This window comes from Python bivittatus, unplaced genomic scaffold, assembly GCF_059951505.1.
Source record: "Python bivittatus isolate LINGU-HERP-01145 unplaced genomic scaffold, Pbiv_v1 ctg000020_np1212, whole genome shotgun sequence".
Classification (NCBI taxonomy): Eukaryota; Metazoa; Chordata; class Lepidosauria; order Squamata; family Pythonidae; genus Python; species Python bivittatus.
Window position 1 is genome coordinate 108,056,632 of NW_028277030.1, and position 109,592 is coordinate 108,166,223.

At 39.6% G+C, this 109,592-nt stretch overlaps 1 protein-coding gene across 3 annotated transcripts; it reads left to right on the forward strand.

Annotated features, from left to right (window-relative positions):
• The first annotated feature begins 12,674 nt into the window (after positions 1–12,674).
• On the forward strand, positions 12,675–69,666 carry LOC103056703 (calpain-8). 3 transcript variants are annotated; one of them, XM_025165460.2, is made up of 23 exons: positions 12,680–13,020; positions 20,312–20,381; positions 22,678–22,796; positions 23,647–23,780; positions 26,548–26,716; positions 26,945–26,972; positions 28,954–29,009; positions 30,155–30,238; positions 33,989–34,074; positions 38,221–38,295; positions 39,568–39,728; positions 43,871–44,046; positions 46,416–46,427; positions 48,319–48,530; positions 51,118–51,154; positions 52,282–52,347; positions 54,169–54,226; positions 57,777–57,841; positions 60,630–60,698; positions 61,444–61,522; positions 65,897–66,013; positions 67,965–68,023; positions 69,444–69,666. In XM_025165460.2, exons 1-23 carry the CDS (start codon positions 12,784–12,786, stop codon positions 69,465–69,467), a joined length of 2,193 nt encoding a protein of 730 aa, XP_025021228.2. In that variant the 5' UTR covers positions 12,680–12,783; the 3' UTR covers positions 69,468–69,666. The 3 variants fall into 3 exon arrangements, with proteins under 3 accessions (XP_025021229.2, XP_025021228.2, XP_007426345.2); XM_007426283.3 differs by lacking the exons at positions 26,945–26,972; positions 28,954–29,009 and having other exon boundaries at positions 12,681–13,020; XM_025165461.2 differs by lacking the exons at positions 57,777–57,841; positions 60,630–60,698; positions 61,444–61,522; ... (1 more) ...; positions 67,965–68,023; positions 69,444–69,666 and adding an exon at positions 56,096–56,252 and having other exon boundaries at positions 12,675–13,020.
• Positions 69,667–109,592: the final 39,926 nt, after the last annotated feature.

The window sequence follows — 109,592 nt, forward strand, 5'->3', positions numbered from 1 at the left end:
TGGATATTGCTATTGAAAGCACATTTATTTGCCTGTTTTTTCCCTTATTTATATAGCATCCTCCCAAGAAAATTCTCACAGCAGTTAAAAAAGATAGAAACAGCTAAAACAGTCCCACCACAATTCTAAACTAAAACAGGAAAAAGCAAAGCAATTAAGAGATTTAAAAAAGAAAAACAAATCCCTCAAGCAACTGTTCAACCCTATCATTTTTTGTCCTTCACTAGCTTTAGAAACAGCCAAGGAGTATGCATATAAATTAATAGTTTTTAAAATAACCACTAAGCTTCAGTTCTATACATGCTAACTCACTAAATTCAGTAGGGCACAGTAGAGATGAAGAGAGATACACAGGGCTGTTCAGGACATGGACCCTGATTTTATAAATCTTTTTCAGAAGCAAATGTGCTGTGTCTTCTAATTTCTTGAAAGTTTTCTCTCCCATCCCAAAAGAGGCTTGTTTTTCAAAATATTTTGAGGGGATCTTTTGGGTTTCTTTTGGTAGTACTTATTTTTATTATTTTATTATTATTGTTTTTAATCAATTTATATGGCTGCCCATCTTGCAACCTTAGCTACTCTGGCTGGATAACAAAGTTGATTATTAGTTGATTGATTGTGGGATTTATTTGCAGTGTTGGAATCCAGAGAGACTTTAGACCTCAAGAGAAAGAGACCTGTACAGTCAACAACAACACATTCATACATACCATCTGGCACCTCAAAATTCACATCTTACCAAAATGCCACTGAAATTTTCACTGAGAGAGAAAAAAAACAGCATTATTTTCCCCATCAAAGAAAAGAGAATACTGTGTATAAAAAAATAAAAACACCAGAGGAAATGTGCGTATTAAATAAAATAAGAAATGTGTTGATGTTACCTTTTTTATTACAGAAAAAATAATCATGCCTTCGGATTATAGGCAAAAAAGTTTGGGGCAGATATGCCCTCACTTCCAGGGACTTGTTACAGGGTGGGCACAAGGTAGAGAGACAACTTTTTGAACTCACCATGTGATGAGCCTGCTCTATGTCCCAGGAAATAGCCAAACATAACAGTTTATACTCAGTTTGCTGATAAGGAGCTGAGAGTAGGATTTAGTTGGTTTAGATTCTTATAGGAAAAGAAGATGGGCTGGTATCAGCATCAAATCCATGCTGGCATTAGAGGTGGGGTTGTTTTAAATACCTTCAAAAAAGACTAGAAAGGAGGATCTTGGGGAGGATAAGCTTGGAAATGGAAGTGATGGCTGGCAGCATAAATAGTTGAAATGCATTTAGCATCTGATTGTTGGTTTTAGTAAAGCCCAGTATGGGTTCGTAAATCTGAACTAGATTAGTTCATGGACAAGTGGGAAGATTGCAAAAAAGAATTGTTTGGATGTTACCTGAAGAAGTATGATGAAGAGGAGGAGGCAGCACAGGACTTTTGACTCATGCAGAAAGCTTTCAGCAGAGCTAAAGAAGATAAGGGAAGATAAGAAATTCAAAAAAATTAACTGCCAGAGAAGAGCCGGTGAACAATGAGCTGCCAATCTGATTGATGGAGGGATGTTGGCCAGTGTAACTCTAAGCCCTTTCTTAGTGCTAGATGGCAATAGGTCTGGTATTTAGAAAAATGGATGGGTGAGTATGTGCTAGCTACACACATATTTTAAGTTTAGATCATAACTTGCTAAGAGATTCATGTTTAAAAAGGCTTTGAGCTAGAAGTTAGCTTTTAATAACATCAATGTCAGTTGTTTTTAATGTCATCAATCATGGTGTCTTATTAGACCCACTGCTGAGGGTTAGGAGTGGGAGGCACCATGTTTCAGTGGTTCTCCCCTTTCCTGAAGGGGAGGTTCCAGTCAGTACTGGGAGGGGAAAGTCATGTCCTAGGGCCCTCCACTGTGGGGTGCCCCATAGTTTCATACTGTCACCCCTCCTATGTAACATCTCTTTGAAGCTGCTGGGGTACTCACCATCAGGATGGGGTCTGGTCTTATCAAACTGAGGATTAGTTAGACCCCTACCCCCATCCTGGCCTATGGCTGGGCATTTGGTTCCTGGTAGCCTTAGCTTCTTCTCTAGTGATTTTTTGTTGACATAATTTTATATTAGTGTTTCATTTTATTATCTTGTTTTTATGTTTTAACCCTTTGACTGTAAAAGGGAATGTAAGCTGAATCCTGTTGGACTGGAGTGGTGTAGAAGTCCCAATAAATAAATAAATAAATAACTCAGAGTAAACAGACAAAAAGGTTCGTCTGGTATTTTGGCATCAGGCTGTGTCAGCCTATCAGCTGGAAGGGAGATCTGCTCACACAAGAATGCAAAGTCGTTAGGGAGTATCCCAAAGGCAGAAGCTCTGGATTCCATGTAAGAACATCTCATTGACTAGCTAGTGGTTCTGCTGCTCCCTTTCAAAACAGTTATTGGAAAATTTAGGGGAATTATGACAAAGTAAATGATCCTTCCCTTCTTACTATGGCTGGGAGCTCCCAGAGATGGCCAACGCTCTGGTAGCTGCTACCAAATGACACTGGAAGGTAGAAGAGGCTTGACAATCCTGGTTTCTCAGCAAAGCTAATGCTACAGTTTTGGATTGGAATAATTTGCGCATTTAATCCAGAGCCCTGCCAGTGGAGCGAATGGGGTTTTAATCTGATGGATTCAAGGGCATCTCAAATATGCCTCTGGGTTCTGTTTGAGATACAAATAATTACAAGGAATATAAACTCCTTCCTACTATATACACTTGGTTGACCATATCTAGGCTGCAAAACTGGGACAATCATTATTCACTTATTTATTACATTTATATCCTATGGCAATCAAAAAACTCTTGGCAGCACCAAGTTAGTTTTTTTCTAACTTTTTTGAAGCCCAGATAAGTTAGGCCAGATTCACTCACACTTTGGTAATCTTTGCACAACATAGTGACCCATGGATTGGTTGATGGTGGTTTAACTGAATTACCCTAGTTCATACAAAACACTGAACCATATATTAACCGTACTGGCCAGATTCACACAATGTATTAAGCCACAAACCAGCAAGCTACTCTACAGTAATTTTGTATCCAGTATACAGGCTGGGATTGCCAGTGCTTATGTAGCCAAAATGGCGGCACTCATGATTAATATTTCTGGGGAAATCTCAGGTTTACAGAAGTCTAATTTGGCCGGAAGAAAAAGAAAGTAGCCCAGTGCAAACTGAATATGCTCAATGGCCATGGAATGATGATTGATAGTTGGGAGGAAATATGGGCAGCTAGGTTAAAGGAGGAATTGAATGGAGTATCCTGGAGAAGGGGAAAAGCCAAACAATGTACAGTACGTCAGTGTTTCTCAACTTTGACAACTTTAAGATATGTGGACTTCAACTCCCAGAATTCCCCAACCAGCATGCTGACTGGGGAATTGTGGGAGTTGAAGTCCCCACATCTTAAAGTTGCCAAGGTTGAGAAACACTGATGTACAGTAAGGCTCAAGGGACATAGGATTGCAGAGCTTCATAGGCATGCTGCTTGGAAATTCAGAGAACTGTAATCACAGCACAATTGCAGAAACCAGACTGGAGAAGGCTGCTTTAAGCCTTCAAGAGCCTTAGGAGGCTCAAAAAATGGTTGGTCTCATTGCTGTATTTACCTTTTGTTAGGAGCTGCATGAATCCGCAAATATTTGTGCCCTTACAGGTAGACAAGGGTATAGTGCCATTAATACACATAATCCAACTATTGTACTTCTCTCTCTCCCTCCCTCAACATCTGTCTTCATAAAGCTAGGGTTATATTCCTGTTTGTTTTTTATGCACATGTGCCTTGGAGCTACTGAATCCAGGCTGCAACCTTCAGAGGACCACTAGATTGCAGAAAGAGATACTCTTAACTTTTGGGTGCCATCGAGAGGTCATCCAGATTTTTGCACCCCAGAGCTGGTATCCTTAACCATCCCACTTTGTGGGATAGCTTTTCTATGGGCACATTTTAACTATCATCAAACATCAGGCACATATGGTATATATGAAGGGAATCTAAACTCCTGCTCAGAGTCAATCCAATGGATATGTCATTACTAAATGGCTGGTAGAAATCTAGATTTCTTTTCTGAGTCACACTTTGTGAGAGGATCCCAACATTATTTGTTCTTCCTTCATCAGGAGTTTTGTTAGTGAAATATCAATAGTTAAAACTCACTCTGCTAAAAATAAGTGAAGCAGGGCTATTCTGTCTTCCAGGTTGAGAGCTTTAGTCCTATGGATGTCTGTTGGTGGCAGGGCTGAGGGGTGGGACAATGACATGACACAAGTCATACTGTTATCACGCAAATGACACATGTCATTTGTGTCATGGCTTTTACTGGGTGTCTGCGTTTGGCCTTGCCAATTGATACTACCTCAAAAGCCATTCCCTTAAGTTAGCTGAACTACTATTATATGCTAGCAATTAGAAAGTCAGATATGAACTTCCTTCCCATAATTTTTTCTTCTTTATATATTGAGACTTTTTAGATTGCAAGTAGGATGACACATCCTGCTGTGCCAAAATATGGATTGTTTGGCTTGTGCAAACCCAGCCGTTGTGGCTTTTAAACCGTCATTTATGCATTGGATGCATTGGGCCCACCCAGCCAGTGGTTTTATTCACTGAATTATATCTGACCTCAGCCATTCAGAATGTAAGCTAATCTGGAAGGGTTGTTGTTGTTGATAAAGAAGGCCATAATAAATGCTGTACACAGATAAATAGAATTGCCACAAAATGTCAAAAACAGTGAGAACCTGGGGGGTACCGCTGCAGATTTTGCTGGGGCAGGGAAGGGCTGGAGTGTTTTAAAAGCTGTGTTGTCAGGAATTCCTACTACGAGCACCTTGTTCACTGTGATTGTATAATTCACTTACAGACTTGTGCAACTGCCTAGCAGCATTACTAACATTAGACCCTGCGAACCTGCTACGGTGAAGGGACTGTACTAATAGCCACTGACAACCTGACGACTCAGGCAGTGGGAGGGAAGGGAAAGAAAGGGAAGGGAGAGGTCACCAAATTCCAAAGTCTTTTTTCTCTTTTTTTTTGTACATTTTTTCTATGGAATTGCAACATTCCTGGCACTTTGGGATGCCAGTTTTTTTTCCTAACGCAGGGAGCCTAGCTGTTCTGAGGCAGTTAAAAAAAATCACAGAATGCTGATGCAGGCAGATGAGAAGCAAGAGTTGTTTAATTTTTTAGGAAAAACGAAGTGGCCTTTTATTTCTGAAAAGAAAAAAAAAGAGCAAGTGGTAGTCTTTTCAGAAGGCCTCCATCTGGATAAAGATTTTCTCCCTGTTTTCCCTTGGGAACTAATGGTATGAAATTCCATTAATTGCACTGAAGTAGCCAAGTGGGCAAAGCCAGAGTGGTTTATTAATGTCTGAAAAGGCTCTACTATAAGCAAACTGCACAGGCTGTGGAATATCAAAACCACCAACTGTCTCTGTAAGGTTAGGCTTTTTCATGTGTGCTTGGGGAGAATTGCAGAAAAATTGCCAATCTAGGAGTTGCAGGCGGGACTGGAGGCAAGGTTTTGAGAGCAGACTAGATCACTGAGGAAGGGGCCTTACTTAGTAATAAAGCCAGTGGCCCTTGGTCACATGTTGTGTAAGACGAAGATCTGGAATCTCCAGAAATGCTGAGGAACCTTATCTGAAGGATAACAGAGTTGCTGCCAATGAATAGATCTAGATGGACCAACAGTCTGATTTTTTAGTGGGTAGCATAGCTGGGGCCCCATTACAGTCCCATCTCTGGATCTGGTACAGCGCTTACCAGCCAAAAGTGCCAGCCATATCATACTGTTGTAAAAATATAGTACATTTCCTTACTTAGAATGGAGCTGAACAAATTGTAGCAAAAAACCCACAGTATCTTTAAAATGGCTCCTGTGTACCTGCAGCTTCTGGCTGGCCAACATGGCTGTTTTGTTGCTAGCCAGCAAGCTGGGAGAAAATGGTGTGGGAGCAGGAGTAGCAGGAAGGAGGCAGTAGAGAGTACAAGAGGAGTCTTCATTGTGGTTGGAAGGGAGGAAGAGGAAGAAGAGTTGATGGGATAATAGAATTGAGATCCTTCAGGAGACCTTCTTTTGCTTTCAACAACCTTGGAAATAAGGCAGAGAACATCCTGAAGTGACCAACATCTAGATGCCTTAATTCTAGGGTAGGGTACCAGATGCTCTGGATGTCAACTTCCATCAACTCCAGCTAGCTTGGCTACGGGCAAGGGATGGGAGAAGAGGAGTTCTCCAGGAATTCCCAAAGGTCCTCAGTTATATTCTGAATCCCTCCATTACTGTTGGCTAAGGAACAGAGCTTGAGGCTTATCCTCTGCTGTGCTCTTGGGCAGCAGACTCAAACCAAAAATAAGCCTGTTCCAGGCGTGAATCTCACAATCTTCTTAACAAGATTTATTGAAGGGAAAGGCATAGGGTTACAACAATTCCAGCAGCTAAACTATTTCCCATTGGAACAGGTTTATCTGCTGGATATTTGGGCTCTCCCCAGAAACATCCAATGAGAGGGGCAAAAAGGTAAAAATGGCAGCCATGATCATGTGATTGAAGCCCTCCTTTTTACATGTGTCACTAGGCAACAGATATTAAAAGGGGCAGGACTTTGATCACATAGTCACGGCCACCAATTTTTACTTATATAGAAAGATGTTATCTTTTAATAATAGCATACATGTGATTATACAGATAATCCTTGCTTACCAACCACTCGTTCAGCGACCGTTTGAACTTACAATAGAGCTGAAAATAGAGACTTATGACCAGTCTTTGAAGTTGCAGCCATTGCAGCGCCCCTACAGTCATGTGATCACGATTCAGGTGCTTGGCAACTGGCATACAGTTACAATGGTTGCAGCGTCCTGCAGTGCCATTTCTGACCTTCACTTGTCAAGCTTCTGACAAGCAAAGTTAATGGGGAAGCCAGCAGAAAGTCGCAAGTTGCGATCACGTGATGTTGCACTTAATGACCCATGGTGATTCACTTAATGCCTGCAGCCAAAACTGACATTGTAAGTCAGCATGGTCATGTGACATTGCACTTAATGACTGTACTACTTAGTGATGGAGTTGCTGGTCCCAATTGTGGTTGGTAACTAAGGACTACCTATACTGCATTATCTTACAACCTCCGGGTTAGGTTATTAACCCAAATATCTTACCCCAAAATATGCCCCAAATTTTGGGGCCTTCTGGTACTAGCAGAGCATCACTGTGACGTGACCTGCATTCCTTGGAGGCTTCTGACTGCAAAAAGATTTTCTTCCATTTTGCTTTAAGTCTGAGAACAGAATGCATATTATGTGGCAAATATGAACGATATCATTCCACTTTGAAATTGCCTGCAGTTGAATGGCACACACAAACATACACATTGTATTTTTAACATTTGTGTAAGGATCCTGAAGCAACCAAGTCTTACAGAAGGCAGTACATTGATATTTAAATATGCAGGGACACATACATATATTACCTACACTATGTTATCTGTGCTGCTTCAGGATATGGATATAAAGCCAGTATTTACATTTGCAATGTAACACAGCTACTCTGAGAAGCTGTGTATCTGAATTTCCCTCAGCTTTTCACTCCTATGGCATTTGCCCTTCTCCCTGGCTATCCATTCAGACCAAAAGGGAACAGCCAGTAAGGAAACAAGTCCAATTTCAGTCAAGTTCACTTTCTCTTGTATTCTGGGTCTTGTTTCTTGCAAAAGGCTATCCTTATTTTGATCATTCCTGCAGCATCCTTTCTGTCTGTTCTTGACATGTCACATGGCCAGATTTTTGAGTGCTACGAGAGACGAGAGATGCTTTAAAGCTTGGACAAATCTGTTCAGTGCATTCCTCTTTGTTTGACATAAATGGCAAGTTGCTAATTTTCTGCCATCTTACTTTTCAGAGTCTGCCTTCCTGAAGAGGAGCCCCTTTAGTTCAGTGATGTTGTCCTGCCAGAAACTGCTGAAGCACAACTGCTGCCAATTTAATATTATTCTGTACCAATGGGAAATTTAAACCAATTGTTTTCATCGTTCATTGCTGAGTCAGGAAGTCCTTGGAGCTAACCTTGGTTTATTCTCCTGCAAAGAGTGGTTTTTAACATTCTGTACTGCATACATGAATAACATTTAAGCACTTTCTGTCTTTTATCTATTTGTGTGTATGTGTGGTTCACTCTAACAACAGCAGTGTGCAGGTGAATATCTGTCCAATGTGATTCATGCCATCTTCTGACTGATTATGCACTGGCCTTTCTTCTACAGTCTAGGGCAGTGTTTTTCAGCCTTGGCAACTTTAAGTTGTGTGGACTCCCAGCATGCTGGTTGGGGAATTCTGGGAGCTGAAGTCCTCACATCTTAAAATTGCCAAGGTTGAAAAACACTGATCTAGGGCATTGCAGTAAAAAAAAAAAAAATGCACGTTCATTCCCACCAATTTTTATTTTTATTGCACAAATGGATCTGGAAGTTAGTCCTATGGGGAAGGGTTGAAAGAACTGGGTATATCACCTTGGAGAAAATAAGATAATAAGAGGGTATGATATATATCTTTATTACAAGATTGAGATTGAATTAAGGCCCAAACTGGAGTTGAGACAGAGGATCACTTCAGTGTCTTATATGTTGACGGTCTTGCTACAGGAAGAGCTATAATTATTGATAGGTTAATAGGAAGCTAGTTTGAGTTGGTGTATGAGGAATTGACCAGGGACTCCTAAATAGCTGTTGGCAAAACCACTCCTTATATCTTCTGTACTGCTTGGTCTAGTTTGGTTCAGCCTTCCCTAATCTTGTGTCCTGTAAATATATTGATCCCCAACTAGATGTCTGCCATACTGGCTGGAGAATATATGAGAATATATGTATGTGCAGGACATCTGGTTGGGGAAAGCTGGTTTGGTGAGTGGGCACGATGAAGTGTATGAAAAACAAGAGACAGCAGCTGGAGCCTAAGCCATCTTGAAAATTATGACTCAAACGTTAAGCTTGAGAGTAATTAGTTACAGCTAATTCTCCTGACAACTCTTAATGGACACTGAAATGTCCATTCTTTGTCAGATATGACCCAGCAGAGCATCCATCCTTCCTTGGTAATTAATTATCCTCTCTTTCTAGCCTACCTTGTTGCCTCTAGGTGGAGCTTATGCTTCGATTTTTACTTTTAATTGTTACTACTAGCAACAGCTAGATGAGAGGAGCAGCAAAAGCTAAGGTCTTTGCACATGAAGATTTTGCTTGCACACAGAGAAATCTCCATGTAATGGAAAAACACAAACACCTCCACTTATGAAATGAACCCTGCAATGTTTAGTTTGCTGAGTACATGTTCTAGAAAGTCCCTGTATGCTTTGGGAAAGTGTCATGTGTGAAGAAGCCTTCTGAGAAATAAGACTATTTCACAATAAAACTTTGTAAGGATGGCATTTGATGAAAGCCTTTTTTCTGAATATCTAGATCTAGGCAAGGTGCTTAAAACAATTCGTTCAGAAAACTAGAAGGGATTTTCACCGGTAAACAAGAATCGTAAATGCTTAAGAGAATATTAATACTGTGGCAAGTGGAGAGCCAATATGGTGATTCAAGTATAGAGTTGGGATGGAGGAAAATTCAGTTCAAATTTTTACCTAGCTTAAAGCCATTAATTCTCTTTCAGGCTTTCAGCCTCCCAACAGTGTGAAAATATAAGTTTAAAATTATTGTATCTGGATGAATACAGTACATCTGAAAAAATCTGGATGACCTCTGGATGGCAATGAAGAGATACAGAAGAAAATGGCAGTTCAGATATTAGAAGGAGAGAGGAAGACTTATAGACACTGTTTTGAGCTCTTCAAGGAATATTCAGGAGCATCCCCAGTATTCAGGGAGAAGACTGATGATATCTTTACAATCCAATTGTAAAAGCTATCATTGTAGCTGGGATTAAAACTGTACCCTTTTCCCAGAGACCAAAATAATGGTGTAGTCTGAAGACTGAGAAATTATCTTGGAAGTCAGAGAAGCTAAGAGGCAGTAAACTTGCAGACGAGGAGGTAGAATACAGAGAAGGCAACAGATTGAAAAACAGAAACCTAAAGGAAAGGTAAATGAAAGAGGCACTATAATTGAATTTCAAATATTTAGTTTAACCAGCCAGCCGATTTTTACTACTACAGGTTTCTAGTATTTTTTTAAAAAGCCTTGTTAAATTCACAATAACTCAACTATTCTGACTTACATAGAGGTGAAAGGTGCACTATTTTTCTCTGCAACTTTTTTTATGGAAGCTGATTGTTGCTGGCACCATTTATCCTTAGTGATTCTGTATCCTGCCTAACTACATTTGAAATGGCAAGTTTTTCTGCTTTGGGCCAGAAACAGTTCTGTGATTTGCAGGGGATTTGGCAGGCTCAAGTGTTGAACCTATAGATGGGAGAAGAAAAATGGACTTTTGACCAGAAGAAACATCCCATGAGTTATTAAGACAATTAAACTGTACAAAGGATACAAATGGCAAAGAATGCACAAATGACTGTAGTCCACTTGGGCACTTTTTAGAATAATTATGATTCTGTATGCAGTGACAGAGACAAATTCCGATTGTAAAACCTAGTTCAGATGTTACCGGAAATAGGGGAAAATAGGGAAAATATAGGGGAAAAGCTGTTTATCCAGTATTCATAGCTGCTATTCAAGAAGGAGGAAGAGTAGCTGAGAGAACACCTTTAAGCAGCATTGGGATGGTATTCAGTAACAGGATGCGTTTTCCCTTCTTTTTTCCCACTGATCGCTCCACCCACAGCCCTGTGTCCTCCTTCTTTCGTATGCCCCAAAATTCTGCTCTGAGTCTACCATATTGTGGTGGCAGCAAACCTGTATTATATTTAGTCCTCTTTGCTTCATACTTGCAATCTCGTTCTTGCTGGATTATTTGTTCAGGCTGCTAGAAGATGTGCCTGTTCCAGATTGCTGTTCACTTCACCCCTGTTTCCACTTGTGTACATTTAAAGAACATGGAGCCATGTTTTAAAGACTTATTATGCATGTTTTTATCCTTCTTTCCACTTAACTGGTTAAGGTGATGTGCATGCTATTGAATACCACAACCTAGTCAACATTCAGGTTAAAGAGGGCTTGTTTGAATTCAAAACATCCTTAAGGGTTCTAAACTAATTTTCCCCATTTATCCATATTATGCAAAGACAGAGAAGAGGATTAATGGAAGGTTAATGCTCTTTCTGCACAGGGAATGAACTTAGAGCAGTCTGCCAGAACCAGGGCCATGCAGGGCACTCCATCTCCCTGATTATTTTACTTTCACACACACTCCTTGGTATATGTATAAAATATGGGAAGGAAGGAATCTTGATCTGGCCACACAAACTTTTTATTTACAGTATAAACACACACGGCAGACTGTGACAGCCTCTTAGCCAGGCTTCCTACCAAAATGGCTGCTCTCTTTTGAACAGAGTATTCCCCCTTTTTGCCAGTCAGCTGATGCTGGTTCACTGCTACCCCAGGGTATGAACAGACTGGCCAAACTGAATCTAGCCAATAAACCATTCAGTAGAAGCTGGATCGAATATCCAGACAAAGGATATACGAACATTTCATTCAAAGACTAAGCTGCAGCTGTGGTGCTGGAGTTAAGTATTTCATGTCTTTATGGCTGCATGTCCATAAAATGTGTCTTTCCATAGTGACTGAATGAAAAACCAGATGTTCCCTTTTAGAAACTGACACAGCTAAGATTGGACCTCAGGTCCATGTTCTAGGGCCCACTACCTTGTCCGTCCAGAAATTAGACACTAAAGGGGAAAGACAAATATATCTAACAGGACATCACAGGACTGATCAAGACTGAGACACTCCCACAAAGTCCTTTTTTCTTATTAAAAAAAAAAAGAAGCATTTTACAATCAGTAAGTGGCCACCAGCTGCTAGCAAAGTTGAGTACAATTACAAGTTGGATGTTTGCAATCAGAAGCATTAGCCCCTAAAAATAACAGTGGGTTTTAAGCTTTGTTGCTTATTTGGATGTCTGTGTTTTATGGGGCACATGGCTAGGAGCGCTGTCAGCATCAGCACCTCCTGCCAAAGGTCAGCTTTATGGAGCACATTGCCCCGCAGGCCCTATTTCTCTTTCTAGTTTAGGTCCTGTTTCAAGTGCCTCATATATGCGTATTTGTCTATTCTAATTTGGACACACAACTTTTTAAAGTTAGGAGCCACAGTTTGCCTTTGGCCTTTTGTTATAGTACTGAGGGCTGCCCTTCAAAACAGTAAGTGAGCCTGGGACAAAAATTAAATTTCATTTGCATTTGACATACAATTCATATGATTACTTATATGAATTGTATGTCAGTTCATACTTACATATACTCATAAATCCTATACTAGATATTTTTGTCCATCACATTAAAAATAAACATTTGGTAACAACTTTTGGAGGACTCTGGAGCCTGAATCTAAGGCTTGGGTGGGGACTATTGAGAGAGAGAGAGAGAGAGAAGGAGGAATAGAAAGGCAATATTTACTTCTCAGAGGCATAATGCAGAGTGGAACGAATATTACATCCCTTTCATTGCCTGATCTGTTCCATTTGCATTATGTACATATTTACCTTAGCTTGTTCCTTTCTTCTTTATAGGTATTGGACCGTGTAAAATATTTGTTCGCTCCACCTCTCCATGGCCACTCACTCGCACACTTTCCTTCTTGCTGTTAACCTTTTAGACGTCTTGTGCCCTAGCGTTTCACTAGGAACCTGGTGCTATGACAGGTGTAGCCCTCAAACTGGCCAGGGAAAAGGCCATCCTAGATGGCTTAGGATCCAATGGAAATGCCGTGAAATACTTAAAGCAGGATTTTGAAGCTCTGAGAAGCCAGTGTTTGCACTCTGGGACCCTCTTCAAAGATGAAGAATTTCCTGCTTGCCCCTCCGCTCTTGGCTATAAAGATTTGGGACCGTATTCTCCCAAAACTCAAGGGATTATTTGGAAACGACCCCCGGTAAGAATATAGTTTCTGTTGATAATATGCTGGTTTGAGATGATATTCTATTTGCTGAAGGGGTCACCTTCAAACTCAAAACAGCTGTATTGTTTAGCAAATCTCTGATTCTTGGAAAAGGCTTGTTTTAATAGTTTTGCGATGACCTTTGCCTTGATCGAACAGGTTTAATTTGGATTGAAAATGCCAAAGCTCCTTTCTTGGAAAATTGCTTAAGTTGTCAATCAAAACATCTGAAAATCTTTGGAAAGGTAGTATATCTGAATTAAGTGATAATCATTGTATTGGGTGGAATTATGAACTGTAAAAATAAAAAAAAGTATTTATTAGGTTCCATGGACTGTGACTGTCTGGGATAAGGGACATCTGACAACATTCACCACTGAAAATGGCTGGAAATATATTCTTTTAGGATTTCTTTCTGTGCTCTGAGTGTTTCTGAGGCAATTCTGGTCAAATAGAGTTGAACTATTTTAGAGGTAATAATGGTTTCAGTGTGTCTTCACAATAGAGAATGGGTTAAACTGTTTATTTTGGTTCCATGTCATTTTTATATTGTCATATAATCCCATTGTGGCTTTCTGCATTAATCCCAGATTTAAAATTATCTCCCTTCTTTTAAGTAATTGTTATTGTAAAGTTTCTCTTAAACAAATATTTTCCATGCAATAAATATTAAATGAATACGTTCCATCAAACCATGAGTTCAAATGCAAACTTCTCTCTAGAGAATTGCTGAGATCTTCGTCATTAATAGTATTTAGAAAGCTATTTGGGAATTGCATTCAGATTGTCCTAGATTAGTCCCAGAGTTGCAGAGCAGTTCATCTATATAGTTGTAAAAACTTCTCACCTGTCCCATTTTCAAAGCCACAAGATATAGAAATAGCTTTTAAAAACTTGTTTATTAATAAGAATGATGAATAGCATACAAATGCTATTTTTTTAAAAATAACATTTTCTTCTTTTTAATCCACAGCTACTCTATTCAAAGTTTGATTTCATTTTCTTTCCTTTTTACGGACCACACAAATAATTTTGCAGGTATCCATAGAGCATGTAACAATTCAGTACAGAAGCCTTAATGCCTGCATTATGTTGGATGTTATATATTTTATTTTTCTTGTGCTATTTATTAGTACATAAGGTCAGTAGCTGCTTTCAAACTTGTGCACAGTTGTGTGCTTTTTTACTTTTAGCTTCAGTGTTTTGAACTGTATAACTGATGTTTCTTAAACCTCTGTACAGTTTTGAATACATTTTCAGATATACAGAGGGCATTGCCAAAAGCAGAATGAAAAGGAAATGTTTCAAAGCCTTACTCATGCATAAGCAGTGAACTTCTATAAACAATAATACGTATTTGATTTATTATTAAACAATCATTTGAAAGTCACATACTCTCCATTCACTTGGTAAAAGTTCAAAAACAGTGATAATGAAAATATGGAGTCCTGGGTGCTCCACATTTTTCTGATGTTTCTTAAACCTCTGTATAGTTTTGAATACATTTTCAGATATACAGAGGGCATTGCCAAAAGCAAAAGGAAAAGGAAATGTTTCAAAGCCTTACTCATGCATAAGCAGTGAACTTCTATAAACAATAATACATGTTTTATTTATTATTAATCATTTGAAAGTCACATATTCTCCATTCACTTGGTAATCATTCAAAAACAGTGATAATGGAACTGTGGAGTCTGTTGGTTTCTAGCCTGGTGCCTTAACCACTAGAACAAACTAATTGAAAGCCAGTTTGGTATAGTGGTTAAGGTGTTGGCCTAGAAAGCAGGAGACTCTGAGTTCTAGTCCTGCCTTAGGCATGAAAAACTGGCTGGGTGATTTTGGGCCAGTCACTCTCTTTCAACCCAACTCACCTCACAGGGTTGTTGTTGTGGGGAAAATAGGAGGAGGAAGGCGCATTGATAGGTTCACTGCCTTGAGTTGTATATGAAAAAAAAGGTGGGATAAAAATCTAAAAAAACAAATGCTCCTTGTTTTGAACAAGTCTGAGGGAAGATAAAACTTGGCCTGTCAAAGAGGCACTGAATCTGTCATCATCCTTGAATTTGGGTCCACAGTGCAAGATTTAGAGGTAAGACAGGGATCCTGTGAGGCACTGGGAGAGTATTGGGAAACATCAGGTAGAACTTAGAAATGATTAGACCTCAAGTATGCTACCATTGCCAAGCCCCTCATATCCTTCTTTAGATCCTTTATCAGTGAATACATTTTCAACATTTCCAAACTTCAGATTTCAAGACCTCCTGCTGTTTTAGGATAAGCTATTTTAAGTCCAAGTGAATCATACATAATTACAGGTAGTCCTTGACTAATGACCATTTGTTTAATTACCACTCAAGCTTATGACAGCACTGAAAAAGTGACTTATGGCTGGTCCTCACACTTACGACTATTGCAGCGTCCCTGCAGTCACGTGATCAAAATTCGGACACGTGGCAACCAGAATGTTTATGAAGATTCTCAGTCAGAATGTATTTATGATGGTTACAGTGTCCTGGGGTCATGTGATTGCCATTTGCGACTTCCCAGAGGGCTTTTGACAAGCAAATCAATGGGGGAAGCTGGATTCACTTCATGACCACAGCAAAAAGGTCATAAAATTGGGTGCGACTCACTTAACGACTGCATTGCTTAGCGACTGAAGTTCTGCTCCCAATTGTGGTCGTAAGTCGAGGACTACCTGTACTGTATGCTGATATTTTGACTGTTCTGCATGATATAGTGGAGTTGGCCTATCCTTCAGTGTAAAACTCATTTTCCCAAACTCTGGACTTTTGGTTGTAAGCCAGTTGATTATTTATTCCATCTCACCTGTAGCTAGCGATAGATACACAACTAGTTGCTAGCCAGATATGCTGCCTCTACTCAAGATATGACAGCCTGGCTTTGTACAATATCTTAGACAAGATTCAAATAGGGTTGGGTGGTATATTGATTCAGGGTATTGCTAAAATCCAACCATTCACTTAGCATATTATATAAACCTAGCAATATGAACTGAAACTAATGAGGTAGGAACCAATGTTTTGTAGGCTAGACAAAACCAGCAAATAACCAATCAGTGCAATTTTCAGTAATTTGAGAAGATGAGAGGAAAAGACTTAGAATTCAAAACCTGAGAGGGAGAGGGGTATTTGAGAGAGAGAGCATGTTTTTGACTTCTGTGTCAGGAAATAAGTGGTTTTTTTAATACATATATGCAGTGGTGTGCTGTTTAGCTCTGCCAGCTACATTGTCACTGATGCACCACACCACTAGTAACGAAAGAGCTGATTGGCTCACTAGGTGCTGTGGCTCAGCTCTGCTTTCAGCCAGCTCACAAAATTCCAGAAAATATAGCAATAGGCCCTCATGAACCAGGACAAGACATCTCCAGCATGCCACGGCATATATGGCTTCTGTCTTGTCTGCAATAAAACAACATCTAGCCATGTCATGTCTATATAGTTCTGCCTAAACAAGTTCCTGAATTTTATTTTATTTAGAGGATTTATAGGGCCACCCATCTCACATATATGACTCTGGGTAGTTAAAAATGTTACAAATGATAAAAACTTTATGAAACCCATAGCAGCCAGAGGAAAAGAAATTATAAAGCCTCAACCAAATAGTTGAGCATAACCAAAAAACAGGCCCCATTCCACACCTAGGGGCCCAGAGCCACATGATATACAGCATGATGCATTTAGAAAATCAAGATTTATTGTCAAGCCTGACATGAAGTCTGACATTAGCAATGTGAAGCTTTTATAGCCTTGGGCAAGTATTAATTATCTGAAATGCTCAACATGAAAACTCTCCAAATAAGCCCTCCTCACTCCACCAAAATCACCTGCTAAAGGCAGTTGTCCATTCAGTGCCAACGTCTGCAGCTAGGAAGCTGGGTTGACTTCTGCCTGAGCTTCATCCCTGCTGCTTCGCACCCATCTGGAAGCCAACGCACATATAACTGCCTAGGTAAAGGCTTCCTGCTGCAGACAAGAACACTAAACTGTGAGTGCCTATACTGTAGCAGCTGAGACGGTTAAAGTAACATTGGTGGGTGGGGGAGGATTATCTGGAGCATTTGCGAGTGTAGCACTCTGGATAATGAATGCCTGACTGGGCTTAGGCCTGTCTTGAAAGTACGCTGACTCCCTTCAAGATTTCATAACGTGACTCAGTGTGGATCTAATCTTTCTATTCTCTACAGTTGCGGATTTCAGTCTTTCTCTTGAAAGTATTCCATCCTGGCTTCCTTTTGTCCCCAACAGTTTAGGTACTACAGAGAAAGACACTCTTTTCCATTCAAATGGTAGACAATAGGCTCAAAGAAAGAGCTATTTTTTTCCTGGTTTTCTGTCTGGTCCCTGGCGGAGAATCTGTATGGGTATGATTAAAAATTTAGCAGACTTTTTGTATGTGATTTTAAACCTTAAAATTAGAAATCTTGAACATGTATATTGTTAAATCAATGCTTGTTGCATTAGTAGAAGATTCAACTGAATGGTAACTCAATTTCAATTATGTTGATTGTCTTATGTGTTTAATTTTGGATATTCCTTTCAATTATTTCTTACAAAAGAAAGAATAATAGTACTAACAGCACTATTAACTGTAGCAAGAACTGGATTGCTCTTCAAATATGAAGTAAAGAGGAATAAATATTATGCAGTTTTATTGCCACATACTGTGGTGGACTCATAGCAGAATTTTGGGGCATATCAAAGGAGGAGAAGACAAGGCTGTGAGTGGGAACATCAGAATGGTCACTCTACTTAGTAAGCATAATATTATTTTACAAAAGCTGCTCATGCCACAAGCAATAAGATATACAGTACTTTTGTATTCTTACATTTTTAATATTAATGTATTTATTTTTAATTTTCTTGCCAATTATATGAGCTGTTATGGAGATAAATCATGAATATTGGAGTATACAGCATCTTACAGAACTGTGCTGTACTTTGAGCAGTCTTTGATATCAAACAGTATCAATATCAGCCAATGGACTGCTACAATGTAGTCCTAATGGGGCTACCTATGAAGACTACCCAGAAACTGAGTCACTTTGTGTGAGATGGGTGGCCATATAAATTTGATAGATAGATAGATAGATAGATAGATAGATAGATAGATAGATAGATAGATAGATAGATAAATATAAATAAATAAATAAATAAATAAATAAAATTGTACAAAAGCAGCAATGTAAGATCATACAATACCAATGTTGCAGGTGCTGCATTGGTTAGAAGCAGGTTTACAAGTACAATGCAAGGTGTTGTTATTTATTGATTTACAAACCACCGTTCATTGCGATTTATATGCCACCTTATATTCAGGAGCTGAAGGTGGTATATATAACACTCCCTCCTCCTATTTTTCCTACAATAACAATCCTGTGAGATAAGTTGGGCTGAAAGAGAATGACTGGCCCAGGCATCCAGTGAGCTTCTGTGGTTCAGGATGGACTAAACGTGGGTCTCTCTGCTCCTGGTCTATCCCCTTAACAGCTATACGATAAAACTCTATGTGACTTGGCTCCTCAGAATCTTTAGGACCATTTCTCCCTAGGTGAATCTGCTTGTTCTGTTCATTCAACCTGAGGCAATATTTGGAGTTTGTATCCTTTTAGTTGAACCCAGGATGGGGGAGGACAGATGGCTGTGGCCCCTTCCCTTTGGAATAATGTCCCCTGGAGGTTCCAACTACTCCTACATGGCTGTTATTTAGTAAGAAGGTGAAAGCTATACTTTTTCAGCGGGAGTTCAGATGGGTTTGACTATCCCTGTGCCTTTAGATTGAATTGTTACTTAATTTGTTTTACAGTACAGTGGAACCTCAGTTCACGAACTTAATTCGTTCCACGACTCTGGTCGCAACCCGAATTGGTCGCGACCCGAAGCAAATTTTCCCATAAGATTCAATGTAATTACCGTTAATCCGTTCTGGCGTGGAGGACAGGGAGGCGGCTATTGCTTGGAGGGAGAGTCCCCCTCCCTACGACCACCTGTCGGGCAGAAAATGGCCGCAGACCACGTGTCAAGGGCGGAAAAATGGCCACAGACCACGTGTCAGGGGCGGAAAAATGGCCGCGGACCACATGTCAGGGGCGGAAAATGGCCGTGGACCACGTGTCAGGGGCAGAAAAATGGCTACGGACCACATGTCAGGGGCGGAAAATGGCCGCGGACCACGTGTCAGGGGCGGAAAAATGGCCGCGGACCACGTGTCGGGTGGAAAATGGCCGCGGACCACGTGTCAGGGGCAGGAAAATGGCCGCGGACCACGTGTCACGGGCGGGAAAATGGCCACGGACCATGTGTCATGGGCGGGAAAATGGCCGCGGATCCTGTTCGTGACCCGAGGCGGAGTTCGCGAACCGAAACAAAATTTTGTTTCGTCACCCGAAAAGTTCGTGAACAGAAGTGTTTGTAACCCGAGGTTCCACTGTATTTTGTTCTAATAGTACATGCATTACTGTGAACCACCTAAAGTAGTTTTTGAAGTCGGTAGATATATAACTGATGTAGAAAATAAGCCTCCCAAGTAAGACAGTGAACTAAGCTGAGACTTACTGTCTATACTTCCGTTCACTCTTCTCATGAACACATCCTGTAGTAGTTATATATTAAACATTTTTCAGAGAGATTAGAGATAGCACCTGGCATACCCTGGCTTGGCTGGGCTCAGAAGCTAAGCAGTGTTGGCTTGGTTAGGGCTTGGATGGGGTAGGCTAGACTAGGAAGGAAAAAAAAAATCTCAGAAGAAGACAGTGGTCTACCGCATGATATTGCTGTCATGGAGACTACATGGAAGGGGACTTCAAACTTGGCAACTTTAAGATGTGTGGATTTCAACTCCCAGAATTTCCCAGCCAGCAGTTGTCAAGTTTGAAAAACACAGGCTTATATGTTTCTGTGCTGAGTGAGCTTTCTATACTGAACTTACAAAGTAGTTGTATATGGTGTAACTGGCCCTCAGATTCTGATGTATTTTGAACTCAACATTTTCTTTGTCCAACAGCTTGCACTCTTGGTAAGGTCCACAGTTTTCCGAAATAATTCTATCGTTCTGTCTCATTTTACAGTAGGTAAGAACCAGGAGTCCCCCTTTCCAGGTTGAAATAAATGTTTACTACAGGATTTGCAGGAAGAGCTCAGATTTGCGGAACAACCATAAGTGAGGAAGGCTACAACGTTTTAACTGAGAGTTTTTCTTCGGTGAAAGTGTAAAAAAATGTGAGAGGCAAAATCCAATTATAATATTCAATCGTTATTTTCAGGAGCTGGTCCCAAACCCCCAGTTCATTGAGGGAGGAGCCACTCGTACAGATATTCGTCAGGGGGCTTTGGGTGAGTAGGGAAATGCCACTTTTTCTCTCTCTCTCAGGGGAGGGGGAACCGCAACACACTCTGAACCGCTGTGTGCTATAATCAGAGAACAAACATGCAAATTGTATTATTTTGTTTGATGATTCAAATACTGTAAATATAAAATAACAGTGTGAAATATGTTCTTTGAACACTGACTTTATCGCTCGTTTTGCAAGTGTCCCACTAACTAGCCACTGAAACAAAAGGAAATCCTTTCTCATCCTTACATTTCTGTAAAATATTCTTTCAAATTTAAGATACAGTATTTGATGTAGAGGAATACAGTCAGACTATCTCCAAGGCCTTCATTCATTAAACTTTATTTCTTCATCAGTAGGAAAAATTCGATTGAACTTAGCTTGGCAGGGTTTCAAGGGAGTTTGAGAAATGTAGAACATTTATACTTTTGTAAAGAGCACACATACAATAGATTATGACTGGCTGACATATACAGTGGTACCTCTAGTTACGAACTTAATCCGTTCCGTGACTCTGGTTGCAACTCGAGTTGCTCGCAACTCGAGGTAAATTTTCCCATAAGGTTCAATGTAAATACGGTTAAACCGTTCCGCCCTCCGAATTTGGTCGCACCACGAGGCAAATTTCCCCATAAGGTTCAATGTAAATACGGCTAATCCACCCTCTGAATTTGGTCACACCACGAGGCAAATTTCCCCCATAAGGTTCAATGTAAATACATACGGTTAAACAGTTCTGAAACATATGCATTTTATTTTTAAACCACAAAAACATGAAAATAGTCGAGATGGTCGACTTCGCCATCTTGTACTCCAAGGCCAGATCAGTCACACGAATACCACGATCGTGCTTTTCTATAATGTCCTTCTTAAGTTCGATCGTCACTTTTTTCTTCAAAGCCTTATTCTTGCCAAGCCTGCTCTGCATTTTCTTTGGAGCCATGCTGACAAGCACACCAAACACCTTCCAAATGCCACAAAACACACCACAAGCCTCACCGAACGTCTCCTTGCTACCGCGATCTCGCCCACAGGAAGCTGCGACCGCGTGGCAGCAGGGAAAATGGCCGCGGATCCGGTTCGTAACTCAAGGCGGAGTTCGCAAGTCGAGGTAAATTTTTGGGCCCGGAGCTGGTTGTATCTCGAAAAATTCGCAAGGAGGGGCGTTCGTAACTCGAGGTACCACTGTATATGCTTATATGCATAGCATGCAAAATAATACAATTTATTTAAATGTGCATTTAAACACATATGTTAGCCTGCAATCTTTTTCTCTGCATTAAAGCCTTCAAATGGCAGATGATGGGCTTACTTGTTTTAACTCTTATTTTATCACTCTTACGGCGTCTAACAAAAACATATTTCCACATTGCCATTTTCATGATGCATTCAAAAGCAACAAAGCAAAAAACAATCTGTAATGGAGACCAAATTTCTAGGTAATATAAGCTAGACATTTATTTCCTTTTCATGATATACACCATTGGTCTCTTGCTCTGGGCATGGAAAAGCCAAACTAGATGTGATATAGGAGTGTCTCCCACTTCAGTAATATTTAAAAGCAACCACAGCAATCTTCACTTCAAGTCAGGTCTATATGTGAACTGGGTTTAAGTCTTCTACATGCTGTTTTCTTCACTGAAGTGATCCCACTCCTTTCCAAATTGCTATTTATTTTGCCCAGTTTTTAGCGTTGGGGGGCGGGGTGGGACTCATTGAGAAAATGCCATGTGGGGAAAGTTAGTCCCTTCTCCAGCCCTAAAACTCTGATCTGAGTAAGGATCTTCAAAGTTGATTTTTAAGTGAAAAAATAATAGCAAAAGTTCTATTCAGGGATCGAGCACATCAAATTTAACATAATGCTAGAACAGTGTTTCTCAACCTCAGAAACTTTCAGATATGTGAAATTCAGCTCCCAGAATTCCCCAGCCGACGTGTGGACAGTTGAAGTCCACACATCTTAAAGTTTTTGAGGATAAACACTGCTCTAGAATATAGACAGAACAAAACAACTTTTATATGGTCATTAGACATGTATACTTGCCAGATATAACCTGTGATCTTTATTACCCCTGGAAAATTGCAAAGCAGCAGGAAAAGTAGTAACTTGGGGATCCTCTCATCTACCTTTCAGTATATTTTTATTTCCATGGACGAGGTATTAAGGTGCTTATGGGGTTGGGCCTCAGATGTCAAAATAACTTAGCTTGGCCCTGGTTATTAGATTACTTGACTTTGAGGGAGGAATTGTTTTATTAATATACATTTATCTCTTTCATAAACATTGATGTTTCCAGGGGACTGTTGGCTTTTGGCAGCTATTGCGTGTCTCACATTAGATCAAGAAATTTTAGACCGTGTTGTTCCCAAAGATCAGAGTTTCCAGAAGGACTATGCTGGGATCTTTCATTTCCAGGTATCGCTTCTGTTCTAAGCTATATACATCTAGTGATAACACTAAGTTTAAAAAGGGGGAAATAGAAAATAGGAGAAAGTCTAGATAAATAAATCCAATAGCATGTCATAGAAAATGCAGAATGCTGCCCATCGGGTAGCGATTATCTTTGTGCTGGTATAGTTTATACTTCATCTCATTGAGAACAGTTTCTTTTTCTGTGGCAAGATTATTGTATGCAAAAAGATGGAAACATAATGAAATACCTACAGTGGAAGATTGGATTATAAAATTAACTGAACTTGCAGAAATGATGAAGCCGACCAGTCTGGTCAGGGAAAAAACGACACAGACTTTTTTGAAAGACTGGAAAACCTATATGGACTTTTTGTTGAAAGAAAAAAAAAAGACTGAAATGATGATTTCTGGATTTGGGGATTAAAAAGGGCCAAAGAAGATGGGGAAAAGAATATAATGATAATTACTTGATAGAAAGAAGGGCAGAAGATATAACTATGTGTTTTCTTCTCTTTTCATTCCTTCCCCCCCTTTTTCTTACTTTCTATCTTTTTGTTTTGTATAATCTATCTATCTATCTATCTATCTATCTATCTATCTATCTATCTATCTATCTATCTATCTATCTATCTTTCTTCTATTAAACAGTTTCCTTTTCTTTCCTCTGTTAATCAGATGTTCCAGCTCCTTATATGACCTCCCATTGCAAACCTAGCAGATAGCTGCACGGAAAGATAAAGCTCTGTCTTAGAAAGGTGGCTCATTAATTCCAGAAATTTTATCAAATGAACTTATCTTGAAATGTTTTCCTTTGGTCTTTTCACTGTATGGGTCTTTTTCTCTTTGTGGCCAGTTCTGGCAGTATGGAGAATGGGTGGATGTCGTCGTTGATGACCGGCTCCCCACAAAAAACGGACAGCTGCTCTTTTTGCACTCAGAAGAACGCAATGAGTTCTGGAGTGCCTTACTGGAGAAGGCCTATGCCAAGTAAGTCACAGCTAATTCTGAGACAGTTCCCATTAATAGCTCTCAGGATTAGACTATTAATTATAGTTTGCCTTGTGAATTGTGTCTAATGCTACCAATGAATCCATGCTAAGTATAATTCAATGATTTCTGAGCAATGAACAGTCTTGAGTGGCATTTTGAAGAATAATACATTTATTATGGCATATATTTTCAGGGAGTAGAATCTAGGATGAGGAGAAATTAATTCAGTTCTGGTTAAGAATTACCAAATTAATATGCAAAAGGGTATTCCACCTTCTCAGAAATTTGTGATGCAGCTCTCTGTGTACAGACATGCATGTGTTAGGGGAAATACACATAAAGTGCATGTCATAGTGGGAGGAATATAAAATAGCAGTATATTAAGGACTTCCATGCTACTTTGGCATCCACTGAAAAAAGAGAGAGGGCTAGTGTCAGAATATTAATGTATTCAGCCCTTAAATCATCTCCCCTAGTAGTCTCATAGATGTGAATGCATATGCTGTTTCTTTCTCCAAACTGGATTGGATAGTTTGAAATGGATTAGACTAGTCTGAAATGAATGCAGAAGATTAAGTCCATCCAAAAATACCTGGAATTGTGTTGTAGTATAGGACTCATGCTTTCTACTCTAGAGCCATTCTCAAAAACGCAAATTTGAGACTGGCTGGCAATTATTTAGAATCGCAGAAACCAAAGAAGACTTTCTAAATTAAAAACATGTCCATGCCTATTTCTTTCTCTCTCTCTCTCTCTTTCAATTTACAGTTAACCCATCATTCAGCCTGCCCTCCTTTAACTAATATGGGTAAGGGCCCATAGAGTATGTCCTTCTTACCAATTTTTTCACATCCTCAAGTAATACGTATTGAAAATATCCAAAATGGGAATAATTATTTGCCAGTATTATCTTTCTTTACTGTCTTTCCAAAGCTTCTTCTTACTACACCTTGGAGACCAGATGTAATCAGCAATTCAACTAGTCAACAGTGTTGATGCAATGATGGCAGAGAAGAAAGATTTGTTTGCTCTGTTTGCTGTCACAGAGTAAGCTCTAAAATGGGAGTTGATATGTGCTTGGCCAGGTCAGCCCAATTTTTTTCCACCATCACTCTAATTATCAACTAAAGCACTTCATTGTCCTTAGCTCCTCAGAAATCAAAAGGACCTCAAGTGCACGTTCCTGTAGAACATGTTTAAGGCAATCACATCAGCTAACTGGGTTATCTCTCCATTTTGTAGGTGCTTTCATAAGATTACCAGCTCTAATCTTCACTATATTCAGGATTCCTTTAGACTCAATCTGTGTTCAGGGACAGATTGGTTCTTTTACCACTGTAGGGAGATATGTGTTCCAGAAAAGCTACTTCCTAATGATCTCATTTCTTTTGGATTCCAGTAGATTCATATAATCATAGAGCCATAGTTGAAAGCAGCCATTTAGGCCACTGACTCCAACTCCTTGCAGTGCAGGATTCCAGATTAAAGCATTCTGTCTAGCCCCTACCAGAACACATCCAGTGAATGGCAACCTGTCATCTCACTGGGTGATTGATTTCACAGCTGAATTGCTCTTACTGTTAGGTTTGTTAGGAACATTCATACTCACAGATAACCTCCATCCTGACTGACTGATTTGTAGTCATATGAGGTGAGATAAGAATTTATGTAGGCCTGTTATTGCCATGAAAACCATGAAATCCTGAGCTGCACCAGATGAAGACATGTTGCTGTAAATGTTAGCATCCTCCCAGAGAGCAAATCAACTAGCTCTGAGAAAATCTCTAGTAGCGTAAATAAGAGAACAATTACATCGTAAATATTTATTTATTTATTTATTTATTTATTTATTTACATATCACATTTATATAGCCACCCATCTCACACAAAGTGACTCTGGGTGGTGTACAACAAATAACAAACAGGTAAAAACAATCATTATAAAAGATTAAAAAGTGATTATTAAAATACAACATCATCAAAAAGTTTAAAAATTTTAAAATATACAAACCCCACAGAGAGAGAGAATATTAATCATAGTGGAGTCATCTAAGAAAGTCTCCGGTTCCCAAAGATCCCCAGGCCTGATGACATAACCATGTCTTAAGGGACTTCCTAAATCACAGCAGGGAAGGGGCAAGCCTCACTTCAGTGGGGAGAATGTTCCACAGGGTGGGTGCCATGGCAGAAAAGGCCCGTCTCCTGGGTCCCACCAGAGGTAACTCCTTAGCAGATGGGAGCAGTATACCTTTTCTGCCGGACCTGATGGGATGGGCAGAGATAATCAGGAAGAGGTGGTCCCTCAGATAACCTGGCCTCATGCCATGAAGGGCTTTAAAGGTCAAAACTGGCATCTTGAACTGGACCCAGAAGCAAACTGGCAGCCAATGCAGCTCGTGAAACAGAGGTGTAATATGTGGTCTTCTAGGAGTACGCATAACTAGATATGCTAGAAATGTCTATCCTGTTCACTACTCTATCATCTGACACCCTCACTTGAATCTTGGGGATTGTTGGACAGGTGTCCTCAATAAGGGGTAGATTCATAATTGACAATGTAATTCTACTTCTCAGCCATTCATCCTAGTTTACTACTGAGTTGGGAAACAGCTAATTATTTGGAAAAATATTAAATCAATGGTTTTGCTAAATAGACTTAATTGTTCATGCAGTTGTTCAATCTATATTATTGCTGGTTGTGGAAAGTAACTGTTTTTTAAATCACTGTTTTGTTTTTTGTTTTTTTCTTATTTCTCCAATGTAGACTGAATGGTTCTTATGAGGCTTTGACTGGTGGATCTACTATGGAAGGTTTTGAAGACTTTACTGGTGGTATCTGTGAATCTTATGACCTGAGGAAAGCTCCCCCTAAACTGTATCAAATAATGCAAAAAGCCCTGCAAACTGGTTCATTGTTGGGCTGCTCCATTGATGTAAGATGGCCTCCCTCTCCCCCTCTCCCTCTCCCCCCCCCCCGCTTTATCCAGTCCTTTACAATTTGATCTTGAGAGTGTAATGAAGGAATTGATGTGATGCCCAGCACCCTACCTGGTGTCACAGCAGTGCAGAAAACATGACTTATGTGTCGGGTCACCAATTTCACCATTGTGGTGGGTGAGGTCATTGGCAGAGTGTCATGTGTAATCCTGCTTTCTCCACAGTGCTGCAGCTCCTCCAGTGAGGATGCTGGTAGGTACAATTACATGAAACATTCTTTCAAAAAGTATTTATGTCAGATAAATAAGACAGTTTGCATGGACTTGAGTGAACTTTGGATCAGATGCATAGGAATGCAACTATACTCCCTAGAGAAAGCAGCATGTACTTCCACAGATGAAGAAATTTGCTATTTCGATAAAGGTTGATTCCACAGTAGCTATTTAGTCTGGCACTCCTGTCCTTTGTTTACTCACTATTTGTAGACAATTCAGAAGATGTTGTTGTCAGCCTGTAGCAGTCATTTATGAAGTGTGCGACTTAATGCAGATATTTTAAATCTGACAAGTTTATTTTCACAAGCATACCTCAAAAACCTGGGAAAATTGATACATGTGTAGGAGTTTCAGTACAAAAACAGTGCATTTCCCCTGATGTTTTCTGATATAAATTGCTACTTTCCTTTGTAAGAAATTTCTAGCTATGTTTAACTGTGTATGTACCTGTACAAAAAAAATGGGACAATGTTATCTTTGTTACTATGTACTTTAGTCCTGCCCTGAACAATCACTAAATGGTGGAATCCAGTGCTTCAGTCCTATGGAGCAGAGTTTGAATGATATAGGACCATGGAAAATAGGGAATAATCCCCCCTTTCAAACAGAAAAGGGAACAGTTCCATCAGTACAGGAGAGTTCAGCTCCTTGCTGTGATGTTAGAGTTTTGAGCATTTCTTAGCCAAAGACTCTGGTTGACCCAGTTAATTGATTGCTTGGATCAACATATTCTATTAATTTTATGAAACTGTTTAGAATAACAAAAACTTAGTACAACCATCAGCAAAATTACAGTAAAACAGCAAATCCACTTTTTAAAAACATCTGGGGAACTCGTCCATTTTTATCCTTGTAAAACTGAACATTCTCCAGCTCCTAATGTTTTTCCTCTTTGATCAGTATAAAAGTTGTGCTACCTTTTAGATGTGCCCTGTTGACCAGCAGTTTAATTTAAAGAAATATACCCGTTACAGGTAGTCCTCAGATTACATCCATTCACTCAGCAACCTGCAAAGTTATGACAGCTGAATAAATGGTTATACAACAGGTCCTCAAGTTGTGGTTGTTGCAGCATCCCTGTGGTCATGTGATCAAAATTTGGGTACTGGCAACCAGCCTGCATTTATGACCGTCGCGGTGTTCTGCATTCATGTTCTCCTGCCCTGCATGAACTGCCTCCATTTCAACTCCCCCCACCCGCCTATCTCCCCTCCGTCTCTGCCCTTTTGATTGCCCCTGCACAGCATGGCCAAGATGAAGAGGCTGCTGTATTCCACCACTGCTGCCCCCCCCTTGTCGCTGCCCCCAGCTGACCGTTGTTGTCTTTGGCTTGCTTCCCCTCCACTGGGCTTGCCTCCGGTGCTGCTTCCCCGACCACCAGGCTTCTGGTAACCTACCTCGCTTCAGCAGTCTCAACCCACTGCTGGCTGGGAGATCCTGCTGACGCACTTGCCCTGCAGAGAGGGTTTGCACTGACCCACCCTGGACCTGCCTGGTACACGGGTGCAAAAGTCCTGGCACGATCTGCTGCCCACATCAGCTTCTTCTTCTTCTGGTTCTGATTCTGATTCTCTCTGTGAAGAACTGCCACCAACGTGTGAGTCCCTCTGCTGGAGCTTGCTGCTACTTTTGGGGTGGCTCTGTGGCCTTTGCGCTGGGACAGTGAGTTGAAGCAGAGGCAGTTTGCACAAGGCAAGAGAAGTGTGAGGTTCTGTCAGGTTCAGCCCAAAGAACTCCACAAGACAGTACAAGTCTAGTTCAATAGCTTTTTTTTAGCTTCCAACCACAGACAGAATCCTGCCAGACTGAATCCAAACTCCTCAAGCCAGCAAACAAAACCCCACGAATTCCTTAGGGTGGTGCCAGTCTCATCTTCTTAACCTTCCCACGCTCATGCTGGGAGCTAAGGCAATGCTTATCTCCCCGAGCGCGGCCTTCATCGAAACATTCCATCACAGGTTCTCACCTAACGACTGTGTGGTCCTGGCCTAACAATCACAATCTGGACTGCCAGGTAAGTGGCAATCACGTGATGTTTCACTTAACGACCGCTTCGCTTTGCTTAGCAATGGAAATTCCAGTCCCAATTAGGGTCGTAACCTAAGGACTACCTGTATTTAGCTTATCCTCAAATATTCTCTAACAAATCAAAATCTGCCCTCCCCACACCAAAATTGACCTCTCGGTGTTGCCTGCCAAACTGATCCTGCTTGAAGAACAGATAGTAATTTGAGAAACTTTTCTTGAAAGTCCTGGCTTTTAGCTTTTACCTAGCTTGGGCTTCTAGGTCTGTTATCCTCCCAGATCCTCACCATGACCACTATCTATCAGGTTACACAGACAATGTAAGAGATCTGCAACCTTCATAAAAGGCAAGCAATTCATACAGATTGTGCTGTCTCTGCCTGTGTTGACAAAACTGTGAGTATCAGGTCCTCCTCCTGCCCACTGGAGATGTATTTTCTGCAGAAGATATCTGTCCTACAAGAAATAAGTCTCTTTTGAGGAATCATCTCCTTCCTCACAGTTCCATTCAGACTTCATCTGTGCCCAGTTTTGGTTGCCTTATTTCAAGGGAATTAGACTGGGTTCAGAGAATGAAGCAAAAATGGCTAGAGATATGGAAAATAAGATATAACGTAATGAGACTTCTCAAATAACTAAGGACCTATTATATAAAAGGTGACAAACTCTTGCTTTTAGTTGTCTGTCAAACTTCACACAAGAGATAGCAATAAAACTTGACTCCCCAGACAGTTACAGTTCAGGGAAATTTGGCTTTTTCTCTTCCCAGGCTTGAGATAGGGGCATCTGTTCAATCTTTACCTGTTCTGTCTGGCATGAGATCTCTTGGTTCCTGCCTCACCAGCTTCAGCCTTACATCACATCCAGATTACAAGACTGAATATAATGGAGCTTACCAATTCAACATTGCTAAGAAACATCTTAATAGTAGGAACATTTTGATAATAAAGTCAAATTCATGGGAACAGAACATGGTTTCTTTCACTGGAGATCTTCAAACATTTATTTGGGATGCTCAAGCTTGGGATTTCCAATTCTAAGGAGGGATTTGGGCACAGATGATTCTGTGACTTTCATTTGTCAAACAGTGCGCATTGAAACTAGAAATGTTTTGACAATTTTAATTTTTCCTAGATTACCAGTGCAAACGAAACAGAAGAAATAACAAGTCAGAAGCTGGTCAAAGGCCATGCTTACTCTGTAACTGGAGCAGTAGAGGTAAAGATACAGATTTTCAAAACTTAATTTGCAACAAAATTAATGTTCAGTGATGCATTTACTTACATTTATTTATTTTTAGCCTGCTCCTATCCTGGGTGGTGATTCTGGGTGGCAAACAACAAAGCACAAATCAAAATAGATACCTTGGAACAATATAAAGTTTACCTCCTTGCAGGGAGGGGTGGGGCTGAATCCAGGGAAGGAGTTTTCCAGAGTGGGGTACCACAGAGAATGCCTGTCATCTAGTCCATGCCCTGCATACTTTTCAAGAGGTGGTTTTCAACAGGCCCTCCCTAGATGTTCAGATCACATGGGCAGATTCAGCTGTGGGAAGGCATTGCTTGAGATATCCTGGGGCTGTGTTGTAGACTTTGAACGGAATGACCAGTTCTTTGAATTGGGCCTGGTACTCTACTGGCAACCAATGCAATGACTTTATAATTGGTGTTATTCTACACTGGCAGGAGTGTCCCGCCAGCAGTCTGACCCCTACATTTTATACCAGCTGCATCTTCCAAGTTGTCTCCCAAGAAGCCCCATGTAGAATAAATTATAGTGGTTCAACTGGGTGGTGATCAGAGTGTGAGTCATTGTTGCCAGGGCATCCTGATCCAGGTAAGGTTGTAACTGATTCACCAGCCAAAGCAGGGTGAAGTCACCCCCTCACCCCCAGCCACAGCTTGTACCTGCTGCCTGAGCAGAAGCTGAGAGCCAGGATGTTGAATAACATGGGGAAGAACATCAAGCGCTGTGCGGTCCACAGTGGAATACCTGTGGGCTTGAGAATCCTCCTATGACTACCTACCTGTGATTACCAACTGGAACCATCCACTCAAGAGTGGAACACCATACTGCAATGCCTCCTATTCCCAATCCTTGCAAGTAGTCCAGAAGGACACCCTGGCTAATGGTATTGAACACCACTAAGAGATTGTAAGGAGACAGGGAGATGACCTTGGGGAAAATATTCAGAAGCTGTTACAAAAGCAAAAGGTGCACAAGCATGCCTTGAACCTTGGAAAAAGATAAAGTATTAGGAAGAGACTCAGGCTGGCTCCTCCCGGTTCCCTGGGATATAAGAAAGAGGGAAGGGAAAATACAATCAGATTTGCAAGATTCTGTTAATATAGCCTACCTCAATAAAACATAGTTCTAATCTTGTGGAGTCTGTTTCTGATATGGACAACCTTGAAGGTCTGACAGAGCTCTAATAGGATAAAGAGAGGAGCATTTCCCCAATCTAGGTCTCAGTGCTGTTGTATTCCTGCTACACATCAGCTTCCCTTCCTAAGCACCCTGATCTCATTGCAAAACTGACAGTGGAATTCCCCAGGCTGATGGAGTTGGGGGATTTTAACCTGTCTTCCTTGGGAGAGCGATCAGAGGAAGCTTCATAACTCCCATTAAAACCATGGACTTTTCCTACATCATCCATGGCCCAATTCATATATTCATTAGATCTGTTTTTTTGTCTTGAGGCAGATGTGACATGATTTGAGGGTAGGGAATGTTAATATATGTCCCTCGTTATGGTGAGTTTGGAGTTAACCAGTGTTGCTAACCTCCATAGGGAAAATGGGTCCATTTAATCAGTCAGCTCAAGGTGTTCAATGGAACTGCTTGGTTTCCAGAGGGCACTTGGAGGGTTTCCTGAGGCTTTGGTGAAGAGTTCTTCTGCGGCTGTAGTTGCTTGCTAGAATACAAGGGTGACCACGCTTGCTTGCTTGCTTGTTTGCTTGATCGATCTACAGTATTAGTAAGGGAGCCATTGCAAAATCCCCCCAGTCCTCTGGGACCCCCAGGCCTGATATCATATCCAGGTCTTGAGGGACTTGCAGAATGTTGAGAGGGGTAGCACTAATCTCACTTCTGGGGGGAGAAGATTCCATGGGGGGGAGGGTGCCACCTTGCACCTGAATTGCCTCTCATGGGAGATGAAGTGAATCACCACCAGTGGGGGTGGGAGAGGAGATATATATCCAGAGACCTCTATTCTATGGAGTTACCTCAGATATTTCTCCTCTCACTACTTCTTTTTAACATCTACATGAAACCCATTGGAGGTCATCCATTAGTACAAAGCTTGGGATCATCAATATGCTAATGATACCCAGTTACACATCCCACATCTGGGCTGAACAGGTGATAGGGTGGAGGTGCTGACCCAGTACCTGGAAGCTGTCAGGGTCTGGGTGGAGAGAAGCAGAGTCTGACTGAATCCCTCCAACCCTGGCTTTGGATTTGTAAACATTGATTCCAGGGAAATTCTATCTTTGGCTGAAAGGAATTGTATTCCCCCCACTCAAAGGTAGCCTGCAATTTGGGGAATCACTTAGACTAATAGCTACTGTTTGAAAAGCAAGTGGCAGCTCTGGTGAGGAAGATTTTTGTGCGAAGTATGCCCATTCCTGGACTGGGAGGCTCTGCTCACAGTCATCATGCCCTAGTCACCTCCTGTTCACTGGTTGCCAGTTGTCTTCTGGGTGCAATTCAAGGTGCAAAGGAGCTAGGAGGGACATGCTATCACAGGTGGCAGCATTCAAGCTACAGAGAACCCTGTCCACTTTCTTGGATTCTACAAGCTCAGAAGAATTTCAGGTTATAACAAAAGATGCTACGTTGCTCACCACAGTGGACAGAACCCAACTGACGTACAATCCATAGTAGATATGAATAATCTGATCAACTAAGAAATCCACAGCGGGTGCTCTGTGTCTAAAAGGGTCTGGGTTACTCTGAATAGGGTCACTAGGTGGGAGTCTGCAGATACATAGGTATAGAGAGGAACTGATGGTTTGCAACTGTTACTGCCACTGTATAGTCTCAAACGTGATCTCTTATGATGCTCAATCACACCCAGTTCTGATTTTCTGCCATCATAGCTCTAGGCATCTTTTCAGTCACTTCCTTTCCCTCAGCTCCTCACTAAAGTAAGGAGCTGCTTGTGATTGGCAGCTGGGAAGAGGCCTTACCAAGGTGCAAGATGGAACTGTCTGCCAAATAGTTAGGGATCCCCAGGTGCCCTCTGGATTCATTAGCTACCTGAAGTGAGAATTACAGTGGATCCACTGCCCTTGTGGAAGGCTGGGATGTCCATGATCTGCAGTCTTAAAAATTGCCCTTCTTTGAATTTTCCCTCCCTCTTTTCAAAATGTATAATACTGTACTCTGAATTTGCCAAAATAGAGACATACCAAATTTTTCAAAATACAAAATGCTGGGTTTTTAATCTTTTTAAATTATAAAATAATGAAATTGTAAACACATCAGTAGAAATTTAAAGAAGGAAAATGAGACGCCTTTGGGAAGGAATTCTGTGGACTAAGTCCATTCCTGTGGTGGATGATCTAATTGTATCTAAGAACAGAAGACAATGGAACAGATATCCTAGGGGAATATGCAGAATTCCTAGAGGGTTCCCCCCTTCCTTCCTTCCTTCCTTCCTTCCTTCCTTCCTTCCTTCCTTCCTTCCTTCCTTCCTTCCTTCCTTCCTTCCTTCCTTCCTTCCTTCTGGAAAAATTTTGCTGCAGGGATTATACTTAATCTCTCATAACAACATTTTTAACTCCACTTTCTGGTGTCTTCAATTCCATGGTAATAACCATTCTGCAGCAGACAATCACAAACTGTATGTTTTTTGTTCTTAGTGAAATACAATCAGTGCAGTATAACTGAAGGCAGCGGGAGGAAACACACAATGTGCAGAATAATTCAATCCTATGACTGTATTTGCGGGGTTTAATGCAGGTTACTTACCGTGGCCGGCTGGAGGAACTGGTCAGGATCAGAAATCCATGGGGTGAAGTGGAATGGACAGGAGCCTGGAGTGATAAGTACATTCCTATTACTGATTTTCTCCCTTTTGTCCTGGATCATCACTTTAACATCATTTTCTTTATTAATGTTTGTGATTATTCATTTCGAATTGGTTACCGCCCATCTCACTGCAGAGTGACATTATGTATGAAATATTACTCATTCTATTATTATTATTATTATTATTATTATTATTATTATTATTATAAACAAACTTCCCATCTGTCCTTCAGTGTCTTCAACAAAGTATACTTGGGATACCATATGAATCTTACAGCTGACTTGTGTTACAAGTTAGACAGACATCCAAAGTATGTCGTGACCAAGGGAGGATTTAAATTTATGTTTCTCTACTTCAGTCCCATATCGACTATGGCTACACGCTGCACTAACTTCATGTGGTTTCTTTGGTTTGGGGAGAACAAATTGTGGAAACTCAGCAATTGTAAACCATGGTTTATGGAATAGAGTATTATGTGAATGCAACAGTTGTCAATCATTCAACAAATCATGATGTGGACTCAGTCATTGAATCCACTCAACTGTCAGGTACAAAGGTTTCAAAAGCAAATAGAGTTTATGCATCTCACTGTAGGGAAGATATTCATGTAATTTTGTTGAACATTATGCTGAAAGTGAGGACAAAAGGAATATATTAACTTCTCTGGTATTCTTTCTGGCCTTTCCCTATAACTCCTCAAAAATTACATTTGAAAAGTCAATAAATCAAATGACATCCAATAAGGGAAAATGTAATATTAGTAAATGAGCAGGACTATTTATCAACTTATACCAGGCATGTCTCGCTATTTCTGGATAATAGCAAGAAACTCATTGCTAGGAGCAGAGACAGATGATAAAACAAATCTTTTTAAGAGGATTCTTCCCAAGCTCAAATAAACACAGGGCCAAATTAGACATGACATTAAGGATATATTTGCATTTAATATGCTCATAAAAAAAATCAAATTAGCAGCTGCCAGGATAATTACTGGAATTGCATCAGGCAGAGAGGGAGAGTTTAACCCTTCCTTTCATGTGGCTGCTCTGACAAAAATTGCTTATCTAAAGCTGTTATTTGTATTGGGGAAATCACTCAAGTTTGCATTTTTTAAACTTGTCACACACTAAATGCAAATGAGTTGGCTTGCAGTATAAAGACTGGGCTATAGGCCACAGAAACACTTTCCACTCAGAAGCTGAAGAACTGACTATATATCAAATAATATCTGGAAGTTCACAGAGTAGGCAAAGAAGGAGAACAAAGAATTTACCAAAAGAATTCTACAGGTGGAAAATCATATGGCCATGATTCTACTGGCCTTCAGAAGAGCCATAAAGACCTGTCTTTCCTGGTAGGCCCTGGGACAGAATGATGGGTAACCCTGGTTGATTATTAATTTTATGGCATTGTTGTTTCCCAAAGCACTTCATTTTCATATATTATTATATTTCTGTTTTTAATCCTGATTTCTTGTACACTGCCTACAGTTGTTTCAGTGACTGAAGCAGCTAACAAAATGAATGAATAAACAAACAAACAAACAAATGGAGAATGCATTTCAGAGGCTATATGAGCTGGCTGGCCATGCAATCAGCTCTATGGGATAAAAGGAGTATCTCCTGTAAGCTGCTGGATTGGTTTCTCTCCAAATCTGATTGATGGATTTCTTACTGCATGTGATTGGGTGATTGCTTTCTGCTAAATAAATAGAACCTGCATACACAGGTCTAGTAGGTTATGTGGTTCCCCAAAAGTGAGCACTCTGAATGAACAAAAGAAGCAGAAGTTTGTTACCCCAATCTGAAGTGTGTGGTGTCTGTTCAACTTTCTCTTTAAGACAAATGGACAGTAAGAGCTAGAAAATGCCCAAGCTGCTATGAGATTTGGGCTTTAGTGGACTTTTGGGTGCTATTTGAATTTTGAGGCATGTGGTAGGTACACTCACAGCTTTTCTTCCACAAAATGTTTGTCCTTCTGAGCTCTGCCAAATCACAAAATGTTCATTTACCCAAATATGAACTAGCATCCTGCCTTCCACCCAGATGCTCTCTAGCACACTGGTAGTACCCAAGGCAATCTTGCCAATAGATATGATGGTAGAGGCTGGTGCTTTGCTTTGCAGTATGCCAGGTTCCTGTTTACTCTTCCTTGAAGAAAATAACCTTATAAAAGTCAGATGGAGCAGCTAGGGATATTTCAGAAATACATTGGTACCCATGGGCACCTCGTTACTTACTCCTGAAATAAGAGGAAAGAAGGACCAGTCAACTGGCCATGAAGAAACAATACCTGTAGGAATAAAAGAGAGGATAGATGTGTAAGTCTCTGTGTGCTGGTGACCTGCAATGTATACAGAATTGTTCTTTTTGTTTTCCTGCCTGAAGATAAGGTAGCCTACATTTCCAGTAAGTGCAAACTGACAATGTTGCTAGGAGAAAAGATAAGACAGCTGGAAGATTGAGTAGCTACATGTATCAGACAAGATGAAGAGTTTCTGAACAACTGTCAGAGGCAAAAGATTTAGAAGGCATTCTGTAATACTGAAAGTAACAGCTCCTTTTAGGCTCTGGTGAAAGCAGGTTTTGAGCCTTCATTGCAAAACCTACCATAGATTTTGTTGGGCAGGGGATCTGGAAGTTGAACTCTTGAAGAAATGAGAGAAAAGTAGTGTGGTTGATATCTCTGTCCTGCAGGGAAGAGAAGTGGATGTGTGTCATCCAGATTTCATGAAATACATTTTTTTCAGAGAGCTGGGATAGGAAATGTGATCCTAAATGTTCCAATCATTATGCCAGCTATTCGTTCTCATGGTGACAAGTACAGCTAGTAGCTCTAGAAGGAAACTCTAGGAAGTAAACTTTAAAAACTTAAAACTGAGGTGGTGGTTTCAGATATCCCCCTATCAACAAAAGAAGATTGAAAAAGAATAAAAGCATTCTCTAAGTGAATTAGAAGGCTGCAAAGATTATGCCTGTGAAAGGGATTTCATTTCTAGAACTACTGATTACACATTTTTGGATGAGAAGTGCTATAAGGAGATGGGCTGTGCTTCATACAGACTGGAAGAGTGAGTTTCTCCTGTCCTAAATTGAAGCTGGGAGTGGGAGAAATACAGCCAGTAGGATTGTGTGAACCATTTGGAAGGGTGCTTTACAAAGTCATGGAAGGATCCCCCCCCCCCCCCCAATCCTCTGTTTGCAGGATCAAGACACTGTGACCAACTTTAACATAAAAAAGATTAGTCTTGGTAATGATGCATCTGAAAAAGTTATTGAGATGGTAATCGAGTGTAAGCTGAATATGAGTCAGTAATATGTAGCTGCCAAAAAGAGTAATGTAATTTAAAGCAGCATTAACTGAAGAACAGTTTTCAAATCATGAGAATTAAAAGTTCTGCTCCACTCTGCAGATTAATCCCACTTCAACAAATGTAGTCAGTTCTGATCACACTTAAAAAAGGATTCAGATAAAATATGAATTCATAAAAAGGCAACAAGTAGTAGTAAAGGGGTGCTTTAGACTAGACTCAGGCATTGTACAGAAGATTTCACTTGATAGCCTAAATGTCTGCTTCCTGCTGTGGATTCTTGGTTTCCCTTCAAAGCATCTGGAAGGAGAAGATGGTACATTTTCGGATTGCTGCTTACTTTCAAAAGGAAAATCTAGGATCTAGATATGTTCACATTTTTAATCTGATATATAACTGTGAGAACAGCAAAATAGTGACTAGTTATTTTAGGTGTTTACAACAACCAAATCAGCACATGTGGCTTGCTGATTAGCATATCAGCCAGCAACAACAGAAATGCAAAATTAAAAAGAAAGGTCCTTCTGCAATATATTAGTTGTGGGATCGATGTCTGATTCATGAGGTTATAACACTGCATTAAATAGTATCATTCACCTGTGCTGTTAACTAAATATCTATGTTCCAATCACATATGCTTCCATTATGAGTGCTCCTGGGCCAGTTGAACATCTCAGGAAAAATGCAACACTTTAAATACCTTATTGTATATCCCATGTTACTAAGTTAATTTTCTTCCTGGCAGAACTAATTTCTGCAAGAAGAAGGTACTGCTTTCAGGGATGTGCTTTAAAACACTAATACACATCCCTGATTCATATCTTACTGTGTGCTCTTCTTGTATCCTTGCAGTGCCCCAGAATGGAATTATATTGACCCTAAGCAAAAGAATACTCTGGATAAGCAGGCAGATGATGGAGAATTTTGGTGAGAAATATCTGTCTTTAGCAGGGGATAGATGAATGTGCTTTAAAAGCTGTAGTCCTCACATATGTAGTGATGAGAAGGGATGGATTGAAATGGAGCTAAATATGCCACCTGCTGTTGCATCTTTCATTTTAAAACTGCTATTAGTAGACATGGGGAGACCTGATATTTATCAAGACTACACTGAGAGGAAGATACCATTTTTTTCTGCCACACTATATTGCTGATTAAAGTCATACCTCCACGTGATGGCTTCTATTAGCCCCAGGAGGAAAATGCACAATGGCACCAATGGAAACCTGAAGCTAATAGTATCTGTGCTAGCAGTGGGCATGGAAAAAAAAAAAAAAAGTCTCCCTCATATTTCACAATCCTGGCAAAAATGGGAGTTCTGCCCTCATTCTTCGTAGTGAACAACTTTAAAATGAAACATCCAATAGTGAGTGGTACCTTTAGGAACACATTAAATTAAAGGCATTTCTGAGTTTTGACAGTTTTGAGCAATGAGAGTTTCTGTGCCAGCTGCTTTTCATAGCTGGCAGGCTGCTTTCAGCATAGCAGGTCACAAATTGCACAGGCTTGCAAGTGGGGTAATATCCAGTGGGGTCCTTCTCATTCACCATTCCAGCTCCATTCAGTTATGCTTTTTTGTTGCTGCTTCACTGTGGTGAATTGGCAGTGCCATCTGCTCTTTGCCAGTACTACAAAACCAACTGCTAAGAAGAGAAGGGTGGTTTGATCAATCCATACTCAAGGATACCCAACAATTTGGACCTTGAAAAATCATGTGGGAAGCAGTTTCCAATTGTGGGGAATGGGAAGAGGATGATATTGGAGCTAAGGACAGCCAGATGGCCAGATTCAAGAAGTGGAATGACTGGGAATGCATGTGGTGACCATGATGCCTACAAATTTCAAAGCTTTGAAACCCCTCAGGTCTCTGCCACCTGCCATTTCTGTATAGACAGAAGAATTGTGGGGGTGACAATATTCTAGATCAGCAGTTCTCAAGTTTCATATCTTAAATCCTATCAATAACTGTATCAAAGAACTTGAGACCACTCCAGCTGAAAGAAAAGTCCATTTGTTCTGGGGAGGAAATGCATATGTTATTAGATTTATCATTTACAGGAAGTTTTAAAAACTTAAAAGTTAAGTGACTTCCTTGTGTTACCTAGACTACTTCTGAACCCCAATGTGGTATACAAACCACCAGCTAAGGACCATAGTTCTAAAGTCATAATGTATTCTTCTGTGCTTTTGTGGTGGCAGGATGTCCTTCTCAGATTTTCAAAAGCAGTTTACAAGACTTGAGATCTGCAACTTGTCTCCTGACACTCTTACCTGCAATCAAGTTCATAAGTGGAACATGGCTCTATTCAATGGAAACTGGCAACGTGGTTCTACAGCTGGTGGCTGCCAAAATTATCCAGGTATACAAAAATCAATTTTGTACTGCAGAAATGAATGCAGATTGTATTGGTGATCTCCCTGGGGGATCACTGTGGTAATTTAAATCAATGAATGAAGTATTGCTTTAATGCTTTTAGTATGAGAGATAAGAAAGTTAGTTCCAAGGAGTGGCATTCTCTGCTGTTGCCTTGGAATGTCCTTGTCCATAAATAGCTGTTCCAGAGTTACTGCTTTCCTGAAATGGATGCAAATTGTTTTTATTGCAGGGGGCATTCAATGGTTTTTTGGCCCACTTTAGGGCTTTGGCCAAGTTCAGATCATTCTTTGGGGTCCAGTTAAGAGCAGACATGTTGGCATCCAAGGGGAAGAGGCAGATGATATGGTTGCTGAGGTTGGCAAGAAATATGGTTACAAACAGACTGATGACTCTGTTTTGAAGCAAACAAGCAAGGGGAAGAGTTTGAGTTGTTGCTAAGCAGAGTAAGTCTCTAACATCTCTGAAGTTTACTGGATTTGGCTGAGCTGGTGAGCTGCACAATGTCCTCTGGCCATTATGAGAATAATGGTGGTGCATACAAAAGGTTAAGCCAGTAATTCCTTAAGCTTGCAAGCAGATCTGGTGACATAGGGAGTAAGGTGCTGAATCCTGCTGCCTGAATCTTTAAATTGAATTTCCTAGTGCTTTATATATCTGCCTCTTTTGGCTGGAAAAGACCAGCCTGCTGACATGGTTCATCCAGCCTTTGTGTCATTGATAAGATAACTCTTTTGGGAGGTATGGCAATACACAATGATGTATGATAACTATCGAGATCTATGATTGCAGTCTAAACTTTGGCAGTGATTGGTAATGGAGAAGGTTCACAGCATATAGCATTGTATCCTGACTCACTCCTGATTACTCAGGGATTTTATACAACCTGACTTTTAGGAGACTCCATACCGTTCATATGCGCTATTTGTATTCCTTTCCATATTTGTTCTCATATATCAAAGTGTTTAAGTTTTATTTCTACACACCATTCAGTTTTGATGTGGTTATAATTGCAGTCAAAAATTACCAACATTTTACCAACACAACATGTAACACAATAGTTGCATATTTCAACAGTCTAGCAAAGCAGTTTCATTTTTATTTATCGAATGCTAAATTAATCTCTAAATCTTTTGCTGTTTGGATCTCTAACTCAAATATATAATTAAAATGAATAGCAACATGGTGTGTTAATTAAACATTTTAAAATGATTTCAAGTGGGAAACAGTTTTCTCTAGGATTATAAAAATATGATGTTGGTTGTTAACAGCCAATCCTTGGTTAAGTCCGTTGCTATAAATAAATAGTTTTAGAAAGCTTTATGGCTTTCATCATGGTATAATGATCAAATCCTTCAGCCTCAAATATTTGAATATTTGCTAGAGTTCATAAAGTATTAAAGTATGAAAATGATGCTGTATTTTTTGTGGAATAGCATTCAGAGATAGCTGAATGACACTCTTGAAGAGGAGAAGTCAAAGGTAGAGAAAAATGTCTATATTATTTTAATAATGGCATTTACATCTGCAGATAATAAAGGTTTTGGATACATTGGCTGTGTTTGCCTAATACACTGGGGTAACATGGGGTTATCTAATTTATGGTCTGTTATGTGAACCAGCTGGTGTGATTATGGTTCAGTGTGTTGTGCAAACCCAGGTAACTGAATTAACTTATTAAGCCATGGTTGAATACAGTCACTTTGATACAACAGCAAGGCAGAGGTTTGCTAAGCCTGACTCCAGGTCTTAAAATCCAAAGTGACTTTCTCACTGCATTATTAGCCAAATGCTGCCACTGAACCAGCAAAAGGCCCAGCTTCTGGGCAATAAATTGGAAGATCAGCCATTTTGCCTTACCCTTCAACCTTCCATCATCCTGCCAAGGTCCTAGATGATTTCTTTCATGATTGAAGTCCAGTGAAGTCATCAGTGGCCACTGGCTGGCCAGGCATTTAATTTCGACTGGGCTGTGGCTGTGGGCACCTGAGGAAAGGCCATATGGAAAAATACCTCCCTAAGTCTTTTCTAATGCCTCATGACACTGCCAACTTTTTTGATGCTTCACAAATGAATCTCATAAAGACCCTGACCAGGTGAGACTTCAGGCATGACTTGGGGTAAGCAGGGAACCTGTACCAGGTGAATTGTTCCAGCTGTTGGCCTGATTTGCCAGTTGTCAGCCATGGAGTACCTTGCCAGGAGATAGCAGAGAATACATATGAGGATACCAGCAATGTCACTGCAACAAACCACATTTTGCTCTTAAGAGAGCATGCCATTATAACTCTTCTACCTCTGTCCACATATGACTGAAGAATATCTGAAGCTTCTGTAAGCAGCTTTTACAAACCACCACTATTCTGGCTTGCCTTAATATAGAACTGTTGTGCAAACGATAACAGTTTGTTAAGAAATATCTTAGTTTGATATCCTAGTTTCCTGTCTAACTAGTTTTTGTACAAATCCCAGTTTCCTGGATGTAGACACAGAATGGTTTCTTGCAAACCATGAAAGGAAACGTTCTATTTCTTCTTTTCATGTGCAAAGAGGAAAATGGCACAATGTCCATCTGGACCTAGCTATGGCTATGATATCTAAGTGCAGACTTTATAATTTCCCAAAGGATACATTTTCCCATTAACATCTGAATCAGGGGCACTGTGTCAATCCTAGTTTTGGGCTAATCCCATCAAATTCTATACTTTGGTTTCAATTATTTGAAGAAACATGGTATTTTATAATGAAGAAAACAAGACAATAAACATAAGCAATGGAGAACATTTTCCAGAGTGCCATGTTAGCTTATTTTTAATGTGCATTAGAACATGCATTTTTGAGCTTTGAGTATGAAATATTTCCCTCTTAAAATCTCTTGGGTATTAAACTATATTTTGACTTTGTCTAGCAATTGTGAGGGTTTTGTCATTATGTCCTTTTGTTTTAAGGCAATTCTGCAAAAGAAATAGTTTTATCTTTCAGAACTATTGTCTTAGTGGTTTCTTCTATTTTTCTATTTATTATTTAGTAATGTTATGCAAAACAGCTCTCCAAAGTAGCTCTTAGGTCTTCAGGAATCTAGAAAACTGCTGTAACTAGCAGAGTATGCATATGTTACACAGAATGCAAAAAAGAAATAAAACCATATATTTCCAGAGCATTTAATTTCTATACAGCTGCCTTAAGATTCCAGAATCTTTATTTACAGATCTGGTTCTCTTTATTTATTTCATCCAACTCTGTCAAGTTCTTCACACTCTGGAGCAGAAGTAGGCAAATACAGCCAAGATAATCAGATCAAAATCATGCTGATAGGACAAATACACCCATTTTACTTAAAACAACTGCTATCACCTCCTTCAAATGGGGAAAAGGTGCAAAAATTGCAGCATTGTCCCTGGAGACATTATTGCTGCCAAGGTAACAATGCCTTCAGACTTCAGACTCTAAGTAGGCTGATCCTCAATCTGATCTTATGAAATAAACTAATAAGTAATATGCAGTGACCACTGGAGCCCCACCACCATAGATAAATCCTCTCTGCATATATATCTCACATCTTATATTATTGGGCATTTTGCTAACATCTGGATATCAAGTGATAACAACAAAATTCCTTTTTGGCTCCCTGATAAATCATGCTGTACTTTTGTATGTAATGTGGAACCACAAAGCCACAGTAGCATATGGGCCTGGACATAGTAGCAGTTTAAATTTGTTAGAAGATTAAAAAAAAAAGATTAATTTTTTCAGCCACATCTGAGCATTATGTCCTACAGGATTTGCCAGTAATAGACTTTTGTGGATAAATAACTGGCTGGGGTTAATGACCATAGCTGTTCTCAGCTGCTTATTGCTCCCTTAGGAAATATCTCTCAGTAGTTCAATTGGGTTTTGCTTATTGCAATAAATATATAGCACAGCATGTGGCAGAGGTGGGAGAAAGAAGCATTAACTGTATAAATATAATGGGAAGGCTAGGCTGGAAATCACAATTAGGTTCACACCTAAGAGCTATTCCCTGCAGCTCTAGTGAGAGTGAGCATAGTTCACACAAGAGAAATTCTGCTTTCTTTTCCTTTCTCAACTCTGACAATTTTATCTATATTTATATTTTGGTCTCTGTAGCAACATACTGGACCAACCCCCAGTTTAAAATCAAGCTGGATGAGCCAGATGATGATCAGGAAGAAAGTGCAAGTGAGCCCTGCTGCACGGTGTTAGTAGGTTTGATGCAGAAAAATCGCAGGCGACAGAAGAGGATGGGGGAAGGGCTGCTCAGCATCGGCTACTCCCTTTATCAGGTTCTTGTTATTTTACTTCCTAGGACATAGGCACTTTTGTCCCAAAAGCCAAAAAGGATTCTGGTCAACATGCCAGTTAAGGTGGCTTGAGATGGCCACGGTGCCAGGTCTGGACTGCTGGTGCCTAGACTGGTGCATTCCTGCTCACTTTCACAAAGGAAGAGACACCTGCGTATCCTTTTTTCACTAAACATACTTTTTACTTGGTGTGTCTCACTCCTGTCATTCACAGATCCAACCTTCCTCACATTCACTCTCATACAATTTCCTGACACATATTCCTCAGAGCTTAGCTCACTCACCTGTTCATTTGCAAAAAGATGAACAATGAGTAGTTGTATGTAATGCTAAGCTAGTATTTTTAAAGAAAGGCTTGTTGAACAAACTATATGCTGTGGTTCTCAATGTGTTGTGCCATAAAGAATGGCTTCACATATTATGCTAAGGCAAAATTTATCTACAGATAATTTACCTATAGCAGATGGCAGGCTGTAATGTCTTATGCCCTATTCAGGCATTTGGATGAAAAGTATAGAGGGTTTCACACTAAACAGAGAATATGTGCTGTACCCAGTTCTTCCCAATCTCCAAGCATTTAGCTAGAGATCTCAAATGGCAATGTACTTGGGATGGCCTGGACAAGAGTCTCTCTCTCTCTCTCTGCTGTCAAGTATCCCAATAAAGTAATGTTGCAGGTCACACAGAGAACAGTACTTGGTTACAAGCAATTGTGGGTACAACTCTCTTTCAGATGGACAGATAGAGAGCTGAACAGGTGAAGAAAGGAAGAAAGAGATGGAGCCCAACGTGAGCCTTCCATGCATTGGCCACCAGAGTATTCAGTGGAAGTAGATTGGGCACTAGTATGGATTACACTTAAGATTTCTGAGGATTGCTGGCAGAACATATGCTCTAACGCAGGGTTCCTCAACCTCAGCAACTTTAAGGTGGGTGACTTCAACTCCCAGAATTCCCCAGTCAGCCATGCTGAAGTCCAACCATCTTAAAGTTGCTGAGGTTGAGGAACCCTGCTCTAACACATTGTGGGGATAGTAGATGTTCTCTTCTTTTTCATGACAATCACTATCCCTGTGAGCAATAAATCCAGCTGGGTTTTCTTTCCTGAGTTTATTATGCCTTGCATAATTAAGGCAGAGTTACTTTAAGTCATTTTTTCATGCTTCCCTCTTCCCCCGGGCTGAGGTTGTCTTTCCTGTAATGGTCCTGTTTCTTTCTCCACTTTCCCAAGATCTATTAGACAATAGTATCCTATCAAACCTGAAAACTGGGGATTCCAAGCCAAGGCACAGAATATTACCAGTGAGTCTATGCCACATGGTTAGGGCAGAACATTTGAGGATGACAATTATGTTCTTTGATAGTGGATCCAGCTTCTGTTACATGCCAAGTAGTTTGGAAACAAAAATGATGCAAGGCTCTTTTTTAACTGAAAGTGATAAGCCGAGAACAAAACCAGTATTTCTACTGGATAAGCAGTTTTTGTGATTGCATACTTACATAACTAGGACCGATTGTATGGCTGAATGATCAACAAATAACAGTATTTTACTTCATAGATAGTGTACGTCTTCCCACATGAAAAATAAATTATATACCTATGTCAGAGACTTGGAAAAAAATTGTTCTTTCTTCCATGCATAATTATATGCAAGAGGAAGACAAAAATATATACCTGAGACAACAGAAAGTGTTTTGTGGAAAAAGCAAAATCCTGAATAAAACTATGAACTACATTATTTAAGTTACAATTGAACCAACTTTATATAGTAATTACATAATTTTTAAAAAATCAAAGGCAAGATTAGACTAGACAGACTTAGTAAGAAACTGTTTTTAAATGGTTTATTCAGTGAGGCTTGTAGTCACTTCCCTAGTGATTTGTTACCACAATATTCACAATTATTGATTTAGCACTATGGAAGAATAGAGAAGTACACAGGTAGACTGGAAAGCAATAACTGGAAGAACATTGATGTTCTTCAGTTGAGTATGGTTGGATTTTAGATTCAAGCACATTACTGGATTTTCTAATTAGAGTACAGAATTTGTATGGCAAAAAAAAAGTATTAAAAGTGGCCCAATATCCAACATATAATAGTCATTAGGCATACAAATATTCAACTTCTCAAATACCCCAAACTGCCATCCCCCAAATGTATTGATTTTCAGTTCCGATAGTCCATGGTCATACTTTGGGAGATTATAGAAATTGAAGTCTAACACACCTGGAGAGCAGCAGATTAGAAAATGCTGTATTACATGGAGTGGGTTTTTTTATTTATCATTTGGCTGTTTGTGATAAGAGCAATACTTTTATCTTTCAACTGATCACTTTCTATGTCTTGCAGGTGCCCAAAGAGGTAACACTATTTTGGAAATCTGAATCATGAAAAATGGCTACTCCTTTTGGACTGAATATTTTTATCATCTTCTTAAATGTTGATGCTTCCAAACTGACAATTGACTGGGTGATATATGGGAACAATTAATATTTCTTGGGAAAATATGAAATATGGTTTGTAAAGCTCTTCAGATTATTAAACCAGTTTACCATTATATTGCATATCTAACAGTGCAGAAAGTACAACATAAAGTTATGTAGGCAACCATTTTCTTAACCTTTCTCTCTAAAGCATTTTTATTCCTGACTGAGTGGAAGAGATGGGAAAAAGGACTGATTTGCTCTAGAAGAAAAAGTAAAAACTTTGCTTTATACCAGTTATGCACTAGCTCTGTATAGCATACCAGAAATGCATGGTAAACATACTCTGTATTATGATTATGTCAAAAAGGTGTAACACATAAAGTAGCATAGAATGTTATGTGTAATTTAAATGCCTAATGCAGTAGTATCTGCAGGGGTGGGGGACAAGGGGGGGCCAAAATGACAAAAGTAGTACCTCACTACCATGCTTCATTAGATCCTAAGGACCCCCATGATCAATGTATCAAATGGGGTGGTTATGTGGCACTGGTAGTTAACAGATATCCTATCAGTAGATAATGGAACACACCCTGTTTTTAAACAAGTTCCACCTGGTTTGCATGACTGCCTTAATGAGTCATTCTTCAGAAAGCAAACTTAGGTAGTAAAGGTAATTTTTAAACATTGTTTGCTTGATTTTCATGTCTTTGTTCAATGTGGAGCAGCTAATTTGCTTTATAACTCATGCATGCTGTTGGAACAGATTTGTATTATCTGCTACACAAAAACTCATATGGTATAAGCTCAGTGAGTGGATGACCATTTAAGTCAAGGGAAAGAGTGTCAGAAAAATCAGCTTTGAAAAATGGCTCTTTTGACATTTTCACAAGAGAAAGTATTTCTGCAGTCTGCAAATCAGCTCACATTTTCTATAAACCCACAGTGTGTTCCCATTCATCATTCTGTAAGAAGAAAATGATTGGTTGATGGCAAAGAAAAATAGTGCAGAAACAAATACTGTGAAATATTTCAAGGCCAACGATATGCTAGTTAGAGCTGGCCAAAACAACACAGCCAAATATAAAACATTTACTTGATTTCAGTATTGTTATTACCAATAATGATAATGAACTGCTTTTTTTTCTTAGAAGAGACCAGAATGGTATGCAAGACAATAGTAGGACCAGTGTATAACAGTCAAAAGCCTGAGAGAAAAACATATATACCAACCAATAACAGTGTCAACTGAAAGAACAAAATCCCACTCAAAATCCCAACCAGATAGATATGTAGATATGTTTTTGTTTATAATCTTAATCTTGAAAATATGGAAGCCATCTTAGAGCTACCAGATCTAGCGTACAAAAATCTGGATAACCGCTAGATGGCAGTAAACAGACACAGAAGAGCATTTGCTGCTATCTGGTCATATAAATTTCCATAGCCCAGGTCTAATACTCCTACCATCCAAACGTTCTCCAGGAAAGATTTCTATAATATGATCTTGGCTACATTTGATCAGGGTTAGATTTAAGTTCTATGTTGAATTCAGTTTGCTAACCAAAAGAAAGAGGCAGCAACATTTTCAACCTGCAGTCATGTTCAGCTTTAATGAATCATCCTTGAGGTCCAGTAAGGTAAATATGCAAGATGAAGCCAAAGCCCTGCCCAGTATGCCAGTATATGTTGGGCAGGACAGAGTTAGGTAAATGAAATCCTAGCATGCATGAGTTATGCACCTGCTTGAAAGGAATATTTGTCACGCTCTCTATTTTGGTACCTATGTGCAATTCATGTTTTCATTCTTACTGTTTTTTTCTCATTAGTTAGGAAATCAAACTGATGTTCATCTAAGCAGAGAGTTCTTCTCAACAAACAGATCTGTAGCTCACTCAGACCCATATGTCAACTTGCGTGAAGTATCAAATCGCTTCCATGTGCCACAGGGAGAATATCTTATTGTGCCATCCACCTTTCAGCCTTTCAAAGATGGACAGTTCTGCCTTAGGATCTTCTCTGAGAAACAGGCTAAAGCTCAGTATGTATCTTCTACCACCACATGCCAAAAGGTGTCATGCCATTTTGTATGGAAGTTATTTAATATGTGTGCATTTGGAAGGGAGTGGTGAATCTGTGGTCTCCCAGATATAATTGAATTCTAATTCCCATGAGGTCTAGCCAGTATGGCCAGCAGTCTAAATGGTGGGATTTGTCATCTGAGTTATCTAGAGGATCACAGGATCCCAATTCCTGCATTCCAGAATGAAGGCTATTTAATCAAGTTTTTTGATCAAGTGATTACAGCTATAAAATAAAAAGCTATATGTGAAGTTGGTGGAGTGAACCTGAGAGTTGGGCAATGATAATTCTCAGTCTATTAATATATACAAATATAAAACGGATCCACAAGGAATTTAATGTTACTCAAGTATCCCTTTCTTTCAGTCTTAATTCTCCCTTTTCCCATCCCTTCCATAGAGAACTTCATCCATCTTCACAGTTGGAACAGTTTGGGGTAGAGAGATGATAAAAGAAGCAGAATGAATTATAAGGAAAGAGGTGAGGGAGCCAAAAAAGGCTGAGAACCAGGGGAGCATAAAGCAAAGACAACTCTGATCTGTAGGAAATGTGATGGTAAATTGAGTTGGAGAGACGTGAGAGGAGAGAGCTCTAAAGTGGAGTCCTTGGTGCTCTCTGAGCTTGGTTGTTTGCTTGCAGATGTTTCATTACCCAACTAGGTAACATCATCAGTGCTAGTGAGTGTGAGGTTTGCTCCCTGCCAGTGCTGGCAGGAGAGTGGTTTTCTCTTTTGTAGTTCCTTGATTGGGGTATTGTTTTCTGCTTGATTGTTTGTCTAGTGTTAATTCCTGCTTATCTGGGCGTAGGCTCCTGGAGAAGAGGTGCTCTTTGATTAGGGTATCATTTTCTGCTTGATTATTTATCAGGGGTTAATCCCTGCTTATCTGGGTGTAGGCTGCTTTTCGGTTATTTTTCAGACTAGAGTGAAAGTTAAGTCTATATTTAGGTGGAAATTATAGGTAGCAAGAAAGGCAAACATAGGCAGTTGAGCACACTAGTATTAAGTAAGAATGATACAATTTGACAATGGCTGTTATTTTTATTTTTTAAAGGTATTTATATCCATAGTTTTCAGGATGACTCACAAAAATAAAAGGAACAAAATACAATAGCAAAAATATAATTAAAACAATTATAGCACTGGAAAAAAAATCCAGTAAAGACCTTAAACCAAATACACTGTACTAAATATACACATTTATAACAATTCAGATTCCAAGATCATAAACAAAGTCAGAGTTTAAGGCACTAAAATGACCCTGTAGGAAATGCCAGGTGATTCTCACTTAGGAGGCTTGCCCACAATTAGGTTGCGATCACTGAGAAAGTCCTTTTGTTGGTCATCTTCACTTTGAAGAGCCTCATGAAAGGCATCCAAAAAGAAACTTAAGTTCAGGCAAATATATACAGGAGAAGGCAACATTGCAGGAATCTTTGGCAGTCTTCCTCATCCTGCTGCCTTCTTTTGGGAAAGGATGGGGTGTTTTCAGTTCCTATTTTCCCTCATTCAGCTTTGTGGTCAGGCAAGAAACAAGGCAGTACAGCACTTCTAGAATATTTTCAGGGCTCTCTGATGCATTTTAGATGGTGTCTTTCAGCTTATTTGCTTGCTTGCTTGCTTAATTAGATTTATGTGGTAGTTATATGATTCTGAGTGGCCTCCAGACCTCCAGATAGTAATAGGATTAAGAACCAGAAACACCAACAATTTCAAATATTCAGACACAAGGGAACAATCATCAATATAAACATTCACCCTCCAGGAAGGAAACAAATGCAACCTCTCAGACCTCAAAGACCTACTGAACAACTAGGTCTTAAATCCTTTCTGACAAGCTAACCAAGTTGGGGCTTGTCTGATATCAGGGGAATGGTGTTCCAGAGAAGGAGAGCAGTAATGGAAAAGGCCCTTCTCTGGGGTGCTTGCAGATGACATTTCCTGAGGGTCAGGACGTAGCTGATGAGCAGAGATCTCTGGGAGAAGGCAGTCCCATAGATGCCCAAGTCCTGAACATGAAGGGCTTTAAAAGTGACCAACGGCACTTTGGATTACACCAGGAAACAAATTGGCAGTTCTCAATCAATACAGAGGGTTCACAGGTGGCCATAATTGCTTGAAATGCTGCATTCTGGACTATCTGAAGTTTCTGGATGGTCTTCAAAGGCAGCCCCATGAAGAGCACATTGCAGTAATCCAAATGGGAAGTGACCAAGGCATGCATACAGTAAGCAATCCCAACCCAGAAAAAGGCCATAAATGGCACAAAGGCCCTCCTAGCCAAGGCTGTCACCTGCTCTTCAAACAAGAGGCATGGATCCAGGAGTACCCCCAGATTACAGACCAACCCTGTTTGGGGAGAGCCACACATGGGTTATTTTAACGAGCATTCCCCCGTCATTCTGCTATTCTTTTAAACTGGCTTTGAAAATGATTGCTTATATTTCAAGTAGTACAAGTTTATATTTTTGTAGCTTGTTTTTGTTTAATTGTATTGCCTTTTGAAGCTATAAACCACCATAATTGCAATGTTTTTCTTTAATTATAGAGAAATTGGGGACACTGTCACTGCTAATCCATATGAGGTAAGTAAATTAAGCAGAATCAAATTAACATATTTACTTTGAAATCCATATAAAAGTAATCCCATTATCAGGCAAACTGAAAGTTTACCAAATAGTGTATATGTTTCACATGTCTAAGAACTCTTTATTAGAAAAGGAAACTGGGAGATTAAAAGGCTGGCATTAAAACATGTCTGCCCTAGCTTTGTTTTCAGTAAGAGTGTGAGAGATGTCGGCAGACTTGCATTTCTCCGAGGTAAAGAAATGGTGTTAGATTGCAACAAGTGTTGTTTTCAAAACTTTCTGGTGGGTCCTGCACCTGGGGGGAGGGAGTGAACAAATTTGAGGGGGAGGAATCACAAATTTCTGGGTGTCCATAAGTGTTGCGAGGCAGGTGGGAAGAGACCATAGAATCTGAATACTTCTGACTCGTGGGGATATAGGAACTGGTCCATGCATGGTCCATGCATGGTTCATGGCTGAAAGGGAAAAGCGGGGCAGGCCTGGGTGGGGTGCTTCAGAGCCAGGAAGAGGAGATGGTGCCAAGCTTACCACTTTGGGAAGCCGCTGATAAAAATGGCATGCTTGCTTGGCTGCTGCCATCAATAATTATGTGGGTCGGTTTTCACAAAAATTATATTGACACCACAAATTTTGAGAAACCTGCTTGATGGGATTTCATAGCAAATAATTTTTGGAATTATAGATCACTTTTCACAGTTTAGTTTTCCCTCCTTACTGAAATACTCCAATGGATGGAAAATAGAAGAGAGATCAAATAGGCTGCCCAGACATTAACAAAGCTAGGTATAAGCTAAAATGTACCATACAACAGGGTTTCTCAACCTTGACAACTTTAGGATGGGTGGACTTCAACTCCTAGAATTCCCCAGCCAGCCGTGCTGTCTGGGGAATTCTGGGAGTTGAAGTCCACCCATCTTATAGTTGCTGAGGTTGAGGAATCCAGCTATACAGAATATGTCATAGAAGTCAGATTGGGCTGTTACAGCTAGTGTTGTTATGGCATATACTCTTGGAGAATGTATTTCCTGCAAGCTACCTGCTTAGTCAAAATGCCCCAGGAGTCTTCACTAGAAGCTCCGCCTTGCTTAGTAAAAGTATGCTATTTACAATCTCTTCCCTTTTAGCCTCATGTTACAGGCAAGGATATAGACGACGAATTCAAAAGTCTGTTCCAAAAGCTTTCTGGGGAGGTAAGCGGGAATTAAAGGTATAAATGAATATTCAAGATTAGATAAAGAGTTGATTTTACACTTTGGGGTATGTGGGGGAAGGCTTATAGTGCCTCTCTGATACTCTTTAAAGCAGTTGCACCCTTTCTGGGTGCCCACTGCAGCTGCAGCACAATCCTGTGAAAATGTGTGTTTGGTTCAAGGAGATGCAGGCAACTTCTGTGCTCTGAAGCACCTTTTCTGCCTCTATGTCCAAAGGGCTATGTGGTCAGAATGATCACATTTATTTATCGAATGATAAGATTTATCAACTGCCTCACTCCAGAGGCTCTAGATGGCAACTTTAAGACTTAGGTTGAGGAACCCTGCTCTAGATGGTGTACAAATAGGATCAACATGCAGTACAAATAATCATACAATAAAATACAAAATAAACCACAAAACAGTATAATAGCAACAATATCACCAGTGATGAAATTCCTTTTTCAGCTGCTTCATCTCCAGAGGCCATCTGGTATAGCCAGGTCTTAACTGTTCTCTGAATGACTGTAAGACTGGGACCATTCTTTCCTTGGGGTGCAAGTTGTGTCAAAGTAGGGGAGCAGTCACTGAGAATGCCTTCCTCCATATCTCTCTTTTCATAACTCCTGTTTGGAGGGGACCTTTAGCAGGCCCCCTCCATTCATCTGATTTGCCAGGCAGAATTTATTTGGGATAAGCCACCTCTAAGACAGCCAGGCCCTGAGCATTGATAACATTGATAACAATGATAACCAGCAGCTTGAACTGCACTTGGAAGTAAATGGTAGCTAATGCACTTATCATATAGGGTACTATCCTGAAGGACCATAACTTCAAGTCTCTAATCCCATTAGTACAGCATTCAACTGCACTCCAAACCACCCCCTTTAATCATCCACTAGACATGGTCTTCCTGACACCCACTCATCTCTTGGTGGTCCTCTGTCATCCTGCCTGAGCAGAATTCTGCCAGATTGTTACATGACATATTAGCCTATCAGCTATTGTATTTTTTAATGACAGAATTAACTTCAGGAGAGAGCATTTGGACCAAGGAAATTATAGTAGAGAGGATTAATCTTTTCTCTGATGATGATTTCTTAAGTCCAGTTTGTTCTGTTGTTTGTTGATCAATATTTCCTTTGTTCATCAATATTTGCACTGTTTCTGATTTTTTTTTTCTTTGTCACATGCCTTGGAAATATGCATTTGAAGCTTCCACCTTAGGGAAAGAGATAAGGGGCGAGGGAGAAATTTGGAGCAGAAAAAAAGAACAATGCAGAAATAATTTTTTTTCCTAATTTTTAATTGACATATTAGACCAGTGAGTGGTCTGTGGGTGAGAGACATATCAATGTAGCACCAACACCAATACCAATCTCCAGTAAGCCAAGGCTGTTGAAACAGCCTTCCCTTGCAAATATACATATCCCTTGCGAATATGCATATGGGGCTACTCCCATAAGTAATGTGAGTGTGACATCTTCTTCACGGCAAGAAGTCTGCATGCATTCATCCAATTGCGTAATTATCCACAGAAATAAAGCATTCCTTTGTTCATGAAATCTCTAGCTATTCTGTCTAGAAGGATCCACAAATATTTGAACTAATCCCATTTTAATTAATGAATCCTAGCTGCAAAGAACTGGATTTGGGAGTATTACTGAAGTAAAGCTTGATTCTGGCTGCACTACAGAATCTTCCTTGTGGTATTGTTTCAAATTGAAATTTAACCAAAGGATAAGGGTTTCGTGGCCATGGTTATGTCTCTTTTTATTGTGTGTATGTCTCCTCAATCTCTACTTTCCCTCTTTTATGCAGGATTGTGAAATTACTGCAAATGAACTTCAGACTATTTTGAATAGAGTCATAACAAAAAGTAAGTTGCAACTAATTTCAGAAAATAATGGCAGAACCTCCCAGAATGAGGCAGAACCACTCCCTGATCCCTCAAGCATCCTTTCTGACTCTAAAGAGTCTAAAATGACCCATTAAGACTCTGGCCTTTTAAAATGTGACATAGGACTTTAGAAGAACTTTCTGATTAGATTATAGTATAAAACCCTACTAGTAGCTCCAGACCAGTATGAAGTTATTTTGTTTCTTGGCTATAGTGTTTCTCTCCATGGTGCTGAACCCAAACTGTAAAATATTTATTGATACCAATAATAATGATAGGAATGCTTAACTAGCTTGTCCCAATCTTCCTGCTGTCAATTATTCTTAATCACTCTACTTGGCATCCTTGTATCTGAGCTACCACAAGTTGTGGCAATGGAAGCCCTAAAGGAGCACAGCACGTTCAATCAAATAAAGAACATTTAGCCTCTAAACAGTTTGTCAGTATTACCCCCACCCCCAGTATATTTGTGTGAAATGAATTCTGAGATTATAGCCAAATACCAAACTAAATAACATGAAATTCCAATGGACTGTTATCCATATGATAAAACTCTGCTTCATCTTGCTACCAACAAGAATATTTGTTTGTTTCACACATTTTTATGCTGCCCCTGTCACATTCTCTGGACAGCTTACAGTCATGAAAATAGCACCACTAAATCATAGAAACAAATAATACCAGATTATAACCACAGTGTATTTTTTTTAAAATCCAGATGAAAGCATAGCATCCATGAATCACACTCTGCATTCCAAATACCCCATTGTTTTAGTAGTGTCTTGCTGTTGTAGGGGATTCCTACACTGTGCAAGGGCTTGGACTAGATGATCTCCAAGGTCCCTTCCAATCATTCCTGCTATGATCCTACAATTTACTCTCTTTCTGAAAAGAGAACAAGGAGGGGAGCATCCTAAACTGAGGAGGGAGGCTATTCCAGATGGCTGGAATAGCCTCTGAGAAAGTCTGCCTCTGAGCTTGTGTCCAAACTTCAGAGGAGAAGTAATCAAAAGCACGCCCTCCTGAGTTGAATGCACAGGATAGGCAGACTATACTTGAAAAAGACAGCACCCAAAATAATAAGGACCTGGGCTATAAAGGGCATTATAGGTAATCATCAGCATCCTGAATGCTTATTGGGAGGCAGTTCAATAACTGCAAACCAGGGGCTGTTCTCCTGAAACGATTCTTCCTCCCAGGAAGCAAGCAACTCATTTTGCACCAATGGCACTTTCTGAATAGTTTTCAGAGGCAGTCACTGCAGAGTGTATTACGGTATCCAAATGTAAGCTGATGGCCTAAATGAGTGTTGCCAGAATATCTTGCTCTAGGAATGGTTTCATCCAGTGCACAGCTGGATGAATCTGGGCAAAGGTTTTTCTTGCCATTTTCTCTAGCAGAAGCTGTGAGTCCAAGAGAACCCCTCATATCACAGACATGCTTCTTCTGAGGAAGTGCGATCCCATCAAGAGCAAGTCTCAAAGCTACCATGGAGCCAGCTGATTTCTGGACAAACATGCAATTTGTTTACAAAAGAAAAAAAAGTGACATTTCAAAATAAAATACATATAAGGAATGTACACACACAGCCACAAGGCACTGATACAAAGAATTGGATGTTGAGTTGCCACTCACAGCATTTTTAATTCTTGCATAACAGTGTAAATTCTATTTGAATTTAAGTTTTCACTGTCCTTGGTGAGAGTTTAAATTCACTTACAAATGGGTTTTTTTAAAGCTATATCATAAAGTGTTAATAACAATGCTAGTAATAATAATAGCAGGCACAGTTATGATCTGGGTGCCAATAAGCATGAAGACAACTGTCATATTTGTTTGCATTTTCAGCAGAAACCGTTGGGCCTGTAGGGTAGAAACCTGGAAGTCCTCCTGGTCTTTATACCTTGGCCCTACCGCTTGGAGTTGCAGCTTGGTGGTTCCTGCTGTTACCACCTATCTTCTGGGGACAGCTCCTCTGGCTTCTTCTTCCTAACCCTAGCGTGTGGGATGCTTGCATGCTATTCTGTCTGTCAGCCCTTCAAGGTAGACCAGACTAGAAAACCAAAGTTATGAATGCTAATACTACTGTTATTATTGGTAACATTAAGTAACAGAATCTTGCAAGTCTGAATACCCTCCCTCCCTCCCTCTTTGTGAGAACTAGGGAGGGTCAAGTCTGGAATGCTTTCCCAAATTACATTTATGCCTTGGACTTGAATTTCTTCTGTCTGACCTTGTCTTGGTTGTGGCTTTTCCTCCTGCTCCTCAAAGTTATCCCTAGTTCCCGTTACACTTTCTGGTGATTACAAGGTAAACTTTTTTTTAAAAGAAGGAAATAATATCTATAACATAACCTCCTGGCTATGTTGCTTAATGGTATGTGGCTAGAGAATTCAGCCCTTCTGTGGGAAACAGACCAATCTCACAAGAAATAAACAAAACCAAATTTTATTTTTTTTTTAAAAAAAGACACAAAATGTAGCATCCCTTCCCCCCTTTCCACTTTAAATATCCAAACTGCAAACGTAATAGTGAGGTGGATTGGTTACAGAGCTGTTCAGATTACCAGAGACAGCAACCCAATTAAAAAAAATTCCAAATGAATATTACAGATCATGAGAGATTTTAAAGAAAATATCCTTATGCACATTCTGAAGTATGCTGTAAGGCTAACATAAAACAGAGTTTCCTACTTTGTACAGAGAAATAGGGATAATTAGTACCATATAGAAAAAGAAAGTTAAAAAAAAATGTTCTATTTCTAAATGTAATGTTTCTTTTTTATTTGTAAGCTGCCCAAAGTCAAGGAGCTGGACAGCCTTGAAATTGGATATATTAATCATCATAATCTAATACAAATTCCTGGTTATCTGTTTCCTTCAAAATAATGCTTCCCAAAACATCTGTTCTTCTATTTCACTTTTCCTGGACTTTTTACTTTCTGGGATTCCAGTGAATTAATTCTGAGGCTACCAGGGATATAGAACTGTTTTCCAGGTTCAGTGCACAGCTTCTGCTTCTCTTTAAAGAACCAAACCCTTTTTCTATATCTAGAATTGGGAGGGGCTGGGATGTCTGTGCATGTGACAAAAAGCCATATCTCAGCCATTGGAATGCATATACCCAATCTGGTCCCTCTAAATGTCTGAGCTTGTGTGGCAAGCAAGCAAGCTTGTGTGTGTGTGTGTGTGTGTGTGTGCGCGTATACACACACACACAATATTTAAAGCTTTTCTAGGTCACATTTTCAATCAAATTTCTTTTGCTTTTGTTAAAATTACTGAAAATAATGTTCATTAAAAACTTTTTGTGATGAAATGGGAACTTGCTAGGTAACTGTGTCTTGACACCAGTATTCACATGATCTTCCTTCTGAAAGATATTTAGTTTTCTTCAGAATGATCTAACAAAAATAAAGAACTTTTTTTTTTTTGCTTCAACTGGAGAGATTAACATGCTTGAAGATCTTGTGTTTCCATCGGATGCAGATAAATATTTGAATAACATTTTTGTCTCTTTTATTGTATAGGAACAGACATTAAAAGTGATGGATTCAACATAAACACCTGCAGGGAAATGATCAGTCTCTTAGATGTATCTTTTAAATGTCACCCTTCTCTACTGTATTTCCCTTGTGAAACTTTTGTCTAGATAAGGCAAGATTTACGTGTCTCATTTCTGGTGCCTCTGTCTTCATTTGCTGTTGGCATAAAATGTAGAGTAGAATGGTGATTTAAACAGCCTAGTAGCAAAGATAGTAACCCTTTATTATCAGTAGCATGGTTGTCTTCTTGCTGACTTGTGTTCATGCTCTGCCTGAATTATGCAATCATCTCTTAGGCATTAACTGTAGTTGTTGTGCCTAATCTAAATGAAATTTTAATCAGATCATGGCATATATAGCCTTTTGTGTGTACATAATAAAAATATACAGAGAAATCTGGAAAATCATAAGGAGATGATAAACTATTATTCCAGAACCATTCCTACCAATCCACATGTTTCAGAAAAAATGGAGAAAATAAGATGTCATATTCTTTCATAGGAGTATAATTAAGAATGGAATATGTTAACATGCTAAAGTGAATTAGCCAATTGGTTGGTAGAAAGCCATAGAAAGAGCTGGAAGAGAGAGCAAACTGTGATCTAGAGGCATAACTTTTATTGTTTAATGAAATGTTTCCATTGAACAAATACTGGAATTGGATACCTAAGTTCTTCAAATCTCCACTCAGCAGGAATTTATGAGAATGGGTTTGGTGTACCAACTGGAAATTTCAAAATCTCACTTCTAAACTTTTTATTTATCTACTGCCTACTATAACCTGGTTTATATATGCAACAGAAAGAAGTGGTATTCAGTTAAGATAATCACATGCACTGTTCCACTTCAAAATTCAAGTGGGCAAAGGGTCTAATCTTTGAACTGCAGGGAGATTTCCTTATATGGAAATGTTGCACAAATGATAACTTCACACTCCCCCAAATAATCCCAAAAAGTCTAGCCTGCTTTACCACTAGGATTCTTAACTGTTTTTTAAAATGTCTATGGAAACCAAACCTCCATTCATCCTATCCTTAGCATCTCCCAACTCTTCTCACTTCTTGCACTCCACTTAAGCTATTCTCCCTTTTAACTATAAGATTTCTATCAAAGCATGCTATTTGGCATGCCTTCTTCCTTCTGGTCATCTAGTTATGAGCAAATCCCTTTTCTTCTCCTTGTCCCTCTGGAGAGAGATGATAATTTTTCAGAGAATTGAAACAGATAAAGTGGAAGACATTATTGCTGCTCCATTCACATGGACAATCTCTGGCTTCTGACTGTCATCTCTTTAAAATGTCACAAAACTCTGTTGCTAGATGCAGTAATGGATGAATATCTTCATTCATTAATTTGTGTATGCTCTTCCTCCTAAGAAGGAGCCTGGAGTGCTGTACAAAGGATAAAAAACAATCTTCAATAAAACTAATTAAATAAAGCCATCAATAATAAAAGCCAATCCTAAAAGATAAAGAAAATAAAATAAATAATAAAAATGCAAATGCAAACACGAAAAGAAAGTTCATGTTTGAAAAAAACAGGCTGGTCCTGGAACAGTTGTTATCCTACAGATGACTAGTAAGAAGTATGACTTCAGTTGCCGTACAAAATAAGACAGCAATGGGGTCAATCCTATTTCCCTTGGGAAAAAGTACTTTAACTGAGGTACTATTCCTGGGAAGGCTCTTCTCATGGCAACTACACTGTGAGCCACACCCATCAGAAATTAGTACATAAATTGGATGATATTGATGAAGACTATCTTTACTTCCCTCTTCCAATGTTCATGATTCTCTGTCCTCCCTTGACATCATTTATTGATCTTTTAGGCAGAGCATATCCCTCTATTGTCTGAATGCCTGTTTGTTATTTTATGGGTAGTTCTAGTGATGCCTCTTCTCAAACTTAGAGTGTTTGTTCACTGGTTAAGCTGGGTGTTGAACCCAAGACTCTAAAGCTCTTTGTGCAATTAAATAACTACAGAACACACACACATACATACAAATCCTGAAGAACTGAGATTGTCTTTGCTCATTGTGAAGTAAAGTTGTTATGCAGCAGACCCAACATATGGCCCTGGGTCAGTTTTTTGCCATGAGTTCTAATAGGGTTATTCACTTGCTATATTTGACATCGGAATTGTAACAGTCTTAATCATTTCTCCTAAACCAGTTTTTCAATCTGATAATTTCCATATGGATTTGAGCACTTAGAAAGTAGATTATAACTTTTGTCTTTTACCAAAAGATTTTCAGGAAGTGGTTGGTTCTTACCGTCCAAAAATTATGATCTAGGTGGTTCTACAACACTATAATCATTTTTTTCAAATTGAGTCAAGGCCTGATCAACCCACTTTTATCTAAACAAATTAAAAACAGCAGGCATGTTACCTTGTATTTAGTGAAACTATAGATTCATGTGTATACATGAGCCATGTATTTTTATCGGGATCAGAACTTCTTGCTGTTTAAGAAAAAATGTGCTTGAAATCTTGAAATATACCAATGAATTTGTGATTTATGGTTTTGATGATTAGACAGGATAAATTATAGAAAGAAGAGAGTCATGATGTAACTTTAGAGAGAGAGGTTAAAATATAACTGTACTTATAATTGCTGTGAATAATATTTTAAGCTACTTCTTTATATCTTTCTGTACATCTTTTTTCTATTTTCTTCTATTTTCTCTTCTTATTACACTTTTACCTTTTTGTGTTATTTCTTTCCTTTTTTTGTTTTTTCTGTTTTAATTTAGTTTGTATTAGTTCTTATTATTGCTTTTAAAACCTTTAATAAAAATTATATTAAATCTTGAATTCAACCTTAACACACTATCCAGAACCATGGAACTGGTACCTTGGGACTTGTAGAATTCAAGATCCTTTGGATGAAGATTCAGAAATATCTGGTAAAAACTAATCCTTCCAAAATATCATGTCCTATTACTTAAACTGAAAAGAAATAAGTTGAAGAGCAGTAAAGCATCTCTCTGTAGCTTTGAGATATACATGTAGCTCTGAGATATGCATTGTATTCATACTATGAATAAAACCTTATAAACTCCAATAGAGTTGTCCTATATCTGACACTTAGTTCAGCAAGAGGAGGGGGCAGGGTCCAGAGAAAATTATCTGTGTTGCTAATTCTGCAGATCAACTGACGACTTGGTTACGTCTTGTGAAACTTTGGTAGGACAGCCATTCTCACAACTTCATCAGTAATTATGCGAATGGTTTATTACACCAATGCAAAATGTCCTACCAAGTTACAGGTCAGAATAGCTTTTAAACGTATAGTTAAAGCTGGATAAGAAACTGTTTGGCCAAAAAAAAAAAAAGTTGTCTGTTGTTCCTTTCAAGTATTTCCCTCAGTTCCACATCACAGCCTTTGGCAGAGAAGGGAGTTATTTTTCAAAGGCCACTTCACCATCTGACTTGGCAAGCAGCTTGCCTTATGGGAATACTTTCCCAGGACACATAGCTTGTCATGAGTTAATTGAATCCTCACTCCACCATTCAGTCTTAACACTTTCAGAGGCAACAATCTCTCCTATTTGGTAGGAGCAGCCATTAATACCTTTACTGACCTGATATACAGTATCTACAATTGGGCTAAAATTGCTGACAGTAGCCTCTCTCTTTTCTTTGGTTTAGGAAATATATAAGAAAGTAGATACTGACTATTCTGGAACCATAGATGCACATGAAATGAGAAACGCTCTCAAGGAAGCAGGTATGTTTATGGTGGATTAGTTTTTTCCCTCCTTTTCTCTCCAGGGAATCTTTTCTCATTGATTCATCTGGAAAAGATGGCTGTGGATCTGCAGCAGAATCCAAATGGCTTGTAAAGGATTCTGGGATGTATGTTTATTGTTATAACTGCAGATCATAACTACCTAGCATAGCAATAACATAACAACAATCATGATCAAATGAAGAATAGGAAAATAGAAAAGACCAAATGAAGAATAGAAAAGAGACATGGCAAGGCAACTTATTACATGGCCAATACACAAAAAAACTAGCAGGCAAAGCAGATATCAACAAGACCTGGCAATGGCTAAGAGCAGGAAGGTTGAAGTAAGAGACAGAGGGGCTAATTCTGGCTGCACAAGACCAAGCCTTAAGAACAAATGCATACAACGCCAGAATTGAGAAGGCAGCAACAGACAGCAAATTCTGCCTCTGTGAAGAAGCTGAAGAAACAGTGGACCACCGAGTTAGCTGCTGCAAGGAGATCGCACAAACAATGGCATGACAAAGTAGCAACAATAGTGCACTGGAATATCTACAAGAAATATCATTTGCTTGCAAGCAAGAACTGGTGGGACCACAAAACAGACAAAGTAATAAAACATGAAGAAGTTAAAGTGCTCTGGGACTTTAGAATTCAAACAGACAAACACCTGCCACACAACACCCCAGACTTAACAATTGTTTAAAAGATTGTTTAAAAGACAAAAAAGCCTGGATAGTGGACACTGCAATACTTGGAGACAGCAGAATAGAAGAGAAAGAACTGGAGAAAATCACAAAATATAAAGACCTGCAAAAAGAAGTAGAACGACTGTGGCAAAAGAAAGCAAAGATAGTACCAATAGTAATAGGTGCTTTGGATGCAATTCCAAAACATCTGGAGCACCACTTGAACACCATCGGCATCGACAAAATTGCCATCAGTCAATTGCAAAAGGCAGCTTTGCTGTGAAAAGATATCCTGCAACGATATCTTTGATATTATCGAACAACAACATCTGCCTATCCCAGGTCCTTGGAAAGGACTCACTAGGTAGACAAAAATGCCAAATCCAGTATAAACATCTGGCAGTGTGATCAACAATAGTAATAAAAAGAAATGCAACATACAAAGAAATTAAGCTGAATGCTACAATTCTACAATTTAGAACATACACATTTTTTTTCCTGAAGTTAAAAGAGGGCATAGCAAAAGTAGCATCTTGACTTCTAACAAATGGAATCATGTCCACGAAAATGTAGTTCAGTCATTCTGCATCTGACCCTTAATTTTGCCTATCATTAGTGTTTCTCCTGATGTAATCATAGATAGGACAGTAGGGGACATACCTACCTGAACCAGGAATATCTTCCCTAGATTTGCATATAAAGCTGACCTTCTGCTGCTGTTCTCCAACTGCTCTCCTCTTTGGCAGATGTGCTGTTTTGTTATCTGTACATTTAGGCAGCTTGGAAAGGACAGTCCACACTTGCACAGAACTGTTCCATATGTGGAGCTCTGAATCAGGGCCCTTCACATACAAAGATGTTCTGTGTAGTCATCAAAATGTATGGCAAGCCATTCCCCACATACCTTTTATCACTTGCTTCCCTCTGCAGAAGCCCACGTGTCTCCTTACAACAAGTACAAAACATGCAAATATTGCCCATCAGCCCCACTCTGAAGCTCCTCATAACAGAGTTTGATAATTAGGAACTTTTTAAAAAGATATGACAAATGCTTTCCTAAGCCTTTTATTGCACCCAGTTCTCATATGTACCAGTATATTCCCTTGAAAAGAACTCCGTTGGTTTCAGTGAAAGAAACTTCTAGTATGATACATGGCAAACAGTCTAAGCAACAGTCTTGGATTGGCTCAGCAAGAAACCTCATATCCACCTCATATTCACATGAACGCAATACAAGCCGGTTTTTAATTTGGCCATTCAGCAAATCAGTGCACACTGGGATGTGGGGCCAGCTTCAGTGGCCCCATTCTACTTGTCCCTGAATTAATGCCTTGAACAGCGTGACAGAGTGGAACTACGTTATTATTTTATATATCATGGCCATTGGATCAATTAGAAGCATATATTTTTGCCAATTGAGAAGAATAATTCATGCATTGGGTTCCAGCTAGGCCCTAATAGCCCGTGGTATTTTATCTTCAAAGTGCCACAGAACTCTTTGTACAGGGGAAAAATTATCCATTCGGGGGAGTGGGGGGGAAGAGAGATTCTCCCTCCAAAGAGGGAAAATGCTGACTATCGGTAAACACATATATCCATCAAGACCAGCAAATGAAAGCTGCAGCTGGTACTTAAATTAAGCTTCAAACGCTGACAAATGTATGTTTTGTATGAAACTGACTCCCTGCAACCAGAGGTCCCATTTCACTGGACTGAATGCATTAAAGCTGCACTAATTGGGTACTTATCTTTCAAACAGAAGAACAGGGAAAATCCTGTGAAGTACTTATGATACATTCCTTTTCAAGACTTGATGAGGGATGTAAGGTCCATGACTGTTTCAGAATAGATGTGAGACAGAATATATATTATAGAGCAGTCTTCCTCAACCTAGCATTCTTCAGAAGGGTTGAATTAACATTCCTAAAATGCCCAGCCTTATATAAGAAGTGCACTGGGGGCTGGAGGTATTGAGGCATAACAGCTGATTAGTGCTGTGAAAATCTTCACTAGGACAGTTCTTCCTGGACTCTGAAACCCCAAATTGCAGAAGATAGAAAATGCTAACAGGTGTGACTTCTCTCCTTACTGTAGTACTCTGATGGGAAAATGATTCCAGCAACTTGCAAAACTTGCAAAATTATCCTTCCCTGGGGTTCTCCAAAACATCAGCTTGCCCCTGCAGCATCAGCTCTTGGGATATAATTCTGGCAACCTCACTTCTCACAGGTTGGAGTCAGACAACATGCTATGTCCTAAATTCAGGTTGACAAAATATAATTGTTGTCATGATAAAGCACTTTATCTCCATAATAAACCATATTAGGAATTGACATGATGGACTAGTTCATACTACAATGATGACTGGATTCCCACATGTTGTCCAATTGCATTTTTGGCTAATCAAGAGTTTTGCATATACTTAGTCATGATATGATATGCTGGGTGGGCAAGGGAGAATAAGGGCTCATCCACACAGCCCCATTGATGTACTTTCCACCTTTCATGAGTCAGGAGGAAAGTATGTTACTGGGAAATCTGCTGCCCCATGAGCCCTAAGCATAGATGCCCCTAACACCTCTTGAATATGCAAGGCCAGGTTGCTAGTAGCAGGTGTATTCTCCTCCTAACTTTTCACATTCTGCCAGTGTAGACCAATGTATACGCATCTGCTTTTGTGGACATGGTGGACTGGATTCAAGCAACTGGGCAATTGTGAAGTCCTTGGGGTTCTCTGAGCTTGAACCAAGAGAACCCCAAGGAATCCACAGTTCAACCCTGAGCTACACATATTCACCTGTGTTGGAACTGGGCAATTGCCCCAGGAGCTATACATCATCTATCCAGAGCTTGTTTCAATATTTAAAATAAATGAATTGAGTGATATTTCTCAATTAAGACGATTAACAAATAAAATAAAAATAAGTATCCCAAGAGTAATTTCATCCTTTCAGACATTGTAGAAGAGTGCTATTAGTCTATGGTAGCCAAAAATCAGAAGGAGTCTGACACTACTCCATGAATGAAGTGACCTGCAGCTCACAAAAATGTATGCCTTTTAATAAAATATGTTTATTATTTTAAGTTTTCCTACACAGGCCTATTTCCTGGTCCATTCAGTGGACAAAAATCAATGGAGGAAAAAAAAGGAAAGTGGGGGGTAGGGGTGGGGCTTAAGTAACCATTCTGCCCACAAGCCTCTAAGTCTTATCAAACCCCAGTAAGCAACTGACCTGCTTTTAAAATGAACATATTTTGCTCAACCTGGTTTCCTTCAGATGCATTATACTTTAGTACTTATAAACACCAGCCAACATGGCCAGTGGCTGGCTGGCTGGCTGAGAGTCCTGATAACTGCAGTCCCCAATCACCAGGAGAGCTTCATGTTGCTGCAGAAAATATACATACCTATTAGGAGGAATAGCCAATAATCTGTTAATCTCTGTCTAAAATTCTAAGCCAGTGTTTTTCAAACTTGGCAACTTTAAGATGTGTGGACTTCAACTCCTAGAATTTCCTAGCCAGCTGACTAGGGAATTCTGGGAGTTGAAGTCCACATATCTTAAAGTTGCCAAGTTTGAAAAACACTGCTCTAAGCTATACTAAACTGGCATAATTAAATTAAAAGGGCTCAGCACAATCACATGCCTATTTATTAATTACTGGCTTTCCTTCTTCACAGGTTTCACTCTCAGCAACAAAGTCCAGCAAAGTATAGCTATTCGCTATGCCTGCAGCAAGCTGACCATTGATTTTGATGGCTTTGTGGCCTGTATGATTCGTCTAGAATGCCTGTTCAGTAAGTATTCCTGAAACCAGAAAGAAAGAATCTGCTACTGCTTTATATCTCCCAGAAAGAATTTTTACTAACAGGCAAAAGATTTTTAGCCTGAGTACAAAAATCCCTCTGTCAGTGACTGAACATTATTGTAAAATGTCTCTAATTTGTAATACTGTATTAGATAAAGAGCTAAACAGGACAAGATCCCAAACCTATTCTATCTGGCAAAGCAGATACAGACATACATTGAAGACACGCTATTCTTTCATAAAGCCCCAATCAAACCAATAGCAGCTGCCTAAGATACTGATTGCAAACTCTACTCAAGATCCACAGTGTGATTGCTAACTTGTTATATACTATACCGTGTAACTGGCTTGTATGTTGTACTTGTAGAAAAGAGAGTTGACTTGTACAGGAATGCACAACAGCTACAACAGTGCAGAATATCCCTCTACTGAGCATATATTTTGTATGCATAAAGCACATTTCTGGTCAGAGAAAATATAAAATATTTGCTGGCCAAGGGAATCCATGGGGAGGGGTCAAAAAAGTCAAAGTGGTGGCTGTGACTGTGCAGCTGAACCCCTGCCTCTTTTTTACATGTAATGCATATGCGATGCACATAAGAAAGGGACAGGCCTTTAATCATGCAACTGCAGTCCCTATCTTGACCTTTTTGATCCCCTTCATGTGGATGCTCTTAGATGCTGGGTATCCCTCATTTCTTGTCCAAGATGCAGAACTATTCTGAATTCTTTCTTTAAATTACCCCAAAGTTTTTTTCTCCTCTAAAAGAATCTTCTACTTTTTTTCTATATTAGGTTCAAAATGCTCTGGAGTTTCACGTTTAAAAAAACAATTAAAATGTGGGAAAACGAGCCTGCAGACCATAGTAAAAATAATTTTTAGTAAAAGTCATGACATTCACACAGACCTGAAATCCTTCAGTCCACTGATGTGATTTTATTATTCAGTGCAAGTATGTGAATCCTTCGACATTTTCCAGATCTATCAAAAAATTAGTCTGTGCAGAGATCCGGATTTGAAAGATAAACGATGATTTGTAGCATACATGAGTGTGCACATTGCACCTGCGGGCACTCCCTTAAATCAGGTGCAACTTTCCCTTGACTCATGTGGAAGATGCAGTTTCTTTAAGGAATTGCCGTCAGGTGCTTTGTGACCTGCAAATCACCTTTGAATCTGGGTCACTGTACAGTCCTAAAAACATATTAGGACTAAGTTGAAAAATGGCAACATCTTATACTGGGATCAGTGTTATTTTTTGAAAGTTTGAAGGTCCAACATATTTGCAGTTGAATAGTAATTTGTTATAATACATGGAAAAGTTTTTGAATATTTGGGAAAGGAGAAATAGGGTCAGAGAATTTAGAGAGTACATGTATAGACTCTCATGTATACACAATGGCTTCCAAGTTAAAAGATTTCCACTTGGACAAATCAGCGAGTCTATTTGATTAAAGCTCGAGGCCTGCCTGATCTCCACATTTGAAGTTAGGAGCAACATTTTTCTCAGGGCCTTTTAGTTCTGATTATTGGATGAAATCACAAAAAGGACAACTTATTCTCTTGATTAGTCTATTGCAGGGTTCCTCAACCTTGGCAACTTTAAGACGGGTGGACTTCAACTTCCAGAATTCCAAGAATTCTGGGAGTTGAAGTCCACCCGTCTTAAAGTTGCCAAGGTTGAGCAACCCTGCTCCATTGGACCCAACTTACTTTAATGGCACAACTTTACAGTAAACCTGCACTGTAAGGAAGATCTTTAAAGGCTTTTAGATACTGCCTTTTGACAAGAAAGTTAAATGAAGTTCACATTGCCTTCTTAATTCTAAAGCCTTACATGAGGAGAAAAGAGTTACCTCCATTCATCCCTTAGTTTTGCATTTTTGGCTTACCATGCATTACTATTAAATTTAACATCTGCTCTTGTTTCGCTACTCAGAAATGTTTCAGATGCTAGATAAGGATAAGCGTGGGACAGTTCAGCTTTCTTTGGCAGAGGTAAGCTTGTTTTAGTAAAATGTTTGTATGGCTAAAACATTACAGAGTGATAATAAGATATTACTATCAAATCACCATAACTATAAAGCTATTCCAATTACGATGCTTCCCAGCAATATGGGAAATTTGCTAAAAACAACTCAAAATATGAAGGAGAACTCTTCTACAATATAAAAACTCACATGTTATGACCATCTGATAGAAATATACTTGTGTATTTTGGGGGCAGCATTGAAAACTTGGTTTAATTTTTAGAGTGTATGTTCCTTCCTTTATATTCCGTTCTGGCTCAAGTGCCCCATCCAAGGAAACTAGGGATACCAAGTTTGAAATTGGCAGCTGTTTCTCCCTATCTGAAATAACATTTAAATTAATAATTAGCACTAAGAACAACAAAAATTAATAGCACACACAAAATTACAATAACTTTCCCCAAATTAAAAAAACCCTTCACATTGCATCCCATCATCTAAATATGCTAATGAAAGTCAAAATCCTTTTGCTTTATGTATACCTAAATGAAAGTATTAACTGGTCACCCTCGCTCGCTCTGTTCATACTAAAAAAAAAAAAGTTAGGGTTGCAATACCAATTATCTAACAGAGAACAGCAACAATCTCTTGTACTCTTCATAAATCTATTAGAATATCTTTTTCTTCAAATAAGGTTAGCAGAATCACAATTCCAACTGACAGGTTGCTACGAGTAAAGTCAGGGAAATGATTTGAAATCAATTGGGTTAAATTAAATATGTTTATCAGAGTTTGAAACCAGTAGAATATTATTTTAACCAGTAGTGAAACAAGGGTCATGTCTGATGTAGTAATTCAAGTATCTTCATGACAAAAATACTATTTAGCTTAGATCAGTTGACCAATGTGAAAATAAAATTAAAATAGTGAAATATATTCGATCTAATCCAAAGAGATTTTCCCCCAGCAGGGGTAAGAAAGATATACAGTAGCCCTTAGGCACAGATGATGATGAACTCAGGGTGCTGCATCTGTGCATCTACCCTCTATGGATTTGGATGCGAGAGTTTATTGCAGATAGTGCTGGGAAGGGCCACACTCAAACACAATCAGGAAAATCTATTGAAAACAATAATGAAATATACAGAAAGAGCTGCCTTCACCAAAGGGGTATTATAGCAAATGATGACCTGAAGGAAAAAGACAGCACAGTTCATAAAAATGTCCTGATAATGGCACTACTAAATGTTTGGTGCTGCATAGAAAGGGGCCCTGGAGTCTGCCAAAGGACTTGGGGTTGCCTAGCTCTTGTTAAATGATTACAAATTTGGTTAGACATTCAAAAAGGTCCCCACCAGAGAAAATATTGTAATAGTGACTTCTGTGAAATTTTAAATATATAACTGTGTATTATCCTAATTCTTATATTCTCTCTCTCTCTTCCATAGTGGCTATGTTGTGCATTGGTCTAAAGCATTATTTTTGGCATTTATTTGGGAACTGGACAACTTACCATTCCACCAAGAAGTTTCCGGGACAGAGTTGATTTCATGACATCCTAAAACATGAGGACGAAAAATAATTTATATGCCAGGCTCTAGTGTATAATTTAAAATGATCAGAAAATAAATAAGTATGCATGGAAACAATAAATACCATATATGGCAAGCATAGCCACATAAAGCCACTTTGATTTAATGAATGATGCGTGTTATGAAGTCTGAGATTTAAAACTGTGATTAAAATTGAATTCATCTTTGATTTTATTACTATAAAAATAATTCATCTGCTCACATTTTGCGCCTATCAGAAAGCTGTGTGTTTTGCCTAAGGATAGACACCGATTTACATAATACCTGGCATTTCTGTTTTCCAAAATGGGAGATCATCCATCCTGGAGGAAATGGAAGATGAAAGTTAGATGAGCTGGAGAATATCTTGGGCTTAGGGCTGGGATTCAAGATAGCTTTACCCCAAAGCAGAAATAATAGGCCAAAATGTATAGTTCAGTTAAAAATACTGAAATATATGAAACAAAATGGAAGAGACCTGAATGGGGCAGGAGGTTATTTTAAAATCTGAAGAGGAGGTCCCCCCAAACTGGGACTGACCTTCCTAACAACAAGAACAACAATAATATAACACAACAGTGTTAGAAATGAAAGGAAGGATAATGAGAATTAAAGGAGGGAATGTAAAAAACAACAACAACCTTACTACCACTACTACTTTTTGGCTAACCAAAAACCAAAAGAAACCCAGTAAGTTGTTGAAGGAAAGCAAATTATTCCATCTCAAATTACATTACCAGCCTTAGTCATACTCCCTCTACATACAGTTTGCCTACTAACGGTGTGGACAATATGGGTCAGTTTCACACATTTGGGCCACTATGGCAAAAGTGCATCCAAAACCCAGTCTTACCCTGAGCATGTTCAGAATATTCCATGCAAACTAGGTTCTCTAATCTAAAGACTGCTTTACTAGCCAACATACTGTTGCCTGCATCTCACCAAACAGGAGGTGTATGCAGTACACTCATCAGAAGCATCTACAGGAGGGGGTAAGGGAGGGGAGGAAATTACAAAAGCAGAATCATGCTGCCATGATGTAGGCTCTGTCCCTTGGTATATATGTCATGCCCTTGCATGCACATGAGAAAGGGGCAGAGCTTGCCTCGTGATGGTGTACCATTGCTTGCGTCATTATGAAAGAGTGCAGAGAAGAACAACAAAGAGCTGAGGGTCTTTGAGACTAAATTCAATGAAGAATGGCTAAAGGGTATTTAGCCTAAAGAAGAGAAGGCTAAGGGAAGACATGATAGTAGTCTTCCAATACTTGAAAGTCTGTCTCAGGGAAGAAGATGAGCATTTATCCTCTGTAGTGTCTGAAGGCAGGACAAGAACCAATGGGTGCAAGCTTTACAGAGAAATCCAAACTTGAAATAAGAATTTCCTGACTGTAAGCAGTGGACCGGTCTACCTCCTGCAGTCATGGGTGCTCCATCCCTTGAGGTTTTCAAGCAAAGATTGGGACAGCCATTTTTCTGGGATAGTCTGAGGATTCCTGCCTTGGTCAGGGGATAGACTAGAAGACCTCCCAGGTCCCTTCCAACCCTACGATTCTATAACAAGACAGCAACAAGTTATCCTGTCTGTTTTCCACTAGTTCATTTGCCTATGATTTTTTTCTTCTCTGTTTGTTGTATGGCAAAATGAGATCTCTGGTCAGTTACAGGAAGTTGGAGAGAAGGGTGAATGGCAGGTCCTGGCACATAGAGGGTCATAAAGAAGATTTTAATAACAGTACTACTACTTTTTATTTATAACTCAGGATATACAGAAATAAATACAATTTTACAACTTTTATTATTCATTTCCTGAACCAAATACTTCACTCACTCTTTCTTATACACATGCCTATAGTATACATACCTATCCAATTCAAAGTTTAGTAGCCAGGTGATATTTGAATTCCAGAAAACCTACAATTTCTGGTACCTCATTCCATGTAAGGGCTCAATTTCCATTCACTTTTATAATTTATGACAAGGCTTGATCAGTCTGAGGTTGGTATTCTTCTCATACCGTTAGGTATTTTTCCACTTGAGCACCATTTGTTTATCCAGTTCACAGGAGAACCATCTCTTGTTCTAAGAACCATTCCATGTTTTGAGAACTGCCTCTTGTTTTAAGAACCATCCCTAGTTCCATCTTAAGAGTCTCAATTCTGGTATTTTTCCACATAAGCTGAAATCATCCAAAACAAAGCCTTCTGCTTCTGTGTCTCAGGTGTTCTCAGGTACTCAATCTTTCCTCCATGCCCATTCATACCCTCACACAAATATATGGTAGAAGATAGCTAGATCCCCAACAACCACAAACCAATGGATATGAAAACAATGTAGTCACCCTGGTAACAATATGGTCACAATCCAAGGAGATGCACGAAAGAAAAACAGCAGTTTCTCTATCTCTGCTGCAACACCAGGAGATTTATCAGTGATTAAATATCTTCTGGCTTTGAATCTGTTCTTGTTTTTCTACCATTGCTCTTATTTCCTCTCAGTTTACATTGTCCAGAGTAAACAGTCAAGTCATCCCTATCACCAAAAGCAGCTTGTCTTTGCTGCCACTTTAGAGGACTCCTTAAAAAAACGAAGAGCACAATCTGAGGCCGTAGCTCAATATCACAGTGCACATATTATGTGAGCCACCTTTATCATTACCTATACTTGGGAGCCTTTCAGATCAGTCTTAACTAACTTGGTGCCTTCCAGATGTGATGGACTACAACTCCCATGATCATAGCTTTGGGGAAGGTACTTTAAATTTGGTGGAGGCTAGGGCTGCAGTAGGTGAAGCATGAAGCAAAGTGGATGGGTTCGCTCATACATGAATAGGGATAGTACTTTCTATTCATTCTTGGATTGGGGTGGGTGGAATGAAGCCTTAAAATTATTCTAAGTCAATTTTAAGGTATTCTGTATATTACAGTTGTAATTTACATTTATTTCCCATATCAAAATATTGCTGATTTTCAGTAACTGCAGTAAGAAGACTCTGAGAAGGATTCAAGTCAGGCACAAAAGCACATGATCCATTCCTAAGAGGACTTTATGTTAGGCATAGATTAGAACATTTCCCATAATTCAAGGATATGATTGAATAAGTAGTGAGGGTTGCCTGTGGTTCCCCCCTAAAGCAGTTCCTACCCTAGGTGGGGAGTATATCTAATAAAACATTCTCTAGCACTGTTCAGGACCAAGTGGTCTCTTTCCCCCATTTTCCTTTCCAGTTTTGCAACACAAGAAACAGCCTCAAATTAGTCTTCTGCTCCCACTCCTAAAGACACTTTTTGGCAGGTAGGAGTAGAATCAAACATACAAAATAGATGCTCTTCCTCCTTGTTTCTTAGCCTCCTTGGGCAAGTTATCTTAACTGCATGATTCTTTACATCTGCCTCTAGGCTCCCTCGTGCTCACCTGGATGGGCAGAGCAGAGTGCAGCACTCCATCCTCCTTTATCTTTGGAAGGCAGGAAGTACTGCTCCTTTTACTGGTGCTTTGAACATGATGCTTTGATCACTGGTGTCAACAACTGCTGAAAACCAAGGTTTTTTCACTGCACTTCCTTTCCCTTTCCTCTTGAGGCTGCATCTGTGAGAAGCTGATTGAGGCTCCCTGTGTCTTTTCATCACAAGACAAACTGAATGAGCCTGTGCTTATCAGCCTCTCTTCTGCCTTAGCATTTATAAGGTACTTCCCTCCCAATGCCTACAAGCTGCTTCAGGGATACAGCAGCAGAATGGAGTGAGCTAAGGTGTAAGCATAGCAAACTTCCAAATACTCTTTGTTAAGACTAGAATAGATAATTGGAAGCTAAATTCCATACCCTTCCTCTCAAGTCTTATTATGTATGGAAACGTAGTGGCTACACAGCTTTCCAATGGCCAAGCTATGAACCAAAGAAAGAAAATGGATTCTGGTCATTTAGAAAGAACTTCCTAATGGTGTGAGGAGCAGACTGTCTTGAGAAGATAGTGACCTTTCCATCAGAATTTCTCAAGCAGAGGCTGTGTGGCTACTTATTGAGCTTCTTAATTCTGGATTTTCTGCATTAGAAAATTAGAACTGATTCTGAGCATACAATGTGAGGCCCCAGGGCTCTCTGGACCCTTTAAAGATATTTTGGAATTTGAATCTATAATGTAATGGAAAAAAATAATATAATTGTTGCTAACTGTATTTAATTGCTATGACAAAAGTGATGATGATGATGATAACACCTTGTCATGATATCTTGCCTGTTCCATAAGCTGATATCTGCCATGAGATCCTGCTGTATCCATGCAGATTCTCCTACTTCTGATTGGTTTCTTCTGCTTGTGCACAAGCTGGTAGGGACTTTTTTAGGAGTTTGGTATTTTTTCAGAAAGCCTTATGTGGCTTACTATATTCCATAACTATTTAGAATTAGTTGCCATTATATCTATTTTTTTTTTGTTTAGTCGTTAAGTCGTGTCCGACTCTTCGTGACCCCATGAACCATATTGCGCCAGGCCTTCCTGTCCTTCACTGCCTCCCTGAGTTTGCTCAGTTTCATGCTCATTGCTTCAGTGATGCTATCTAACCATCTCATCCTCTGCCGTCCTCTTCTCCTTTTGCCTTCAATCTTTCCCAGCATCAGGGTCTTTTCCAAAGAGTCCTCTCTTCGCATTAGGTGACCAAAGTATCTGAGCTTGAGCTTCATTATCAATCCTTCCAATGAGCAGTCCGGGTTGATTTCCTTTAAGATTGACTGGTTTGACCTCCTAGCAGTCCAGGGGACTCTCAAGAGTCTTCTCCAGCACCACAGTTCAAAGGCATCAATTCTTCGGCGCTCAGCCTTCTTTATGGTCCAGCTCTCACAGCCATACATTACTACTGGAAAAACCACAGCTTTGACTATGCGGATCTTTGTCGGCAAGGTGACGTCTCTGCTTTTTAATATGCTATCTAGGCTTGCCATAGCTTTCCTCCCAAGGAGCAAGCGTCTTTTAATTTCATGGCTGCAGTCTCCGTCTGCGGTGATCTTGGAGCCCAAATAAATGAAGTCTGTTACTGCTTCCATGTCTACCCCTTCTATTTGCCAGGAATTGATGGGTCCAGATGCCATGATCTTAGTTTTTTTAATGTTGAGTTTCAAGCCAGCTTTTGCACTCTCCTCTTTCACCCTCATCAAGAGGCTCTTTAGTTCTTCTTCACTTTCTGCCATGAGGGTGGTATCGTCTGCATATCTGAGGTTGTTGATGATTCTCCCTGCAATCTTAATTCCGGCTTGTGATTCTTCCAGCCTGGCATTTCTCATGATGTACTCTGCATATAGGTTAAATAAGCAGGGTGACAGTATACAGCCTTGTCGTACACCTTTCCCTATTTTGAACCAATCGGTTGTTCCATGACCGGTTCTAACTGTTGCTTCTTGGCCTGCATACAGATTTCTCAGGAGACAGGTAAGGTGGTCTGGTACTCCCATCTCTTTAAGAACTTGCCACAGTTTGTTGTGATCCACACAATCAAAGGCTTTTGCATAGTCAATGAAGCAGAAGTAGATATTTTTCTGGAACTCTCGTGCTTTCTCCATGATCCAGCGAATGTTGGCGATTTGATCTCTAGTTCCTCTGCCTCTTCGAAACCCAGCTTGTACATCCGGTAGTTCTCGGTTCATGTATTGCTGAAGCCTAGCTTGTAGGATTTTGAGCATAACCTTGCTAGCATGTGAAATGAGTGCAATTGTGCGATAGTTTGAGCATTCTTTGGCGTTGCCCTTCTTTGGAATTGGAACATAAACTGACCTTTTCCAATCCCGTGGCCACTGTTGCGTTTTCCAAACTTGCTGGCATATTGAGTGCAGCACTTTAACACCATCATCTTTTAGTATTTTAAATAACTCAGCTGGAATACTGTCATCTCCACTAGCTTTGTGGTTAGCAATGCTTCCTAAGGCCCACTTGACTTCACTCTCTAGGATGTCTGGCTCAAGGTCAGTGATCACACCAGGGTGGACATCAGGGACATTAAGATCTTTCTTGTATAGTTCTTCTGTGTATTCTTGCCACCTCTTCTTAATCTCTTCTGCTTCTGTTAGGTCCCTGCCTTTTTTGTCCTTTATCATGCCCATCTTTGCACTAAACGTTCCTTTCATATCTCCAATTTTCTTGAAGAGATCTCTAGTCTTCCCCATTCTATTGTTTTCCTCGATTTCTTTGCATTGTTCATTTAAGAAGGCCTTCTTATCTCTCCTTGCTATTCTCTGGAAATCTGCATTCAGTTGCTTATATCTTTCCCTTTCACCCTTGCTTTTCGCATTCCTTCTTTCCACAGCTATTTGTAAAGCCTCATCAGACAGCCATTTTGCTTTCTTGCATTTCTTTTTCTTTGGGATGGTTTTAGTTGCTGCCTCCTGTACAATGTTACGGACCACCGTCCATAGTTCTTCAGGCGCTCTGTCTACCAAATCTAATCCTCTAAATCTATTCATCACCTTCACTGTGTACTCACAAGGAATATGATCTAAGTCATACCTGAGTGGTCTAGTGGTTTTCCCTACATTCTTCAATTTAAGCCTAAATTTTGCAGTAAGAAGCTCATGATCTGAGCCACAGTCAGCTCCTGGTCTTGTTTTTGCTGTCTGTATAGAGCTTCTCCATCTTTGGCTGCAAAGTATATAATCAATCTGGTTTCGGTATTGACCATCTGGTGATGTCCATGTGTAGAGTCGTCTCTTGTGTTGTTGGAAAAGAGTGTTTGCTATGACTAGCTTGTTCTCTTGACAGAACTCTATTAGCCTTTGCCCTGCTTCATTTTGTACTCCAAGGCCAAACTTGCCTGTTATTCCGATTACTCCTTGACTTCCTACTTTAGCATTCCAATCCCCTATGATGAAAAGGACATCTTTTTTTGGTGCTAGTTCTAGAAGGTGTTGTATAGGTTAACCTAAATTGTAAAGAATGCAAGATTGGTTTGTCACTTTTCCATGAGGTCTATCTTCTTATAATTTTTAAAGTGTTATTTAGATTACACTGTTTTCTTCTGGGTCAAACTATATCCAATATGCCATTTCATAGGCAAAATATGCATGTGTACAATGATGTTCCAAGCACAGATCATTCAGATCTCTTCTAGATGGGTTTTTGACTCAGTTTTGGGACAGAACCTACATTGGAGAATTCTCTGGCAGAGAACCTACATTGAAGAGCCTCACCTTTTGATGCTTTCAGCTAGGATCTTGCCTTCTTGAAGGCCAAGTTCCATAACAGAGTCTTGGAGGCTAGTGCAATTAAAAGTATGAGGTGGTGCTTAGGTGGAATGTCTGCTAATGTTGCATCACCTGAAGATAAATTACAAGGTGTTGCATCACTTTGAGGTCCATTACTCAAGGACAAATTGTGATCCAAGCTGCAGAGAATGGGATATAACAGTGGGAATTAAATAAATCTAGCAGAGTGAAAGAGAGGCAAATATGAGAGTGAAAGTAAAATGACAGAGATTTTTAGATTGGGAACTTGGCAGATTGAAACACATGACTTCCATGCTTGACTAGCCCTCCCTAGGCCAAGGCTTTACAACTTCTACCAACTCGAGAAGTTGTGATATATCAAAACTGCAGTAAAAAAAAGAGGTGGGGTTCATTTGGGAAGGGGTTTCAATAGTTTTAAAAGTTAGAGTTGGTGCTTTAATCATCTGCAAGATTTAAGACATCTTCTTTCTCTCTTAAAAACCTCATTCCCAAATATAAATCAGGGGCAAATGAAGAGATGGTGGGCTATATACAATTCACTGGCTACACTTTCTGCATTCCTGACGTAGACTAAGGATAAAGCTGAGAGATATTTACTCAGACTGTGCAAATCCTTTGAAAGAGGTGCCTCTGATGTTCTCTTTTGCATTTGCTTATATATTTTCTTTAAAGTGTCCAATAAAAAAAAAGAAAAGCTTCTGGGGGGAAAAAATGAAACAAAATTCATTGGTATCAATCCATACATGGAGACAGCCTGAAGCAGCTTGTGAAATAACATTGTGTGCTTTGAAAAGATGTAGCTGCTTTAAAAGTTTGAAAACAGGTGCTTTCAGAATATGCAAGAGGGCATATGAAGGGCCACTTTTGGAGGATTTACACACCCTTATTATTTAATTTACTCGATACTGCAGAAACTTAACTTGCCTGTGAGGGAGTTTCACTGGGGAATAGAAGTTAATCCATTGACCTTTGGCTTGTGAGGTTCTGCAGGGCAGATCCCGAAAATATATGAAACTGATGGGGCAAGTTATCTCAACTGGATATTGTCAATAGGCTGAAGACACTGAATTTCCCATCAGTTTCCAAGGAGACAGTAGAAGTCCTGGGGTCTGTGATCAGAGAAAGTATGAATATGAACCATTCACACAAAATGAGATTGGTTCCCAGAAGAGCTAATCTAGGATTAGAAGGGCAACCTATTCTGGGGAAGTTTGATCTATCATTGAAGAAACAGATGAGTAGCTTGGTACTGCTTTTGGACTCAGTGTTGCTTCTGGATGGCCAAAAAGTATATATGACTAAAAGTGCCTTTTTTCAGCCTATCCTGGTGCTAGCTGTGCCATTTCTTAGAGAAGGAGGATTTGGCTACTGTCTTTATGAGTTCTAGACAGGATTACTACAAATGTACTGTATTTGAAAAAAATTGAGCCAGTGCAAAATGAAGCTGCCTGAATTCTAATTAAAACATCTTAAATAATGTTGAGTCTGAGGATATACCAGATTGACTGGCTTCTGCTCATTTCTTACTGAGCCCATTCTGAAGTTCTATTATCACATTTTATATCTGAATAATTTCAGGATCACTACTGTATGTCTTTTCAGATTATATCACAATAGAGACGTAAGTGGTAGGTGAAAAGGATACAAATTTTACTGTAATCGTGCTCAGTCTTTAGAACTTCACTAAAAATAGCTGGGCTTTTATTTTCCTTGTTCATTAAAACATATAGCATTATATGCAGTGTTTTGGATTTTAATTCAAAAGAGATGCTTCAAAACACATAGATGCATCTTTTTGTGACTTATTAAAGCAATTGTATCTATTTGCAGGATCGATGCCTAAAGGCATTCTGCAACAATTAATGATACTGAAAAAAGATACAGCTGCTTTAATGAGTTACATAGAGGTGCTCATACATGTTTTAAAGCACCTCTTCCAAACTTAATCTGAAGCATTGGATTATCATACTATCTACAGTCACATCAGATGGCAGCACCCAGCTGAAATTGATTGATCTTGAAAATCTAAGCAGAGTTGGGCTTGGTTAGTAGTTGGAGGGGAGACTACAAGGAAATTCCAGAGCAGAGTTAAGGAACTTAAACAAAACATATATTCCAGAAGATGATAATGGCAAACCACTTTCATGCTGTTGCAAAGAAAACCACATGGATGTGTCTGTGAAATCATTAGGATTCAAGCTCAAGTCAAGACTTTTTATATTTAAAATAGTATTTATCTGTTTTTAATTATTATTACTATATTTTACATACTATTTTAAGGATGTTACTTGATGAAGTTCTTACTTGGATACTTTATCAGATTGTTTTATTGATTTTAGTTGGTTTTAGTAATACATTGCTAATGATTTGAAGATTTCAAGTTACACAAGTAAATTAGGGAGAAAAGCTCTGCTGCACTGCATATTGACTTGACTCTTGACTGTCATCTGAATGTTAGGATTACCTCCATCAGGTGGGCATTGCCTGAGCCTTAAAAGTGAGGTAACCTGCACTGGCTGTATGAAATGCTGAATTAGAATGGCCCATCAACAACTCAGTTCTTGAGTGGATTCGAGTCTTTGTCATGAACACTATGCTTTACAGCAGTGTTGTCCAAACTTGGCCACTTTAAGATGAGTGGACTTCAACTCCCAGAATTCCCCAGCCAGCATGGGAGTTGAAGTCCACTCATCTTAAAGTGGCCAAGTTTGGACAACACTACTTTAGAGCAAGAAGTATATAGTATATAGGTTTGGAGAATCTGTTTCCCTTTTTAAGAACACATTTGTCCACTAACCAGAGCTGGATAAAAAGTAGTGCCTATGGGGTGGAATTGAATCCAGAAGGTGCCCAGAGTGGAGTTTATTTCTTCCTAGACCTCATGTACCACAGGACAACTTTATCTTTCAGTGTAGCTTTTCATCTGAGTAATTGTGGATTGAAATTTTTAGATAAAAATTCTAAAATCTGCTGTAATACCAAAATAAACTTTAACAAAAGGTCAGCCATACGAGAGTATGTTTTTAAAATGCTCAGATGTATTTACTATTTCTCCACAGTTCTGAATAAGCAACTCATCCCCAGATAGAGTAAACAAAGACCTATTGGTAAATATCATCTTTCTTTTGTGTGTCCTTCTGCTTCTTACTTATCTGTTGCAGAAGAAACTGCAATCAGTTATGGTTTCCTACAGTGCATGTGAGGGAAGCTACTGCTAAATATCCAATGTGTGCTTGTGAAAAGTGTAGTGAATTAACCATCTTTTCATCTCAGAAGTGCCTGTATTCACTTTGCTTGAAGTGGTCACTATGATACATTAGCTATACAAACTAGAGCCTTGAGGCTGGGATGGGGTACGTGAAGGCCAATAAACTGAAACTGTGTGCATGGGTGCATATTTCCCGCTTATGAAAACTGGAAACCTTGCCTTTTTTGAATGGGGTTGCATTATCTCAGAAAGAACATCATTCATTCCATAAGCTGCCCAACTCCATTACAACTATCATGTACACAACACATACATAATATGGGTGTATTGATGGTATATGACACCCCAAAGACTATCAAAGATGAATGGGACAATTTCCAACGTTTGTTGGAAATGTAACCAACAAGAGGGGTCGTTTTACCATATGTGGTGGACATGTAAAATTGCAAAGAAATTTTGAACTCAAATACAAATGTTGATGCAGAGCATACTACAAATACAGATCCCATTGAAACCAGAACTATTCCTGTTGGGGATAATGGACTTTCAAATAAGAAAACATCTTATTAGAATTACTCAATACATGATTACAGCAAGACTTCTTTATGCACAATTTTGGAAAACTCAGACACTACCAACAATACAATAATGGTTGTTAAAACTGATGGATATGGCAGAAAATGATAAATGACTTGCTTATTAAAAGAAAACCCATTTCTGGTTGGTGTACCAGTTGTGCCCTTACCTGAGAGATAGCCTAGCTACAGCCCTTCATAATCTGCAGCTGCTGCAGAATGCAGAGGCCAGTTTATGAGTGACCATGAACATGTTTGTACTGTCTCCTAATTAATGACTGAGCCAGGTTCCAAGTTTTGCTTCTGACATGTAAGCCCCAAACAGCTTGGAACCAGAACATCTGACAGATTGCCAAAACCACCTGGGGAAGTTCTGTGTATACCAAGTACCACAGAGTATGATTTTCTAGCTGCTTACAGATGGTCCTTCTCAGTGGCAACTCCTTCATTCTGATGTGTGAGTTAATATAGCTTAAGCACATATTAAATATTGATATGGTTCAGTTCACATATAACCCCAGCTATTGTCATTGGTAAATTTTGATTTATGGCATAGCCATTGTGGCTTACTCCACAAACGAACCACAGCATGGCACAAAGTGACCCAGTCACTGAATCATCAGGTATTACACTGTTGATCTGGTGTCACATTTTGGATGGTCAGAGGGAAGTTAAGTGCCAGGACAAGTAGAGGAGATGGATGGGAAAACATGTCTTTCAGAAGGAGCTGGACAAGAACAAATTAAGCCAAGGAAAGGAGATTAAAAGAACATGAGTTGAAGAAATTATCATGCATCAGCTTTCACTTTAATTTATAAACAACACCAATCAAAGAATCCTAGAGCAGACAGCCCAGGAGTTGTACTTAAGGAGCAGAACAAGTGCATACCATTACAATTATTAGCAAAAATATGAAAGTCTGAATACTTAATTTTAAATTAATAGTTACTTGCCTAAAGAGCAAGTGCTATGCAATAGATTTGAAGTACAGGCTTCGTTCAAAATTATGAGTTTCCCTTGAGGCATGGGTAAATTGCGTTCGTTCATTCTTGTTTTCTTTCCTTGTTTATTAGAGCAAATTGGGTAAATATTCACAATAACTTATTTAGGATAACATAAAATAAATCAGAATGAACAAAAGCTAGTTTTATCCATAGTTGCAGCATGTCCCTGAGCACATCAGGTTCAGACAAAGTGGTTTAACCTTTATAGCTTGGACCTCATTAAGGGGTAGATTAATTTTTATACCCAACAATCAACATTACAAACATACCTGTTGCAGTGGTTGTATTCAGTGACATACTGCCTTTAAATTCCATGGTGCATTTGTGTTGAATAAAATTCTCAGGCTGAAATACGCACTGTGGCTCTAAGCATATTAATTCAGAAATAGACCTTGCCCCATTAAAGCCAGTGGAATTTATTCCCCAAGAAATGGCTTCAGATTGCAATCTTAAATTGCAATCTTCAATATGTGTGCTTGAGAATTAATCCCATTGATTACCTTAATTATTTCTGAATAAAAACACAGATAAGAATGTGCTGTTAAATCTATTAGCAAAGGTTACTGCTTAATGACCATTACCACCAAGTCTTATTGGTCACTAGACACTCTAAATGCAATCTAAACCTTCCCTCTACAGCTATATCTGCCTGACCCTACCATTCATCCCTATTCTTACAGTAATCTCCTCACTCCTCTGGTAAAGAACATATTCTAATACTAGAGATCTCTCTAAGGTCTGGTTCACTCTTTAAACATGGTTTGTTGAGAAAGCTATAGCAGCCCAGGTCACACATTAAGCCATAATGAGTGGACTCATTAAGCCAAAAGCAAACAGACCTCATAATGGCTTAGAGTTCTGCATGAATCCAGCCTCAGTTTTGCAGATAAACAAGTTATTACGGTTTATTTGGCCAATTCTTAGTTTATGTTCTCTCCTTTTATTGCTACTCATGTCTTAAAACTCTTAAACTTTTAGAGACTAAGTCCGGGCACAAAAAGCCAAACCAGGAATAAGCATGGAAAGCACAAATACATTTTTTACTCCAATGTGCATATTCCCTAGCCATAGCTGCAGCCAGTAAACCAAAAACAAACCTTGGTTAAAACATCCTGCGTGGAATAAATGGACATAAATCAGACTTCAGAAACAATGGCAATATTTTTAAAAAAGGAGACAAACACTCCATTCTCCTCAAGACATTCTCCACATGGCAATACTTGAGAAACCCAATTAGATTGTGAAACAGTAGAGCTGAAATTCATTCAAAGATTCAACACCATTTCTCATGGATTAATTATAGTCCAAGGCTTTTTATCACGCTACATATATTAACTATTTGAAGCAGAAATGTCTGTGTCACCATAAGCGCTACCTGCTGTTGGTCACTAAAGCCATTCCATTCTCCACCTTTCTCTCTCCCATCTTTCTCCTCTCTCAGAACATTAATGTCTTGTGATAATAGATTTATTGGTCAGGGAGGCCACAGCACACTTTGTCATTTTTACTGCAAAAAGACTGAAATGGCTACTCTTTAAGAAGTTATTTATGGTCATTATTTAAAACAATCCTGTCTCTGGTGTCTTTGCTTACCATTCCCCTGTCCCTTTCTCTTCATCAACACTGACAGGCAACTCCAATTTTACCTCTGTCCTCAAAACCCTGGCCTAATTGTCTTGATTTAAGTGCCATTACACAGCTCTTTTCTGTGCCCTCCCAATGTTACCCAATAATAAAACACAGAGGAGAGTGAAGAGACTCCAATCAAGAAAATCTTTTATGACAGAAACTCTATGACCATAGTAAGGGCTGGGTTCCACTAAGAGTCACTAATGAGGAAAGGAACTAAGGCTTATTATCATCCAGCTATTTTCCTGGAGGTCAATAGCATTGTACAGACTGGATTTATTCTTCTGAACATACAAATACAGACTTGAATGTTAAGACTGCAATGCTATAGCTGCCCACAGAGAAGCAAGTTCCCAGCATCTGATAGCCATGTACAGGATTGCAATATAACTTCTTTTTCTTAGTTAATGATTAGAATTGCTAAAACAGTAACTCAGACATGCATCTTTCCAGATTGTCATACATTTGGTCCTAATTCAAATACGTACCTGCTGCTTAGTTTCCAGCCTAAGCTAGCTAGAATAGATGGTCAGGCAGGAATGTAATTCTCATATCATGCAAGATGTGCATGCTGTATTTTCAAGTATTTCTACATCTAAATATCAAATGAGAAAAACTAGTTGATAGGAACAATTACATAGGTTTTTACTAGAAAGCATCAGTAGCAGAGGTGATGAGGGGCAAAACTGTGCTAATGCAGAGCTTCAAAAATGCACTCACACCCCTAAAACTGTCATATTAATTTATTTCTTTAATTATGCCACGGAATCCTTGTTCATTATCCAGAGAAATCACTCTAATCAATTAAAATGTGTATTACCATAGTCTTTTTAGCAGCAGATATTATTTGTTCTGTTTTAAACAGTTGCAAATTGTTTTTAAAAATCTTGGCTGCTAGGGTATTAGGATAGAAAGATTGATGGGAGCAGTGTTGTATCAATAGTCCCAATAATAACAGACTGCTTTTCATCTGTTTACAACTGGCCATAGCCAACCCATGCTATTGCTGGTCCAAGATTCATTTCAATTCATATCTTGTAGATTCCTTATATATTGTAAATGGCATCAAACAATTAGACAGAAGCAAATTCCAAAAGAGTTTTAGCAATGTGCTTTAAAGACTAACCATTGTTTGTGTGTGATTAAATTTCATAGGCAAGGAGTCTAAGGAGTTGCTAATTTGCTCCAGAAAGTTAATTCACAATTCATTGCTACTTTAGCCATAGGCTTATAGATGATGCAAAGCACTGATATTTTGTGGGGCAACTCTGAAACATGTTGAATGCCAAAGTATCCTCTGCACTAGTCTTCTGCAAACACTTTCTTTAAATCAAGCTCTTCAGAATGGCTGATTTCCATCAGGGTAAAAGGTCCTACTGGTGAGAGCAATGGGACTTCTATGAGCCACAACCCCCCCCCTCCCGCAACTGTATGCTTTCTGTTTGATCTGCACAAAGTACCTATACAGAAAGAATTTAGTATAACAAAGCTTACCTTGCAGCAAAGTGGATGTACTCAATTATAGCATGCCATGGGTACACCATTCGAAGACCTGAATGGCCATGCTGGAGAACATCTGTGGTTGCTAAGAGTTACCATTGACTTAATGGCACATAATTAATCAATCAAGCTCACCCAACTCCTCCACCATTTGTTTATTTATTTATTTTATGTGGCCACCCAAATTCAGCAACTGGATCTCTGGGTGGCATACAATAAATAAATACTGTAAGAGGAAAAAAACCCCATACAATACAGTTAAATACAACCACAATATTAAAGGCAATTGGAACCCAAATTTCTATTACATCCCTCCAGGACATGTAACATTCTCAGCATGAATAATAACTGTTTTATTTCAAGCCAACTTGGAATTCATCAACAGCATCACCAGCCTAGAAACCAGAGTGCTGGGGTAAAGTGGCTGTGATCTACAGAAAGTTGGCTCATCAGTGAGACGTGTTTCAACCTGTGTCCTCAATCTCTCCTCAGCTAGCCATATCTAACCATAATACTTGGAGCCATATCTCAACTCTGCCCATTACCATTTGAATGGTAGCATTTCCCCTCCCCAGGCTCACTGTCCTTGTTATGGATGGCAGAATTTGTATGCAATTAATTGCAGAGATACATTTACTCACACAAACAGGAGAAGAGAAAAATAAAACAGTATTCTGATCTCATCACATCTAACTTTTCATCCAATTATTTTGAGTTATTTCCATGTGATAAAGCTCTCCTGATCTCAGCCAAGGGAGAAGTTGGGCAGGAAAGCAAACAAATGTATCAAAATATATATAAAAAGGTCTGCAAAGAAAGGAAGAAAGGAAGAAAGGAAGAAAGAAGGAGCTTTTAAGACTCTGGGCAGCTTAAATGACAGAAATGTTGCAGGTTATCCTCATAATATCCACTGTACATGTTCCTCAAAAGTAGGTCTGGAATTCCACCTGTTTCTTGCATGGTAACAGCACTTATGCTCTTGTTTAGGCACATACTTCTATCATTTCATTAAAGGGAAGGAAGATGCAACCACAAATAATGGCTAAAGGAACACACTTTCCAGATAGTTTCATCCTCTTGCACTCAGACACAAGCTTACACGGTTTTGTCGGCACAAATCCATTCTTTGATTTCTTCATTTCAGTACCTTAATTTAAGATAGAGGTGCTTTTGACCTATATTACTATTCTTAGCTATGGGTAGTCCAAACCCATACTGATTTGCTGAAAATCATCTATCAGGTAAGGGGTGTGTGGGTGTGGGTGTCACAGAATTAGCAGTCCAACAGATTTCCATTCTCCAATAAATCTTGTGCAAATTCTCCATCATCAGAGAATTTCTTGAAGATAAGCAAAATAGCTATATGTCTACTTCTTCAGTCCCAGTTCAGACTGATTGTGTCATGTCATCACCAGTATCGCAGCTCTTATTGCAAATAGGCCATCACCTCCATTTTCAGGCCACTGAAACCCAACCATTACTATCAAGTGCCACCCTGATCTGCCTTAGGATACCAACCATTTTATTTTATTTTTTATTTTTAAAAAGGATGTCAATACTGGTATAAACATTTACTGAAATCTTAGGGTCAACATTTTCCATCAAAATTTGCAGGAACAATGAAATCACCTTGATCAACCCACCAAACACAATGTTATAACAACAAATTGTCCTTCCCACTTAAAAATAAAACAATTAGAACATACAGCTGTTACATTTAACTTCCTCTAATCTGTCTCCTTTTCTAATCCCAGCAGATTTTGTTGTTGCTGTTTCTGATACTAATAATAATGCAAAGAGCTCCCTTCCCAGGCAATTTGCATTGCATGGGATGTAATGTTATGTGGCATACATGGCTTGGCAACAGGAGAAGGACCAACACTGTTTATACTTTGTATTAAACAGTGGCTGTTGAAATTAAATCCTGATTAATACTGTACCCAGCTGGGAATGAGTAACTGTGTGCTGACCTTTCATCACCAAGAGTTGTGTGTGTGTGTGTGTGTGTGTTTATTGCTCTATGTGCTTGAAATCAAGTAAGCCCAAAAGCTGGCTATAGAATGCGAAGAGACAATTAATACATTACCCATGGAGTACACAGGGCTGCAATTTAACTACAGCCTTTTCTGAATCACCCCCTCAGGCAGTATAAAATTAATGGACCTGTCGTCAAGTAAGATAACACAACCCTGATCATTTACAATTCCATTAAGTAAGCCATTTTAAAATTAATTATAGAAGCTCCTAGTAAGATTAGGTCAGGTTGATTTTTTAAAAATTTGAATCATCATGTCAGGTAGGACAACAGGAGGTATTTTATTTAATAATTGTTTTTGCTTGTCCAATTTTTGTCCTGCCTGGTTTACGTTCCTTCCAGCTGGCATGCAATAAAAATTATCGTGCAGTAACATTTCTGTATTTACAAGTAGTTAAACAATTGTTACCAGTCTCCAACTAACCTAACCAAATGTTTGACTAAATAAAAATAAATTTTGAGCCATGATCATGGGTTTGTTCATGCAGAAATTGGATGTCAGTCCCATCTTATATCAGAGTTAGGGACTGTGAAAAACAAGAGCATGCTTGTGTAGACTGAGGTCTAATTCCAAAAATGTTACTCATGGCTCAGAGCCATAGAAGAGGCAAAAGTGAGTCAATCTGAAATTTAAAGTCAAGGGGGCCTCACCAAGCCTCTCAGAGAGGCTTGAGTTACTTCCCATGGGTGTCCATGGATGATGGCCATGACTGTGCAATCAAAGCCCTACTCCTTTTTCAGGTGCATCATATACGCAACACATACTCAAAAGGTGGGGCGTCAATCACATCATAGAAACTGCCATCTTGACTTTTTTGACCCCCAACACCCCTGCTACTTCTCTAGTGATAATAGCAATCAAAACATATGAAAACAAAGTAAGATGTGCATACAGAGCAAATGAGATCAATTTTGAACATTTTTTTAAATTTACATTTTTAAATTAAAAAGAATGGCAAGTCTCTAATCATGAGTCTCCTACTGAACTTGAGGCCCAAGCCGAATGGGCTTCCTGCTACCCCTGGGATTAGCCCTTTGTTCCAGAGACAAAAACGGGGTCCAGACACTCATAAAGTCAACACAAAATTATCATAGCTGGTTGCACAGGCTTGCAGACAGGTTTCCTTATTATAATTCAGTTGTACTCCTGAGGCTGCAAGGCCAACCAGCTATTTAGAGTGTATCTTTACTTCCACACAAAAGCTTTCTTTCTTGTAACTGACTGCTTTGGTGTCTTTCCACCCATCTCAGGGGGAGAGGGTCCCATATTAGTGAGGACTGTTTCTGGTCTGAATCCTATGCTCAGCCCTGGCTCATCTGGTGCAAAAACTCAGTGAGAATCTTCTGGCGTGTCCTCTTCAGATGAGGCCATGACACAACTGCAGTTGTGCCTGCCTCCCCTTTCTTTGCATCTTTTCCATCTCCATGAGACAGCAAATTGTAAATAACACTGCAACACATTATTCACAGCTATGTCTTGCCATGCTGAATATTTGAGTAAAGTAGGCGAACCCCAGGATGCTAGATGATGATCGCAGATTCATTATTGTCCCCCCATCCCCCTTCCAACTATATTGTGTGTAAGAATGGAGGAGTTGCCAACTGTATTGAAGTGGCTTTCTCTCATAAGAGCCCTTATAATATTTTAAATCTGCAGAGAACGACGCTTGAACGACATCAGCTGCTGCTCTTCATGACTTTGCTGTGCTCTGCTGTTGCATTCTAAAGGGAGGAATCATTTTCCCTGGAAATCTGTACTGAATTGAAATCTGCTTTTACATGAAAAAGGGGCCGTATGTGAAAGAAGGGGTAACAGGGAAATTACATCCCATTTCTTAAAAACTGGGCATGCTAATGGTAATGCTCCCAGCTGAAAGGGATGTCTGCTGCCTGGCATCTGGCTGGGGAAAGCTGGATTTCAGAAGAGAAATGTGGCCTTGGGCAGTCCAGTAGACAACTGTCAAAGTGATAAAGGGACAGAAATGGGTGGCGTAATCCAAATCAAGAAGTCAAGTTCCAAAGCAGCAGCTAAATATGGGACAGACCAGGGAGGGAGCCAGGAGATAACAACTTCTGATGACAGGTGAGTGGTATACAGAGTAGAAGGTGTGTTTGGTCCTCAGAAGATCTAGGTAGTTCAAGGTCTTGCTATACTCCCTACAGTTCTTGGTTGCTGAAAGACATACTTTAAAATTCCCCACCAGAAAAAGGCTGGTTGTTAGTTTGACTTCTGAGAACTTCTGGTTTCTAGAAGTTTCTAGTAGACCCCAATGAGAGACTGGGTTTCATTCTTCTGCCCTCGGTGCAGGTGATTGGGGTCTGGCCCTAAAAGTTACAAAAGCTGTTATTTTAAAACCAAAGTCCTGTTTGTTTTAATTAATAATCAGGCAACAATTATTATCATCATTAGTCAGAGACCCAAAACAAAAAGGATATCAAAAAGTATACATTCATATTTAAATAATACACTTTTTACATGTATAAATCTAATAATCGGACTAAGTTATACCAATCCCATGATCATTTGTCAAATTTGGCAGGGACAAGTACTTCACTAAAGTTAAACAATTCTAAATCCAGGCTGAGCCTTTATAACTGGAAAAAAAAATGAAGGTGAACTATTTCAAGTTTGCAGATGTTTTCCACCCATAAATATGATGCACATTCTATGTTTTGTGTTGAATATTTTGATTCACTGCAGTTTGGCAAGATGGAAGTTAAATATTCCTAACAGTCACATATGGCTTCTGGTCCACAACTCTGAAACAGCTGAAATTTCACTGCCAGCCAGTATAGATCAAGCTTTCCCAACCTGAATGCCCCCCAAATATATTGTCATTCTATTCTTATTGTCCTCAACCCTCAGTGTATGACACTACAGCATCTCATGTCAGGAAAATTTGGTGTAGACAATATTGAGGTTTGTGATTTGACTAATTGTAAGCAACTTGTTGTTTCATACTAGTAATGCCAATTTTTTTCCTATTACACAAATATGCATGGCCACGTAAAATATTTGTGGGCCAGCATAGAAACCAGTGCTGATGGATGTTGTGACACAGGTGAGATCTAGAAGGTATCTGCAGAACCGTAAATTAAATTTTAAAATTATTGTTTACTTTAAAGTTACTTATTTACTTTACTTACTTAATAATACCAAAAATCTTGTGAGATTGCCAAAGTTCATGAGAGTTTGAATGAGAATGTGCGTCTGGCAAGATATGACAATCTTGTGAGGTACTGGCCATTTGGAAAAATTATTTTCATTTTTGTAGTGGCTCACAGTGCAAATTCCCACAAGTCCCTTCCACACCACTACCTTGGCTCGCTAGTCTACATAATTGCTGATTATTATTTAAAGTTGCTTTTCTAAAACCCTGATTTAAACTTTCAAAGGTTGCCTCCAATACTGTAATTCAGAGGGTATACTTGGCTAAGGAGAGTGTATTCTGTGTTTACTAGCCTCTTCTAAAGAAAACAACAATATAATTCTGAGGATTCAGTGGAATAACGGTCAACCCAGTTTTCAGATCTGGAATGGCCCATGAGCATCGATTCTACTTCTCTGCAATATATTATGAGGCAGATGAAGTACTAGTGTGAGAAAGGATAGATCTAGTTAGATTCTTTGGCAATGGCAATATGATAGAGGTAAAAACTTTGGTAGGTTTTCTTGATTCTGCTAAGGTTTTTCAAGAAGCATGAACCAGCTGCCTTTATAGCCACTCTTTTAATTTCCTGGGAAATGAGAATAGCAGGTCCCAGCTGCTACATAAGCCTGACAGAATTTATCAGCGGAGAAGGAGGGTCATTAGAGTTGCCTCCAACCTGAAGTTGGTTTAGCTTTCTGAGATAATCAAATGCCATAAAGTTAGAAAAGGTCCCTTATCTCTGTGAAATGGTATACTAATTATTATAGATGTCATGTTTCAGTTTGTAATCTAAAATCCTCCAATTAAGTCAGTACAAACAGATGCTGGCCAAAAGGAGATTTTAGAGACGAAAGACATTAGTAGCTATATGGGGGAGATTAATAACTGCACCAGCAGCCACAAATAATTACAACATGAATAATAATCTGGAGATTAAAGTCCCAAGTGCCCAGAAAGTATTGATTTTCTCTTATCCATATGTATTTTAAGTATAAGAATTGTTTTGGTGGATGAGACCAACCCTTTTCTAACCTAGCATCCTATTCCATTAGTGGCTCTAGTCAAATGTCTCCAAATGCTTAGAAATGGGGTGCAAAAGTGGCCTTTTCTGCTTCTTATCTTTAGCACCAGCTGTAAAGAGCTTCAGACTACGGAAACTCCATGTAGCTAATGGCAGCTGAGAAGTAATATAGTGCAAAGGAACAGGTTTACTGGGCAAGATCGAGGGTCTTCTGGTCCAGCTTCCTTGGATAAAGCCCAGCAACGTCTTCAGAATGCTCAGAAATAGGACAGGGTAATCACCCTCCTCTTTTCTTACCGAGCCATTGTCTCGTTAATATGAGAAAGAATATATATTACACTTCAGGGTTTTATCAGCATACTGTTTTTGTTGTTGTTTGTTTTTTTAGATCTAGTACATTAGTTCATGACATTAAAAACAAGTCCAAAGAGTTTGCCCTAGTGGGGACAAAGTCCTTTACTGCTGCATAATGGAAAATCTGGTTTCTACAGCTGGATACCCAGTTGCAGGGAGCAGGCAGGCTTATTTTTCGTACCCTACAGGCTTGAGCTTAAAATAAAAGGCTCAAGTGATAGAAGGGAGTCATTGTGCCTGGAAGAAAGGAACACTGTTGAAGTCTTAGAGTTATGTAATGAGTTGAGAAATATAGGGCAAGTTAAAGCTATGCAGCAAACATCTTTAGCTGCTCTTTCCGACTGCAGTTCACTTGGTGCAGGGATTCCTCTCCAAATGTTTCTTTGCAACTGAGAAATCTTTGAACCAGTTTGTGGGAATGTAAACCTAACTGGAATATTGGTCAATTCCAGAAGATGCAAAATCCACAAATAGTTTGGCTGGATTTCCATAGCGTGCTAAACCCTAACCTTAGATTTAAAAAACACATAATTACCATATTCAAATAACATGCTGCTATGCTGTAACGTGATGACCTGGACTTGCGGCCTAAACAGTAGCCGGAGGTTGTAGCCAGGGGAACTCTGATCAGCTCTGGACTAGCATGCTTTGGCGATTGTAACTTATGCCCTGGTCACCAGTTGGTTAGATTACCCTAACATGCTGTAGGTAGGCAGCTTTTGAAGATAACCTGGAACCTACAGTGGTCTAGAATGCAGTGGCAAAACTGCTGGTGAGTCAACCTAGCCAGTGTATAGTAACACCATTGTTGAAGGCCCTGCACTGATTGTCAATAGGTGTGATGGACTGGAATGGTGGGAGGGGAGTAAAGAATGTGCTCTCATCTCCAGAGGAGCGAGGAAGAGATAAGCAGAGGAGACTGGCACCTCCCTAAGAAATTCCATCGGTGTGAACTGGCTGAGCCTGGGAACTGGTTTCATTCTGGGAAGATTCTTGTTAAGGGGTTGTAGCTAATAAACGTTGCTGGATTGATTCTGCATGGTCTCCTGGAGTTCCTTGGGCTAGGCCTGACAATAGGCCCAATTCTGGGCCCAAATCCAAGTGATGGTTATCACCTAAGGCCTCTATGGCATAGCATTGAGTTATATCAGACATCACCTTGCCAAGTTTGAATCGGCCCACTTGGTAAGGACTTCCCAAGGGGGAATGCTCCAAGTTCCCTTCACCCATAGGACATGAAAGGGATTTTGATGAGAAGGCAAACCTTTTGATCGTGTCCTCCATGTTGTAGAACTCTTTAGTCCTGGAGATTTGCACAGCAGCCTTCCTCCTAGCATTCTCTAGGACAATTAAAGCAATTCTGTTCTACCACACTTTCAGTCTGAGCTAATTGTGTGGTAATGCTCATTTTGGGATGGTGGTAGATTTTTTATCTTCTTTAATATGGTTTTAGTCTTTGTTGTTTTCTTAGAATATTCTTCTTATTACTCTGTTGTACACCATTCAAAGTGTTCAGACTGGGGCAGTTAAGGGAAGGGAAGGGAGGGGAAGGGAAGGGAAGGGAAGGGAGAGGCTGGGTTCCTGCAACATGCTGAATCACAAAATACATTTCATTGTTTCATCCTAATCCAGCATGTTGTGAGAACCAAGTTGATACTTCAGCAGTGAAAATCTGACTCTATTATTTGCACTCCAGTTTTAGGAGTATACAGATATTGTCTGAATAAGGCTGCCATTATTTATAATGGGGCAGACAACCTTTCTGTGGTGGAGGGCTGCACTTTGATTTTTTTCTTAAAATAGATAGATGATAGATAAATAGATGGAGACAGAGAGAGAGAGCGAGAGAGCGAGAGAGAGAGATGATAGAGAGATAGATACTTATTTTACATTTTATTTTGCACCCCCCTACCTATCCAGAATGAAAAATATATTGGTATTATCTGTAGTTTGTCACCCAATTTCAATTGCATGCTGGGGTCTGCAAAAAAAAAAAAAGGAGGGGGAGGAAGTGTCTGCATGCTTCATGCAGCTTATGGCTAAAATTGCTTACCTTACTTATATAGGAACTGGACCTAGTGGTGCTTGTCTCTTTGGAGACATATATTAGGCTGCATTATAATGGTCTCAGATTAGAATGTTCTTAGCAGGAGTTATGTCAGTGCTGCCTATTTTATTCTTACTATCCAGTGTACCTGAAATCCCTTTCCATGCTTTAATTCCTCTCACTTTTTTCAGCCCTTCCCCAAGGCCTACTTTATATGCAGAGTTTGTGAATGAGTCATTCCAAGTTAAGCACTTTAAATTGCTGATGAATGTGCTTGGATATGCACTTTGAAATGAAAAGAGACTTAAAATATTTGTTTGTTTGTTTGTTTATTTGAGGGTTGAGGCCATCTGGATCTCTGGGGAGATGCTGTTCCATAGGGAAGGTGCTGTGACAGAGAAGGCACCACTCTTAGGTCCCACAAGATGATACCGCCTAATAGAAGGAACCTGGAAATGCCAACCCTGCTGGTTCTGGTGGGGCAAGCAGAGCCAAATTGAGGTAGACAGTTCCATAAATAACTTGGCCATACATCTTTATCAGTGATACCAGCAGTTTGAATTGCACCTGAAAGTCTACTGGAAGCCAGTGCAACTTGTGGAGCAGAGTGTTATATAAGTGTATCATGAAACATTCAAAATTACCTGTGCTGCTGCATTTTGGACCAGTTGCAGCTACTGAATTTCTTCAAGGGCAGCCCCATGTAGAGCACAGTACAGTAATCTAACCAGGAGGTGACTAAGGTATGGGTCACTGTGAGTAGGGTCTCTAAATCCAGAAATGGGCACTATTGGTACTCAAGGCAAACCTGTGCAAAAGCCTTCCTAGTCATACTGCCACCTGCTGTTCAACCAGGAGCTGTGAGTCCAGGAGGCTGCCCAAATTGCACACCATTCTGTTTGGGGAGTGCAACCCCATTCAGAGACAAAGATGGAAGGGCTCTGGATCCTGGTAAACCTCAAAACCCACAGCCATTTGGTTTTGGCAGGGTTGAGCTGAAGCCTGTTCTTCTCCATCCAGACCCCCAGTCTCCAAACTCTGGGAAGGAACCCTGATGGGATCACTTGGTCAGCCCAAGGTAAAGATGCATAATTGATATCATCAGTGTATGATATCTTGCCTTTTATCAATGAATGACCTCCTCCAGCAGCTTCATATTGATGCTAAACAGGAGCAGGGTGAGGGTAGAGACCTGGGGAACCCCACAAAGCAGGGCCTTGGGCTCAATCTCTCTCCCCCCTCCACATCAACACCAAGTGAACTGGCCATGAGGAAAGGAGGAAAACTATCACAACATTGTGCCTTCCACTCCCCGCCCCTGAACCTGTCCAAAAGGATACTATGATCAATGGTACTGAATGCTGCTGAGAATCAAGGAGGACCAGGATGAATGCACTACCCCCACCCCAAGCCTGGCAGAAGTTACTGACAAATGTGATCACTGCCATCTTAGGGGTATGACCAGGTCTGAATCCTGGCTGAAAAGGGTACACCTAAAATACAGTTAGCCAAACTCACAGCTCCAAGGGCCCTGTCCACTTCATTAGGACTAACAGGTTCAAGCTTTTTCCAGCTAACTGGACAAGACCATGCCTGAGGTACCTCCATAGGATCTGTTTAGCTAGAGTCCACATCAGAGCAAATCCAAGTGACTTTATCTGAAAGATACTTAGAATAGTCCTCACAGTGGCCCTGCAAGTGAATCAGGAGGGATTGGATCACCTTAAAGAGGGCTGCTGACCATCTCTCTATGAAAATGTACTTTCTAAGTACATTTTGCTTCCCTTATCACCATGAGATAATGCCTAGGAAGGCTCTTACCTCTGCTTGGTTGGTTCACTCTTTTTTTTCTCCAGCAGCATTCTAAGCATCTCTTATGCTGCTTTATCACCCGGAGAGCCTCTGAAAACTGGGGCTTTCTGGGATCCAGGCACACAGAGAGTCACACAGACATGATCTAATCCAAGGCCACCGTCTGCCCTCTCATTCCAAGTAGTGACTAAGGTCTTGGTCAAACCTTGTAGCAGACTCCCAGGAAAAATCCCAAGCTCCCTCTGAAATCCAACAGACTCCATCAGGTGCCTGGGCTACAAATTGAATAGGTCCTACCTTCCTGCAGTGGGATGCTGCCTCAGAGAATTCCAAAGTCATCAGAGAGTGAAATATCCATGACAAGGGACTGATGGTAATATCTCCAAACTCCGGCTCATGCTGCCACTGTTCTGAGACAAAAGCTAGGACTAATTGTGACCCTGCTCCCCACAAGGTGGACCAGAAATAACTTGGATCAAGGCCTGCTGGCCCTGAACTCCTGAGCTGCCTCTGAGGCCACACCCAGGGATGGCAGATTAAAGTCCCCTAGAAACATAGCCTGGGGGACTCCACCACCAACCAGGCCATGGACTCAAGCAGCTGAGATAGGGAGATTGCTGTGCAGCAAAGAGGCTGGTACACAATCCTCTCTGATCCCTATAAACCAAATTCACAAACAGGGCCTCATAACTGACTATCTGTGGAACAGCAACCCTGGAAGCCATCAGGGTTTCTTGGATGATAATGGTAATTACACCACACCACACCAAACCATACTTGTTCTCACTTGGGGGGTGGGGGAAGACTCAGAACAAAGTAGTTGTACAAGGTAAGGTGGCCCAGGTTGCCCCTTACAATTTCCCTCACCCAGAGGAAAATATATGGCACCACCCCAGTTCACACGTATCCACTAACAACTTCTACCAGAAAAACCTTCCAGGCCATAAATGCCTAACACCTTGCAGGTGTCAACTGTTTAAATAGCAAGAGTAGGAAAATCTTGATGCTGGTCCTCATAGAGATCCAAAACAACAGGCAAAATTGACCAGATGGTCACTGCTCCACATAGTCAGTCCGACGGCAGGACACGGTGGTCTTTTTCAAGACCACCAGCCCACTCCTGCTGCTGCTCCAGACCAATTCCCAAATCTCAGTGTCTACCAACAAGTCAGAGCCACATTTCATGCAACCAGCAGCTTTCTTGCTCCACAGCCTAGAAATCCAACAGATGGCACAAGCATAGCCACTGTTATTTCTGCCACCAGTGACAGAAACAGCACCAAGTCTGCGCCTGCTGCTGCCACGCAGCTGGAAAATCTGCAGCAGATGAGTGGCACCACCTGGGAAGTAAAGCCAAGCACTGCCAAAGAGCTGATATACATAGATTGTGACCTTTTTGTAAACAGTATAATTTCCAGAGTTCATTGTCTGCTTGCATTTACCTGTGTAAACTTGCCTGCATAGTGTCACTTTCCCCAACCTGGTGGTTTGGGGTCTGGGAATTGTGTTGGACCAGAACTCTCATTATTCCTACCCAGGATGACAGGGGGTGATGAGAGTTGTGGTTGAGACCCAGCACAATTGGAGGGGCCAAGCTGAGAAAAATTTGCTTGTTTTGTTGGTTCAGAACATGCCATTTCAGCCATAAAAACGATTGGAGTGGCTTGCCTATTATTTAAGAGAGAGTCCCTGTCTCAATTTACAATCATAAAAGACAAAACGCCAATTAAAACCCTGCCTCTTTTTTACATGTGATGGAATGGACATAAAAATGGATTGGGGCCTTGACTGCATGATTGTGCTGCCATCTTGACCTCCCTGGACATTCTGAGGGACACAAAAATGAAAAAGGTGGGGCCAGTGGAAAAGAAAAACCAGGATACTCCTTGAGAAATGTTGATATTATACAAACACTGCAATAATCAGATGTACTGCCTGTTTCTTCTTCCTCTTTAGCTCTGTTCTTATGGTACCTGAAGAAATGTGATGCTTTTCCTTGCTGTTTGTTCACAAATAAATGTGATTCTGAACAGCTTTCAAACACAGGTGATGGGTTGAACAAATCAGCAGCAACCACAACATTCTTGAACCTTTTGTGCAATGCTTGTGGTGAGACAAAGAAAGAACGGGAGGAGAATATGCCATTCTGAAGGCAACCTGTCTCTATACCAAATATTTTCCCATGAGCACACAGTCTGCATTTGAAGGGCAAGGACGTGCTTTTTAAGACTGTTGGAGCATTAATGGCATTTATCTAGCCTACTCATGAATACTAATTTTCATAACATTCAATGGTTTCTAGGTAAGGGTTTCTCTTTCCATTCTATCTCTTGTTCCCTTGTATGGAAGGATTTTAAAACATTTGACAATATGTACCCTTGGTCTGCATTTACATTACTTTCTGGAAACTGAGACTTTGATCCAGCCCTGATAACAATGCCTTGGCCAAGGAAGACCCCAATCTTCAATATTCTGCTACTGGTGTTGACCATGGTAGCAGAACTGAAAAATGATAATAGTAATTTCTTTTAAGTCAAACTCAACTTCCAGTGACTAAATGGATACGTCCATGTAGTTTTCTTAGCAACAATATAAATTAGTTTGCCACATCTTTTTTGCAGATGTTTCTTTGATTTTCAGTCTAGCCTACAGCCTTAGGTTTGCCAAGTGGTCTCCTATGCAAATAGTAGCTAGTTCCATTCCTGCTTAGCTTTCTTGAGATCAGCCAAGGTGGCTGTCCTTCTTCCCTCCCTTCCTCCCTCCCTTCCTTCTTTCCTGAATCATAGAATGATAGAGATGAAGTGACCTCAGAGGCCCTCTATCCAGCCCCCTGCCCAGAGCAGGAATCCTCAGACATCCTGGACATTCTGTTCTTGAATGTTTCCACAGATGGAGCACTCACAACTTCACAAGGCAGGCTGTTCCTCTGCTTAACAGCTCTCACAGTCAGAAAATTCCTCCTTATTTTAAGTTTGGATCTTGTTTTGCTTCCACCCGTTGGTTCTTGTCTTGCCTTCAGGGTTATGGAGGATAAATCTACACCTTGTATTGGAAGAGTACTATCATGTCTCCCTCCATCCTTGCCTCCCTTCTGCTTATATGCTGCTTCAGTCCAGAAGAACTTTGGAATTTTGGCTTGGAGAACAAAACTTAAATTTATTAAGTGGACCTCTAGGAAGCTCTGCAGTTTTTAAATGGTGACCCTTCTCCCAAAAGTTTGAAAACTGTTATAAAAGCAACTAATTATCTTCAACCTGAGCAGTCAGAGTCCTGCTAGTTTTACTTACCACTAATTAACAATCATCTCCTGCAAAAATTCCCAACCCAGCTGATTACCTCCAGTGTGCATTTTAATATTGTGCTTGTTGCTGTTGAGATGATGCGTGAAATCTCCATCTTGAGCCTTTGGGCCAAACAAATCCAGGTTTAAAGCACATGCCAGGGAGACATTGGACAAAGCAATATGGAATTGGATCCTTTGCCCATCCCTTTGTACTTAGTATTTAAATACCTATTCTTCTCATTTGGAAACAGGTATCTCCAAATATGTTGAACATCTGAAGAAGTAAATCCCACTGAAATCAATTATTTTGCAGTAAACATTGGTGGGCTGGACTGTAGGATTTGCACACTCCATAGAATGCAGGATAATGAATGAGAATCCATCAGGAATTGCAGAGGAGAAACCTGGATTCTCTGAGCCCAACCAAATTTAAGTATTTAATATGAATAATATGAGACTGCTTTCCATAGCTCAGGAAAGCAGCTTATATAAAGGTACAATCAAGCAATCATACTCAGATCAAAGCCTTACATGAAAGAACAAAGCAATTAAGTGAAATAAAGAACTGAAATGTCTGTGGATTTTTAATAATTTACCTAGTATCTAAAGAAATACAGATAATGATATGAGAGTTTTGGGGGAAAGAAACTCCAAAATTGGGCTACCACAATTGAAAAGGTCCTGTCTCTAATCATTAATCATCATGTCTTCCTAAAAAGCCGCATGTACTGCAACCTTTTTTTCCACAGCAAAGGAGATAAAAGAAGTAAGACAAATTCTTGAAGCAGGCTGGTTAAAGTCATCTGCTCTGAGGATACCATCCATGGCTGCAACCATAACCCAACCCATAGAACTCTGCCTTCTCACTTTCCAGCATTTCCTATTTAAGGTGTTGCATCCCTCTGCCTGATACACTATCTGGACCAGTGTTTCTCAGCCTTGGCAACTTTAAGATGTGTGGACTTCAACCCAGAATTCCCCAGCAAGCAGGGCATGCACTCGCCTATTCTGAGACATACCTATGTAACCTTGTTTCTGCAGGTAGACAAATATCAATGTGCAGTAGTGGTGAGTTTTAACAGTTGGTGCAGGGTACTAAGACCGGAAATACAAGAACGCTCTGACATTTTGAAATTAGCCATCCTATCTCATTAAAATGTTTTTCTATCAGTCATGACTTGAACCAGTCAACTAATGCAACATCCATCAAATTAGCCTCGCTTCTATGCCCTGCAGAATTACTGAAATGTCCAGTCTGGCCTATTATCTTCTTTCCTGGTCTTGGCAACATGTGGAAGCATCTTGAATGCAAAAAATATCTCCACATTCATTTTGTCATTCCTGTCAACCTTTTCCAAGGGAAAGCTAATCTACAGTGGAGGCCTGTATTAATAAGATTCCTGCTGGTTGGAGTTCAGAATCATTATGATTCAACACCATTAGCTCACTGGAGCTTTATAGAGACTGAAACGTATTTCCATCATTGAAAGTGCGAAGTAAAATCTATGACAGACTGAGGTGATTCCTTCCAATCATAGAAACAAAATTGAGCAACAGTGCTCAGTCCTGTAATGCCCAGTTGTGTCCAGGGATTTCTGATGTGTGATATAGTGCATTGGTGCGAGGGCTTACTGCAACAGTGGGCAAAGCTTTTGTGGCCAGAAAGGGCTCTGAGAACTGCTGGAGACATAATTGTAGGACAGCAACATAACAAGAAGTGGGATTCCCCCCAAATTTATTTTTTTTAGGGCAGGAGTTTAGGGGGCTTGTTAAATACCAGCTGTGGCCTACTCTCTGTGACTATGTGTTGGTTCATGGGCTCATCTGAATGAACCCTAACGTTATATGTGCCTTTCATGGAAGGTCAGAAAAACCTTACATTATCAAAAAGACCTTAGTCCCCCTTACAAGAAGATCTGAACATTAGGCAGAGTGAAGAGACAACTGTTATAGGATACCATACAACTTCAGCAAATTGTTTACTCTTTAGCTATTATTGTATTTTTACTGTCAGGAAAGGAAAGAAGCAATTGTAGGGGTTTCTGTCACCCTCAGGTATATTCTTGGTTGTTGCGTTTCAGGCAGCAGAATATTTTTGGCCAGTCCTAGATGGTATGGAATGATTGCTGCTGTGAAGAGAATCAGACAACTTGAGGAACAGAGTTTTGTGATTTAAGCGACACAGTGAAATTCATTCATATGTTATGGTAACATAGAAACATAGAATTGGAAATGATCTTAAAGGTCACAACAGTCTTGCTCACTGCAGATTCTATGAAGGTTTTTGGACAAATAGTTATTTAGCCTCTGTGGGAAAGCCTCCAGGGAAGGGGAACTCACACTTCCTTAGGCAACCTATTCTACTAGGTGACAGCTCTTATCATCAGCAAATTTCTCCTAATATCTAATCTGAATCGATGTCTGGTAGTTTAAGTCCACTAGTTCTGGTCCTGCCTTCTGGAACAACAGAGCAAAAATCCACTCCCTCCTCTGCATGGCAATCCTTTAGATAAGTGAAGGCTGCTGTCACATCTCCCCTCAATCTTCTCTTCTGCAGAATAAACAGAACCTTTAATTATTCCTCACATCATTTATTTTCCAGTCAGCTTAACATCGTGGTAGCCTCCTCTAAACTCACTCAAGTTTCATCAATTTGGTGATATACCCGAACACCCAGAACTTTTTCACATGTACTATTGTCAAGCCATATCTCCCCCTTCTTAAACTTCTTTTTCTTTCTTTCTTTCTTTCTTTCTTTCTTTCTTTCTTTCTTTTTCTCTCTTTCTTTCTTTCTTTCTTTCTTTCTTTCTTTCTTTCTTTCTTTCTTTCTTTCTTTCTTTCTTTCTTTCTTTCTTTCTTTCTTTCTTTCTTTCTTTCTTTCTTTCTTTCTTTCTTTCTCTCTTTCCTCTCTTTCTTCAAGTGCAAAACTTTGAATTTCTCCCTGTTAAATTTTATCCAGTTTGTTGCAGCCTACTGCTCAAGCTTTTCTAGATTTTAAAATCTTCTTTTTCTTTTTTAGAATGTTAACAACAACTTCTAGTTTTGTGTCATTTGAAATTTTGATCATCACCCTTCAACTCCTTCATTCACATCATTAATAAAAAGTTAATGGCACAGAAACCAGGATAGAGCCCTGTGGCATTTCTCTTGATCCTACTTGTCAAGCTGATGTGGAGCCATTGAGAAATACTCCTTGGGTGTGATCATTCAGCCAATTATGGAGTTAGTTTTATCATCGAGCTCATATTTTACTACTTTATTTATATGGATTTCATGAGAGATTTTATCAAGTGCTTTGCTGAGGTCTTGGTATGCAATGTCCATGTCATCCCCCCCACTTTAAGCTAGTAAATCTGTCAACAAAAGAGAGAGGGTTAGTCTGGCATAACATGTTTGTGACAAATCCATGCTGGCTCTTGTTAATTATTGCATTCCTATCCAAGTGCTCGTGAACAATGCTGTTTAATAATCTGCCTGAGGACGTTGCCCAGTACAAATGACAAGCTCACAGACTGGGTCCTCTTTCTTCCCCTTTTTAAAGTCAGGAGCAACATTTTATCTTATTCGGTCTTCTGGTACATCACCGGTTCTCCAAGAGTTCTCAAAGATTACAGTTAGTGGTTCTGAGAATCCCTTTGCTAGTTTTGTTTTGTTTTTTTAGAACTCCTAGGATGGAATTCATCTGGCCCTGGAGAACTGAATTCATTTAAATTAGCTAAGTGTCCTTTTACCTCCTCCCTGACTAATCCTGAGCTGCAGCTCCTTCCTTCTACTAGGGCCACAATGATGGCCAGTTAGCACTTTTTTGTTTTGTTTTGGGCATTTCATGCAAGCCACAGCTCATTCTGAGGTTTAGCCTTTCTGACATAATCCCTATAGTTTCTGGAGACTGCTTTGGATCCTTCTTTCATTATACACTCCTCCTTTCATTTCTTATACATACCCATTTGTATTTTCAGCATCTTAGAAAGCGCTGGGTATATCCATAATAATCTCTTTAAATGTTCCCATTCTTCCTTGTAGATAAGAATTGCTTGTAATTGTACCTTCGGTATCTCATATCACAGAACTCTCATCCTTCCTGATACTTTTCTCTTTCAGATTTTAAAGCCACTGGGTCTGAGCTTCAGTACCTTCTAAGTTCATCAAAAACTGCTCTTTAATATCAGAAACTCAAGAATAACAAGATCACTTTCTCACAATGCTCCAGTTATCTTAACTTTTTCAGCCAATTCCTCTCTGATAAGGATTAGGTCCTCACTGATCCCCTTATTTCTCTTCTACCTTCTGACAAATTACATTGTCAGCAAGACAGAAAAGGAATATGTTGGACCTCTGACTCTTGGAAGATAGGGATTTCCAGCAGATGTCAGCAGGGGTGTCCACAAGGTGTAATAAAAAAAGTCAAGATGGAGGCCACAATGGTGCAACTGAAGCTCTGTTTTTAATGTGTGTTTGTTTATTTATTTTTCAAATTTATATAGCTGTCCATTTCACAAAACAAGTGATTCTGGGCAGCATACAACAAAGCTAAAAAACAATAATTAATAAATAACAATTATTATTATTTTAAAAAAGCATTAAAAACTATTGCATGTGTCATGCACATTAAAAAATGAGTGGAGTTTCAATCGCACCATCATGTCCGCCACCTTTTATCATATACCCCTGGATGTCAGAATAGCTGAAATCTCCCAGCGTTACTTTTGAATGCCTCTTTGAAAGTTTGGTCACCTAACAAAGAAAGTTCATCCATATCTTCTGTCTGTGCAGCCAGACTATAATAAATTCCCACAAATTTCTCTTTCCTTTTATTGTAATCCAAATGCTCTCAACAGGGTTTCATGAATTGGTGAATGTCTATGATGGCATATGCTTTCTTTATGTACAGCCCAACACTTCCTACCTTTCTGTAGAGTCTGTTCCTTTTGAATAAGTTGTAGCATGCCATGGCTATGGTCCAATCCTGTGTGTCCTCCCACTACATTTCACTGATGCCCATGACATCATATTTATCACATGTTAAGGTTTGGTAGTATATTTCCTTCTGGGCTTTTGCCACCTTTTGCTCTACTTTAACACCATCCTGATGAGATTGGTGAGGCACAAGCCAAATACATTCTTCCCAATATTTGTGAGATGTAGCCCCATCTCTTACCAGGAGTCCCTCATGTATTAGTGCAGTCCATGGTCAAGGAGCCCCTCCTGAGTAATTTTACCTCTCCTTTCCTGGAAGGTCTTCTCTTCCCTGGTGTATTTCATTATAGAAACTCTTTCCTCAAGCCCTTTTACCTTCTCCAATGAGGAGAGAAACTTGCACTCCCAGCAGGTGTAATTTGGGTTCTTTTAAAAGAGGAGGACAAACATTGCCCATATCTTGCAGATTGGCAATAAGCTTCCTTCACAGTCCATGTTGTTCAGAATTTATTAGGAGGCCCTCCTCCACATTTCCCTGTCAAAGCCCCACACAAAACTCTCTTGTTTGCTCTCCCTGCTTGCTCTGTCACTCAGTAAGCTCATTTTCTAGAGAGCTGGCTTCCTTATATGCCCCTTGAAACTGCCTCAACTAGATCAGCAGGAAGCAATACTCCAATCATATACAATGGACAACCAAGCTAACTTATAACATGGTTTCCTTGATTTTGATTTCATGAGTTGTGTGTGAACTCATCTAGTTATGATTTATTCAACAAATTATGATTAAAATGAACCGTCGCTTAATCTGATGTGTGAGCCCAGCCAGTGTGTGGAACTGGCCAGAGTACCAAACATTAACTGAAGAGGTTTGGATCCTACTCTCTTCAGTCACACTGTTCATTGGGCTAATCACTGTCAAAGCAGGATCAGTCCAAGAGACTCAGCTTGAGCTTCCTGGCAGAGAGGATGGCAGGCAGTGTGACAAACACATACTCTTCCAAGGATGAAATATCAGCCTTGTCAAGAGTGTCACACTCTTCTGCATCACTAGGCATGTCTGCTTGTAGTTCATTATTCTGACAAACACTGCAGGAGAACCTTGATAAATCTCTTCTCTTGAAGCAAGGGGAAAAAAAGAACACAGAGACACTCTTTTATAAGTGGTAATGATATTGTGTGTGTTCAGTTAGGGTTTGAGACCTATCCTGCAGATTATGAAGCCTTTCTCAATCTAATGGCCTTCAGATGGGCTGTGATTGCAGCTCCTTCCCTACAGAAATGCTGAAGAATCCCAGCCAGTACTTCAGAATTCTGGGTATTGTAGCCCCAACACATCTGGATGTACTAGGATGGAGAAGGCTGACACAAAATGCCTTGGGGGCAAATGCTAGTCTATCTTTAGACCTCAAGTAGGAAACTCATGACCTTGTTCTTCGCTGCTCAATGGTTCTTTAGTTTTCATTGTACTGTACTTTATCTTGATTGTATAATAAAGAATACATTTCCAAAATCTTTCTGCCAAGTATTCTCTCTAAATTCCTGTTTTATAATTATGCTTTCAAAAAAAAAAAAACCAAGAAAAAAGGTTGCAATAATATCTGCTTCTTCATTGCAAGCTGCCAGGCAGTTGTGATGCCTGATTTCTCTAAATAATCAGTCTGTTTCTGGATTTTTTGGGGGGAGGGGGTGTAACTCTTCTCACCTGCTTTTCTTCCTCATTCAGCTCTCTCCTCCTTGCTCATTTCTCATTTCTGATGACAAAGCAATGATAAATGTAATCACCTCAGCCTACTGTGAAGGAAGCAGGCAGGCAGAATGCAAAAACGGCTAGTCTAATGGAAAGCATACCAGCTAACTTCAATGTGGATCTACCCTTACATGGAACCCAGAGCCATGGATAAGCCTTGCTTACTGCTTAACTTGGTATTGTCTTCCATGGCTGTTTTTATTTATTTTATTTGTTGTTGTTGCATTTATAACCCATCTTTCCTCCAAGAGACAAAGCAGTGCACTCCTCTTTGCAATGGTATCTTTGCAACCAGTTTGTATAGTAGGAGAGATGGACAGGGTTCACATATTGCACTAAGCCATAATATGATGTGTGAATGCACCCATAATGGCATTATGTACAAAGCAAGCCATGATGGCTTTTTCCAAAATATGGCTAAAATACCTGGCTTGACATGATGAGTGAATGCAGCCAAAATGATTGACCCAAAGTCACCCCATGTTCAGGGTAAATTGTGATTAATGTGTTTTTTTTTGTTTTTTTTTGTCTGCGCTCAGTCATTGCTGACCCTGCAGTGACTGCTTGGACGAGTCCTTGCAGTTTTCAAGGCAACTGTTTTCGGAAGTGGTTTGCCAGAGCCTCCTTCCTAGGGCAGAGCCCAGCTGGCAAGCGCAGGAGGTGGGGTTTCCGTTGCTTCGCGCCCTTTTCGGGCGCGCGCGGTTTTTCGCGCTTACCGGCAACTGCTTCCAACTCCTTTTTTGCAAGCCGCTGCCAGCATTTTTCCTCCCACCGGCGTGAGAGTCCCCATTTATCTACTCACGTAAGTTTTCGAACTGTTGGGTTGACAGGAACTGGGGAGGAAACAGGAGCTCACCCTGTTTAACGCGAAGGCTGGACTCGAACCGCCGAAGCGTCGACCATTTCTGGCCGGCAACTTTCAGCGTCATTAAGCCGCTGCGCCACCGCAGCGTTAGGGAGACTCATTTGTGAAAGTTCCCACTCAGCCACGGAATTCACTGCATGGCTTTGGGCTAACCATTATCTTGGGGTACTTTTGAAGGTAAAATGTAGAAAGACATCTGCATACAGATGTATGCAGCTTCTACAGTAAAGGAAGTACATACATGTAATAATAAATAAATTAAAAACTGGGTCTCCTCAGGGCACAGTTAGACTGGTGCATTAAATTCCACTCCACCAATTCTTCAGCTGGCAGAGAAGTATTGCCAGTAAAAAATTTACTGCCTCACTGGTCAAGCCCTATCCTGTCTCAGTAATGAGGCCAGCTATGGTGCTCTTCTTACAGTCTTAATGTGGGATATATTAAAGAAAGTGCTGTACAAAAAAAAAAAAAAATCCCCCCCCCACTGTTTTACCATCATTGGATGACCCAAGAAGAAAATGCTGTACTCATTTTGTTCATACCACGTGTGCTTTTGTACATCTCTAATATGTTTCCCATCTTACGGCTCTTTTTTCCTAAGCAAATGTTGTAACCTTTCCTCCAACCCCTTGATTATTTTCACTGAATATTTTTGGTACTGTTTCCAGCTCTACAATAACATCTATGATATCAAAATGTCTAAAATGACTTGAAATCCATGATGTTTTCTTCATAGTATTTCACCTGTGTTAAGCCTTCTTTTAAGAACCAAGAAAGGTACACTAAATCAGGCCAAAATAGTTATTCATGTAGCTCAATATTGTGGGAAGGGCCTTTTATATCTTCATCTGTTCCTTCACTTTATCATCTGAAGACAGGACATGTGCCAGGGAGTAAACTGGCATATTCTGCAAGCAAAACTTATGTCCTGCCTTGAGCTATAGCTTCTTCCCTCCTAGCCATTTGTAATGCTCAACATGTACTGTAGTTATTCATATATTATCTACAATTTAGGAAATTTTCCTCAGTAAAAACTTGATGCAGCAAAATAGTGTTTTCCTGGCACTCACAGTTACATTTTGTCCTTGGGAAAATGTAAGTTCTTCCCTTAGTGGTATTTTATAAGCACTGTGACTGCTACTTAGAATATAGTTACATAAATGTCACAGGCATTGATAGATGCAGTATTATAGCCTTGAGAATTTTTTTTCTTAACAGGAAAAGCTCAAATTTAGTAAGCAGTCTGGTAGTCTCGGTGATGACCTCCTTCTGATTTACAAACTGCTGTAGCATTTTTAAAAAAAAACTTATCCAACTGGGAGAAGACAAAAATAAAATCTGTAGGTTTTGTGTTTATGCCTTCTTTTGCAAGGAACATAGGCAGGAAAAGTTTGACAAAAATGTTGATGTAAGTAAAACATTATTCTTTCTAGGAAATTAATTTCATGGTATTTAAGGTGACCCTCCATTGGGTTAGCAGGAAAGAACATTCAAGCTCATTATCTAGAGGTCATATAGTACCTGTTCCTCCGACTTTCTACAATAAAAGATTATGAGACATAGTTAATTCTTTCAAAACCTCCAGCCTCTGTGGAACTTCTGATGTAGGAATATCATTTGGCCTAAATAAACTAAATAATAAATACTTAAATGGAATAAATGTCCAAGAAGTCCTCTCAAGTGTATCAAACTTGCTTTTTAATGTTGGAATAGTTTAAAAACAACTTCCTTGAAATGGAGTTGATCCAAAATAATAATGTTGTGAGAGGCTCAGTTTATCTGCAAAACAGATATAAGATTTATATCTTATTTTTAAACTCTGATCATCCCATAATATAAGCATTCCATGGGTAAATGGTTCACAAAACATTAATTCTTCTATATTACTGTGCAAAACATTGAGTTCCTGGCTTTTATGTTTATATTGTGTAATTGATTCCCAGTACCCCAAACTGTTTTTCTAGAGTATTCTTTGTTAGACTATTTTATGTTCTATTATCCCATAGCAGCCATTTGAAGTCAATTGCTTAAGTGCTACTTAACTTCGTAGGAGGAGAGCTGTGTTAGTCAATGGTATTCTGCTATTCCAAAAAAAGCAGAAGTCTGGTAGCATTTTTTCTAACTAAGAAATTTTATTAAAAGTCACGAGATTTCGTGACCTGCAGCTCACTTCATCAGATGCATAGAGTGGCTATACTGATATAGGATTTAAATTGGGGTGAGGTGGGGCAGAGGCAGGAAGTGAGAGGAAGAGAGATTGGTTATGCAGTGCAGGCTACATATGAAACAGATTAACAGTACCTTATCAATTAACAATTGTAATATTTAAAAACCCACTGTGTTTGCTGAGACCATCTGAGATAGCCTGAAATCTTTTGATGTGTGTAAGTTCAGCAACCTCTCTCTGGATGATGGAGTTAAAGTCCCATTTTTCCAAAACAGTTACCTTGAGGTCTGCTATACCGTGTCCTGCAAGACTGAAATATTCTGATACTACTTTATTCTTATATTGAGTTCTGATGTTAAATTTGTGCCCATCAATTCTTTTGTGCAAAGTTTGCCCCGTTTGTCCTACATAGAATCCAGAGGAAGAAGTGAGAGGAAGAGAGATTGGTTATGCAGTGCAGGCTACATATGAAACAGATTAACAGTACCTTATCAATTAACAATTGTAATATTTAAAAACCCACTGTGGGTTTTGATGGGCATTGATGGTTAATGATGGCATACATCACATCAGAGGAAGAGCATGTGAAGGCACCTCTGATCTTGTGTGTGTATTTGCTGGTGCTTGTGATAGTGCTATTGGTACAGACTTCTGGGATTGTTGCATGGTCTCGTTAAAGGAACTTTAACCCCACCATTGAGTGAGAGGTTGCTGAACCCAGATACATCAAAAGGTTTCAGGTAATCTCAGGTCTCAACAAATACAATGACATTACAATTGTTAATTGATAAGGTACTTGTAATCTGTCTCTTCTCTGCATAACTAAACTGTTTTCCCCTTTTTTCCCCTCCCTGTCTCATCCCAATTTAAATCCTATATCAGTCTACTCACTCTATGCATCTGGTGAAGTGAACTGCAGTTCACAAAAACGTATGCCTTTTAATAAAATGTGTAGCAGAAAAGGTGCTACCACATTCCTGATTTTAAACATTGCTTAAGGCACTCTTGTGCAATGTTACTCATAAACAAGAACTTGATTTCAAATCTCTGGGGTCCCAGTTGGCATAAACTGATGCATATTAGGACAAACCTCCCAAACTTCCATATACACTGATAGAGTCTTGGTTGTTTAGAACTAACTAGGAAAAAGAACTTGGAATCATAGTGGAGAGCTCAGTGAAAAATGCAAATTCCATGCTAGAGATCTTTTTTCAAAGAGAAAATAAAGCAGCCATTATTGTAATAAGCCATTCAGATCTATCATACATACACATCTAGAATACTACATACAGTTCTGATCATCACATTTGAAAAATATAATAAAACTGCAAAAAATACAGAAGGGGGCTCATCTGCACACTTGGGACTCTCTAGTTTCGAAATGAGACGTGGAGATATGATCAAGGTATATAAAATAATGTATGGTATGAAGAAAGTGGACTGGGAGAAGGTATCTCCTTGTCTTAAAATATTGGGATCAGGGTCATCCAATGAAGCTGAC

What these genes read in the sequence shown, in the direction of transcription:
- LOC103056703 (XM_025165460.2), top strand. Translation starts at nt 12,784, where the DNA reads ATGACAGGTGTAGCCCTCAAACTGGCCAGGGAAAAGGCCATCCTAGAT. An exon ending in ACAGGAGCCTGGAGTGATAA is followed by an intron (nt 34,075 to 38,220) that starts GTACATTCCTAT and finishes GTATCCTTGCAG; the next exon opens with TGCCCCAGAATGGAATTATA. An exon ending in TGGCTGCCAAAATTATCCAG is followed by an intron (nt 39,729 to 43,870) that starts GTATACAAAAAT and finishes TGGTCTCTGTAG; the next exon opens with CAACATACTGGACCAACCCC.